We start from the raw sequence: 144,179 nt of genomic DNA on the forward strand, positions 1-144,179 counted from the left end.
GTGGGAGTTGTGGGCGTGGTTGTGGTAGTGGGAAGAGTTTTAGTAGTCAAAGTGATAGGTGTGCTGGAGGTGTGGGGTGCTGTTGTAGTGGTTGGGGTGGGTGTGCTGAGTGGGGTGGGTGTGCTGAGTGTAGTGGGGACGGGTGTAATCGTGGGCGGCACAGGAGTTGACATCGGAGGAGTGGTCTTCAGCGTGCTGATTTTTGCGGTCTGTGTAGACACGGTAGTTCTGGACGTTGTGGACGGAGAAGAGGTTATTGTTGTTTTCGGCGTGTGGCTGGTGGGTCTTGTTGAGGAATGTGTTGAGACTGCAAAGAAAGCACATGAAAGGATGTGCCCAGCAGAGGGGAAAGGGCGAGCAAGAGAAGCAAAGCCAATGAGAAACTCGCTCATGCCTTATGACTGAGGCGCTTACCTGTAGAAGTTGGTGTTGGAACAGAAGCGGTGACTTTCGGTGGTGCTGTAACGCAAGAGAAAAAGAACATTGGTCCCCGTGAAGAAAGAGAGAGAAAGGCAGCAGACGGTGCTTCCATTTGTGTTTCAAAAGGGTGCCAGTTGAGCAAATGATTAACTGGTCCCCAGCTGACGGAGTGGGCTGGCCCCCTCCTTTCTTTTTGTGGGCTGATCTATCTGGGAGCTGGAGGTTGGAATCACCGTTCCCGTTGATGCCTTAGGATAACGAAACGATGGCAAATGATGCGTAAGCAGCTGATGAGTGACCAAGAAGGCTTACCGCTGCTCTTTGTGACGGTTGTGGTCGCGGGAGTTGTGGTGGTTGCAGGACTGGACGTTTCTGTGGGGGTAGGGCGAGTCGTGGTAGTAGTTGTGGTGGTGGGAGTGGGTACTGTAGTGCTGGTGGAAGTGGAGATGGGAGTTGTGGGCGTGGTTGTGGTAGTGGGAAGAGTTTTAGTAGTCAAAGTGATGGGTGTGCTGGAGGTGTGGGGTGCTGTTGTAGTGGTCGGGGTGGGTGTGCTGAGTGGGGTGGGTGTGCTGAGTGTAGTGGGGTGGGTACTAACTGTAGTGGGAACGGGTGTAGTCATGGGCGGCACAGGGGTTGACATCGGGGGAGTGGTCTTCGGCGTGCTGGTTGTTGCGGTCTGTGTAGACACGGTAGTTCTGGACGTTGTGGACAGAGAAGAGGTTATTGTTGTTTTCGGCGTGTGGCTGGTGGGTCTTGTTGAGGAATGTGTTGAGACTGCAAAGAAAGCACATGAAAGGATGTGCCCAGCAGAGGGGAAAGGGCGAGCAAGAGAAGCAAAGCCAATGAGAAACTCGCTCATGCCTTATGACCGAGGCGCTTACCTGTAGAAGTTGGTGTTGGAACAGAAGCGGTGACTTTTGGTGGTGCTGTAACGCAAGAGAAAAAGAACATTGGTCCCCGTGAAGAAAGAGAGAGAAAGGCAGCAGATGGTGTTCCATTTGTGTTTCAAAACGGTTCCAGTTGAGCAAATGATTAACTGGTCCCCAGCTGACGCAGTGGGCTGGCCCCCTCCTTTGTTTTTGTGGGCTGATCTATCTGGGAGCTGGAGGTTGGAATCACCGTGCCCGTTGATGCTTTAGGATAACGAAACGATGGCAAATGATGCGTAAGCAGCTGATGAGCGACCAAGAAGGCTTACCGCTGCTCGTTGTGACGGTTGTGGTCGCGGGAGTTGTGGTGGTTGCAGGACTGGACGTTTCTGTGGGGGTAGGGCGAGTTGTGGTAGTAGTTGTGGTGGTGGGTGTGGGTACTGTAGTGGTGGTGGTAGTGGAGGTGGGAGTTGTGGGCGTGGTTGTGGTAGTGGGAAGAGTTTTAGTAGTCAAAGTGATAGGTGTGCTGGAGGTGTGGGGTGCTGTTGTAGTGGTCGGGGTGGGTATGCTGAGTGGGGTGGTTGTGCTGAGTGTAGTGGGGTGGGTGGAAACTGTAGTGGGAACGGGTGTAGTCATGGGCGGCACAGGGGTTGACATCGGGGGAGTGGTCTTCGGCGTGCTGGTTGTTGCGGTCTGTGTAGACACGGTAGTTCTGGACGTTGTGGACGGAGAAGAGGTTATTGTTGTTTTCGGCGTGTGGCTGGTGGGTCTTGTTGAGGAATGTGTTGAGACTGCAAAGAAAGCACATGGAAAGATGTGCCCAGCAGAGGGGAAAGGGCGAGCAAGAGAAGCAAAGCCAATGAGAAACTCGCTCATGCCTTATGACCGAGGCGCTTACCTGTAGAAGTTGGTGTTGGAACAGAAGCGGTGACTTTTGGTGGTGCTGTAACGCAAGAGAAAAAGAACATTGGTCCCCGTGAAGAAAGAGAAAGGCAGCAGACGGTGCTTCCATTTGTGTTTCAAAAGGGTGCCAGTTGAGCAAATGATTAACTGGTCCCCAGCTGATGGAGTGGGCTGGCCCCCTCCTTTCTTTTTGTGGGCTGATCTGTCTGGGAGCTGGAGGTTGGAATCACCGTGCCCGTTGATGCTTTAGGATAACGAAACAATGGCAAATGATGCGTAAGCAGCTGATGAGCGACCAAGAAGGCTTACCGCTGCTCGTTGTGACGGTTGTGGTCGCGGGATTTGCGGTGGTTGCAGGACTGGATGTTTCTGTGGGGGTAGGGCGAGTCGTGGTAGTAGTTGTGGTGGTGGGAGTTGGTACCGTAGTGCTGGTGGAAGTGGAGGTGGGAGTTGTGGGCGTGGTTGTGGTAGTGGGAAGAGTTTTAGTAGTCAAAGTGATAGGTGTGCTGGAGGTGTGGGGTGCTGTTGTAGTGGTTGGGGTGGGTGTGCTGAGTGTAGTGGGGACGGGTGTAGTCGTGGGCGGCACAGGAGTTGACATCGGAGGAGTGGTCTTCAGCGTGCTGATTTTTGCGGTCTGTGTAGACACGGTAGTTCTGGACGTTGTGGACGGAGAAGAGGTTATTGTTGTTTTCGGCGTGTGGCTGGTGGGTCTTGTTGAGGAATGTGTTGAGACTGCAAAGAAAGCACATGAAAGGATGTGCCCAGCAGAGGGGAAAGGGCGAGCAAGAGAAGCAAAGCCAATGAGAAACTCGCTCATGCCTTATGACCGAGGCGCTTACCTGTAGAAGTTGGTGTTGGAACAGAAGCGGTGACTTTCGGTGGTGCTGTAACGCAAGAGAAAAAGAACATTGGTCCCCGTGAAGAAAGAGAGAGAAAGGCAGCAGACGGTGCTTCCATTTGTGTTTCAAAAGGGTGCCAGTTGAGCAAATGATTAACTGGTCCCCAGCTGACGGAGTGGGCTGGCCCCCTCCTTTCTTTTTGTGGGCTGATCTAGCTGGGAGCTGGAGGTTGGAATCACCGTTCCCGTTGATGCCTTAGGATAACGAAACGATGGCAAATGATGCGTAAGCAGCTGATGAGCGACCAAGAAGGCTTACCGCTGCTCTTTGTGACGGTTGTGGTCGCGGGAGTTGTGGTGGTTGCAGGACTGGACGTTTCTGTGGGGGTAGGGCGAGTCGTGGTAGTAGTTGTGGTGGTGGGAGTGGGTACTGTAGTGCTGGTGGAAGTGGAGATGGGAGTTGTGGGCGTGGTTGTGGTAGTGGGAAGAGTTTTAGTAGTCAAAGTGATGGGTGCGCTGGAGGTGTGGGGTGCTGTTGTAGTGGTCGGGGTGGGTGTGCTGAGTGGGGTGGGTGTGCTGAGTGTAGTGGGGTGGGTACTAACTGTAGTGGGAACGGGTGTAGTCATGGGCGGCACAGGGGTTGACATCGGGGGAGTGGTCTTCGGCGTGCTGGTTGTTGCGGTCTGTGTAGACACGGTAGTTCTGGACGTTGTGGACGGAGAAGAGGTTATTGTTGTTTTCGGTGTGTGGCTGGTGGGGATTGTTGAGGAACGTGTTGAGACTGCAAAGAAAGCACATGAAAGGACGTGCCCAGCAGAGGGGAAAGGGCGAGCAAGAGAAGCAAAGCCAATGAGAAACTCGCTCATGCCTTATGACCGAGGCGCCTACCTGTAGAAGCTGGTGTTGGAACTGAAGCGGTGACTTTCGGTGGTGCTGTAACGCAAGAGAAAAAGAACATTGGTCCCCGTGAAGAAAGAGAGAGAAAGGCAGCAGACGGTGTTCCATTTGTGTTTCAAAACGGTTCCAGTTGAGCAAATGATTAACTGGTCCCCAGCTGACGCAGTGGGCTGGCCCCCTCCTTTCTTTTTGTGGGCTGATCTATCTGGGAGCTGGAGGTTGGAATCACCGTGCCCGTTGATGCTTTAGGATAACGAAACGATTGCAAATGATGCGTAAGCAGCTGATGAGCGACCAAGAAGGCTTACCGCTGCTCGTTGTGACGGTTGTGGTCGCGGAAGTTGTGCTGGTTGCAGAACTGGACGTTTCTGTGGGGGTAGGGCGAGTCGTGGTAGTAGTTGTGGTGGTGGGAGTGGGTACTGTAGTGCTGGTGGAAGTGGAGATGGGAGTTGTGGGCGTGGTTGTGGTAGTGGGAAGAGTTTTAGTAGTCAAAGTGATGGGTGTGCTGGAGGTGTGGGGTGCTGTTGTAGTGGTCGGGGTGGGTGTGCTGAGTGGGGTGGGTGTGCTGAGTGTAGTGGGGTGGGTACTAACTGTAGTGGGAACGGGTGTAGTCATGGGCGGCACAGGAGTTGACATCGGGGGAGTGGTCTTCGGCGTGCTGGTTGTTGCGGTCTGTGTAGACACGGTAGTTCTGGACGTTGTGGACGGAGAAGAGGTTATTGTTGTTTTCGGTGTGTGGCTGGTGGAGATTGTTGAGGAACGTGTTGAGACTGCAAAGAAAGCACATGAAAGGATGTGCCCAGCAGAGGGGAAAGGGCGAGCAAGAGAAGCAAAGCCAATGAGAAACTCGCTCATGCCTTATGACCGAGGCGCTTACCTGTAGAAGTTGGTGTTGGAACTGAAGCGGTGACTTTCGGTGGTGCTGTAACGCAAGAGAAAAAGAACATTGGTCCCCGTGAAGAAAGAGAGAGAAAGGCAGCAGACGGTGTTCCATTTGTGTTTCAAAACGGTTCCAGTTGAGCAAATGATTAACTGGTCCCCAGCTGACGCAGTGGGCTGGCCCCCTCCTTTCTTTTTGTGGGCTGATCTATCTGGGAGCTGGAGGTTGGAATCACCGTGCCCGTTGATGCTTTAGGATAACGAAACGATGACAAATGATGCGTAAGCAGCTGATGAGCGACCAAGAAGGCTTACCGCTGCTCGTTGTGACGGTTGTGGTCGCGGGAGTTGTGGTGGTTGCAGGACTGGACGTTTCTGTGGGGGTAGGGCGAGTTGTGGTAGTAGTTGTGGTGGTGGGTGTGGGTACTGTAGTGGTGGTGGTAGTTGAGGTGGGAGTTGTGGGCGTGGTTGTGGTAGTGGGAAGAGTTTTAGTAGTCAAAGTGATAGGTGTGCTGGAGGTGTGGGGTGCTGTTGTAGTGGTCGGGGTGGGTATGCTGAGTGGGGTGGGTGTGCTGAGTGTAGTGGGGTGGGTGGAAACTGTAGTGGGAACGGGTGTAGTCATGGGCGGCACAGGGGTTGACATCGGGGGAGTGGTCTTCGGCGTGCTGGTTGTTGCGGTCTGTGTAGACACGGTAGTTCTGGACGTTGTGGACGGAGAAGAGGTTATTGTTGTTTTCGGCGTGTGGCTGGTGGGTCTTGTTGAGGAATGTGTTGAGACTGCAAAGAAAGCACAAGGAAAGATGTGCCCAGCAGAGGGGAAAGGGCGAGCAAGAGAAGCAAAGCCAATGAGAAACTCGCTCATGCCTTATGACCGAGGCGCTTACCTGTAGAAGTTGGTGTTGGAACAGAAGCGGTGACTTTCGGTGGTGCTGTAACGCAAGAGAAAAAGAACATTGGTCCCCGTGAAGAAAGAGAGAGAAAGGCAGCACACGGTGCTTCCATTTGTGTTTCAAAAGGGTGCCAGTTGAGCAAATGATTAACTGGTCCCCAGCTGATGGAGTGGGCTGGCCCCCTCCTTTCTTTTTGTGGGCTGATCTGTCTGGGAGCTGGAGGTTGGAATCACCGTGCCCGTTGATGCTTTAGGATAACGAAACAATGGCAAATGATGCGTAAGCAGCTGATGAGCGACCAAGAAGGCTTACCGCTGCTCGTTGTGACGGTTGTGGTCGCGGGATTTGCGGTGGTTGCAGGACTGGACGTTTCTGTGGGGGTAGGGCGAGTCGTGGTAGTAGTTTTGGTGGTGGGAGTTGGTACCGAAGTGGTGGTGGAAGTGGAGGTGGGAGTTGTGGGCGTGGTTGTGGTAGTGGGAAGAGTTTTAGTAGTCAAAGTGATAGGTGTGCTGGAAGTGTGGGGTGCTGTTGTAGTGGTTGGGGTGGGTGTGCTGAGTGGGGTGGGTGTGCTGAGTGTAGTGGGGTGGGTGGAAACTGTAGTGGGAACGGGTGTAGTCATGGGCGGCACAGGGGTTGACATCGGGGGAGTGGTCTTCGGCGTGCTGGTTGTTGCGGTCTGTGTAGACACGGTAGTTCTGGACGTTGTGGACGGAGAAGAGGTTATTGTTGTTTTCGGCGTGTGGCTGGTGGGTCTTGTTGAGGAATGTGTTGAGACTGCAAAGAAAGCACATGAAAGGATGTGCCCAGCAGAGGGGAAAGGGCGAGCAAGAGAAGCAAAGCCAATGAGAAACTCGCTCATGCCTTATGACCGAGGCGCTTACCTGTAGAAGTAGGTGTTGGAACAGAAGCGGTGACTTTTGGTGGTGCTGTAACGCAAGAGAAAAAGAACATTGGTCCCCGTGAAGAAAGAGAGAGAAAGGTAGCAGACGGTGCTTCCATTTGTGTTTCAAAATGGTTCCAGTTGAGCAAATGATTAACTGGTCCCCAGCTGACGGAGTGGGCTGGCCCCCTCCTTTCTTTTTGTGGGCTGATCTAGCTGGGAGCTGGAGGTTGGAATCACCGTTCCCATTGATGCCTTAGGATAACGAAACGATGGCAAATAATGCGTAAGCAGCTGATGAGCGACCAAGAAGGCTTACCGCTGCTCTTTGTGACGGTTGTGGTCGCGGGAGTTGTGGTGGTTGCAGGACTGGACGTTTCTGTGGGGGTAGGGCGAGTCGTGGTAGTAGTTGTGGTGGTGGGAGTGGGTACTGTAGTGCTGGTAGAAGTGGAGGTGGGAGTTGTGGGCGTGGTTGTGGTAGTGGGAAGAGTTTTAGTAGTCAAAGTGATGGGTGTGCTGGAGGTGTGGGGTGCTGTTGTAGTGGTCGGGGTGGGTGTGCTGAGTGGGGTGGGTGTGCTGAGTGTAGTGGGGTGGGTGCTAACTGTAGTGGGAACGGGTGTAGTCATGGGCGGCACAGGGGTTGACATCGGGGGAGTGGTCTTCGGCGTGCTGGTTGTTGCGGTCTGTGTAGACACCGTGGTTCTGGACGTTGTGGACGGAGATGAGGTTATTGTTGTTTTCGGCGTGTGGCTGGTGGGTCTTGTTGAGGAATGTGTTGAGATTGCAAAGAAAGCACATGAAAGGATGTGCCCAGCAGAGGGGAAAGGGCGAGCAAGAGAAGCAAAGCGAATGAGAAATTTGCTCATGCCTTATGACCGAGGCGCTTACCTGTAGAAGTTGGTGTTGGAACAGAAGCGGTGACTTTTGGCGGTGCTGTAACGCAAGAGAAAAAGAGCATTGGTCCCCATGAAGAAAGAGAGAGAAAGGCAGCAGACGGTGCTTCCATTTGTGTTTCAAAAGGGTTCCAGTTGAGCAAATGATTAACTGGTACCCAGCTGACGGAGTGGGGTGGCCTCCTCCTTTCTTTTTGTGGGCTGATCTCTCTGGGAGCTGGAGGTTGGAATCACCGTGCCCGTTGATGCTTTATGATAACGAAACGATGGCAAATGATGCGTAAGCAGCTGATGAGCGACCAAGAAGGCTTACCGCTGCTCGTTGTAATGGTTGTGGTCGTGGTGGTTGTGGTGGTTGCAGGACTGGACGTTTCTGTGGGGGTAGGGCGAGTCGTGGTAGTAGTTGTGGTGGTGGGAGTGGGTACTGTCGTGCTGGTGGAAGTGGAGGTGGGAGTTGTGGGCATGGTTGTGGTAGTGGGAAGAGTTTTAGTAGTCAAAGTGATGGGTGTGCTGGAGGTGTGGGGTGCTGTTGTAGTGGTCCGGGTGGGTGTGCTTAGTGTAGTGGGGTGGGTGGAAACAGTAGTGGGAATGGGTGTAGTCATGGGCGGCACGGGGTTGATATTGGGGGGTGGTCTTCGGCGTGCTGGTTGTTGCGGTCTGTGTACACACGGTAGTTCTGGACATTTTGGATGGAGAAGAGGTTATTATTGTTTTGGGTGTGTGGCTTATTGTTGAGATCTGTGTTGATGCAGTGGTTCTGGACAAGGGAGTAAACATTCCAGTGGGGTTGATTGGGGGTGTGAACAGAGGTGTGGCTACCGTTGTTTTATCTGTGTGGCTGGGGGGTCCTTTTGATGAAGTTGTGTTTGCTGCAAAGGATAAAGAAAGCCTATCACGGGATATGATCATCATAGGTTTAGTGGGACCCCGAGAAGGAGAATGTATAAACTCTCTCATGCCTTCTGTTCAAGGCGCTTACCTGTATTGTTAAGTGTTTGAACAGAAGTGGTGGTTGTAGTTGTGGGTGGCATAGGAATGGAGAGCGTGGGAATTATCTTGGGAGTGCTTGCGGTTGTTGACTGTGTTAACCCAGTTATTCTGGACATTGTGGACAGATTAGTGTTTGCTGTTGAGATAGTGGTTTGTGGAATTGTCTTGATTGTGGTTTTTGTTGTGTGAATTACAGTAGTTAATTATATTTTGGATATGCTTATGGAAGTTTGTGTGTCCTGAGAGTTTAATGTGGTTTTTTCTCTGTTGATTGTGCTTGTTGCTTTTGTAGGCATGGTGTCTGAAAGTGAAAATGTACATATTCATCATTGTGGGTATAGGTAGAAATTTTTAAGGTTTCGATATATGCCTGTTTTGTTACATGAGATAAATTGCTTTTTCATTGCATTATCTCTTGATAATACTGGTCAGCTTTTCTTGATGAAATGCTAACCTCACTTGTTTTTGAATATGCTCATGAAAGTGTAAATACTACAATTATTGAGTAGCGGTATAGGTTTGAAAAAGGATGATTACTATTTTGTTGTTGATGTTTCATAAACTCACTTTTTGTTTGTTCTTTCATTTTGCATTTTGATGATTGTGTGGTGGCATTCATTGTTATTACATTGTTTCAGTTTTTAATTTTTAATTTTTGCTTTGCTTTGTGAAAGGACTTAGTGGCCAAAAATTGTTTTCTTTGTTGTTGTTTTATTGTGTGATAGAGAACTAGCAGGCTTATTCTCAGCAAAGTTGTACCTCAACCTAATTTTTGTTTTAGGATTATTGTAAGGTTCATATAGTGTTTTTTGTGACTATTTATCATTCAATTAATTAATTAGGAATAGTTTTACAGAGCTTTATCAACTCTAAGGGATTGACATATAATTATATAAAATATTTGTTAAAATGCCAGTCAAATAAAAGAATAACACATTTTAAAATTTATCAAATATAAATAAAATCTGGTATTTGAAATGAATACACATAATAAACTTACATGTTAAAATTACATGTGTGGGTAGGCTTGCCTATACAGGTTTTTTTTAAAGCATGTTGAAAAAGAACAGTACAATGAAGATTCCTGCCTAATATTAGTGGGGAGGTAGTTTTACAGAACAGGTGCTGCCACTGTGAAGAGTTGATACCAGTACTGACCTGTTGTTGATACTCCAACTAGGGGTGCTGTACTTGGGCGAGGATGCTCTGCAAAGCAAAGGTGGGAAAATATGTTTAAGCACAGGAGTATGAACAATCCACACCTTTTATATTTTAATGGGTTATTAAAATACATGTGTAATTACTAACATTTATTTATTGTGCTGTAAATGGAATCTAAAGACATGAGGCCAGAAGTCTGAGTAATATATTGGCAAAAAGTTACTACTGATGGAATTCCATGAGGCAGGTTGGTTATTTAATTGTACAAACCCTCAATAGTGGCTCATCTGTTTAAATACCTTGTTGTTTGTCATGGCTAATTTCAGAAATCTATTGAAGTACAAGGTAACACCAACATGTTTTAAGATTTCTCTTTTCAGCTACAAAACGCTAAACAAATGTTATCCATTTATTGATTTTGATTTATTGTCACTTTTCTATAAACAGAGTTGTTGAGATGCAACACTGCATGTTACATGAATGAGACTTAGGGTTATGCGCACCTTCCTCTCCCTTCTTTCTTCTCTTGTGTGTTCCTTCCTCTTTCATGGCACACTACTTTTTTACTATTACATCGTGTAGTCCATGGAGCGCTCATGTAATCATTGCCTTTGCATATGTATGCCTATTTTTATTATGTAGACTTGTCTTTAAGAGGTTAAGATTTGCAAGTGAAAGCTTAATAATGTTGTTTTTCTCAGTTCTGAGCACCTGCAAGAAGTTAGCTTATCAGAGATTAGTTCAAGGAACGGTCAATGAGTACCCAACTTACACCCAGCTGTGTCTTATCTAGGAGGCTGATGGGGAGGGAAAGGACCATTTGATGTACAGTAGCCTTAAAGCTGGTCTACATAGCTGTAATGAGCTGCATGTGTTAAGGAACAGTAGCATACATACCAGTAGAGAGGGGCATGGACAGGTCAAGATGACCTGTTTACACTCTAGATAGGCTCTAATGAGCTGCACGTGTCAAGGAACTGTAGTGCATGTGCCAAGGAGAGGGTTGCATAGACAGGTCAAGCGGACCTGTGTACACCAGAACAGTGTTCCCTCACGTAGATAGGGTAATCCATCAAGTGCCTTGATATCCATAGATCAAGAGACTGTGATACTTCAAAGATAGCAACATAAACTCTATTAATCATAGAATGGCTTTGATGCTTAGGTTGATATAGCATAATTCAATCATGTACCCTGTCAAGATGTGATAAGCCCGCACAGCCAGCTCGGGGTTCAGACTTCAACGTCTCTGCGAGGGACCTTGACAGTCTGTTCCAGTGGGTAGGCATGCCTGTTATATACCCAATAAACTTTTCCTTTGTGAGTAAACTTTGAATCTGTCTCATTGATTCCTTGGTACCGACCCTAAATTGTGAAGCAGCCCAGGGCCCGGGCAATACACATCTGAACTGACAAACAGTAGTTTGCAATTCCACTCCAAATGAACTGACAACATAATCCTAGACATGTCTACTGAGAAGTAAGTTCTTACTCCATGGTAAGTGAGGTTAGGAGTTCAGCCTAATTCACTATATCATGTAAAGAAAATACAGATGGCAAGTGTGATTCTTGTGATTTTAATCCCTGCTGGATCTAACTGCAAGGTATGTCTTACTCTACTTTGGAAACAATGGCATGTGACAAGATGTTGGGACATACTGAATTAATATGGAGCCAAGCTTCTCCATCTAGATCACAGGATGGATAATTACAGGCATAGCCACCCAAGCTGTGCAGAATGGATGAGGACTGCATGTGTGGGATGTTTATTCACTTTCAAAATAGATCCAGCTATGAAAGCCTCATTTCCTCTTATAGATCTCACTTGCTGGATCACCCTAGCTGTTTTTTTCTGTTCTATATCACTGTTGGACTATACTGGGAAATGGACATTTTACTTTCAGTATACAGACTGTACATTATATACCTATAAATAATATGCTTTAAAATCTGGTATTCACCTGTTATGGGTGGTAGTGTAGTACTTGTTGGAGCTGTGGAAAAGACAAGAAGTGTGTATCGTAATGTGGAATATAAAATCAAAGGGACTCAGTTTTGAGAACACATATATTTCATACATGAATGATATTTCATACATTATTATTGTTGTTGTTAATAACAACAACAACAACAACAACAACATTTGTATCCCACCCTTCCAGTAGAAACCCAAGGGGGCAAACAAAAACACTAAAAACACTCTAAAACATCTTAAAAAACAGACTTTAAAATATATTAAAACAAAACATATTTAAAAAGATGTTAAAAACATCTTTTTAAAAACAACATCTTAAAAAGCAGCTCCAACACAGACACAAACTGGGATAAGATCTGTACTTAAAAGCCTTGTTGAAATAGGAAGGTCTTCATTAGGTGCCAAAAAGATAACAGAGATTGTGCCTGTCTAATACTTAAGGGTAGGGAATTCTAAAGGGTAGGTGCCACTACACTAAGGGTCCGCCTCCTATGTTGTGCGGAATGGACCTCCTGATAAGATGGTATTTGCAGGAGGCCCTCACCTGCAGAGCGCAGTGATCGACTGGATATATAAGGGGTAAGACAATCTTTCAGGCATTCTGGTCCCAAGCTGTATAGGGCTTTGTATATCAAAACTGGAACCTTGAACGTGGCCTGGTATACTTCCCTTTAGGGCTGTCTCAAAATCCCTGATTTGGTCAAAACAGTGTTCTGGGAAAGATTGATCCAGCTCTTCCCCACCTGCATATAACTTCAGTGGAGGGAAGTCAAGTGAATGCCTTCATGTTTATTGAACCCATATATTCTATTCAATCAAGCTGTGAATGTGAGTTGCAAGATTACAGCAAACTCTGTGTGTGTGTGGCCACACACAATCAATCCCTCTTATCAGGAAACTCTTGGAATTATAGCTCTTTGAGGGGATAGGGGTCTCCTAACAATTCTCAGCACCCTTAGACTACACTTCGCAAGATTCTTTCAGGACGCCATGACTGTTTAAAGTGATCTAATAGTGCTTTAAATGTATAGTGCAGATATGCCTGTGATTATGGAAGAAAAGGCTATCAGTGGCTACTACTCATGATGGATATGTACTGCTTCCAGTATCAAATATGGGATGAATACCAGCTGCTGAAGATCATGAGTGGAAGAGTGCTATTGTGCTACTGTCCTACTTGTAGGCTTCCATAAGGCAACTGGTTAGCCACCATGAATACAGAATGCTGGACTACAAAGGCCTTTGGTCTAAGGTTGCCAGGTTCAAGGCCTGAGACTGATCCTGTATCTTTAGGAGAAGAGAAAGTCAGCCAAGTGCAGGTGTTCTTGCAACCCTGTAATGGGAAAAACCACACGGTGGAATTCTCCCTTCACCCTGCACAACTTTTAAAGATACAAAAGACCTTTTGGAGGCTGGGCCTGGCAAAACCATTGTGGATGGAGAAGAAGTTATTGTTTTCGGTGTGTGGCTGGTGGGTCTTGTTGAGGAATGTGTTGAGACTGCAAAGAAAGCAAATGAAAGGTTGTGGCCAGCAGAGGGGAAAGGGCGACCAAGAGAAGGAGTGGGTGTGGGTGTGCTGACCTATGTATTATGTGCTGGCAACAGGTTTATAATGTTATTAAGGACAAAGAACAAGAAGGGAGAAGGGAACAGGGAACAGGGGTGGGAATGGGAAGGGTGAGATATAAATCAAATAATAAATAAACAGAATAAAAATAAATAAGTGAATAAGGGGTCAAATACTGGGTACAATAAGAAAAGAGAGACTGGAAGGACACAGCTGGAAGGAGTACTAAAGTCAGGATGGAAATACAAACAGTGGCCTTGGAATTGCATAACAAATAGTCAAGATGTACACAGCCCTGCCTCTTCTCCATGACTGCAAGAAGCAGAATAAATGTTGCAAAAAGGCAACTACATGCAGAATCACTTCATGTACAGAATTTATTCAGTGTGCAGCTTTTGACTTTTTCTTGACACAAAGATAACCCTGTATGGGTTTGGCTCTGTACTCAATAAGATCTGTGGACTATTCTGCCTATATGAATGTAATCCATTTCTGGTTTTTCTGTAAGTTAAATTCAGTGTTATATATTTTAAATATACATTTTAATATCTTATACTCACTTGTTGGTGATGGAGTAGTTGTGAAGTGGTGTCCTGATGAAAAGATAAATATATGAGTACAATCCAGAATTTTAAAATGATGTGTAAAATCACAGAGAGCCAGTGTGGTGTAGTGGTTAAGGTGTTAGACTACGACCTGGGAGATGAGGGTTCAAATCCCCACATAGCCATGAAGCTCACTGGGTGACCTTGGGCCAGTCACTGCCTCTCGGCCTCATGAAAGCCCTATTCATAGGGTTGCCATAAGTCGGAATCGACTTGAGGGCAGTACATCTACTCTCTATAAAATCAAAGGTCTGGACCATTTAGGAATACCACTATGCTTCATTTTGACTCTCTACATGCATATAACCTCAGTGGCAGGAGACTATATGGAACATATCATGTGTAGCAAAGACACATTTCCTGTTTCACCAAATAACACAAGTGAGCTGCAACAGTGCAGCAAATTGTAGCAAATGAAAGGATGTGCCCAGCAGAGGGGAAACGGCGACCAAGAGAAAGAGAGCCAATGAGAAACTCGCTCATGCCTTATGACCAAGGCTCTTACCTGTAGAAGTTGGTGTTGGAACAGAAGCAGTGACTTTCGGTGGTGCTGTAACGCAAGAGAAAAAGAACATTGGTCCCTGTGAGGAAAGAGAGAGAAAGGCAGCAGACGGTGCTTCCATTTGTGTTTCAAAACGGTGCCAGTTGAGCAAATGATTAACTGGTCCCCAGCTGACGCAGTGGGCTGGCCCCCTCCTTTCTTTTTGTGGGCTGATCTATCTGGGAGCTGGAGGTTGGAATCACCGTGCCCGTTGATGCTTTCTGATAACGAAATGATGGCAAATGATGCGTAAGCAGCTGATGAGCGACCAAGAAGGCTTACCGCTGCTCGTTGTGATGGTTGTGGTCACGGGGGTTGTGGTGGTTGGAGGACTGGACGTTTCTGTGGGGGTAGGGCGAGTCGTGGTAATAGTTGTGGTGGTGGGAGTGGGTACTGTCGTGCTGGTGGAAGTGGAGGTGGGAGTTGTGGGCACGGTTGTGGTAGTGGGAAGAGTTTTAGTAGTCAAAGTGATGGGTGTGCTGGAGGTGTGGGGTGCTGTTGTAGTGGTCGGGGTGGGTGTGCTGAGTGTAGTGGGGTGGGTGGAAACAGTAGTGGGAACAGGTGTAGTCGTGGGCGGTGCAGGGGTTGACATTGGGGGAGAGGTCTTCGGCGTGCTGGTTGTTGCAGTCCGCGGAGACACAGTAGTTCTGGAGATTGTGGATGGGGAAGAGGTTATTGTTGTTTTTGGCGTGTGGCTGGTGGGTCTTGTTGAGGAATGTGTTGAGACTGCAAAGAAAGCAAATGAAAGGATGTGCCCAGCAGAGGGGAAAGGGCGACCAAGAGAAGGAGTGGGTGTGGGTGTGCTGACCTATGTACTATGTGCTGGCAACAGGTTTATAATGTTATTAAGGACAAAGAACAAGAAGGGTGAAGGGAATAGGGGTGGGAATGGGAAGGGTGGGATATAAATCAAATAATAAATAAATAGAATAAAAAATAAATAAGTGAATAAGGGGCCAAATACTGGGTACAATAAGAAAAGAGAGACTGGAAGGACACAGCTGGAAGGAATACTAAAGTCAGGATGGAAATACAAACAGTGGCCTTGGAATTGCATAACAAATAGTCAAGATGTACACAGCCCTGCCTCTTCTCCATGACTGCAAGAAGCAGAATAAATGTTGCAAAAAGGCAACTACATGCAGAATCACTTCATGTACAGAATTTATTCAGTGTGCAGCTTTTGACTTTTTCTTGACACAAAGATAACCCTGCATGGGTTTGGCTCTGTACTCAATAAGATCTGTGGACTATTCTGCCTATATGAATGTAATCCATTTCTGGTTTTTCTGTAAGTTAAATTCAGTGTTATATATTTTAAATATACATTTTAATATCTTATACTCACTTGTTGTTGGTGATGGAGTAGTTGTGAAGTGTTGTCCTGATGAAAAGATAAATGTATGAGTACAATCCAGAATTTTAAAATGATGTGTAAAATCACAGAGAGCCAGTGTGGTGTAGTGGTTAAGGTGTTAGACTACGACCTGGGAGATGAGGGTTCAAATCCCCACATAGCCATGAAGCTCACTGGGTGACCTTGGGCCAGTCACTGCCTCTCGGCCTCATGAAAGCCCTATTCATAGGGTTGCCATAAGTCGGAATCGACTTGAGGGCAGTACATCTACTCTCTATAAAATCAAAGGTCTGGACCATTTAGGAATACCACTATGCTTCATTTTGATTCTCTACATGCATATAACCTCAGTGGCAGGAGACTATATGGAACATATCATGTGTAGCAAAGACACATTTCCTGTTTCACCAAATAACACAAGTGAGCTGCAACAGTGCAGCAAATTGTAGCCAAGTATATAGATATGGACTTGTATATATGTGGTTTTCTCACACAGAAGTGACATCTGTGTAGAAAAACCATTCAGTGTGAAGAGACTCTAATTTGTTGATGGCATTGTGATAATAACCACTGGTTTAATATCAGCTATATACTTTTGTTATAGATCATATGATTTGTTCCCATTTCTGTAATGAAAGTACAACTTTGCATATGAAAAAATACTCCAGAATTCCATGATTAAGGTAATTTAAGAAGTAAATTACTGTGGTATAGTGGTTAGAGTGTTAGACTAGTACCTGGGGGACCAGGGTACTCATATTCTCACTAATTATGATTTTACTACTTTCCATCAACCACTGTATACATGTACTTTCTAAATCACCTAAATGTTGGATTCTAGTGGATATGATACATTTATTAAAATTAAGAGCAATAAATGGACAAGAAAAGACAATTCAATAGCAGGGTTTAGGATCAAAAGAAGTCCTCTGGAAGTAAATGGAATGTTAAATAAGGCTGTAATCTTATGCATATTATGCAGATTAGGTAAAAAGTCCCAATGAAATCAGTAACCATGCATGGGATTGCACTATAAATGGCCCTTCTTAAAATGAGAACTGTTGTAAGTAGGGAATTTGAAAGCTGGCCTTTTCCCCTTACCACAAGGCACACAGGCTTTCTTCTTATGATCATAGTATTCATCTTGAGAACAGTTGTAACAGCCTAGAAGAAAAGAAGAAATATATTGTTCATTGTGTATACAGCAAAAGTTATAGGTAAACCCTAGTCTCAGAAAAAGGTTTGAAAAAGAATTCTTGTCATAAGTCTTGGAGAAACAACTATAGACCCACTCTTCCAACCATGAGCTTTCTGTTTTGCAGTGGTTCCGTTCCTTTCTCTCTGACAGGCATCAACAGGTAGCATTGGGAGATGAGGTTTCAGACCCTTGGCCCCTCACATGCGGAGTGCCACAGGGTTCTATCCTCTCTCCCATGCTATTTAACATCTATGTAAAGCCGCGGGGAGCTATCATCAGGAGTTTTGGGCTGCGATGTCATCAATATGCAGATGACACGCAGCTCTATCTCTCCTTTAAATCTTCAGCAGAGATGGCTGTGGAGACCTTGTCCAAGTGCCTGGAATCCGTGAGTGGATGGATGGGAAGGAACAGACTGAAGCTCAATCCTGATAAGACCGAGGTGCTACTTGTGGGTGACAGGGGGAGGTTGGGTGCTGTTGACCTACAGTTTAATGGGGTGAGTTTACCCCTGAAAGATCAGGTCCGCAGCCTCGGGGTGGTTCTTGATTCCAAGCTGTCCATGGAGGCTCAGATTTCGGCAGTGAGCCGGGCAGCTTGGTACCAATTACATCTCATACGGAGGCTGCAACCCTACCTCCCTATTCATCAGCTCCCACTGGTGGTACACGCCCTGGTCACCTCTCGATTAGACTACTGCAATGCGCTCTATGTGGGGTTACCCTTGAAAACAGTCCAGAAACTACAACTGGTGCAGAATGCGATGGCTCGGTTGCTTACAAACAGCCGCCGCCGTGATCACATCACGCCAGTATTATTTCACCTACATTGGCTGCCAGTTGTTTTCCGGGCCCAATTCAAGGTGTTGGTATTAACCTTTAAATCCCTATACGGTCTCGGCCCAGTTTATCTGAAGGAGCGCCTCCAGTACCACAAATTAAGCCGCCCAACCAGATCAGCCACACAGGGCCTTCTCTCAGTCCCACCAACGAAAACAGCTAGGTTGGTAGGGACTAGAGAGAGGGCATTTTCAGTGGCGGCCCCCACTCTCTGGAACTCCCTCCCATTTGATCTTCGCCATGCCCCTTCCCTGGATATATTTCGCCGGGCATTAAAAACTTGGCTTTTTGGACAGGCCTTCAGGAATTCCGGGGAGGGCTAACTTTTTTGGGATATTTTATTATCTATTGATCGCCCTAACTGATTTCATGCTGCTGTGATTAATGATCGTTCTGATTTTATTGTATTTTATCTGTATTGTATTGTAATTTACTGAATTTTAGTTTGTACGTCGCCTACAGTGGCTTCGGCCAGATAGGCGACACAAAAATTAAATTTATTATTATTATTATTATTACAAATCAGTTTGTGAAAGGTTTACAAAAGGTTTCAAAGCTTCTTGCCTACTTATTACTACCTTCCTATCAGTATTCTCGTGGGACACGGTCTTTATAATACAACCCTTGCAAATTAATGTTTCCAAAAAGTATTGCACAGGTTACATATTTATGTTCACCTATGTGTTTTCATATAGATATTAGTGGCAGGGTGTCAGACTGAAATGGAACAGAAAGCTAGGCTAAAACTTTAATTTTCTTCAACTCTAAACAGATTCTGAATCACTTTTTTGAGTCAGTCTAATGGTTCATAATTAGGGTTTGACTTAAAACAATGATGCAGAACGACATTGCTGGCCAATCATGCTATGCTTGAGGGTTTGGTCAGGCTTCAGAGAAGTTGCATCTGTGGCTAGTAGTTAGATGGGTACGGATGAAGGGTCCAGGGGAACTAGCTGAGCATTACAGCATGGTAAGTAGCTCCAAGAAATCAGGGATTAGACAAATTAAGCTCATTCATTTTCTCTAACTCAGTTTGTAACTCAGCATTGTAATGTGAACAGTGTTTAATTTTTTCACATGAACTGAAACGCAGTCTGTGCCAATATTAGTGGCCTGAACAGAAACAAATGGAAACATGGCTGCACTTGAATTGCAACTGAGCAGCAATGAATATAGTGATTTGACACTTCATTTTACGACAGTGGGTGGGTGCCCTGCATTGTACTGCAGAGTACATGTGAGGCTACATTTGTATTTATATCCCCATTTTATATTCACTTTTGGGCAAGGGGGTCATTTGATTTTGATGTGGTTTAATATTTGTATTCTGTTTTTCCAGGAACAGAGTTGAGCTCAAAGTGGTTCACAACAGTAACAAAGAATTTAAAAAATGACAAAACACAGTTCCATCAATACAATAATATATTCAAAAACACCACACATGGACACATGCACGCACGCACGCACACACACAGAGTAGCATATCAATAAAGCAAAAGTAAACATAAACTATTAATGGAGTTTGATACCAACTCATAGTAAAACAAAAATAATCGATCAAAAGTGACTGCTAAGCACCATCTCCAGGCCCAGCTGACATGACCCCCTTGGAAGCAGCTTCATCACCTGCTGTAGCAGCACGGTCTTGGGCACCAGTTTATTTCATAGTTTCAGCCACAAGAGAGGCAGAGCTCAGCTCACTCAGCCCTGGATGGAACATACACTCCCTTGCAAACAGCAGCATAGCCCCCTAATCTCACTCTAGAGCTGGGGCCCAGAGGGAAATCAAAAGGCCTTTTCTCTTCAGAACACTTGCCTAGAGACACCAAGGTAGCAAAGCCTCTCTCCCTCAAACATGACTGATACAGCCGAGACTAGTAGTCCACAAGATTACTTCAACTTCACAGCCCCTCCTCTTTCAGGAAGCCCATTAATCAGAGGCATTGGAAGAACATGATCCAGGAGACCATACCTCTGAGTCTTTTATCAGTGCCTCAGGTCTCAGCCAGCAACCAGCAACTCAGGTTTCTACCTAGGGTTGCCAGGTCTCTGGTTTTTGCCCAGAGACTCTGGATTTTGCCCAGAGACTCTGGATTTTTGGGGTCCTCTCTGGGTCTCTGGGTGAGTCACTTCAATCTTCGGACTCTCAGCTTTCATTTTTTTTAAAAATTAAGTTTCTAGGTCATCTGGTTCAAGAGATATACACCAAAGTATCAGCCGCCCCCCACAACTTAAATGAGCTCGTAGTTGGATGCTCTAACCCCGCCCTTTCACATTTGTAGCCAATAAGTTAAGTCAGGGTTGTGATTGACAAGGGATTTGTTGACCCGCTGGCAATAGCTAGAACCCATTGCAAGGCCAGAAAATAGTTGTCTTTTCCTGGTATATAACCTTCAGCAGTAGCAAAAGTCCATTTCTCTGAATGTGTAGGTCAGGAGATATGGAACAAATAGAATCACAGCAGGATCTTGGTAGGCAATTGTTTACGGTAAACAATTTCAATTATGATTATAATAAAAGTGTACATGCAGGGTTTTTTAAATTACTTGCAAAAATAGCATATTATACATTTTATCTTTCAAATAATTTATGAACAGAAATTTAAAAGAAGTGTACACGCAACTTTTAAATTTTCCTGGGTTGTTGAACAGGGCAGTCTATTTCTCTAATTCATAGCCTGTTTTGAAAACCTTCCCAATATGCTTTAATCCTATACTCGCTTTTCTGGAATTAAAGCTGCAATGCTAATCCCGCATACCATGAGTAAACCCCACTGAATTCAATAGGACTTAGTTTTGAGTTGACATGGCTAGGATTGAGCTATAAATCAGTGGAACTTTTGAGGGAACATAGGAAAGGTTTGTGTTTGTATTGTAAATTCCCCCCTCCAATCTTATTTTTTAAAGCAATACTTAGGCAGGGTATATCTAGGTCACTGCTTGTATTTTGTAGGAAACTAATACTGAATTATTTATTTTTAAAAAAGTTCTGCAATGACCCACTGGTTTTGACAATAAATTATTACATGGGGTGTATGTATTTTTACATCTTCAATGTCTGTGTATATGGAATCTTTCTAACAACCCTGTGAGGCAGGGTTGGAAACCAAGGCAGCTCACAACAAGAAATAAATCCAGTAACCATAAAACAAGTATGAAACAGCTGCAAAACAGCTTAAAGTGGCATGATTTTGAATTTTGGGTTGGGTGAGTGAAGTTCCTTATCACTTGAATTGAACTGAATTGAATTGAAACTTTACAAACTGGAACTCAGGGCGTCTTACAAATAAAACTACATGTAGTTAAAAACATAGAAAAACATACAATTAAAATACAATTAAACTATGCACAATCTTAAAACCGTAAAAGGCACTTAAAAATCTAAAAACAATTTAAAATAATACAGATAATAATATAATACAATAAAACAACCCTTGTAAAGCCCAATCCTAAACACCTTCTATCCCAAAAGCCTGTTGGAATAAAAAAGTCTTTACTTGCCGATGGAAGGATGGCAAGGAGAGGGCCATTCGTGCCTCCCTAGGAAGGGAGTTCCAGAACCTAGAAGCAGCCACCGAGAAGGCCCTATCTCGCGTCCCCACCAATCGCACTTGCGATGGTGTTGGGACTGAGAGAAGGGCCTCTCCTGAAGATCTCAGGGGCTGGGCAGGCTCGTATAGGGAGATACGGTCTGACAAATAGCCTGGACCTGGGCCGTACAGGGCTTTAAAGGTCAAAACCAGCACTTTGAATTGTGACCGGAAACAAACTGGCAGCCAGTGGAGCTGTTGTAACAAGGGAGTTGTATGGTCCCTGTAACCAGCCCCTGTTAATACTCTGGCTGCAGCTCTTTGTACCAGTTTAAGTTTCCGAACAGTCTTCAAAGGCAGCCCCACGTAGAGCGTGTTACAGTAGTCTAAATGGGATGTAACTAAGGCATGCATCACCATAGTCAAATCAGGCATTTCCAGGAACGGGCGCAGCTGGCGCACTAGTCTTAAATGGGCAAAGGCACTCCTGGCCACGGCCAAGACCTGGGCCTCCAAGTTCAGAGCTGAGTCCAGGAGCACACCCAAACTGCGAACCTGTGTCTTCAGGGGGAGTGTAACCCCATCCAGCACAGGCTGAATCCCTATTCCCTGATCTGCCCTTCGACTGACCAGGAGCACCTCTATCTTGTCTGAATTTAATTTCAATTTGTTTGCCCTCATCCAGTCCATCACTGATGCCAGGCACTGCTTCAGGACCAGGACAGGTTCTTTGGCTTTAGGTGGAAAGGAGAAATAGAGTTGGGTGTCATCCGCATACTGATGGCACCGAACCCCAAACCCCCAGTCAACCTCTCCCAGCGGTTTCATATAGATGTTAAATAACATGGGGGACAAAACTGAACCCTGAGGGACCCCATAGGTCAATGGCCAAGGAGTTGAACAGGAGTCCCCCAGCACCACCTTCTGAGTTTGTCCCTCCAGAAAGGAATGGAGCCATCATAACACGGTGCCCCCAAGTCCCATCCCAGCAAGGTGTTGCAAAAGGATACCATGGTCGATGGTATCGAAAGCCACTGAGAGGTCCAGTAGAACTTACAGGGACACACTCCCCCTGTCCAGCGCTCTGCGAAGGTCATCCACAAAGGCGACCAAAGCTGTCTCTGTCCTGTAACCAGGCCTGAAACTAGACTGAAATGGATCCAGATAATCCGTTTCATCCAAGAATCTCTGGAGCTGGGCGGCCACCACACGCTGTATTACCTTGCCCAAAAATGGAATGTTGGACTTGAGGTTGCAGTCCTGTCTACGCTTCCCTGATCAGCCCCATTGAATACATTGGGACTCGCTGCTGAGTAAACATGCATAGGATTGCACTATAATTATATTTACAGGCTGTGTAAATAATAAACATCCTTGACAGTCATGCTGATATAAATATTTCTTCATACTATGTCCTGATAAGTATCTGATTTCAACTACGGTTGTACATTATTATTTCCTCTACATTTTAAGTGTGCCCTTCTTCCTTGGGGTGGTAATGGTCCCCCTCTGTTGTTTTCACTCTGAGGAGCAAATTAGGCTGAGAGATGGTGAGTAGTCCATGGTCACTCAGTGAACTTTGTAGCTGATTTACATTTTAAAAAGTTAATTAAAATGATTTACATGCAGGCAAAGTTTATTAAGTAGATTCACACAATACATTTAAAGCACATCCAACTTGCATTTAAAGTGCATGACTTCCCGTAAAGAATCCTGGGAAGTGTAGTATATTTACTTATTTATTTATTTATTAGATTTATATTGCACCCTTTCTCCCAGTTGGAGCCCAGGACAGCAAACAAAAGCAGAAGTTTCTCCCTCACAGTTATAATTCTTATGATTCTGCGGTGGGATTCATTTGCTTCAAATGTGTGTTGAATGTGCTTTAAATGAATGGTATAGATCTGCCCTAGGTGTGCTGTACATTCATTGGTGAATTGAAAATAATATTTTTAGACAGGGGAAGGGCTATAGCTCAGTGATAGGGCACATGGTTTGCATGCAAAGGCCCAAAATCCAATCTCTGGAAAAGACTATTGCCTGGAATCCCAGAGAGCCAATGCTAGTCCATGTCATTAGTACTGAGCTAGATGGTGCCAAAATGCCTGACTCTATATAAGGCAGATTCCTTTGTTCCTAAAAGAGGAAAGAGACTCAAGGGCCACAGTAAATTTGAAAATTATTTATGTATTTTATTTACAACATTTATATACCACTTTATTGTAAAAAAAACGGTCAAAGCGCTTTACAGAAGGAATTAAAACAATGAAATTATTGGTAAAAACAGTGAAAGACAGGTATTTAAAAACATTCAAAATAATAAAACCAACAATGAGTTAAAACAGATAAGAATGTAATAGCTTCTACATGCCTGGGTAGGCTTGCCTAAACAAAAATGTTTTTAGCAGGTGCCAAAGAGAGTACAATGAATGTCAGTAGACAGGGAGTTCCAAAGTGTAGGTGCTGCCACACTAAAGGATCAATTTCTTACAAGAGCAGAACAAGCACTATATGGAACCCATGACATGGAAAATAGTCCCTAATCTTGGCCTGGTAGCAAATCAGCAACCAATGCAGATTTCAGAACTGAGGTATTATGTGCTGATAGGGTCTCGCTCATGTCAGCAATCATGCCACAGCATTCTGCACTAATTACAGCTCCCAAGACAATTTGTGTTGCATGGGGATTTCTGTGACCTTGGCTGACTGGCTGCCAGGATTTTTTTAGTTTTGGTCAGGAAACCTGATTGGTTGTGGGATGCTGAGTTTTCTGCCTTACTCACAGGAATCTTTTTGTGGTTGGTATACTATTGCATTTAGGAAATAATCACTGCTTTTTTTCTTTTTCTATTTGCATTTCATTTACCTCTGGCATCACTCCCTTACATCCATAGTAGCAACAACAGTGGTTCCATGCACTCAGCTCAACCCCCTTAAACCCACTAATGATGCACCTTGTTGGTTGCATGATGGTTTGTTTCTTGCCCAATAGTGGTAAAAGAAAATTCACATACTGAGAAGTGTGTCTTAAATTGCAGTTGTTCCCAAGCTACTGCCCGTGAAGGTAGACCAAACCATGTGTGTTTTCTTTCTGTCAGTTATTACTCATTGGAATTAGGTTGGCTGTCAAAGTGAGTTTATAGCAGCCCAAGGGGTAGGCAGAAAAGGGTAGAGAATCTTCTTAACTCTTACTCATTTCTCAAACCTCTCTCTGCAGTGAAGGGTCAAGTCTCTAAAGAAGTTTGGAGCAACCATGTTAAAAGGCAGGGGCATGGCATTCCAGGCAGGGGATTGTCAACCTTGATTTGATATGGATATCTTTGCAGAGGATCTCTAGTCAAGACTTAATAACAGCACAGTCCTAACCATATCTACTCAAAGGTCCTGTTGAGTTCTATGGAGCTTAGTCTCTTAGTAAGTATGCTTAGAATTGCATCCTTCAGGGGCATCCATCTTTACTCCTGAGTGCTCCCATCTAACATCTCCACATCAATAGGCTACCCTTTACCTACAATGGCTTTTTGGTGACTGGCCTGGCCTGAGGGCACCTAAACCCTTCTTTCCAGTCAAGTAGGATAGATTAAATGTTCCCTACCCAGGGTCCCTAAGCAGGTGAGATGTTTCCGTCACTTCAGTTGGACCTGGAAACATCCTCATTTACCTAAGATTTCTATCTTTATTTCCAATAGGAGTTTTTTTTTTGTTTGAATGGTATGCTCCAAGTGACTGTGGTTGCTGCTTTATGTATCATGATTAATGACATCACTAGAGGTCGCCCCTGTGACATCACTGGGGGGCCGCCCTGTGACATCACTAGGGGCCGCCCCTGACATCTCAAGGTTTGGGATGCTTCTGACCTGGCATCCCTACTATGCACTGTGCACAGTTGTGATTTATTACTTTATCTAATTGCTCTATGAAGTGGGGGTCAGCAGGCCCCAAAGATTTCCCCAGCCAATCAAGCTGTTGCAGTCATGGCAGCAAGCAATGCTAAGCAGATCAAAGGCTTGGGGAGCCCTTTATCTCAATACAACAGTAAAGGGAGCCTCCTGGACACAGTCACATTTGAATAATCTGTCTTGACACTCAAGAAGTGGGATGGCATATGCCAAATGGGGCCCCTTTGACATCCATTTTTATCTCAATAGAGCATCTCTGGAAAAGAAATTATGAAGATTTTTTTTGCTTTTGGAACAGACTTCCTCCCCCTCACACACAAAAATAAAAAACCCAGCAGCAGAGCTGACAAATGTGGGAAATGGCTATTGAGTTCTTGTTCCTCCTTTTGTTATTTGGGTGCTACCTGGTCTCTTTGAAGAGGGTTGGGCCTTCAGTGCCCTTGGCTGAATCTTTCTCCCCATATAGTTTTTGACAGCCATATTTTTGTCCAAGCCAATGCTGACTCTGCTTTTGGACAAATAGCTGGCATGAATGCACTTTGTCATTTACATCAAGCATGGCATAGAACAGAGGTGAAGAATGAAACAAATATTTAAATGCATTTAGTGTTAAATCATGAGGAACTTTGGCATGCACAGTGAGATGAAAATTGGGATACAAAATTAGTACTTTTGGTAAAAAAGGAAAGGAAGAAAAGAAAGAAGACTGTGGCCAGCAGTAATTGGAAGGAGAACTTACAGAGTCTTAAGAATGCTGAACTGGTAACTAAAGTTATCTATAAATCATTGTATGACTGAGAATGGTAATAACAAATGTAATCTGCTGGCAGGCAAAGACAGCTGCAAAGAAACTAGACTGGTAGTTTTTTGTGCAACACAATTGCTATATCGTTGGCAAACACAGTTTCTATTTTGAAAGAATAAAAAACCCCTACCTTCTATGTTGACCTGTGTGTAGTTTAGTAGCTGGAACGGACATTTACAAGGACGATAATGCCAGGTGCAATTCAGTTCATTAACATAGTTATAATAGGTGCCATCCATGCCATTCTTCTTATGGCTGTTGAAGTAGTCACAGTAGACGGCTAAAATGGGTGAAAAAGTGATTGGTATTAAATCTATTAAATTACATTTTGTAAAGAAAAAATAACATGTTGGAGAAGCATTGTTTTTCTTTCCCCTATGGCAAACTCATTTAAAGATGGAAGCATCTAATGAAAGATCTTCGTTATTTGTTTCTTATGTTATACTTGATTACATTCTTGAAGGTTGAGGGTGCATCTCACCTATTCACACTCTGGCTCAGCTGGAACATAATATGAACATGCACGAGTGCAGGCTTCTGAAGAGATCACCTCTTCTGGTCTTGCAGCTATGAGGTCAGCCATGGTTTGGCTTAGCATGTTGTCTGAATCCAGGTTTGTGGTTTGTGTTCTCCAGACAAACCATGAGTTGTAAACCATGAACAAAAACCTTTGGTTACAACGTGGTTTGTCTGGACTGAGGCAAACCATGGGCCTAGATATGGATGACATGCTAAACCAAACCATGGCCTACCTCACAGCAGCAAGAGGACTGGAGGAAGGCCTAAACAGCTGCAAACTCCTCCCCAGAAACTTATGTGTTCATGTTAATCCATAGTCTGGTTTAGCATTATGTCACTGAATTGCTATTATAATCCACCCCAATGTAAATGGGTACAGAAGCTGATGCAAATGGATAACTGCTCCCCACAGTGTTGAGGAAAACAGGATGACCATGGTTCCTTGCAAGAATGAAGAAAAGTCTGAGCCATGTGACATATGCTCTGTAGTGGGCCAGATAAGTTTTGGCTGTACTTTGACTTGAGATGTAAAGAAATCTGTATAGAATCCAGTTTTTCACAGTGTGCCAAGACAGTGGATTTGAAACTCTCTAGCTCCAGGGATTCTATTCCAAATCAAATTTGTCCACTGAGGAATTTATGTGCATGAAAGAGAACTTGCATGTTCTAAGGTGTAGACTTTATATGCCTCATTGTTACACAATTGCACATAGAATGTGCTAATAATTTTCCTGTGACACAAAAGCATTAAATTCTCTCCTGCATCTGCACAGTGCCAGAGATGATTGGTATAGAGGACAAACGGTCTGTGGTGGAAGCTGTCCACAGCTACTGATCTTCTCATTGGGGTGTCTTCTGAGGGATGATATGGTTTGTAGGAACATAGTTTGAAAACATTCCTCTAAACATATAATGCTTCCTTCTCTATAGTGTTAGCAATCTGTAGTCTTAATAAGTATCATCCAGCTCTGCATATTATTACATTCATATAAAACTGCTAACATACTTTCAGAAATCCAGCACGCTTTTTAAAAGGCAATGTTAAGAAACTTACGACAGAAATCTGGGGCTCTCCAGTCAATACAGACACCAGCTTCTAAACAAGCTTTTGCATACACTGCAATAGCATCACACATGCATTCACAGTCTCCTCCAGTGTCACATCCACATGAATCCTGGACACAGGCTTCATAATAATGCATGCGGTACACCTATACCAGGGGCAGAAGAATTAAACCAGAAAGTCGGTGTTAGTTTAAAGCTCTTTCTGACACATTCAGTGGGACCAAACAAGCAATTACTGCTAATCAAATCATACAGCCATTTTGCAGCATAATCTGCTGTATTAACAGATCATGATGGGTGGCATACTGAATTCCCCTCCCATAGGAAACAATGGGAGGAAAATTTGAAACAAACAAAGGTGAGAACACTGGAACAGCACACACCCCCGGTGCCACCTTAGTGAAAAAGTAGATAGCTTGGATGAGGAGATTCCTCCACTACAGACTCTCCCCTCCCCATCTTGGTAGGACTTGCTCTACACAAGTCCCAGGGTGTAAATCTCACTGAACTCAATGGAATTTACCTCTACATAGAGACATGTATAAGACGGCGCTGTTCAATTCAATGGCTTCATGACTGACATTTGCATCACTCCACCAGCACAGACCTCGCTCTTCTGCCCATCTGCATGTTTGGTGTGTGGAAGGCACACCACTGGTCAGCCCTGAAATCCAGCATTCCGAGGGTGCCGATGAGCTGGCTCAGGATCCACTGGATCAAGCATTGGGCCTGAAGCTGGTGCAGGGATCAGTCTCAATCTGCCTCCCCCCCACACCTTCTGCTGCTGCTGTGACTGTAGATGTGGTGGTCATCTTGCCACTTTGCAGAGCCTCAGTGGTGGCAGCAGCATGTCTACTCAAAAGTAAGTCCTGTTGAATTCAGTGGGGTTTATTCCCATTCAGAGGGGTTAGGATTGCAGCCTTAGTTTCCTATTGTACAGTATTTTTGTTGGTATTGTGTTTTTGATGTAAGCAGCCCTGAAACAGGGGTTTTGCCTTGAAAAGGGGTCACATACTTTTTTCAAATAAATAAATAAATACATTCAAAATAATTAAAAAGGAAACTGGCTTTTGGAAGTATGTGTAGGAAAATATTAACATCTTGAAGCAGAGGATATACTTGATGCATAGGGTATGTTTTTACCTTGCTATGGCAGGCAGCAAATACTTGACTGTTGATGATGGAGCACTGCTTTTCTGCCCACGCTTTGCGATAGGGATTGTTGCTACATGGATCAGCCACAAAGAACACATCCCCACAAAGTGGATCCTCTTTCCAGGAATTCACAAACTGCAATTCATTGGATGCCACATACCTACTCCGAGTTTCAAAGTCATCTCTTATATTCCCATTGTAATTACCACATAAACCACAGAGGTGATCCTAGATTGAAGTAAAATAAAAATAGTCATGGAAGTCATAACAATACATGAAAGTGAACCTTTTAATATGCAAACTAGCCATGGGTAACTTCAGATTGAATGGATGGCCAATGATTGTGGGGGGGGGGTTGGAGAGAGAGAGAAAGAGACAGGACCTATTTCAAATTTTCTTTGCCAGCCATTCTTTGCTTAAAGTTCTGTTCCAAGTTGCTTTCCCATATGGAGGTGAAGTCCTGTCTCTTTCTCCACTTATGGCTCATCCACACAACGATTTAGTGTGTGTCTGGTGCTACTTCCATTCTCTTGTAATTCACATGGTTCACATGACGTTGCAGGCAAGTAGAAGCTATAATGCAGTTTTCCCCTTTAAATCCATATTAATCCAATCCAATTACAATGCAAAAAGGAAAGGAAAAACCATCTCAGCTGTGCAGCACTCCTCCTTCTAGGCACTTTGCTTAGATTTTTTTTTTTTTTTTGGTGGGCAGGCTCTCTTTTAATGCCCCATTGCCCGTTCCCTCTCTTTCTGCTACCAGCAAAAACTGCCACAGCCGCTGCCTACTTTGCCTTTTCACTCACTCCCCCCCCCCATCCACCTTTAACTCAGGCTGGGACAATGGAGAAGAGTTTTTTTCATCAGTTCCATTTTTTCTTGTCAATTTCACACAGAGGCCCTCTCCCAGCTTCAGCCTTGAACCAGAGGGAGTAAACATGTAAAATTAGATGGCGGAGCCACAAGAAAACAGAGACACTGATCCGTCACAGAGGAATGCCTACTAGTGTGAATGGAAAACAGTGGATATGAAACTACTAAGTGTGGACCTTGCAAATCTATCATGACAGTAAAAGCAGGGTCTTTAGTACAAAGGTATGATCTCATGTGGATAAGCCCTTAGAAAAGCAGCTGTAACTTAGAGCAGAGAAAAAGCCAACATGGAAATAGCCCCATCTCTAGTTGTCTGCTGAACCTGAAGTTACCTGTAGCCACTTTGCCATGTAAAACAAAACCAAAATCCATAAAAAGAATGGAAGTACAAGTAGTAGCTGTTTTATCTCTTCTCTATGGAGACCAACTTTTGATTAGTCTTCCTAGAACATTTCTGTTTACAATGTAGTATTTTGGCACCGTAACTGCCTATTCAATTTTATTTGTATTTCCCAAGAAACGCAAATAAGAATCTATTAGGAAATGATTTCACATTACCTTTGTTTCTCTGAATATCTTGATGAATATGTTCATGTGCCTGTTCCAGATAAGGCTCATGTCGTATTTGCCAGGGATTGTGATCTCAATAATCAAGTGGAGGGTGTTCTCTTCTATGAAGAACTCTGTCCTAGGATTTGCACCAGAAACAGTGTATTTTCTGTCTGCTAAAGTTATTGTCAGATTCTGCAAGGAAAATGGCATGTAAATAGAAAAGCCTATCTAACAGAATCACTGTAAACTTTTGAGAAGAATGCCTAGTTTTCTTGTGCACAATGTAATTAGGCCTGTGTTTTAGCAGGCTTTTGGGAAGAACCCAATCAATTTGTTTATTATTATTATTGTTTGTGTGTACTGCCTTCAAGTCGATTCCGACTTATGGCGACCCTATGACTAGGGTTTTCATGAGGCTGAGAGGCAGTGACTGGCCCAAGGTCACCCAGTGAGCTTCATGGATATGTGGGGATTCGAATATTGCCTTGATATCTGAAGATGGTAAAGTGCTAGGATGACAAGAATGCACAATCAATTTTCTTGGATAGTGCTAGAAAATTCCCAAGTTCCACTGTGGAGCAGATGAGTAAATCTCACTTGTGCATAATAATGAGTACATGCTATCCTTACCCCAAGGTGAATCTTGATTGCCCTGGAACACGTGACCCCGGTATTTCCACAGACAACATTCTCAGTCACTATTTTAAAAGTGTGGGGAGTGCCACTCATGCCACACCCATCCTAAGGAGAGAACAACAGTCATATAACCATTAGAGGGAAAGCAAAATTATGTGAGGATTTAAAGTACAGAGTACAATCTCCTAGAGGTTTCCAATAATTTGGGGGGCATTTGGCCCAAACATGATATTAACAAGGCCTTGACACTGGTAGTCACTTGAGATCCTTAGCATGAGGCTCAACCAGAGCTTGGAAAAGTTACTTTTTTGAACTACAACTACCATCAGCCCCAGCCAGCATGGCCACTGGATTGGGCTGATGGGAGTTGCAGTTCAAAAAAGTAACTTTTCCAAGCTCTGGGCTCAACATAGACTTTTTGGTTCTCCTGCCCAGGGCAGAAGCATAGAAAAATACCAGATATTGATACAGTGTGGGACTAATTGGGAAAGAGACAGAGACAGAGAGAGATCTGGATTTAAAGCCCCACTGAACCATGCTTTCACTGGTTCATTCAGACAAATGATCTCTACAGAACATTTCCTTAACTCAAACCAGCAGGGCTCTTGTGAATATGAATGAGAAGTAGTTTGTAATGCACATTGCAAATTATAGCTAATGTATAAAGATGGGACTTCAGAGAGCTGCCTCCTAGTGGTAGAGCTCAACCCAACTCAAGGGGTTCTCTCAATTAAGAGGACTGTGCAGTTCAGTCTGCCATACACCAAATAAGGCAAAGGATAATTTTAAGCAGGAAGTCCCTAAAAACCATAGTTTCCTGAGACAGTTCATATGGATTTAAATACCATTTGTCATGTGGTATGTTAGGACAGGGGCGGGCAGTCTTCAGGCTTGTGGAATCTACTTTACTTTCACTACAACCCTAAAGTTATAGCAAAATCATGGATCAGATGGGTGGATAAGAATTAAAGAACAAAGTGCCCTTGAGCACATGTTCAGCCCAGAAATTATCAGGTGGTACCAGAATCAAGCACACAAGTCCTTTCACACAAAAATTGGCTCCTGCTTTCCTTCTGAGCATTCCTTTTCAACAATAAGGATGGGGGAAATTGTTGGTCAACTCAAAATCAGAAACCCTTGCTGATCCACTGCAAATCACCCAGAGATCTAACAGTAGATTCTGAGCTACCATCTGCCCACTCCTGTGCTTGGGGAAAGAAGGTACTGACAGAGTTTTATATTCTTAGATTATATTATTTGTGGAAGAACCAAGGATCAAACCACTGTTGACAGGATGTTGATCTTTTTCAAGGAATGAAGGTGCAATGCCTCTTGCGTAGTGGGAGCGATACAAAGACACTTGGATTAGGATGATATTCCTTCTACAGGCTGTTTAGATTTCTTTTTGTGAAATTATATTAGAAGATGTTTTAAATTTTTGGCAGACAAGATCTGGTTGCATTTGAAAGTCAGAAGTGAAATTTAGACAACAAATGGTATGTGAATTCCTCCACTCCCTATTTAAAGAATATGGATATAAAATATTTGAGATCGATGCTGTTTTATCTCAAGACATTCTCTGAACTATAGGTCTTCATTTTAAGTGTTACATTGATTCAAATCTGTTTACATTGATAAAGTGCAGTCAAAGCGATATTACCATAGCTAGTATGTATTCACAGTTGCCATCAAACACAAAGTGTTGCCCATCAAACGTGGTGATATGACCTTCCCCATAGAGGCTGCATGTTGAAGAACACCTGGAATTTTGGATACATTGCCATTTTCCTCTTGTGCAGGTGCTGATGAGGAACAGAAAAACTTGTCAGAAAGTCTGCATATAAAAGTAGCACACCACTCTTGGGTGATATCCTTGATGCCTTTGTGCAATGTGAACATAGATTTCCTGAAGTCCCATATTCAATTTGCACTAGTAATATATGTAATTGAATTGTGTCCCGGTGTTTTCTAAGCTATCATATGAATAGCATACTTACATGGTTTAGCCAAGAAGACAAAAAGGATGACAATATAAAATCTTACCAGGTCTTGCATTCAATGTGAATCTCCTCTCCTTTTGCATATGAGATGCCACCATATTCACAAGGACACTCATCAGGTGGCACACATGTACCATCTAGTTTCTCATATAGTCCATCAGGGCAAACACATCCTGATTCACACTTGCTGGGGACCTGGAAAAGATCAGCCAAACAGTCACGCAATATGAGCTGCATGTGGAAAGCTAAGTGCCTGTGGCATGGATACACCTGGCTTTTTTGAGCTATGGTTTTTTTTAGATATACTAAGTCTGGTCCACCATCAGCCTACCATAAGGTTGCTTTAAGCCAGGGGTGGGGAAACTGTGGCCTCCAGATGTTGCTTGACAACTCCTATCAGTCCCAACAAGCATGGCCATTAGTCAGAGATAATGGGAGCTATAATCCAGCAACATACGGAGGGCACCAGATCCCCCCCCCCCTTGCTCAAACCTGTTGGTACACTATCAGCTTTCAGGACTTATGAATTTCATTTCATTTCATGGTCTGCAAAGAATGAGAACATTTCACAAATGAAGTGCTGCAATTTCTTGCATACAGTTGATATCACAAGAATGGCAGCAAAAGTATTGCACTCACACATGCAATCCCAGTGGCCAGCATTTGGCAGGTTGGTGCACAGGCAGCTCCATATTTGCTTCCTGAGGGCGCCGAGCATGAAATATATTTTTTGGGAGGCTTGCAGTTTTCTAGGAAAAAGGAAAGAGACAACTGTAAAGTGATATTCCTGTGACATGAGGAAAACAAATGCTATTAAAAAGTAAGTGTAATCTGAGATCCATACCTGCGGGGTCTACAGGTTTGCCAGTACAGCTCAGATTCCCATTAATGCAATGACTAGAATAGAATATGAATATTAGGATAGACCAAGAGAGTGCATTGAATAAAATATATCTGAGTCTGAATACTTTCCAAAAGAAACTTTTAAAGTTTCCTCTTTGGGCTAATGTGTTATGCAGATGTACAATAACACAGACTTAATACTGCCTATTTGGATTTATTATTTATGGTCATTACCTGTCCCAACTCCTTGGGAAGGAGCAGGATAGAAATTTAACTAAATATGTAAATAAATGAAGTATCAGTTATATGCTAATTATACAGAATATAGAAGTGACATGACAATCACAGTTAGATGAAAGGGACAAAGATAGAAATGGAATGGATGGAGAACAGTAAAAAGCTAATAAAAGAGTCAAGAGATTTCAGTCCACCTCCTTGATTCGTTCCATATGTAGACCAAATACCTCATATGCTAGTGTTAAGTATTATTTCATTTTATTACATTTATAACCCACCTTTCTTCCATGATGGGACTCAAAGGTGTAGTCTCCCATAAAGTCACTGACCAGAACTAGACCTACTTAGATTCAACAAGACTGTTCCACCATGTGCTTTTAGACAGAGATCAGAGAACATATCCTTGGCCTTAGTTGTGCTATTCATATTTGGGATACAATGCATGCCTACACTTACAATATACCTCTTCAAACTGGGACTAGAGTGGAACATAATTAAGCCATTTTGATTTTTTTAACATATTCCTCTTCTCTTAAAGCTCAGAAGTAACTTTGACTAAATTTGTTTTGTATTTTCAGCTGAATATTGAGTGTTCACTTCCCAACTCCATAATATTACACAGGACACTAGGTATCTGTTTATTCTTTGACAACTCACTTCCTCATGATGCCATTTGTTTATGGGATTTTGGCTCCCTCGGCCACTCTCCATACTTTGACAATGCCAGTTTAGTACTTTTAATCTTTTAATACTTTTAATCCCAAACAAAACTGCAATAATAACATTTTCAAAATAAAAAGACCCACCAGTGTTTACTTTTGGAAAGCCGGAAAGAGCATGTATTTAAGGAATCACTATGCTAACCAAAACAATGCAGCAAAAAATTTGCTTAATTTGCTGCAAAAAATGCTTACCAGGTAATTCCAGCAATGATGGTTGACTGATCAGCGTGAATGAATTTTCTGTCTTTTAAGTAGCAAGGGCACTGGGATTTACGGACACACTCATTTTTGTGATTGAGGTAGGTTCCTTTTGGACAATTGCAGCCATCAACAGGGATGTCAGTTGTGTGGCACTCTGGGTCTCGATTGGAGAGGGACAGGCATGTCCGGTCACAGGCTTGAGTTTTGTAGCTGAATGTCTGATTTCCAGTACAAGAAATGGCTACCAGGAGGAGGAGGAGTATAATTAGGCTTTGCTGCTCACAAACTTTCAGCTGGCTCTTGACCCAAACATTCCTTCCCACTTCTGTCTCATGCAGGGAACCAGTGATTAAACAGTGGGCAGTTCAGTGAAGCATGTTACCAGATGCATTTGCAAAAGGCAAAATCTTATTTCCCTGTTACCAAGGAGACTACTGAATATCCTCAGAGAACAGTGAAATGTGCTTAATCCTGCACTGGGTTCAACAATCAACCAGGCACTCACTTCCACAAATAACTGCTCACGTGAGCAGGGTAATATTGGAAAATGCAAGTTGGAGCTAAGTGGTGAAATGTTCACCACTTAGCTCCAAGCAAGTGGAATTGAATGTCCATGTGTTGGTTTTTTGATGAGGACTATATCCATCAGATGGGCGAGGACAGATAAAATGTTCTTAAGTGAATGCTTTCCTGGGTATGATAAGGAACGATTGTATCATGTGCAGGAGAATTTAACTGTGTGCACTGGTTCTCAGTTATCCAAATCTAATCCTTTAAAAGTAGTCCTGCCATTTATCATGGAGCACTATTTAAAGTGGGGCTGCAGTCAACTTTCTTTTTGCCCTTATGCTGGGGCTAGATCTAAAAAAAAACTAAGAAAGCACAATAAGACAATTCATCAATTTTTAGCTGTGCTTATGAAAATGTGAGCCTCTACACATGTTTGAAGCAATAGCAATGAAGGTAGGGTATTCCTATATGTTTAAGAATCAGTTGGAGACTACTTACTACAGTTGTCTACTGTACTCCGCCAATTCTCAAGAAGCAGTCCCATTGAAGCACACACACGGGCATATGATCCCAAAGCAGAACAAATATAAGGAAAGGTCTCTTCATAGTTACAAGCTTGGTATATGCATCTCTGAAAATGAACAAGTAGGATGTGTTTTGTTAATAAGCAATCAGAAATGTTGACTGTAGATTATGTGAACTGGTTCATAGATGTATGTACATTGCTTGATTGAATTGAAAAGTACTGCATTTGGGGTGATATAAAAGTTCTGTCTTTGTTGTTTGATCTGGGATGGCTCATTCATGCAGACAAATCACTGTCTGGTGAAGATGTAGTTAGTTATCAAATGATGACATTTATATGTAAAATAGCCCTTTGCTACTGTATAAAGAAAACCCTTCCGAAAACATTGCTTTAAAGTGGCACTTCTCAGTCATCATACCAGTCAACATTTGCCAGTGAACACAGGCAGATTTGTATTTCAACAGCAAACAAGACATTCATAATATGTAGCTGAACTGCTTGCGGCCTATTGCCGAAATAAAACACAGACACCATTGCTTGGGTAAATAATGGGCCACTTTATTTAAACAGAATCAATTGAATAATGAACCTGCAGAAGGGAGATTAAGGGCGGGAGCATTCTGGTGATCCAGGCGAAGCCTGTTAGCAGCTATCGGGCGACCATGCCCTGCCTGAGCCTGGGGCTGCCCTGTGCCAGCCCCCCAGCTCCAGCCACACCCTGAAGATGTGTAGGGGGTCCAACCCGCATCACCGCCCCTCGGAGCCCTGAAACTCCGAGCGGATGAGGCACGTTGGCCCCAAAGGCGGCCCGTACCCTGTCCCCGGGCCGTGTAGCCCTGAGCTGCAGGCCTCCGGACCGCCTGTCACCCCCAAAGGTGCCTAAAGGTGTCACCTAGCTGCCCTTTCCCTTTAACCTTTCCCCGCACTTCTTCGCCACAGAAGGGGGACAAGCCTCTGCTTAGTCCCCCTTTACCCCACACCCGATAAGAATCTGGTGTAAACCCTTCTGCAAGTCCCTTAGAAAGATGTCGTTGCCCGTGTCCGTCAAATGGACGCCATCAGGCCGAAACAGCTCAAGCTTGTTGTGGCCCACCTCTGGGTGGTGGATGACAGAACCTCCCAAGTCCCTAAGGGCCCTCTGAATTTGCCTGTTCACCTTCTTCCGTGCCCTGTCCATCCCTCGTGGGTCACCGGTACAATTCCACCTCCTGCGCGGCAGGATGTCTGACCACACTAAGTGCACCCCCGGCCAGCGACGTGCAATGGCCCGGAGGTCACCGCATGCCTGTTCAATTAGGGCCTTGCCCTTTAACAGACCCAAGTCATTGCCCCCGAGGTGGATCACCAGCACCTGGGGCACTGCCACTTCCACAGCCGGTTGAAACAAGGCTGGCAGGAGCCCATCCCAACGCATCCCCCGACGTCCCAGCCACCGCACTGCGGCCCATTGACTGAGCCCCAGCTGCGTGCCAAAGCGAGACTTCGCCGCCCTGCGGCCCGCCCAGAACATCATACTGTGGCCACATAGGAGGATGCGTGGCTGCTCCGATCTTGTCCAGTGATCTGTTGAAACAACAACGACATTGGGTAACAAAAAAAAGGGGGGGCCTGGGGGGGCCAACATCTAGCCGCTGGCGTCGTGTGTGTCAGCAAGTGGTCTAACGTAGGCCTTGTACGCGTCCGAGGACCACCCGCCCACAGCCTGAAGCCTGTCTTTAGAGAAGCCCAATAGGGCCGCCGTGGAGGCCGCGCCTATCCGGAAGGAGTGTGTCCCGAACTTACTGGGGTCCACGCCTAAATTTCCCAGTGCGGCCTTCGCCATGGACCAGAACTGGTATCTGGTAAGGGGCTGGGAGTTCCTATGTATGAATAGGTACCCTGACTGCAACCCCCTCGCTGCCACAAAACCGCGCAGGGCTGTTACTGGGCAGAGTTCTTGCTGCCGGCATGGGGCTAATACCACCAGGCGCCCCTTACCATGCTGGTCCGTTTTAGACCGCCTGAGCCGCAGGAGGGCCCGCTCTGCCCTCCAGCTGAGGTCGGAGACTAGCAGAGCTCGGAGGGAGTTATCCATCTTAGAAGCCGCCACCACCTCCCCAATTCGGAAGGCCCCAAAAAACAGAGTGAGGGCCGCAGCATGATATAGCAGGGCCTCGAAAGGGGAAGAACACAAGTGCTTCCACTGTCCCTGCAGGCCAAACAATAGCTCCGGGGAAAAGGGGAGGCGTGCATCCGGGGGGCAAGGGCGCTCGCGGGACCAACCCTCCAGCATCCGGCGCACCCTAAAGTCACCCGTGTAGTCCTGAAAGCCTCGTGCCTTCACAAGGAAAGCGAGGCCTGAGAGCTTACCTTTGATGGTCCTGACTGAAAGGCCTCTCCGTTTCCCCTCCATGCAGAACTCCATAAGCTGCTCGACCGGGATGGGCCACTCCTGGGCGTAACCCCTGGACTCTCTGAAGTTTGATAGATCCCTACCTGCCCCCTGGTAGCTGGCCAAAGTGCTGGGCGCCACAGAAAGGCTTATGGCCCTTTCTGATTCAATCCTCCAATCTCCCATAGCGCTGGGGGGAACACCTCCGGCAGAGCCCTTGCCCGCGGTGCCAGCTGGTGAAACTTCTCCATCTGGTTCCGTGATAGAGCATCAGCAATACTATTGTCAATACCCGGAACGTGGTGTGCCAGGAACTGAATATTATAGCGAAGACATTGGAGCACGAATGCTCACACCAGAAGCATAACGTTGGGGTTTCTAGAGGACAGGGTGTTAATAACATGCACTGTGGGGAGGTTGTCGCACCAAAAGTGGACTGAGGAATTACCCAACTTGTCGGGCCAGAGGTGTACGGCCACGACAATGGGGAAGAACTCCAAGAACGTCAGGTCTCTGGTCAGGCCAGCCAGTGTCCAGCCCTGCAGCCAGCTGCCGTGGCACCATGAGTCATGAAGAATGACCCCAAAACCGAAGGCACCCGAGGCATCGGAGTGAACCTGTAGCTCTGCCTCCAACAGGCGATCCCTTCTCCATAGGGAGACCCCATTAAATTCCCTCAAGAAGGTGGACCACACTGTCAGGTCAACCCTAAGAGCGGCTGTCACCCGTGTGCGGTGGTAGGATCGTGATAGGCCAGCCATGGCATCATATACGCGCCGCAGGAAGGCACGGCCGGGCGCTACAACCCTGCAGGCAAAGTTCAGATGGCCTGCCAGCTGTTGGAGAGTGGCTAATGTCACCTTATTAGAACTGACCACTTCTGAGATCTTCTCCCTGAGGGCCCCCAACTTGTCATGAGGGAGCCTGCAGCATTGGGCCACCGTATCTATCTCGATGCCCAGAAACGTGATAGCGGTGGATGGGCCCTCAGTTTTCTCGGCCGCGAGGGGGACGCCCAGCTCCCCAGCCAGCCCCGCGAAATGTGCCATGAATGCCCTACAGGTGCCTGAGTCCGCAGGGCCCGCAAACAGGTAGTCATCCAAATAGTGTACCACTGATTGCAAGCCTGCGCGCCTCTTGACCGCCCACTCCAAGAAGGAGCTGAAGCGCTCGAAAACAGAGCATGATATAGAGCAGCCCATAGGCAATGCCCTGTCCACGTAATATTCACCCTCAAAAGCCAAGCCCAACAGCTCGAAGTCCTGTGGGTGGACCGGGAGGAGGCGGAAAGCAGACTTGATGTCACACTGTCCCATAAGGGCCCCAACCCCGCAGTCCCTGACCATTCGCACAGCACAGTCGAATGATGTGTAGCGGACTGAGCACAGCTCCGCTGGGATGAAGTCATTGACTGACTCACCCCGTGGAAAGGACAGGTGGTGTATCAGGCGAAATTCACCTGGTGCCCTCTTGGGGACGAGGCCCAACGGGGAAACTCTGAGTGAGGGGATGGGTGGTGCAGCAAAGGGGCCCAAAACCCGGCCGGCTACTACTTCCTTCCTAATTTTTTCTCTCAGAACTGATTCCCTGCCTTCCACTGACTTAAGGTTGCGGGACATGAAAGGTCGCCTGGGACCCAAATAGGGGATCCGAAAACCCACTGTGAAGCCTTCAAGTAAAAACTGGGCATCTTGGACTAGGGGGTAAAGGTGGAGTAAGTGTTGGAGCTTGGCAATTTTAATTGGGCTGGGGCCCCTTTCCCTGAGCTGCGCCTGCAGCCCCTGTCTTCCTTGCGCCAGCCGAATCCCTGTTTCCACCCCTGAAGGGGCGGCCCCTGGGGCAGCTAGTGCAGGCGTGGGGGCCCCCACATATGGCACATTCATGTCTGAACCTGCACGGGCTCCGACCGCAAAGGCCACGCGAGCTGAACTCCCAGCAAAGCAGGCGGGGTTGAACCCCCTGCCCCGCAGGCCCGCGGGAAGCAGTTGCTGATGCCTGGCGCGCCAAGAGATGGCCGCTGTCCGCCCTATCACCTGCCATGGGTCTAGAATGTGCCATAAATTGCAGCCACAGGTCAGCCTCCTTTTTGTCCCAGGGGAGGGATGTATCAAAAGCCGCCCTCATACGGAACGCCTGGTCGTAGTCCAGCCATGCCGTCCCTTGAAACTCAGAGTAGCCCCGATATATGATATCGAGGTATTTGATCAGTACCGAGGCCCTATGAGGCTGCCTCTGTATTACCACCCCAATGTACGTAAGGAATGCAGGCAGCCAGTTAGACCAAGAGCGCTCTACCCGTCGGCGCTTGGGCCTATCGGGCTCTGCATGTTCCCCTTTATCCTTATCCTTCCCAACCGGCTCCCTGTACAAGAGCGAGAATAGGTCCACGTACTCTCCCCTCCATATTCTGTCCTTCGTAGCAGGCAGAAGATGAAAACCCAGTGGGGCAGACGTTTCCCCAAAAGGTATGGCCCCCTCTCTGACTGATCCCAGGGGGTTGGATATCTCTGCGGGGGGGTTGGCAGACAGGGCGGGCTGATGCCCTCCTTCCATCGCCGTCCCAGCAGCGAGGTGCCAGACCTGCTCGCGGGAAGCAGGCGGGGCGGCCTTAAATAGCCTTCAGCCGCCCCGCCTCCCTGCCGCGTCACACGACGGCGCACCAGCGCGCCGTGTGTGCACGCATCCCCCAAGATGGCGGCCTGGACATCGACCGCAAGCTCGTCCCTCTGCCCGGTAGGTCCCGGGCACGGAACGGGATTCTAGGGACTCTGGTGATATGGCAAGCCAAAGACTGTCTGAAATATTAACATCAAAATATACAAATATGCAAAATATTTTCTCATAACCTAGAATGGAATTTAGATGTCATGAATTAGTTAAATTTCAAGACTGTAACACATATCACTCTGAAAACTCTAAAATACTCAATACATACTCAAGCAAGCAGGTATGGATGATTCTGTCAATTTGGTTTCTCAGTTTTCTAATATTTAATTCAGTGCACACTGTTTCCACATCAGTTTGTGTTTCTGGTTTATATCCAATGCTAGTCCTACTCAGAGTAGACACGTTTAAACAATTGGACATGGCTATATTAGGTCCATTAATATCAGTAAGTGTACTCTGTGTATATCTTTATGGAATTCAACCCTCTGTGTGCATCTCTCCTAACATAAATATTTTTGTACACATTTCTGCCTAATATGCATATCTTTGCAAGCAACTTCCCCCAATACAGTTTTTTTGGTGTTTTTTTCACAAATATATGCCTTTTTGTTTGCACTTTGCCCTAATATATGTTTTTTCATACACATGTTTGGTTGAACTTCATTGCAAAGTTCAGAAAACTGTGCATATTGAAGGATAGCTATGTTAAAGTTCCTGTATTGGTTTGGTGAATTAATGCAAACTGAACCAAGTTCTCTTCCACCCCTGCCAGCACATTTGTGAGATCCAGTTTCTGAAACAGCCAATATTATTGCAGCCAAAATACAAACAGTAGGAAGGAAAACTCCAGTTTTAGTTACAAATTCAGCATGAACTAGCAATATGTACATGCAATGAAGAAACAGACACAGTGCCTATTAAATACCTAAAGTACATTTGGACTGTTATTTGAGTGGTGTAGCCAGCAATATGAAAGTATGGCTGAATATTATTTTGGAGGGATCATATTTGTCAAAACACAGAATAGCTAAAAGTGAAACAAAATCACCTACATTGAGCTGTACTGTTATAATTATAAGCCCCAAATAAAGCAATAATAGGACTATTTAGGATGATTATAAATCCTAAATGTAAACAATAATAAATGTCAACTAATCAAAGAAATAGATAAAATATAAACGGGATGAGTCATTGTCTTTTAATTGGGTTGGGCCACTGTCTTTAATTCATGCTTGTCAGCAGCAGATCATTTGATCTGGTGAAGACCATTTAGGGTGGGGTGCAATGGGGTGGGGAATGCAACCGTTTTCTGATGTCCCCAAACTTCGCAATTACCTTGTTCAGAATACTAATCTGACTCACTTGTAGTGCTTGGATGAATTACAAATTAAGTGTCATTCCCCTGATAAATTATTTTACTGCTCAGAATATAAAATGAGAATCTGCATGTGCATAGAACATACTTTTAGTTTCAAGCTCCAATACTATACCTGTAAGCCCAGTTGAACTCAATGGGCCATGCTTCTGAGCAGACATGTATAGAATTGCATGTAGGTTCCCCCCCCCACCCTTTGCTGTTTTTGGCCAAGTCCCGGACAATGATTGCAGCTTCAGCAGAGCTAACCACACACCATTCCCAATGGGATTTTTAAGATTCCAGTGATCTGTAGGCAAGCACAGGCAGGCTCTGGACAGAGCTTTAGGGGTAGGATGTACAGGGGGGAGATATTGTTGCTCTTACCAGTCCCTAGTAAATTTCCCAAACAAAACTATCTATAGTTTAATCAATGCATAGGATTTTTTTTAAAAAAAGATGCAGTTAGCCTTCTCCCTGCCTATCCTCTTGAGTGGCTTACGATGAGACAAAATTGCATGACTACCTTTCCCTTTGTCCGGAACTTAGACAAAAATACACAAAATCATAAGGCAAAGTGATAGGGTGCAACCGACATGTAGAACTCTTCGATGATGATTTTTAAAACAATGTTGTATAATTATATCCATATTTGCTGACCTAATTATGAACCGAACTAAGAGGAGTTTGCCCAGCATTACTTTTCTTAAGCTGGGGAAGAGGGGAAAGTGAGGAACACAGTTTGGCTGAAGTTACCAGTTGAAAAACTAAAAAAATTAAGCATTATCTGTTCTTGTTGATGGGGGTTGGTATGAAGCAGTCCACTACAGCTTGGGGGTTGAGAAAAGGAGGGGGGGAAAGGTCATCAAGACCTTTTTGAGTTGTACAGAAGCCATGGGACAAGCTGGACATGCTTTGTAGTGAATATCTGTGGGAAGGCGATAAGGCAACAAGGTTTTGCCAGGTTCTTTTTGTTCCTCTGTTGCATCATTTTCTGCTTTTAGAGCTGGAACTCCCTGGTGTGGCTGACCAGTCACTGTAGGAAAGGCTTCTTCTCTGCCTTCTCTGCTAAATATTTGGAACTCTGGACATGCTCAGGAGCTCCATTAATAAAATCTTATGTTATCAAAGCACAAAGACGAGGTAAGAGTGGTCTACAGCCCTTTGTTCTTCTTTTATAAGGACTCTGAATAAATTTCCTGAAACCCCTTTCGTCGATAGATTACTTACTCATGTTTCTTTTCAGAATGGAATGGTACCTTTCTCCTCATATCAAATGAGATAAGAAATCAATGGCTTCTGAAATGGTACCCACAATACTAAAATCTGACTACTTAGAAGAGAAGGAGAAACCATCATATTTCAAATAATGGACACTGAACCATATCAGACACCCTTGCAACTGAATGTCTAGCCGCTTTGTCCTGAATGTTTTATAAAAACCCCTACCTTGTAAAATGGAACAGGATTCACCACATGATGACATTTCTCAAACACTGTATCCTTCTTGATAAGAATAGAACAGTGGGTCTCTGCACACATTTCTAGATAAAACAATACAATCAAAGGTATTATGCAAGTCTGTTTGTTCCCAAGCTAATATTAAAAAGACACAATGAATAAAACAATTGTGGAGATAATAAAATGTGGTTACCCTGGCAGCCAGTTTTATTGCCTACCTGGTCTACTTACTGAATACTCATGACAAATGCTATTATTTTGTTATGATTTCCATGGACATCCAAGAAGTTAAGCCAATCTTGATTTATATGTCATTTAAATATAAAACATCTACTTTAGAATCTGTACATTTTGAAATGGACACAAGCAGCTCCTTGCAGCCTGGTTTGTGCTCATCAAATCTGAATGCTTATTTTCTAGAGAGCCCCCCCCCGATATTTTAAAAGACTTTTAAAATGATGTGGTATTATGCTTCTCTTTAACATTTTGCATTTGTTGACCACAGCCTCTCCCAGAGTACCACTTCTCTGATCTTTAAAGTAGCTCATGGAGATGATTAGTGGTAAACCAAATGCCACAGGAGTTCCTAATCATATGATCTCCTGTTCATAATTATTCCTTCTGTTCCTCATAAACTGAAAGCAGTAGTAAGAATTCCACAGCTCATCTCCAGACTGCTGCCATGCACATGAATATATTTAATATTTATCATATTCAGCACCCAAAAGAAAAGAGAGATCAGACAAAGGCAGACCATGTCACTTACTGTTTAGTTGACTCATAGAACAAGGATCTGTATCTCTTTCTATGGCATGGGGGCAATTGTCCGATCTCCAAGAATCCACAAAAAGAGGTGCTGTTCCTTCAATAATATCCATGCTGGTCATGAAGTCATCCGTAGTTTCTCCATTGTAGTTACCACACAACCCTGGTGACATGGAAAGACATGTGCAGGATGAAAAGGAAGGAGCATTCTTCTTTAGTAACAGTGAAAAGTCTTGTTAAGTCTATGGCAGGCCTGTGCTTTACATCTGTATGATATATACCTACTATAGGCAGTAATGTGCAGCCCACTGGGTTCTTCTCATAAAGCAAAAGCAAAAACGTTTTAAAAAGTCTACTTAAGTCTCTGAATTAGCCATCACCCAAGTGCAGAGGCAGTTCTCCTCCTCCTTATCGAGATTTCTTACCTACCCTTGAGGTCCCACGGTGGGTTACAACCATTTAAAATTACAATATTAAAAACAAAACACAGTGCATCCCCAAGCATTACAAGTGTTGGAGGCCTCCATTGCATAGCAGGTCAATGATATTTCTGAGCTTTGCTCTGCACTACTATGAGCTAGTATGGAGAAAAATGGAAATGGACTGCCTTCAAGTTGATTTCGACTTATGGCGACCCTCTGAGTAGGGTTTTCATGGTAAGCGGTATTAAGAGGTGGTCTACCATTGCCTTCCTCTGAGGCTGAGAGGCAGTGACTAGCCCAAGGTCACCAGATAACCCCAGGCTATGCTACGTCTCATCTCACAAACTATTTCCAGATCAGAATTTTAATAATTCCAAATAATCAGTCCATCCAGAACCAAGCCAGAAATCTAGCTCATGATGAATTTGGCAGCATATATAAATATAAGGAAATGCTCTTGTGATATAGATGGCTATGACTAAGCTCCTGTTTAACCAAGCACTTCATCCTTTGAACAGGCTGCCCCAAGAACATAAGCAGAACCACGCTAGATCACACCAAAGGCCCATCTAGTCCAGCATTCTGTTCTTACGCTGGCTAACCAGATGCCTATGGGAAGCCCCAATAGCAGATGGTGGGGTGGCACTGCTCACCTGATTGCCAGTTGGTTGCACCACTGCTGTCTAATGGGAGATAGAGAGGGAGGTGGCAGGGAGGCTGACATGGTGCCAACGCACTAGCAGTGGCACTGGACTGGCTCTACCAGTGTGTTTACTTTGTGCCGACCTCGCAGCTGCCTTGCTGCTCCCCTTCTATTTCCCAGTAAGTAGCAGCAATGCAACCCACCAGAGGTCCTATCAGCAGCAGCTAGGGATGGAAAGAACTGTTTGTTTCGGTTCTCTCAGTTTCTCATTTTTCCAATGTTAAATTCAGTTCTCTACATTTCTACAGCAATCTACAAATTTGTTTTAAAAAATGAAAATTCCCCACCATTTTAGTGTGAATTTCTCCAAATAAACACATTTTTGTAGGCAGTTTTGACAAAGGTACACATTTTTGCAAGCCATTTCTCATCATTTCATGCCGTTTTGCATGTTATTTTCACTCATGTATTCATTTTATGCACACTTTCCCTTAATATATGCATTTTTGTAAATATATTTAGTTAGCAAACTGGTTCCCAAAATTCTAATAAATGTGAATTTCGCAGGATGGCTTTGTTTCAGTTCTCATATTGTTTCAGAAATTGCAAATTTGATAAATTCTGCTTGAAATGCAAACTGAATTGAAATTCTCACCCATCTCTAGCAGCAGCATCCCACTATGGAACCCAATATTGGGAAGCTCACAGGCAAGCCATGACTCCAACAACACTCTTCCACTTAAGATCCCCAGCAACCAGTATTCAGAGGAATACTGCCTCTGATACTGGAGATAGTACACAGCCTTCGTGGCTAGTAGCAATTGGTAGTCTTATCCTCCTTGAACCCGTTTCTGAGCTATACATAACTAGCTGAACTGTATACAACTTATATACAAGTGGTCCAAGGCAACGAATGAAGATGTACAATTTCATCCTCATTCAGTGTAGTATAGATAGCAATGGAAGACTTGCCTCTGAATGTGAATCCAGATGTACATGTATATCTGTGCTGTGTGACAATTCCTGATTCAGCAAAGGAATCCACATGTGGAAGCCTGCTTCCATGAGTGCTTTTCCTTTCCTGGATTGGAACAAATTAGTTCACACCAGTGCAAATGGTATAAGTATATTGCATTAACAAAGGGGACAATATTGATCCAAAGGAGATCTATATGGAAAGTCTAAACAAATACAGAGCAGCTCCAATTACAGTGGAAGGAGAAAACAAGGTTGGCGGTGAGGGTTCCATTTATGAGTTTTCTTTCATAAAGTCTCAGAGTCTTGAGTCGAAGTCTTGCAAAGGTCAACAGAAACTTGATTCTTTACCTTGGGTATTGCCTTTGAACTGAGGTCCAACTTTAATATAAACTTGAAACACTGGAGTAACTTGAATTACCAATTCCAACCCAAAGGTTGTATACATTTGAATGTGTGTAGATGACTGTCTGAAGATGGTGATGCCTCCTAAAGAAATTAAATAATTGAAAAATGTTGATTCTGGTTTATCTATTTAAATTATTAAGTATATTGACACATTTACATCTTTGTTTCCTCTGTGTATATTGTTTTGCACGTTATAATGCAAACTATTCAAAGTGCAAAACAGAGATTACATTTTTTCTTTTTGATAGGAGGGATGGTTGCTTATTTATTTAAATTTCCACCCCACCTATTCCAAATACATAGTGGGTAACAACATATTTTAACACAGATAATAAAAAATAAAGAAAATATTACAATGTTGGCAGGATTGTCCTTTTAGTAGGTACAGATTCTATATCCACCCTTATCTTACCTGATTTATAAGGTAACCACTTAAGTTCATCCTCATTCTTTAAAGCTTCATTTTTGGAAATCACAATTTTGTCCTGTGCGGAAAAGATAACACAGAATCCTAAACAGAGAGCTGGATGGATGGATGGATGCCAATCCAGGCTAAAGGACAATCTTTCCACAAATAAAGATCGTATGGATACAAATTGTATGTAACTGCATGTAATATAAGCATGTAGAAAGTAATTTTTGAGAAATTGCTAAAATGTATAACTACCATAATTATTGTAACTGAGAACAATGAACAAAACCCTCATACAGTATATATTCATGGAATGTTCTTTGCTTATAGATGCTAATACTGAGTGAGAGTTTACATCTCTGTGATTGTAGTGTCCAGATAGCTAAAGACACTCAGGGTGCTTCCAGACAGGGTGCTTTCACAGGGTCCACACAACATTACTGGCATCAAAATGCCATTAACCCTTTCAGGGGAAAATCCAGTAAGTTAAAAAGAGAAAGGAAAACTGTTGACTTGTTTGTCATATCCAGATGACTTGTTTACCTGCATGACCAGATCTGGATGACCATCTGGAAGCACCTTGACTTTCAAGAGGTACTTTTGTGACTATTGCATTCAAGTACTTCTCTTACCTTTAATTTTGTTCCATGCTGTTCAATTTCACATACTTTTAAAATGTTAATTTCCTAGTATGTAGTCAGCAGTTTCTATGGGATGCATACTTACTTTTCCTGAGACATAAATGATTGCTGTCAGTGATGTCTCTGAACTGGAATAACCAGACTTTTCATACACAGCCATCAGGGTTCCGTTGTGTGGTAACATGGGACTCTAGAAGAAGAGAAAAATCAAAATAATGCAAAAGTTTGTGGAAGTGAGAAAAAACACTGTTATTTCACATCCACTTTTTAAATTATTGTAGATGTAGAATGTTCCCATACTGTACCAAATGTTTAGGTTCCATCAGGACATTTTATTCATTTTGCAGAGGAAAATTCAGATATTAAGCATGTATTAAGGTGTATGCTTTTTTATTTATTTATTTATTTAATTTATTAGTCGCCCATCTGGCTGGTTGTCCAGCCACTCTGGGCGACGTACAAGATAAAAAAAGAAAACAATACATTAAAACATTAAAATTTAAAACCATAACAATAAAAACCTAACCCACCCCAAAAGCCTGCCTGAAGAGCCAGGTCTTTAAGGCCCGGCGGAAGCTCATCATAGAAGGTATGCTTAATATGGAGCTGTACCCAGTTGTGGCTCCCTGACTAGTTATACTTCTATGCACGTGCATTTGCAAACACATGTTTATCACATTCATACTTTACATTATTACATGTAATGTAACGTGTGAAGTGATCCATTATATAGGCATACTACTACATTTCCCCCCTAGTTAAACAGGGCAAGTCCATATGTTACACTGCCACTGAGATGCCATTGGAAATATTTCCTCTTATGAGTGATCCTTGTTCTGGCCGTAACATTTGGAACTATTGGTTACTTGGATTCTGGAGTCATAAATCTTCATGCCCCATAGTAAGCAGGATGCTACATGGGTAACCCCAGTGTTGCTCTTAGATATATTTTTAAACTGTTTGTCTTCACCATTGGGCCTATAGATACCTGAATCTAATCTGTGGACATAGAATTCCTCAACCATGGCTATTTTACCAGGAGTTGGTAGACGTGAGTAAAAGTGTGATTTAGCTTTTTACTAATCATGCCACAATAAGGTGGTTGGCTCTCTTGCTGAGCTTCTGCACCTCTGCATAATGAGATTCATCCATAGTGTATTGCTTGTGTAAACAAAACCAGTCTTTACTAACAGATTCTACTCTTATTATTCATGTTCATAGAATTAAGTTGTCCTGTGTCAAACTGGTAGGGCAGACTCAATCCTATGGTCCCTGGAAGGGTGCCCCAGGAGCATATCTCCCTCTCTGCCTGTGGATGGGGGCAGATTAGGGGAGGCTTTGGATTTGCTGCATTCAAAGCCCCTCTGTTTCCCAGACACACCTCCAAAATTAAGAAGAACGTATGCCAGCCTTGGAGCTGACATACTAATTTTTCCTCCTGCTTGTCCCAATGAGAGAATAAATTTGAATGGGTGGGGGGAAGAACAGCCATGAAACACATCCTTCTGCTGTGTTGATATGAGCCCAGCAGGGATTTGGATGCGATGGTTCCTTTGCCTTGGATTCTCCCAGTTTTGCCCCCAGAAAATTGCTTTGCCCAATGAATAGAGTACGGAATATCCATCTCCCCCTTGTTTGAAGCCCCCAAACCCTTCCTGTTTCTTTCAGTATTTGCATTTGCCATTAAATAGAGAGATACAGATGTTGTGGTTAACAGTGTAACTGTGGTGCCTCTATAAGTAGTATGAAATAAATGTTGGCCAGTGGAAAACATTTGGCTTCCAGAAGGGAAAAATCAAGAACCTTTTTGCAAATCTGATAATACTGGTCTTTATTATGTAGAATACCTTCATAAGAATGTACGTGCAAACTCCATGGAAACGGTATGGCCTAGAATCAAACGTGGTGACAAAAGAACCTCCCTCCAAGGAACATCTGCCGGGACATGGAAGTTCCGTGCAGCTCCACTGGCCCCTTGTACATTTACTGGTGTAAAGAAAAGTACACGTCAGCTGTCAAAGCAGATCATATCTAAGCTCATCATCACTTTGTATGTTTATTGTCTTAGGTCAGTATGTCTCTGCCTCCTGATTTGTGTGATAATATTTTGAAGCCAATGAACTTCAAGCGTGAAAAGCAAAGTAGACTAAACTCAAAGAAAAATACGTGCCATACCCTGATCACATCATCAGCCTATTAGTTCAGATGTGAAGTTTCCAAACAAGTTATATTAACTGGCAATTCCTAACTGGTTATATGTACAATTCCTACATCCCTTTTCTATAAATGGGAAACATGGAGTTCATGTATATTGTCTACCAAATGAGAAAAATAAATTGCCCAAGGATAAACATCGACTGCAGCATGTTCATGATTACAAGCCGTGTGTATTCACACAATACCTGAGAGTGGTTAACTATCTCTTAATAACAGAATGGCAAACACGCCACATATAAGGTAAGGACATTTAATTATTACTCAGTATAGACTGGTGCCAGATTTTCTAACCATCTTTATGACCACTCATACTTCTTCAATTAGAATATCTCATTACTCACCAGGTTCTACAAGTTGCTTTCATGGTATTACCAGGAGCATATGTTTCCCCATTTAGTGTGCATGGACATTGTTCAATAGGAATGCATGTTCGATTTCTTGAAATGTCATCCAAAACAGTACCTGGCAAGATAAGAAAACAGGCAAAAACAAATAAATGATGAGCACTTTGATTCCGTCTAAATTCATTGAGCTTGGGGGGGAGGACCTTTGGCCTTCTAGGTGTTGCTGAACTATAGTCCCCATCATCCCTGGCCATAGGCCATGTTTGCTGGGGCTGATGGGAGTTGTAGTTCAGCAACATACAGAGGGCCAAAGGTTCCCCACTTGTGGCATATAGCATAAAGGTTGGAAACTTTTTTCTGGAGTAATTTTAGGGGCAGCACAATTCACTTAGGCACTCATGTCATGGACAAATCCTATCATTGTATTTCAATTTTATTGCAGGAATAAGAAGGGGCATGGCCACTGTTTATGTGCTGATAATCCATTAAGCACAGAGTGGAATCTCAACAGAGTCCAATAATAATAGGTAATCAACTAAATGTAAAGTGCATAGTATTCATTGTTCTTTCACATAGTTGATTATGAGATATATTCCTACACGCATCTTCTTAAGAGTCTAGCTTCAGAATCACAGACATGTAGCAGCTGTTAGGACTGGGCCATGAAACTCTTACAAACTGTATGGAAAAATTATTCTCTGTCAAAATCCAGACGTGTGCTAGGCAACATGATAACGCTAATTACATATTTTTGAAGTATGGTGCAAAAAATGGATTACATCCAATCCAATGTGCTTTACTGGAAAATTCAGACAACAGCATAAACTCATTCCTTGTTAGACTTTGGAAGGGTTAAGGGAGATATTCCTGTAGATGCCAAAACTGCTGAGACACCAAACACATCCTATACCCCTGCCTCCAATTTTAGTGCTGTGACTGAAAAGTCTGCTACAGGGATACGAACCTCCAACAGTTGACAACATAAATATATTCATAGCAAGTTACATTTGTTAGGTCCTTTTACCTTCTGGGCAGAAGCAGCCATATGTACAGTAGCTGGAACAGCTATACTCTGGATTGGAACATGTTTTGAGACAGGGAGAACTACATTCTTTATAGATTTGGTTAGCTGGACATCTTCCCAGAGCTGCAAAACACAATGGTTCAGAGCACTTTGTTGTTGTTGGACAACACACACGTCTCACCTTTAAAGTATTAATTATGACCATCTTATAATACTACAGACATCTCATACTTTCCTGTTCATTCAAGAACTAACCATTCTCCATCTCTAGTCTGTAATAGCCCCAGATTGCCTCCCAGTTTACAATCTCTTTAAAATGTATTAAGACCTATCACTAAAAGAATCAACCATCTGCACAAGCCCAGCCTTGCCACTCCCTGCCCCCTCAGCACCATCCAGGTAAGCTGTACTAATGTCAGTGTTGGGAGGGCGGCTCTGTCCCTCCCCACCACCACACTGGCCACTACTGCACTAGTGGCTGGTATGTCCACTGATGAACACTATGCTGCTGCCCACCTCAAAAAGACACTGTGCCCTCATGCTCTTGCATATGCTTACATCAATGACAAAGAACCTGTCCCCACATGGTCCTGTTTCTGCCAGCCTCAATATAAACAAGAACAACATTGTGCCCACATGTCACTGCTGCTTGCTTCAGTGAGAGAGACTGACCAACATGTTCTATACTGAAGAAGAGAAGGCCAGATGGCCTGATGAAGAGACCAGGCATTGTATCCTCATGCAGTTGCTGTGTGCCTGAGGGAGACAGACTGGCCATTGTGCCTCATTCTGATGCCATCTGCTGAAGGAGAGATTGGCCATTGTGACCTTGTGCTGCTGATGCTGTGTGCCTGAAGAGAGAGACTGGCCATTGTGACAACATGTTGATACTGCCTGCCTAATGAAGTGAGAGAGACCATTGTGACCTCATATTGATGCTGCCTGTCAGAAGAGTAATTCATGGGCCCTCATGTTGATCTTCTCAAATATAAGACTCACCTTTCCCTAGGCAGGTCACCAAGCATCAGTGTCTACCAATATTTTTATGATATAGGATCACTACCCTCTAACTCCTATTGGCTGCTAGGATTGCATCTCTGTGCTATGTCTACCTGGTGCCTGTCAGTCATTTCTCCAAGAATGGGATCTGCTGAAAAGTTTAGCAGCTACTATTTGGTGTTAAGAAAATAGAGAACCAACTTGAGAAGGTATGTTGTTATTCCCATGACACAGAGACTACTGGAAAACTTTAAGAACTAAAACTAAAATGAATGTCAAATTTAAAACTAATCTAAATCAAAATGTTTCCTCCTGCTTTTCTGTAGTAGAAAATATAGTGGCATGTCAGGTACTTTTTAAAAGCTGTCCTCATCACTCATTTGTACAAACAGAAAATGGAACATGCTGAGTACAGTAATATACAGCTTGACGAACTGGGAGAGTCTGTGGAATATGCTAATGCCTAAGTTTCAGAAGAGAGATGTTTTATCTTTCATTTTTCTATTCTAAGTACTGAATCCAAGACCTTGCTTTGAGTTCTGTTTTTTCCTTGACGGGCTTGGACCATTTCTATGATTAGTCCACAGCTTATCTGCCCATCAGATAAAAGAATTGGCTCTTGCTGTTTAAAGTGTCTCATTTCAGATCATCTTCCTGTGCTCTTTGCACAACAACAGATGAACCATGGGCTGGCATACAGTACTTCACGTTGCACAGGTCTGTCTAATAATAAACATAGTATTAACTGCCTATTTAAACATTTCTCTGTCTGTCTTTAAAATACCTTGATCCTGTTCTTTATCACTCTTTATTTACACTGGGGCTGGCCAACTGGCAGCCCATCAGCAAAATGCAGCTCCAAGATAACTTTATCTGGCCCATGGCAGACCTACCAAATGCTGATATTCAAATTTGCCCACAGTTTCTTTGGTAAAGAAAAGAAGGCTTTAAAATGGAAGGAAATAATCCACACTTTTAATGTTGGATTCTGTCGGCTGTACATGACATTAGTCCTACTCACTGTAGACCAAACAAAATTAATGGATGTGATAAACTTAGATCCATTAATTTCAATGGGTCTTTCAGTATAACTTAGTTGGACACAACTCAATATGTCACTAGTATATAAAAAAGTGTCAAACATTTGATTGTAACACATTTGTATGCAATGCGATCCCTGAATGACTGTGGTCCTTAGTCATGGCAGCAAACTTATTATGGAGCTTCACTGTTTGGGAGAGGGGCAAATTGTACTGTTGGCCCACAGACCACTGTCTGGAGAACAGGGTGGGTCTCGAGAACACAAATGTTAGTCATTCTCAATTTAGATCAGGGGTGAGGAACAGGATCCAGCTGGTGGGCAGACCCTGAGCTCTTTCACCCCACCCTGGGCCATTTTGATAGATGGGCAGTGCTGCCTACCTATCAGTCACCAGACAGCACCATGATGTCAGGTGATCTAACTTCAAAGGAAACAATTGGGAATGTAATCTTAAGTGGACTCCCATTTATTTCTTGCCTTTGCAGCCTGGCATGAACTCAAGCTGGACTACACAGGAAGATCCCTGGGGCTGATTGCACTAGGGAGTTCCTGGTCAGCTGACTGGGGCTTACAGCAAGCCTGCTTTGGATAGGTATCTCAACCAGGAACTTCCTAGTGCTGTTGATCCCAGTGGGGTTTGCAGTACACAGCGATCAGTATTGACAGAAAGCCCCACTTTGAATAGGGATCAGCTGCACTAGTTCCCAATCAGAGACTAACTAGTGCAGCCAGTCCCAGTAGGCCTGTCATAGATGTCGGTAGCTCAGCACTATTCCCTGGGTACCGAACACCACTGGATTTTGAGGTAGCCCAATGTTGAGCCTCTGCTCACCCACAAGGACTTGGGAGAGGGAAGACATGAGCTTCAGACTCCCCAACTGCTAGGAGGCACGGAAGATGCAGGAGTGGTGGAGTCTCAACAAGACCTTGGGAGGAAGTGTGAGGTTGAGTTCGGGTCAATTCCCACGGATGGCGTGATATCTGAAGAAGAGAGTGCGCCACCCCCAGACAGATCAGAGGAGCCATCGGAGGCTGCCTCTGAGCATGCGTTAACTCCCTCTTCACCGAGCGGCTCGAGGGCCCTCCAAGTGCATCTCCACCCCCCGACCTAGAGCCTGTTGCTAAGGAGCCGGTTCTTTTGGATGAGCCGCTGGAGGCATGCCCCCCGTCACCCCACTCACGACGCCGTGAGAAACGGACAGGACAGAGGTCGGATTTGCACAGGAGTCAGAGATTACGATCGAAGACTTTCCCTACTTAAGACTGCAGCTTTCCGGTTTAAGCTGCTGAGTCAACTTCCTTTACATGTTGCAGAACATGTCTAGAGTGTAGTTAGGGAATTCTAGTGAGCTAGTGTAGAGATTCTTATGAAGCGCACTGCCTTTGATGTATCCATTACTTTAATAAAACAAGATTTAATTGCACCTGTGTCTCAGCCTTGTGGATCCCGCTCTGAACGGGACACCCACCAAGGCATGCAGATGGAAGTGGAGACAGATGGGAAGAAAAGCAGAGTGTGGAAGACAGTAGGAGGAAAAAGCAATGGAAAATAGGAAAACAGCTACAGAGGGAGCAAGCAACAGCACCGAGAAGGAGAAGGAGAACCACCGACAGGGAAGCATACTTTCCCTCTGTCCTCACTGGTAACCTCCTTTTCAATACATGTTGATGGTGTGGCATTTACCAACTAAACATATTTCATTTCAAAATATTGAAGATGATATTTATGGTTCTTTGGTCATTGGGTAGTTAATGCCTGACATATATAATAGTGATCTGGAACCTTGTAACTTACAGCAGAAGTCATTGTTCCTCCAATCAGACACTTCCTGATGGGACATGGCACACTGTCTGGAGTATTCTGAAAGGGTAGCACAAGTACAGTTTCTCTGCCCTGGATCAGTACAGTCTTGCATGTCAAGTTGGCAACGGATGACAAACCCTTTCCTTGAGATATTGCAAGACGGAGAGACAAGGCTTAGAAGTTGGGTGCAGCTCCTGGCCTAGAGGGGGGAGTGAAGGAAAGCAATGTCAGCATCTGCAATGCATTTTGGGAGAGGATGGAAATGTGCCACAAATTGAACTGCACTGACAGCTTTTCAGCATCAAAAGAATCCCTCAGAGGCTTCCATTCTGTAATAACATAAAATAATATTACCCAACATACAGGTATTGAATAGGAGAGTGTGCCTATAGTTAATGTGATCTTTTGTCTCTCACTCACATCATCATCATCATTATTGTTGTTGTTATTATTATTATTTAATTTATATCCTGCCCTTCCTCCCAGCAGCAGTCCAGGGCAGCAAACAAAAGCACCAAAAACATCATAAAAACAAACTTTAAAACACATTAAAACAAAACATCTTCAAAAACATTACTTAAAAAAAGCTTTCAAAACATCTAGGAATAAAAACATTTTAAAAAGAAGATTTGAGAACATATTAAAAAGCAATTCCAACACAGATGCAGACTGGGATAGGCCTCAACTTAAAAGGCTTGTTGAAAGACGAAAGTCTTCAATAGTCGCCGAAAAGATAACACAGGTGGTGCCTGTCTAATATTTAAGGGGAGGGAATTCCACAGGGCAGGTGCTGCCACACTAAAGGTCCATTTCCTATATTGTGTGGAACAGACCTCCTGATAAGATGGTATCTGCAGGAGGCCCTCACCTGCAGAGTGCAGTGATCGACTGGGTATATAAGGAATAAGACAGTCTTTCAGGTATCCTGGTCCCAAGCTGTATAGGGCTTTGTACACCAAAACTAGAGCCTTGAACTTGGCTCAGTAGTAAATGGGCAGCCAGTGCAATTCTTTCAGCAGCGGGGTGACATGTTGGCAATACCCTGCCCCAGTGAGCAGTCTTGTCTCTACATTTTTCACCAGCTGCAGCTTCTGGACCAACCTCAAGAGCAGCCCCACATACAGCGCATTACAGTAATTCAGCCTAGAGGTTACAGTGGTCGGGCTATCCCGGTCCAGAAACTGCTGCAGCTATCTCACCAGCCGAAGCTGGTAAAAGGCACTCCTAGCCACTGAGGTCACCTGGGCCTCTAGCGACAAAGATGGATCCAGGAGCACCCCCAGGCTACAGACCTGCTCTTTCAGAGGGACTACGACCCCATCCAAAGCAGGCAACTGACCAATTATCCAAACTTGGAAACCACCAACCCACAGCGCCTCCGTCTTGCTAGGATTCAGACTCAGTTTATTGGCCCTCATCCAGCCCACCACCGAGTCCAGGCAGCGGTCAAGGACTTGCACGGCATCTCCTGATGCAGACGTTATGGAGAAATAGAGCTGGGTATCGTCAGCATACTGCTGACACCTCGCCCCAAATCTCCTGATGACTGCTCCCAAGGGCTTCATATAGATGTTAAACAGCATGGGGGACAAGATGGTACCCTGCGGCACCCAACAGCACAACTGCCAGGGGCCGAAAGACAGTCACCCAATGCTATTTTCTGAGAACGACCTTGGAGATAGGATCAGAACCACTGTAAAACACTGCCTCCAATACCCATCTCACCAAGTCAGCGCAGAAGGATACCATTGTCAATGGTATCAAAAGGCGCCGAGAGATCAAGTAAGAATAACAGGATTGCACTCCCCGTCCTTCTCCCAATAAAGGTCATCCATCAGGGTGACCAAGGCCGATTCAGTCCCATAACCAGGCCTGAACCCAGACTAGGATGTGTCAAGATTATCTGTTTCATCCAAGAGTACTTGCAGTTGCTGCACCACAACCCTCTCAATCATCTTCCCTAAAAGGGGGTATTTGCAACTGTTCGGTAGTTGTCACAAACCAATGGGTCCAGGGTGGGCTTTTTCAGGAGTGGTTGGATCACTGCCTCTTTCAAGGCAGCTGGAACCACTCCCTCCCACAGTGATGCTTTGACCACACCTTGGATCCACTCAGTCAAAACCCCTCAGGAAGCTTTAATAAGCCATGAAGGGCAAGGGTCGAGAGGACACGCTGCTGGCAGCAGCATCACAAGCACCTTGTCTACAGCATCAGGCTGCATTAACTAAAACTGTTCCCAAGAAGTTGCAGCAGGTTGCACTGGACACCTCATTGGGGACTGTAGTAGATGTGGATGGGACATCAAGACTGCTACGGAGGCGAGCAACTTTACCTTCAAAGTGCCTTGCAAACAATTCACAGTGGGCCTCTGAAAGGTCTAAAACTCCATTTCCTTGAGTTGATGTCAACAGACCCCTGACAATACGGAAAAGCTCCACTGGATGGCTACTTGAGGATGCGATAGAGACAGAGAAGTGGGACTTCTTCGCTGCCCTCACCGCCACACAGTAGGCATGGTTATGATGTTTTACTTGTGCCCGATCAGCCTCACAGCAGTGCTCTAGCCGTCATCCAGCCTGTTTCATTGCCCTTAACTCACTGGTGTACCAAGGTGCAAGTCTCTGGGGGCAGACCATCTTAATCTGTCCACCACCCCTGCAGTGAAGGATCAGAGCCATAAGTCTAAGCTTCACTAGGAAGTGGTCTGACCATGACAATGGGGTGACATCCACCCCCCCTATCTCCAGACCACCCTTCCTCCATCTGGAGCAAAAACCAAGTCGAGGGTGAGCCCTGCCCTATGTGTCAGGCCAGTGAAAACTTGAGACAGCCCCATGGTCGTCATGGAGGCCATGAAACCCTGAGCCAGAACCCCAGAGGCAGGCTCAGCATGGACATTGAAATCACCCAGCACTATTGTTCTGGGCTCCTCCAACACCACAGCCAAGACGGTTTTCACCAGCTCAGTCAGAGAAGCTGCTGGGCAGCAGGGTGGATGGTGCACCAGCAGCAACTCTAGTTTACTGTCTCCTCGGCCCTACATCAGGTGCAGGTCCTCACAGCCAAATCCAAGACAGAGTGGCTTCCTTGTGACAGAGATGGAAGTTCTGTAGACCCAGCAACTCCTCCCCCCCTCCCTGTCCCTGTAGCCTGTGCTGGTATTGCATTGAGTATCCAGGTGGGCAAAGCTGGGTCAGATCAACTTCTCCCAGCTCACCCACCCAGGTCTTGGTAATGCACACCAAATCGGCACCTTCATCCACAATCAAATCATGGATGACAGTGGTCTTATTGTGTACCGATCTGGTGTTGAGCCCGTTATTCCATGTCGTGCACTCTGGGACAATCGAGAAGAGATCCCGGCTCTCCTCTGTGTGACAACCTTTCATGCACTTGAAGGGTGCTATCATATCTCCCTTCAGTCTTTTCTTCTCCAGGCTAAACATGCCCAGTTCTTTCAGTCTCTCCTCATACGGCTTTGATTCCAGTCCCCTGATCATGCTTGTGGCCCTCTTCTGAACCTGTTCCAGTTTGTCTGCAGCCTTCCTGAAGTGTGGATACCAGAATTGGACACAGTACTCAAGATGAGGCCTAACCAGTGCTGAATAGAGGGGAACTAATAATTCACGTGATTTGGAAATGATACTTCTGTTAATGCAGCCACATCACACTGTTGGCTCATATTCAGCTTGTGATCAATGACAATTCCAACATCCTTCTCACATGTCATATTGCTGAGCCAAGTATCCCCCATCTTATAACTGTGCATTTGCTTTCTTTTTCCTAAGTGTAGAACTTTGCATTTATCCCTGTTGAATTTCATTCTGTTGTTTTCAGCCCAATGCTCCAGCCTATCAAGGTCTCTTTGAATTTTGTTTCTGTGTTCCATGGTAGTAGCTGTGCCCCCCATTTTTGTATCATTTGCAAATTTGATAAGCATGCTCTGTACCTCCTCATCCAAGTTGTTAATAAAAATGTTGAAGAGTACCGGGCTCAGGATCAAGCCCTGTGGTACCCCACTCGTTACTTCCACCCAGTTTGAAAAGGAACCATTGATAAGCACTCTTTGAGCACGATTCTGGAGCCAGCTGTGGATCCACCTGATAGTTGTTCCATCTAGCCCACATTTAGCTAGCTTGCTAATCAGAGTATCATGGGGCACTTTGTCAAAAGCTTTGGTGAAGTCGAGATATATTATGTCCACAGCATTCCCACAGTCTACAAGGGAGGTTACCCGATCAAAAAATGGCTGCCCATTTGCTACCGGGTCAAGTTCAAGGTTCTAGCTTTGGTGTACAAAGCCCTATACAGCTCGGGACCAGAATACCTGAAAGACGGTCTTACCCCTTATATACACAGTCGATCACTGCACTCTGTAGGTGAGGGCCTCCTGCAGATACCATCTTATCAGGAGGTTCATTCTGCGCAATATAGGAAATGGACCTTTAGTGTGGCGGCACCTACCCTGTGGAATTTCCTCCCCTTAAATATTAGGCAGGTGCCATCTCTGCTATCTTTTCAGCGCCTTGTGAAGACTTTCCTCTTTCCACAAGCCTTTTAAGTTGAGACCTATTCCAGTCTGCGTCTGTGTTAGAATTGCTTGTTAATATGTTTTTTTAATAATGTTTTAACCCTTTTATAAAATATGTTTTTAAAGCTTTTTTAAAAAAAATATTTTTAACATTGTTTTGTTTTAATGTATTTTAAGCTCTTAGAGGCAAAAAGTCTTCCTTCAGAAAATGGAAGTCTTGTCCGAATGAAGAAAATAAAAAAGAACACAAACTCTGGCAAAAGAAATGCAAGAAGACAATAAGGGATGCTAAAAAAGAATTTGAGGAGCACATTGCTAAGAACATAAAAACCAGCAACACAAAATTCTATAAATACATTCAAAGCAGGAGACCATCTAGGGAGGCGATTGGACCCTTGGATGATAAGGGAGTCAAAGGTGTACTAAAGAACGATAAGGAGATTGCAGAGAAGCTAAATGAATTCTTTGCATCTGTCTTCACAGTGGAAGATATAGGGCAGATCCCTGAACCTGAACTAACATATGCAGGAAGGGATTCTGAGGAACTGAGACAAATAGTGGTAACGAGAGAGGAAGTTCTAGGCTTAATCGACAATATAAAAACTGACAAATCACTGGGCCCGGATGGCATCCACCCGAGAGTTCTCAAAGAACTCAAATGTGAAATTGCTGATCTGCTAACTAAAATATGTAACTTGTCCCTCGTGTCCTCCTCTGTGCCTGAAGACTGGAAAGTGGCAAATGTAACGCCAATCTTCAAAAAGGGATCCAGAGGGGATCCCGGAAATTACAGGCCAGTTAGCTTAACTTCTGTCCCTGGAAAATGGGTAGAAAGTATGATTAAAGCTAGATTAACTAAGCACATAGAAGAACAAGCCTTGCTGAAGCAGAGCCAGCATGGCTTCTGCAAGGGAAAGTCCTGTCTCAGTAACCTATTAGAATTCTTTGAGAGTGTCAACAAGCATATAGATAGAGGTGATCCAGTGGACATAGTGTACTTAGACTTTCAAAAAGCTTTTGACAAGGTACCTCACCAAAGACTTCTGAGGAAGCTTAGCAGTTATGGAATAAGAGAAGAGGTCCTCTTGTGGATAAGGAATTGGTTAAGAAGCAGAAAGCAGAGAGTAGGAATAAATGGACAGTTCTCCCAATGGAGGGCTGTAGAAAGTGGAGTCCCTCAAGGATCGGTATTGGGACCTGTACTTTTCAACTTGTTCATTAATGACCTAGAATTAGGAGTGAGCAGTGAAGTGGCCAAATTTGCTGACAACACTAAATTGTTCAGGGTTGTTAAAACAAAAAGGGAATGTGAAGAACTCCAAAAAGACCTCTCCAAACTGAGTGAATGGGTGGAAAAATGGCAAATGCAATTCAATATAAACAAGTGTAAAATTATGCATATTGGAGCAAAAAATCTTAATTTCACATATACGCTCATGGGGTCTGAACTGGCGGTGACCGACCGGGAGAGAGACCTCGGGGTTGTAGTGGACAGCACGATGAAAATGTCGACCCAGTGTGCGGCAGCTGTGAAAAAGGCAAATTCCATGCTAGCGATAATTAGGAAAGGTATTGAAACTAAAACAGCTGATATCATAATGCCATTGTATAAATCTATGGTGCAGCCACATTTGGAATACTGTGTACAGTTCTGGTCGCCTCATCTCAAAAAGGATATTATAGAGTTGGAAAAGGTTCAGAAGAGGGCAACCAGAATGATCAAGGGGATGGAGCGACTCCCTTACGAGGAAAGGTTGCAGCATTTGGGGCTTTTTAGTTTAGAGAAAAGGCGGGTCAGAGGAGACATGATAAAAGTGTATAAAATTATGCATGGCATTGAGAAAGTGGATAGAGAAAAGTTCTTCTCCCTCTCTCATAATACTAGAACTCGTGGACATTCAAAGAAGCTGAATGTTGGAAGATTCAGGACAGACAAAAGGAAGTACTTCTTTACTCAGTGCATAGTTAAACTATGGAATTTGCTCCCACAAGATGCAGTAATGGCCACCAGCTTGGATGGCTTTAAAAGAAGATTAGACAAATTCATGGAGGACAGGGCTATCAATGGCTACTAGCCATGATGGCTGTGCTGTGCCACCCTAGTCAGAGGCAGCATGCTTCTGAAAACCAGTTGCCGGAAGCCTCAGGAGGGGAGAGTGTTCTTGCACTCGGGTCCTGCTTGCGGGCTTCCCCCAGGCACCTGGTTGGCCACTGTGAGAACAGGATGCTGGACTAGATGGGCCACTGGCCTGATCCAGGAGGCTCTTCTTATGTTGTTATGTTTTAAAGTGTTTTTAGCACTTCTGTTTGCCGCCCTGGGCTCCTGCTGGGAGGAAGGGCAGGATATAAATCAAATAATAAATAAATAAAATAAATAAAATAAATAAAAAATGAGATAAGATTAGTTTTGCAGGATTTGTTGTTCATAAATCCATGTTAGCTCCTAGTAATCACTGCATTGCTTTCAAGGTGCTTACAGACTGACTGCTTTATAATCTGCTCCAAAATTTTTTCCAGGGATTGATGTTAGGCTGACTGGTCTGTAGTTCCCCGGTTCCCCCTTCTTGCCCTTTCTGAAGATAGGGACAACTTTACCTCTCCTCCAGTCATCCGGCACTTCACCCATTCTCCACCATTTCACAAAGATAATAGACAGTGATTCCAAGAGTTTATCAGCCAGTTCCTTCAATACTCTAGGATGCAGTTTATAGGGCCCTACCGATTTGAACTCATTCAAAGCGATTAGGTATTCCTTGACCTTTTGTCTATCAATTTCAAGCTGCAATCCTGCCCCTTCTACTTCATGTTTCCTGGAATGGTCATAGACCTTTTTTTGGGAGAAGACTGAGCCAAAGTAGGAATTGAGCACGTCTGCCTTTTCTTTGTCATCTGTTATCATTTTGCCATCCTCACTGAGTAGCTGTGCTACCATTTCTTTTCTCTGTCTTTTACTATGGATGGACCTGAAGAAATTTTTTTTGTTGCTTTTAGCATCTCTCGCTAACCTCAGCTCATTCTCAGCTTTAGCCTTCCTGAAGCCATCCCTGCAATTCCGTGATACCTGCCTGTACTCTTCCTTTGTGGCCTTGCCTTCTTTCCACTTCCTGTATGTGCCCTTTTTTGTTTTCAGGTCATGTCTAACCTTTTTTGAAGCCACATTGGCTTCTTCTGCTGTTTCCCCCTTTTTTCCAAGTTGGAACCGCTTGCCATTGTGCTTTTAGAATTTCCTTTTTTAGAAACTCCCACCCATCTTGGACTCCTTTTCAGCTTTCCTGAAGTCCAGGGTGTGGGTATGGCTACTCTCAGCTTTTGCTTCTGTTAAAATCAAGAATTCAAGTATGGTATGGCCACTTTCCCCCAGAGTTCCCGTAACTGCCACTTCATCCACCAAATCATCTCTATTGGTTAGAATCAAGTCCAGGATAGCTGATCCTCTGGTTGCTTCCTCCACTTTCTGTAGGAGAACGTTATCTCCAACACAAGTCAGAAATTTCTTGGAGGGGCCGTGTTTGGCAGAATTTGTTTCCCAACAGATATCGGGATAATTGAAATCCCCCACTACTACTACATCATGCCTCCTCGAAACATTGGCAATTTGCTTTTCAAAAGTTAAATTCTCATCTTTCCCTTGACTGGGTGGTCGGTAGTAGACTCCAAGCACCACATTCCTTTTGTTACTTGCCCCATTAATTTTAATCCAGATACTCTCGGTGGAGCTACCAAGCTCATTTTCCTGTATTTCTGTGCAGGGATATATATTTTTAACATATAGCGCGACTCCACCTCCCTTTTTATTCCTCCTGTTCTTCTTGAACAAGGTGTATCCTTCAATTGCTGTATTCCAGTCCTGGGAGTCATCCCACCAAGTTTCAGTTATACCTATCAAGTCATAATTGCCCTCCTGTATTAAGACTTCAGGTTCATCCTGCTTGTTTCCCATGCTCTGCACATTAGTATACAGACATCGAAGACCATGTGATTTATGGCTTGGCTTCCTTACTACATTTTTCTGAGGACTGTTACTGGGCCCTATTAGAGCTGATCTCTCTGTTCCTGTTATTGTACACAAGCCTTCATCAGTCATTATCACCAAGTTTACATCTCCCTCCCCTTTAGGATTCAGTTTAAAGCCCTCCTGATGAACTTCTCCATGCTATGGCCAAACACATTCTTCCCAGTCCTTGTGAGATGCAAACCATCACTTGCCAGCAGTCCATCTTCCAGGAACCATAGCCCATGGTCCCAGAATCCAAATCTCTCATGCTGGCACCACCTTCGTAGCCATTCATTCACGCGGAGTATTTTTCTTTCCCTTTCTACTCCACTTCTAAGTACTGCAAGAATAGATAAAAAAACTATCTGGCCTCAAAGTCCTTGAGTTTCTTTCCCAGAGCTTCAAAGTCTGATGTGATTTCTTTATTGCTCTGTTTGGCAGTATCATTTGTTCTAAGACTCTTCCTAAACACCTGATATGGACCCAACATGAGCCCACCAGCAAAACCTGCCTGAGCCAATTATCCCAGTAGGCCTCTGCAAGACTTGGGAACAGTCATATGCATTCAAACTTTTTCACACAGGGCCCATCTACTCCCCCTACTGTCTCACACCCAGGGAGGGTCAGCCTTCTGCTAGTTACAGACTCTCACTTTGAAGGCATCTGGCGACTTTCTCCTATCATTCAGTTCACTGCACAGGCTCTCACCCTGTGTAGGAACTGCACATGCATCACATGCCCTCCCCACCACCAATCTCCTCTAGATTAGTTTAACAGAAAACAATTTTTTTTAAAAAAGGTAATAGAAGGGGGATAGCACCTTCACCCTCGGGACTCCCTAAGGGGCTCCCCAAGGGCAGCTGGGCTTTTATGCCTCCTGACCCAGCCAGCAGCTGATGCAAGAGGCTGCAAGATTAACCGCAGCCTCTCTCTGGAGCAAAGGTCAGGCAGGGGGTCCCAGTCCTTGCAGCACTTACCAGGGACTTCAGCTGTCTTGAGGGACAGCAACCCAAAAGACCAAGCAGCAAGCACCCAGATGCTCAGATACTCACTCCCAGGGCAGGTCTTCTTCAGTCCCTAGTGCTCCAGCTGTTCATATAAGTTAGGGACTAGCAGCTGACAGGATACAGAAGGCTTTCACTGGACCCAGTGCACTGTGCTACCACTATCAACACCACTTTCAATACAGGGGTAAAAGTGGCAATGATGGCAGTGTTGGCATAACTACCTAGCTGGATCCATGTTGTCTGGGGGCTGAGTAACAGTTGGAGGGGAGAGTAAATGGGCAGAATTATGTGTGATATCTTTTATTGCATAAGGATTAAAAGGAGGCAATAAGAGACACATGATTCTTTTTACCCTTCTCTGGCTAAAATGAAGCTTTCAGCCCAGAGAACATAAAGCTAGCTGGAACGTTATGCCTCTGCTGTGATTGCTCTCTCCTTGAGGAGTCGTTCCCAGCTCTTGCTGGAGACACCAGAGATTTAACCTGGACCGTTCGAGGTGAATGCATAACTCAGCTAGGGCCCATCCCCGCTGTCAACATGCTGTAGTACAGTGATGGGGAACTTCTGGCCCCCAGAGACTTTCAATCTGCCCTTCCCCTCCTGGGGCCTCTTCTCTTCATCTCCTTCCTCCCCTCTTTGACTTCTGGGCTGGCTGCAGAGGAAGTAAAAAAGCAGCAAATTGCATGTGCTGGGGGCTGAGCTGAATTGGGACCTTGGTGTATAAGGGCAAACCTTTGCTTCCTCCTCTGATCCCAATTAGGATAACCTCCCAATGCTTCCAATTTGCATTGCCGATTTAGAAACCATTACAAATGAATGGATTCCCCTTTTTTTGGCAATAGGCGGGAAACCCAATCTGGATCAGGGCCACAGCAGGGAGCAAATTGTTAAAGCCCCTATATTATCACCCCTCCCCAGCCACAATAGTGGCAAATTACTTTTGTAAAAAGTGGTGGCACAGACACTCTCTGGGCAACCTTGCCCACAATGAGGAAAGGAGCAATTGCACTGGTTGCTTTGTTAACAGTGACTGAGTGGCCAGGAGCAAGATCATCATTACCACCACCACCAGCACTGGCAAATTCTGCAGCAGCCCTGGCTCATGTGTGAATGAGTTTGGAAATTCAGTATGCACAGTAGAGTGTGGGGACACACAAACCAGGATTGTATGTAGAAACAGGACGTGACATGTGAACTGGGCATAGTGATGCTGCCTTGCTGTACTTTGTGGAATACCTGGGGATACCGATCTTCCTTCTGGACTTGGTTTTGACCTATATGGTTTCTCTGTGTTTGGAGTATGCTGCACCAGAAACCCTAGCTGTGCTGCTGCCGACACCGCCACATCCTTCTCCTCCTCCTGCTCCAGGCAAGGCCCAGGTCCTCAAGCCCGAGCTCCCGCAGCCGCCTCCCAACATAAACCATCACCACCACCACCAGCAGAAGCCCGGGGAGCAGCAGCTGAGTGAGCCCAAGGACATGGAGAGGAAGACAACATTGAAACAGCAAACAGCTTTGCTATAACAAATGCCTATTGCCCTTCTGCCTCTTGGGAACTGCCGCCCACGCTAACACCACGTCCTCTTTCTTGGCGGTGCTGATAATGACAATGCTATTTGTTATTTAAATTAATTTTTGTAAATTGTATTGCTTTTATAATATTTTTATTGTATTTTTATACCTGTTTATTTTTCTTGTAAGCTGTCTTGAGGGCCTTTGGGCAAAAGGCGGGGTATAAATAAAATTTAATAATAATAACAACAACAACAACAACAACAACAATAATAATATAGATCGGGGTCCAGCACCTATGATTTACATTGCCCAAAAAGAATGCATTAAAAACAAATGGATCCTTTCCCCAATCATACTGCTCTTGTGCATGAGAGAGGGAGGGAGGGAGGATATGAATGAATAATGGCTGAGTGGGGTGTTCTTACATGTTAGTGTGAATTGATGGGAGTTATATGTTTATGAGGTGTGGGTAGTCAGTGGTCACACCTACTTTGGGCTCCATCCCTGCCCACCATTGGCATGTGGTCCACTAACACATTCCCAGCTTCTCTTCCAAGGGAATGAATGCAGCCTCTGGGGCAGAGAGAACCATTCCTTAGCTCTGCTCTAGGACAACCATTTCTATTGTGCTGAAGCTGGAACATGACAGAAGCAAGGAACTAACTGGGAAGAATGCAGCTCCCCCACAGTTGGAAAGCCTGACTTCTCTGCTCTTGAGAATCCTTTTATGGAAAACCTACAAAAAGATAGTGAAGGGTTTGCTCACCCCATTCCATCCTCTCCTCTCAAACCTTTCAAATTTTCTTAGTCTGTTTATGCCCCCCCACTTCGATTATGCCAGTTTTTTCTTAATCACTGTCTTTGTCTAAAAGTATTCAAAGGTAAACAAATCCAGAAAAGTGATATGGTACTTACATATTTCTTGCGAGGAACATTAGGAACTACCATCTCCTCAAAAGGACAGATCTCTGTAGGATCATCAATTTTCTGTAAGGCAGCATATTTATGTGGGTCCAGAAGTTTATCTATTAATTGAAGTATAAATTACATCAAGCTTGTTAGTCAAGAGTCCATCTTGGGCAACCTATGTACTGCAAAAGTCTAGAACCTAACTGGAGATTCACAGGATCCTCTGGGGGTCCATTTATGTGCCTGACTCATTTTATGTACAAAACAACTGTGCATGCATGAAGACAGACAAGTGGCTTGTTGGAGTCATCAATGTCTGGACAAATAAAACAAGAGAAGTAGAAATGTTACTATAAAATATTGGATTGGCGGCAGTTGTGCCTTTCTGTCTCTGGAAGGGCTTCTGATCCAGTGGGCATAGCTGCTCAAGGCAATTTTTGCCAATTTCCCCTTTCCCCCTTTCCACTGCAGCCACCATGCCCCCTAAAAATCTGGTCCAGAAGGTTAGGGGTCCCTCCAAACAGCATGGAGGATGGCATAGGTGGCTGCATAGGGAAGGAAGCAACCATTGTCTCCCCACCTCTTCATGAATGGAGTTCCGCTAGACCAAAGATACTTCTGCAAATGAACAGACTCCTTCCATTTGCAGAAGAGCTCAACTGGATACAACCCATTCTTAATTTTTACATTTTCTAATTATATTACCATAGAAAGGTGATGGAAAACAAAAACAAGGGGACCCTGGTGCTATGTGTGAACAAGAATTGCCCAGATAATCGCTTAATCACATTGTCATTTCGATTTTAAGCATTTATGTGTTTGTCCTATTTACTTCTGCAGAGGAAAAACTCACCTTCATTCAGAAACTCATTTAATTCTTGTCCATCAAAGTTCCCACACAATCCACATGTTCTTGTCATGTATTTTTGCTCAATCAAAACCTAAAAAAAGAAATTTGAATTCATTGAAAAAATAGCTATGCATTATATCTTGGTAAAATATAAAGCCCTGAGTGACTTGGGTCTCAAGTACTGATTTATTTATTAGAATTATATCCTGCTCTTTCTCCCAGTAGGAGCCCAGGGTGGCAAACAAAAGCACTAAAAACACTTTAACACATCATAAAAACAGACTTTAAAATATATTAAAACAAAACAACCATTAAATGCATATTAAAACAAAACATATTTAAAAACATTTGTAAAAGCTTTAAAAACATTTTAAAAAATGGTTTAAAAACATATTCCAACACGGACATAGACATAAAGTCCTTACTTAAAAGGCTTGTTGAAAGAGGAAGGTCTTCAGTAGGTGCTAAAAAGATAACAGAGATGGTGCCTGTCTAATATTTAAGGGGAGGGAATTCCAAAGGGTAGGCGCCACTACACTAAAGGTCCGTTTCCTATGTTGTGCAGATCAGACCTCCTGATAAGATGGTATCTGCAGGAAGCCCTCACCTGCAGAGCGTAGTGATCGACTGGGTATATAAGGGATAAGTCTTTCTTGAAGTACTTGAAGGAGAGCCTCTCCTGTTATCTGCCAGCCCATACATTAAGCTCTGCCAGCCCATTCATTAAGATCAGACCATACATTAAGATCCTGCTATCAAGCATAGCACGTGGTGATGTGATGCAGGGAACAGGCTTCTCAGTTGTGGCACAATGTCTGTAGAACCCCCTTCCCCTAGAACAGAGATGACTATCACATTCACTCTTGGCCATCACTCGGGGAGGGGGGGCTCATGCCACCATTGGTGTGATTACCTTACATTCACACACTCTTGCATGCACACACACAGAGACACACACACACACAGGCACACACAGAGGGCACATACCACTCCCTCCTAAGTTGATCAGATGTGGAGGGAGGGTTATTTTTACTCCCCCCTCCATCAATGGTATCTCAGCTGGGGGTAGAAAATTACATCCACTTCTGCCTTCTTGGCTCCCTCTTAGTGACATTTACTGATATTTAAGCACGCCATGAAGATGCATCTTTTTAATCAGGCCCACGGGGCAGAGTGATGTTGCCTGGCTTTTTGTGATTTGATTCTTGCTGTGGTTCTTTTAACTGTCTGGATTGTGTAAGTAGAATAATTTTTATTTGTTTTTTAATTTTAATGTTTTGAATTTATGTATTTATGTATGTATTTTGATGTTTTAACTGTATAGGTGTGTCAACTGCCCTGGGATTGCTTTTATAAGGGGTGATTTAGAAAGGGAATAAATAAATAAATGCCATTGTAACTTTCCCACTTTTCTCCATGTCTTTCTGAGCCCAACATGATAATATACCGTGTTGCAGCATCTTTGCCATGGTAATGCACACCTGAGCCAACACCGACCACAATTAGCACAGCCGTATGCTCAACAAAATGTTTGTGAACTGCTCCATGGGCTGCAGTCTAGGTCAGATTGACCCATGTGGCATTATTAACTGTGAGACTATCCTCAATTAGATGAGAATTTTTATTTTTTTAAAAGGAGTCTTCCTGTGGCACCTTAAAGACTAATGGATTTATGCTGCTATTAATCTCCTAATCTTTAAGGTGCCACAGCAAGACTCCTTTTTGTTTTTGCTGTGACAAGCTAACAAACCTCCCCCGCTGGAATTTGTCATCATGAAGGATTTAAGTGTTCTCTCCCAATCAGATTTTCCTTGGGTGAAAACAGATGACAACTTAACCGTGTTGCTATTGCTTCAACATGTTCCACCTGGCAGTTCTCATCAGGTACAGAGTTGGTCATCCATAGACTCTAGCCACCCAGTCAGCCCGACAGTGCAGTGTCTACTTATATCCCTCACTTCCCTACAGTTGCACGGAAGATGGTAAGAGCCAGTTCCTGGCATGGCTAGAATCCAGTGGGGGCTGGTGCCCATTGGGACTGGTGAGGTGGAAGGCAGAGAGGAAAACAGTAGGTGGAGCCAGAGCCAAAGGCAGGCAGAGCCAACTGATTCTAGTTTTGTCCTCCTCCCCACAGAGTTCTATGAGGGCAGCACTGAGACTGAGGAGGAGGAAGCTAATATGCCGTGCCACGCCTTGGACTGGTGGTAAGTAAGTAGGAAGGTAGACAGGTGGCGGCTGGCTAAGGTTGGTGGGGCAGTGCCCCTTTCGCCCTAAATGGACCAGCCTCCACTTCTAGAACCTAATTACTGATTTCCCTTGGGACATGCTTCACCTTGGAGTCCTGTCTGGGGCATTGTTAAGCAGACACTAGCCTTCTGTTTCTCTCTTCCAAGCCTTAGCGTTAGGTGGCAATCATACAGAGCAGTCTAAAGAGTCTTGTGCGTATTTGTTTATTAAAATGTCTGTCCTGCCATTTGCAGAAGAGGCTAAAGGCAACTAACAAAATTCATAAAGTAGTGCTCCTCAGACTGTGGATCCTGACCCATAGGTCAGCCCCATTTCCAGGGACTTAAAAAATAAAGTATAGACTAGTTCACTTTTCATGACACTGTGATGCACTTTCTATTGTAGGTGGGGGAAACTGTGCTTGAAAGGTGGAATTAGGTCATTATTTATTTATTTATTGAATTTCTTAGTCGCCCACCTGGCTGGCTATCCAGCCACTCTGGGCGACGTACAAAATAGGCATGCAAATATAATAGACATTAAAAATCTGAAAACAATGACGATAAAATCTAGCCCACTCCAAAAGCCTGCCTGAAGAGCCAAGTCTTCACGGGGTGGATCTCACTGCAGAACATCTTGAAAAGCACTGCCATAAACTAATTAATTTGAGCTACAAACACGTTTAGTGGAATGCAAATACTACTGAACTCAGAAGGTCTTACTTCTGAGTGAACATGCTTAAGGTTACATTGTTAGACTGCAATCTTGAGGTAGGGCGTGGTGAAATACCAAGTTGTTTCTACTGCCTTTCCAATGCCCTGTTGGGCTTGAGCCTGCAGGGTGGAAGTGAGGACAGAAGAAGGCTCTCTATTCTTAAGTCTTTTTTTACAGCTTCAAATATGTAAGGGGAGGGAGAGATTTAATCATGCTCAACAGCATATCTTCCTGGGTTGTGGGGGGAGGTACTACAGGACTGGGAGGGTTTTGGATCTTGCAGTTCTAGGAGGTGAGAGTCTTCTAGGCCAAGGATGGAAAAACTTTCCAGTCAAAGGGCTGCATTTCCTCATGAGCTACCTTCCAGGGTGGGCCAGAAAGGGTTGTGGCCTGGGAAGAGTCCCAGAGACCAGTTCTGTAGTAGGGAAAATCAGCTTTTGGACTGGGCTATTGATTTGTTTTATAAAAGTATTTACATACTGCCCTCTCACAAAACATCAAGGCAGTGTACAGCAACATAAAAACATTTTAAAACAATACAAATACTTCTCTGTTTAGAAGTGGGCAGGTCAGAGAGGATGCTCACTCCTTCCTGCTAACTTTCCTTAGTAACTCCTCCCTCAAGTCACATAAACACTAATGGGAATCTTTTGGGGGAAATTAGTCACTAGAGGAGTGGTGCAGGTGGAAATTGCTGAGCGAGGGAAGGGTTAAGCAACCCTTCTCCACTGCTTCTCTTCTGAAAATTGTCCCCTTCTGAAGCTGATAGTCCCTAAAAGTTTTAAAAAATGAGTGTTGTTATGCCCATTTGGGCATGTTGTGTAGTTTCAATCTATCTGGATCCATTAATGGGAAGATCCATAATGACAGACTTCATTGCCATTATTGATCTTCCTCTGCAATGCACATTGCAGGGGAGTAGTGCACTCTCAGATCACACTGGATTAGAAGTCCCAAAACTGCTCTATCTGAACTGAATTTGCACCCTAAAATGTGGCCAAGAAGAATCCTTTGCAAATGAATTCCATGGCAAATGTGAAGAGGTTCCTTGGCAGACAAGTTGATGTGTAAATACTTTAGGTATTTGGGGTAGAAAGTTTCAAATTACTGAGATATACCATTGTGCATCAGCTATAACTACCATCAATAACTGTCAAATATCAACTGTCCGCTGTTAAAATATTGAAACCAAGTATCACCAGGTGTCACAGGCAGATATCAAAAATGTTGCAAATATGTTAAGTAGTCTGGGGAATATCTGGAGAATACTTGACATTGAAATTTTCAAATGAGCATTTTGAGGAGACTTTTTTGGAAGCAAATCTCAATTTCTGCTCTAAAATTGATTGGATCTGTCCCATTTAGGCTAGAGATCTGAGGCGCAATCAAAATGGCTATTTTGACTTCCTTTCCTTTGAATAGCTGGCTGCACACTAACCCACAAACTTTTGGAACACAGTTTCTGCAGTGCTTTCCATGTTTAGCTGCAGTCTAGGTATTGTCCAGTCTCGTACGTATACGGTCCATTAACTCTTCCAATCACAAGCAACATTAACCAATAAAACATTTGGTGGAATCCGCTGTGCCCTTGCATTCAGGAACGGGCTTTTGATACAGAGGAGCCTGTGCTAATGGAGGAGGAGTGGAGGTGATTTTTGCCAATTCACCTCCAGTCTTTCACACCACCTTCTACCCTGTTCTAGAGAATCCCCAAATTCTCTGGAGCTGAGTTTACAGGCTGTGGAACTATGTGCTGCAGAGCAATGGGGAATCTGCAAAAATCACTTCATGGCTGTGTGGGAATCTGAACCCTGGTCTATGACCTGGGAGACCAGGGTCTGAATCCCCACACAGCCATGAAGCTCACTGGGTGACCTTGGGCCAGTCACTGCCTCTCAGCCTCAGAGGGAGGCAATGGAAAACCCCTCTGAATACCGCTTACCATGAAAACCCTATTCATAGGGTCGCCATGAGTCAGAATCAACTTGAAGGCAGTCCAATTCTATTTTTTTCCTTGGTTAATGGAGGCATCCACTGGATCAAAAGCCCTTCCGTAAATGCAAGGGCACCTACTGGATTTTGCTCATTATCCTTTTAATCTGCCATTTCCTGTGCTGCAATCTTTTAACCAAACTGGGCAATGATTGCAAAAACAATCACCTTAACAGGGCTGTGGAATTTTTAGAATTCCAGAAATTTGTTTAGTAAGTAAAAGCAAGATATTACTCACCATGAGGTAGTCATCATTATTCCAGAAAACTGCGAGCTCAATCTCCATCAGCTTAGCCACTAGGCGGATGATGCGTCCAAAAGGTGTAATCTGAATTCCATTTCTGGTATATGGCAACCTGATAATACTATTGGAGTAGAGTGGGGCAGGGGAGGGGAGGAAAGGAAAAACACAGAAACTTAGAAACTTGCTTAGTCCATGGAATTCCTGAGCTTCATGTTCTGATTCAAAAGCTGCCTGTTTTATCCATGGGGCAGTGGATGCACCCTCCCCATATTTGCTCTGGAGGATTGGAGGAACCCCCAGAACAGATGAAGGGGGCACACAGGGAGAGGAGAGGGAGGGGAAATTCCATTGTGCAACCAGAAGTCCTTGCACAAATGGCATTACTTTGTTAGATACTTCCCAGTATCTGCAGTCAGATGTTCGAGTTGTGCAGCGTTAATTTCTATTATGAAACTGGGATGAAGTTATTAATTTATTTATTGAATTTATATCCTGCCCTTCCTCCTGTAGTAGCCCAGTGCAGCAAACACATCAACAAAAGAATTTAACAAACAAACAAACAAACAAACAAATAAAACAAAACAAAACAAACAAAACAAACAGTGTTCTAAAAGCAGTCTAAAACTATTATAAAGCTGTTACAGTTAGAAAAATTCTTTCATCCTATGACCTCTGGATTGCCAGAAACAGTCTTCTTCAGCCATTTAATACCCGTGTAAACAGGAATGTTTTCAAATTCCTCCTAAAAGTCAATAATGTTGGAGGCAGACTCACCTCATTGGGGAGAGCATTCCACAGACAGGGAACCACCACTGAAAAGGCTCTGGCATTGGTCAAGGCTAACCAGGCAGCAACCAGTGGTGGCAGCACCTTTGACAAAACATCACCTGCGAATTGTAGGGTCCAAGATGGCTGATAATGGGGAAGGTGCTCTTTTAGGTACTTGGGTCCCAAGTTATTTAGGGCTTACTGGCAATCCCACCCCATATATACAGTCTGCCTAGTAAACGGCGCAAGACGTCACCCTAAGAGTCGGAAACGACTCGCACTATAAGTGCGGGGACACCTTTACCTTTTATGCTATTACTAACACCTTGAATTGAGCCCAGTAGCTTCCTGGCAGTCAGTGCAGTGTTTTCAGGACTAGTGATACATGGTGCCATTAGAAACAGTTGCCTGAGCAATGGGGATGCATTTCCTCTTCTCAACATTTGCCCCCCTACAAATGGTTTTGCACTGTTTTACACAGGGCTCTGAAAAATATGTGGAATGGTTTGTGCATTACTTCGCGGACCGTCACCAGAAGGTAGTGCTTGGGGAACATCACTCGACACCATGGACTCTCCATTGTGGAGTCCCTCAGGGGTCGGTCTTGTCCCCCATGCTTTTCAACATCTACATGCAGCCGCTGGGTGCGGTCATCAGGAGTTTTGGAGTGCGTTGCCATTAATATGCTGATGACACGCAGCTCTACTTCTCCTTTACATCTTCTTCAGGTGAGTCTGTTGATGTGCTGAACCGTTGCCTGACCGCGATAATGGACTGGATGAGAGCTAATAAACTGAGACTCAATCCAGACAAGACCGAGACACTGCTGGTGAACGCCTTCCCTGCTCAGATGGTGGATGTTCACCCTGTTCTGGATGGGGTTACACTCCCCCTGAAAGAACAGGTACGTAGTTTGGGGGTTCTTTTCGATTCTTCCTTGTCTCTCGAGGCCCAAGTGGCCTCGGTGGCACGGAATGCATTTTACCATCTTCGTCTGGTAGCCCAACTATGCCCCTATCTGGACAGGGACGACCTCGCCTCCGTTGTTCATGCTCTGGTAACTTCAAGATTGGATTACTGTAATGCGCTCTACGTAGGGCTGCCCTTGAAGACAGTTTGGAAGCTTCAGCTGGTGCAGAACGCGGCTGCCAGACTATTGACGAGGACCAGTCGGTCTTCGCATATAACACCTATTCTGGCGCGTCTGCACTGGCTCCCTATTTGCTTCCGGGCGAGATTCAAGGTGCTGGTTTTGACCTATAAAGCCTTACACGGGGTGGGACCTCAATACCTTGTGGAACGCCTCTCTCGCTATGAACCTACCCGTTCACTTCGTTCAGAATCTAAGGCCTTTCTCCGGGTACCAACTCATCGGGAAGCCTGGAGGGTGGTTACTAGATCTAGGGCCTTTTCTGTGGTGGCCCCTGAGTTGTGGAACAGCCTCCCCGAAGAGGTACGCCTGGCGCCTACACTGCTATCTTTCCGGCACCAGGTAAAGACCTTTTTATGCTCCCAGGCATTTTAATCTTTTAATTTTCTTAATCTTTCTATTTTTAATATGTATCCTTCTTAATTTGTGTTGTATTTGTTTTTGTTGTGCTTTCTGTTGTTTGTTTGTACATGTTTTTGTGATTTTTTACCATGATATATTGTATTTTACCTTGTTTGTTCACCGCCCTGAGAGCTATTCTGCTAAGGGCGGTATATAAATTGAAATAATAAATAAATAATAAAATAAATTATCAGTGGGGCAAATTGTTTTGCAGAAATGCAGCTCTGTTTTGGCTCAGTAGTGCTCATAAGACAGGTGGGCTAATATGGGTAGATGTGTTCACTGTACTACAACAGATCCAAGCATTAAAATCATAACCAGCATTCTGTACTGCACAAGGAATAGGCAGGCAATTCTCTAAATATGATCTTGCCTTCTGACCCTATGTCAAGAGGCAGGCTGTAGTTTCCAAATACATTAAGAGTAGCCCCTTGCTCAGCATACTGATGTAAGCTGATCCTTGAGGTAGGTTACAAATACAAAGAAGGTGGTTGCCGGATCCCCTTGCTTTCCAGAAAAGATTTTAGCCTGCCACTGGACTGTAATCGATAGAAAGCCCTTTCCTATCAGATGCTTACCCAACATCCTTGATTGATATGACACCATTTTCAATGTTGATAACATTGGGTCCCAACTCAATGATGATTCTTCTAATTTTTTTGTTCAAACCACGACGGAACTGAATGTTGAAATCTGGGGTGATGTCATTGCATACAGTGGCAAAGATGTAATTGCAAGTCCCAGAGAAATCATACAGGTAGTTGTCAAATGTTGAGAAATGTCCAGTGCCCCAGGTGGAACACGATCCTTTGTCCAAAGCTTAAAGAAAGGAGGCAAAAGTATAGTGAGGGTCTGCTGGGCTTTGACAATCCTATTGGCTATTCTACATGATGGTGTGCATATATTTTAGTTTACAACCAGTGTTGGAATCAGCTGAATTGGTTCTTAGCAGGCCATGATCCAGTACCACAGGTATGCGCTGTGTGTCTGCCAACTATTGTTTTTCTAAGAGTTTCCATCCATAGAAGATGCTCCATATAAAGCCGCCCAACATGCCTTTCAAATTTCCCTATGTTTACAAGCAATTTGCAGGTTTGATGCAATGAGATTACCTTGTAGAAAGGGAAAATCATTGAAAGAATAGTGATGTGGAGTTAAAAAATATAAATGTACTGCCTTCAAGTCGATTCCAACTTATAGTGACCCTATGAATAGGGTTTTCAGGTTTGTGTTTATTGATGAATGAAGGATTTATATAGTGATTTCTAATGATGATGATGATGATGAATAAAGTCAAACAAAAGCACCCTGGTTTGTGTCCCAAGCAGTTTCAATCTAAATTTTGACTGTAGGGGCAGGAAAACAATGGGGCAAAGGAGATGTAAGGGCAGAGACATCATGGAACAATCAATCCCATGAGACTACAATAAAAACACAGAATGTTGCCCAGATTGAAGAATTCAGCTTGATAAGAATCTCACTGTTTCTTTTTCATTTTGCAAAGCAAGAGAAATTATGCAATTATGTTCAGTTTGTATTGGTTATACAGGTCACAGAATCTAGCTTTTCTTGATGCAGAATTTGGATTGTCCAAGTACAGAATTTTAGTTTTTTTTTAGTGTAAAATTCACATACTGTTACATATATCTGCCTTTTGAAGTACTGTGAACCTCTTATCATGATCTTCTACTAAAACAAGGGGAGAAATACCTGAATGTTGAAGGCTGGCATCTAGACTTCTCAACTCTGCAGAATAGGTTTCTAGAAAACACCAGAAGGTGCATACATCATATCTGCATATATACACATGAGGCTAGCATGTCTAAATGATCCTCCAATCAAATGGTAGTGACTGCATTTTCAGGATGAAAATGTGACCCCATCCCATTCTATATCTCATTTCAGTTCCCAGGAATACTCCAGAGAGGCTGCAGAAATATCCCATTGTCAGAAGAAGAAGGGGGAATCCTAGAATATAAAACCTGCAGTTTAGAAGACTGAGTGGTCTATGACCAGTGACTGCTGGTACTAGTTTCAAGTGCAATTTATTTAACAGTAATATGACTAGTGATGAAATCATTTACATGATCAAATACTTGAAGATAACGTGTGAGGACTAGGAAAATGTAATTTTCCTCTTGTGCGGTTTTGAAGAAGGATATCTGGATCCTCCTCCCTGCAGCAACCAAGCAATGAGTGAATACTTTTTATACCAGAAGTCTTTGTCACATAAGGCTCTGGAGTTTTTTGTTCAGTTCATAAGAATGTAAGAAGAACTCTGCTGGATCTGACCAAGGGCCCATCTCGTCTAGGAGTCTATTCCCACAGCAGCCAACCAGACACCAATGGGAAGCCTGCAAGCAGGACATGAGGACAATACCCATCTCCTGCTCTTCTTCTCCAGCCACTGGTATCCAGAGGCATACATCTTCTGATACTGGAGGTAATATATAAAGTCATGAATAGTGGCAGCTGATTTATCTTCCATGAATTTGCCTAATCCTCTTTTAAAGCTATCCACGTTGATAGACATCACTACATCTTGGGGTAGTGAATTCCATAATTTACTGTGAGATGTTCTTCCTTTTGTCTGTCCCAAATCTTCCAACATTCAACTCTGGTTTGAGGTGCAATAATCAGAACAGTACACAGTATTCCAAGTGCATTCACACACACCATAAGATTTATATGTCTCACAATTATTGTAACTTAGGCTAAAATCCTATATCAGAGTAAACCCCAGGGAAATCAATGGAATTTACTTCTGAGTAGACATTTATAGGACTGTACTACCTATTACTTCTATGAAAACCGCCCATGATATTCTCATGTTAGTCCCTGTCTACCAGCTATTTTACAGATCTGTTTCAGTTCATTTAAATTCTGAAACAAATTTGTTATCCCCCCCCACAAATATCTAATTCAATATCAGTTCTTCATTCAAAAACAGGCCACAACATAGTTGAATGGGGAGGTTATTTCAGATCTAGTGGCATCTGTCAATTCCCCTATGTTAGGTTATGATCAAACAAGAGCCTTGACAATAGCAACAAGAGGTATAAAAAAGTAACATATTTGTAGGAGAACAAATACTCACCCAAATCAAGCCATTCAGCACTCTTTTTTTCTAAAGAGAAACAAAGATATATATGTATTTAGAAACTGTTGTAGCAATATTGGACATAAATTGTTGTTGTTATGTGCCTTCAAGTCGATTACGACTTATGGCGACCCTATGAATCAGCGACCTCCAATAACATCTGTTGGGAACCACCCTGTTCAGATCTTGTAAGTTCAAGTCTATGGCTTCCTTTATGGAATCAACCCATCTCTTCTTTGGTCTTCCTCTTTTTCTATTCCCTTCTGTTTTTCCCAGCATTATTGTCTTTCTAGTGAATAATGTCTTCTCATGATGTGTCCAAAGTATGATAACCTCAGTTTCATCATTTTAGCTTCTAGTGATAGTTCTGGTTTAATTTGTCCTAACACCCAATTATTTGTCTTTTTTGCAGTCCATGGTATGCACAAAGCTCTCCTCCAACACCACATTTCACAGACTCTGGACTCCCAGCCAGGCTCTCCTCCCCACAGTGCTATACTTTACTCAGCTCAAAATCCTTTGGAAGTCTAAACAAATCAAAGCACTGGGGAGGAATGCCTGAAGACAGGACTTCATTGGCAAAGCAGCACCTCTGGCCACAGAACTGGAAGATCCAGCAAGTCATGGAGCTCATTCCTATGCAAATGTAATAGCAAAGTGGATGTATCTGCATTTTATGCCCTACACATTTTTAACATGGACTTGAAGCTTGGAACATGCATTTTAAACAACAGTGGATCTAAATACCATACTTTTTCTATAAGCCAGTTTCAAAAGTAATCACCCATCTATAGTTGCCACTTAAAAGCCTTTGCCTGAGCTGATTATTTATATTTGGGAAGTAATGTTTGATCTCTTGCATGCAACATCAGCTTGCCTCTGGACCATTCAACACTGATAACCTTTTTCTGAGAGAGGTCTTTTCAAAAAGCTATTGTCACAGTGACATGTCAAAGGCCAGCCCAGGGTCATTACTTCATCCCATAGCAGGAGTTGCAGGAAGTTAGAATAAACTGGCTGAAAAACATGGATACTGTGTGCAGAGAAGATAATGAGGCTAGGGCCTGAGTTTGCTCTGATTATGCATTCCCTAGAGGAGCCTTCCTTGACCTGGTGCCCTCCATATGTTGTTGGACTACAGCTCCCATCCTCTCTGACCACTGTTCTTGCTGGCTGGGGCTCATGGAAGTTGTAGTCCAACAACATCTAGAGGGCACCAGGTTGGGGAAGGCTGGTTGCTGCTCTTCTGTGGCTCTGTCCCATTTTGCTGCAGTGATGTAACAATGAGAGAAGTAGACCAGAAAGTGCTGACAGCATGCTTACTCTCCCTACCAGTGAAGTGAGCTGCTCCTGCATGGGATTTCTCCCATTCCAATATTTCCAGGAATGCATGGAATGGGTCCACAGCGGAGCAGCAACCCTGTCGCTCCAGACACATAAGAACCAGCCCACAGTTCATGTTAAATATGCAAATGATTACCTCTTTCTGGTGCCACTTTCTGTCTTTGAAAAATTTGTTGTGCCAAGGAGGCCTGCCCGTGAAAACCTGTGAAATAAAAAAGGGAATGAGAAGAAATATTACATTAATTGAAATGAATTAACTTTTCACAAGTATTCTTGGGATTATTCAGATTCATTTTAAAGTCACGAATGAAAGAATCACTGAGATATAAAAGAAAGTCGGCCAAGTTGATATTGTTGTATTAAACTATTCATGTTCTTGTTAGTGTACCACAAGAATGGTTGCTAGTAAATAAAGTATCAATAATATTCAAATGAAACTCAGACAGATAATCTGCAAACAGGAAATAGCTCAGAAAAAGCTTACAAGGAGCCAATCTTTTGCAAACACTTAAGGCAGCATTTACTTAATTTGTCCTGTCATTGCAATGATTCCTGCTAGTGCAAAGGGACTTTCCTCCTTCTCCTTTCCTGGTGCATGTCCTGCACCCTCTCCAAATCTGCTCTGGGGGGTTGGGGGGATCCCTACCCCCAGAACAGATTTAGGGGGTGTACGAGGGAAGAAGAGGGGGAAAGTCCCATTGCGCTAGCAGGAATCCCTGTGCTGATGGAACCCTGACTTAGCACTAAGTTGGATACAACCCATTTACTCCATTATCCTTTTAGACCGCCTGGAGGGATTAGGAATAGGGGGCACTGTTTTATGGTGGCTCCGTTCCTATCTTTCAGACAGGCACCAATGGGTGGCATTGGGAGATGAGGTCTCAGACCGTTGGCCTCTCAATTGTGGAGTGCCACAGGGTTCTATCCTCTCCCCCATGCTATTCAACATCTATGTAAAGCTGCTGGGGGCCATCATCAGGAGATTTGGGCTGCAGTGTCACCAATATGCGGATGATACTCAGCTTTATCTCTCGTTTAAGTCCTCACCAGAGTTGGCTGTGGATACCATGTCCAAGTGCCTGGAATCCGTAAGTGGATGGATGGGAAGGAATAGGCTGAAACTAAATCCCGACAAGACCGAGGTGTTGCTCGTGGGAGATAAGAGAAGGTTGGGAGATATAGACCTGGTATTTAATGGGGTAAGATTACCCCTGAAGGACCAGGTCCGCAGTCTGGGGGTCGTTCTTGACTCCCAGCTGTCCATGGAGGCTCAAGTCTCAGCAGTGAGCCGGGCAGCCTGGTATCAACTCCATCTGATACGGAAGCTGCAACCCTACCTTCCTGCCCATCTTCTCCCATGGGTGATACATGCCCTGGTCTCCTCTCGTTTAGACTACTGTAATGCGCTCTATGTGGGGTTGCCCTTGAAAACGGTCCGGAAATTACAGCTGATACAGAATGCGGTGGCACGTTTGATTAAGAACAGCCGTCGCCGTTATCATATCACTCCGGTGTTAGTGGATCTACACTGGTTACCAGTTGTTTACCGGGCCCAATTCAATGTGCTGGTGTTGACCTTTAAAGCCCTATACGATTTTGGCCCAGTTTATCTGAAGGAGCGCCTCCAGCATCACCAATCATGCCGCCTGACAAGATCAGCCACACAAGACCTTCTCTCGGTCCCACCAGTTAAAACAGCTAGACTGGTGTGGACCAGAGAGAAAGCATTTTCGATTGTGGCCCCCACCCTCTGGAATTCCCTTCCTTTCGATCTTCACCATGCCCCATCCTTGATAGGTTTCCGCCGAGCCTTGAAGACCTGGCTGTTCAGGCAGGCCTACGGGAGCTCTGGGGTGGGTTAGCTTTTAATGTTGTTGATTAAATATAAGAGTGGTGGTTAGTTTAATTATTGAGTGTGTTTTGTATTGGTTTTATATTGTATTTTATCCTGTTGGTGTACGTCGCCTAGAGTGGCCATTAATTCGGCCAGATAGGTGACTCAAAAATAAATTTTTATTATTATTTATTATTATTATTATTAAGGGCACACTGAACACGCCATCATTCTGAGAACCCTTACTCTGCCAATACAGTGGACACAAAGGATTGGGTGGCAGCTTTTTACTATACAGTAAGTAGTATTTTTTAAAATCAGGTGGTAGCTTTTTATCAGAAGAGAGAAAAAGAACACCAGTATCTTGTGAGTGCAATAGTAAGGTTTCCAGATTTATTATTAAGCCAACTCACACCTCTTTAATAGTCACACTGAAAGGACAGACATTTTTCCCATTGTAATGTTTCAGTGACAAAATAAGCTGCAAGCATCTGGCAAAGTCTGCATCTGTGTTGGAATTGCTTTTTAATATGTTTTTAAACCTTTTAAAAAAATAGATGTTTTTAAAGGTGTTTTGTTTTAATATGTTTTTAATGGTTGTTTTGTTTTAATTTATTTTAAAGTCTGTTTTTATGATGTGTTAAAGCGTTTTTAGTGCTTTTATTTTCTGCCCTCCGCTCCTACTGGGAGAAAGGGCAGGATATATATATACTACAACTATCTTCAATCAAGTTGGGAATCAAGTTTAGCCTGCAGAAGAGGCAATTAAGAGGTGATGTGATAGCCATCTTCAAATATTTGAAGGGCAGTCACAGAGACTATGGAGCAAATTTGTTTTCTGTTGCTTCTGAAGGTAGGACCCAAAGCAACAGATGTAAATTACAGTAAATGGTTTTTTGACTGAACATTAGGGAGAACATCTGGACAGTGCAAGCTGTTCAACAGTGGAATGGATTGCTTTGGAAGGCGATGGGCTCTTCTTCATCAGAGGTTTTGAAACAGAGGCTGTATGGTCACCTATTAGGTACAGGCAGGGGTGTAGTTGTCCAGGGTCTTGGGGAGTCTTAATTTTTTTTGAGCAGGGTCCTGCGAGGGTCCCTATGTCTCCAGTGTCCTACGAGCCAATCAGCATGAAAGGGGAGTATGTTAGCCACTGAGAAGTATATTCTAACTTGGTTCCTTGTCCTTTCCTGCTGACTGGAGCCAATCAGAGTGACAGGAGGTGAGTCAGCCACTGAGAATATTGTTTTCAGTAGCTAACACTGTCTCCTTTCATGCTGGTTGGCTCCTATGGACCTCTATTGTTGTGATAGAAGGTATTAACAAGGATCTCATTCTCAACCCAGCAGCAAAAGGAAAAAAGGGGGGAGAGGGTTTGGTTGTGACTATCATGAAGGGACCCTGCACTTCTGAATGTGCCACTATATTACTGGGTACAGGAGTATAGTCATCTGGGGACTCAAGGGGGGGCTCTTAGACCCCTTACTTTTTTGGGATCAGGGTCCCAGCAGGGTCCCTATGTCTCCAGCTTCCTATGAGCCAATCAGTATGACAGAGGAGCATGCTGGCCACTGAGAAGAGTCTTCTAACAAGCTTCCTTGTCCTTTCCTGCTGATTAGAGCCAGAGTTGCTAATGCTCTCCCCTTTTATGCTTATTGGCTCCTAGGGATGTCTGCTGATGTGGGAGAAGGCATTAACAAGGATCTCATTCTCAACCCAGCAGCAAAAGGGGAAAAGAAAGGATGGGAGGGGCCATGGCTGTGCCTATCATGAAGGGACCCTGCACTTCTGAATTTGCTACTACACTACATATTAGGTATGCTGTAGCAGTTGGGCTTCTGCATTAGCAGGGGTTGGACTATATGACTGAGACACCTTGCAACTCCATGATTAATATTATTTCCAAGAACTCTGCTCTGGCAATCCTAGTATTTAAGAAGTCTGGTCTCAACATTGAATTTGCTCATTTCCTTCTACATTTGCCCACAATAAGTGGTTTTGCCAGCAATATACTGTATGTGCCAGCCATTTCACTATGGAGAATGATATGGCGTTTTTGGCCCGATTAAGTGGATTGTACAGTGTTGCTGCACGTAGGCAGTGGGGCTGAGAGCAGGGGAAGCACTTCAGGCACTGGATACTTCCTGGTGGCTAAGCCAGGTGACTATAACAATATAGTATTGTGAAATACTGCATAAATTACACGTTTATCATTTCAACTTTCTGGTGAAGACAAATAATAGGTATTTTACATTTCATTCCTAGGATTTTTCACCCATATGAGATGTCTGGCCATAGACGGAATTGTGCCAAAGGTGGTTTCAAGGATTGCCAGGCTGTCATCCAAGCTGACATCCAAGACACGGAAATTGATTGTTTCAAGAAGCTCAACATATGGCAGAGTTTGAAGCCACTGTACCTCCAGAAAACAAACTCTTTGCAGCTCAGGTCCAGCATCACAGGCCAACATGGCCAGGGGCTCAGAAGGACCCCCTGGCGGTCCTCCCCACCATCAGAGGCCCTACTTAGCATTGTCATCAGGGTCCCCACCATCTGATTACCCCACACTGCTGCTGTTTTTTTGCTGCTGCTGCCAGTCACTAACCCCCCTGATCTGAAAATATTCGCCTGGCAGCTGCTGGCAACAAATCACAGATAAGCAGTGGCTGAGCTCCCTTCCTCCTAGTGCTGCCACCCAGAAGGATTAACATGTCCAGGGGGAGCAGGGGAGCAGTAACAGCTAGCAACAACACAGGGCAGAACCCCACATGGCACGGTCACCCCCTCCCCCTGAATGTGATGATGATGATGATGATTTATTAGTCGCTTGTCTCCCGAAGGTCTCCAAGCAACTTACAACATGGTCTCCAAGCAACTTAAAAACCTACATAAATATATCATATCCTAAAACAAAATAAAAAAACTATAACTACCCCATACAGTGACAGAAAGCTGTGGCAGCACACTAATACAAACAACATCATCTTAGCCTATCAAATGCCTGGGAAAAAAGATAAGAGTTTGTCTGGTGCCAAAAAGATGTCAAAGAAGGCACCAGGTGGGCCTCATTGGGGAGTATATTCCACAGATAGAGAGCCGCAACTGAAAAACCCCTCTCCCTTGTCATCACCCTCCATGCTTCCCTGAGAGGGGGGACCTAGAGAAGGGCCTCAGAAGAAGATTTAAAGGTCTGGGTAGGTTCATTCTTGGCATTCCAAAAGATATTGGGGTCCTGAGCTATAAAGAGATTTATAGGTCAAAACCAGCACTTTGAATTGGACTCAGATGTGTACAAGCAGCCAGTGTAACTGAAACAGAATTGGTGTTGTATGTTCTGTTCACCTTGAACCTCTCAACAATAGGGCAGGCACATTCTGCACTAACTGAAGCTTCCAAGGCAGCCTCATATAGAGCACATTGCAATAATCTAACCTTGAGGTTACAAGAACATAGATCACTGTAGTCAGGTTATCCATTTCCAGACAGGGTCATGGTTGGGCCACCAGCATAAACTGATGGAAGGCACTCCGTGCCACAGAGGACACCTGTGCCTCAAGCGACAGCAATGGATCCAGGAGAACGCCCCAATTATGAACTGTTCCTTCAGAGGGAGTGTGGCCCCATCCAGAGCAGACCACACACTACTCAGCTGGTCTGAGGAACCACCCACCAACAGAATTTCAGTCTTGCCTCGATAAAGCTTCAGTTTATTGGCCCTCATTCAGTCCATTATCACAACCAAGCACTGATTCAGCACATCCATTGCCTCAGCTGCAAGTGATGAAAAGGAGAAACAGAGCTGTGTGTCATCAGCATATTGATGACATCCCACTCCAAAACCCCCTGTAACCCCACTCAGTGGTTTCATGTAGATGTTAAACAACATGGGGGACAGAACTGACCCCTGTGGGTCCCCATACTGGAGAACCCACAGAGCCAAGCAATGCTCCTCAAGAACCATGTTCTGGAGCTGACCATCCAAGTAGGAATGGAACCATCACAAAGTGGTGCCCCCAACACCCAACTCAGATAGTTGCTCTAGAAGGATACCAAGGATGATAGTATTGAAGCCACTGAAAGATCAAGGACGGTCAACAGAGTCACACTTCCCCTGTCTCTCTGCCCACACAGATCATTGTACAGGGCAACCAAGGTAGTTTCTGTACCAAACTCAGGCCTGAATCCCAACTGAAATGGATCTAGAAAATCTGTCTCCTCCAAGAGTGCCTGAATCTGTTTGGCAACCACCATCTCAACAACCTTGCCCAGAAAGGGGACATTTGCAACTGGCCTTCTTCAGGAGTAGTCTTACAGTTGTCTCCTTCAGGCAATCTGGGACACTCATTCTTGGAGAGAAGTGTTAATTATCTCCCTGGCCCATCCAGCTGGCCCCTCCCTGCCAGATTTTATCAGCCATGAAGGACAAGGGTGCAACAAATTGTTGTGTGAACCCAAGTACCTTGTCCACGCCCTCAGGCTACAGCAACTGAAACTTATCCAACAACATCAGACATAGAAGTGCTCCAAACACCTCATCCTGATCATCAGCATCAACAACGGAGTCCAAATCCTGGTGAATGGAAGTGATTTTATCCTCAACATGCTTAACAAACATGTTACAGCAGGCTTTAGATGGCTCTACCAGTTCCCAAGGGTCAGTATGTAACAAGCGCAGCTCTGATGGACAGCAAGCTGAGGACACAACAGAGTCAGAGAAGGAAGTTTTCTTTGCTGTCTTCACTGCTACTGTTTACTTGGCAGGCAGTAAGATTTTTGCAGATAAGTTGATCCAAGCAATTGAGCCAAGGGTGGCTTTCATTTTAGACTGCACAAAATGCAAAGCCTAATATTGATACTGGATACTGCATTTTAGACCATCTAAGATGACAGCTGCCCACAGATTCAAATAGGATGTTGCTTATCTCCCATCCAAAAGCATTGTCAGGTAGACACACCTGGGCAGAGTGGATGAGTGCTTAGCAGCAGCGGCAGAAAGCAGCAATGCTGAGAGGCTGAAGCCAGGGAGAGGGCCCACTGACATCTATTGATGTCCATTGCTTATCCATTGGCACTGGTTCTGTTGCAGCTTAACAAAATATGGTATTATCTCAATCCATCACATGTTGAGACCCTTTTAGACAATCTAGTTTCATACCCCAACTTGTAATTGTACAATGGAGCAAAGGTATTTATCTGAATGCTTCCTGAGACAGTGTTGACTCATATCTGAATAACTCTCTTATAATGATAAAGAGTTTGTGTTTGTAGCATCAGCAAGTTCTGTGGCTAGGTAGTCCTTAAATTCCTTTTAATAGTGCAAACACAAGAATCAAGGAAGAGTTTGGGGTAAAGGTTATACTGTTGAATTTTGCTATCTTGGTTAGCAAGTATGGGCCTGTTGCTGTGGTTTCATCCAATAGACTAATAGGTACTCAGAGACTTGACAAAAGAAAATAAATGTTCCTTAATGATTGGAGATTGGAGATTCCAAAGAAAGGGGATCCCAGGGAATGCAGTAATTATCGAACTATTGCCTTAATATCCCATGTAAGTAAAGTAATGCTCAAGATTCTACAACAAAGGCTCTTACCATATATGGAGTGAGAAATGCCAGATGTCCAAGCTGGATTTAGAAAGGGAAGAGGCACCAGAGATCATATTGCAAACATACGTTGGATAATGGAACGGATCAATGAATTTCAGAAGGAAATCACCCTGTGCTTTAAAGATTACAGCAAAGCCTTTGACTGTGTAGATCATGAAAAACTATGGAATGCTTTAAAAGAAATGGAGGTGCCACAGCATCTAATTGTCCTGATGCACAACTATACTGTGGACAAGAGGCTACTGTAAGGACAAAATATGGAGAAACTGACTGGTTCCCAACTGGAAAAGGTGTGAGACAATGGTGTGTTTTATCACCCTATTTGTTTAATCTATATGCAAAACATATCATACTGAAAGTAGGATTGCACCAAGATGAAGGAGGTGTGAAAATTGGAGGGAGAAATATCAATAATTTAAGATATGCAGATGATACCATACTACTAGCAGAAACCAGTAATGATTTGAAATGAATGCTGATGAAAGTTCAAGAGGAAAGCAGAAAAGCAGGACTACAGCTGAATGTCAAGAAGACTAAAGTGACAACAGAAGAGTTATGTAACTTTAAAGTTGACAGTGAGGATATTGAACTTGTCAAGGATTATCAATACCTTAGCACAGTCATTAACCAAATGGAGACAATAGTCAAGAAATCAGAAAAAGGCTAGGACTGGGGAGGGCAGCTATGAGAGAACTGGAAAAGGTCCTCAAATGCAAAGATGTATCACTGAACACTAAAGTCAGGATCATCCAGACCATGGTATTCCCGATCTCTATGTATGGATGTGAAAGTTGGACAGTGAAAAAAGTGGATAAGAGAAAAATCAACTCATTTGAAATGTGTTGTTGGAGGAGAGCTTTGCGCATATCATGGACTGCAAAAAAGACAAATAACTGGCTGTTAGAACAAATTAAACCAGAACTGTCACTAGAAGCTAAAATGATGAAACTGAGGTTATCATACTTTGGACACATCATGAGAAGACCTGATTCACTAGAAAAGATAATAATGCTGAGAAAAACAGAAAGGAGTAGAAAAAGAGGAAGGCCAAACAAGAGATGGATTGTTTCCCTAAAGGAAGCCACAGACCTGAACTTACAAGATCTGAACAGGGTGCTTCATGACAGATGCTCTTGGAGGTCACTGATTCATAGGGTCGCCATAAGTCGTAATCGACTTGAAGGCACATAACAACAATAAAAATGATTGGAGACATATTCTTTCCTCTGATTTCAAAATGAGGCACTAATCACAGGCAGTGGGAGGGGCAAAGAACCAGTCTGAAGTAAGTTTGAGTCCTAAGAGTGAGAGTGAGGCTAAGGCAAAGAGCTGTTAGTTTAATTTGCACTTGGAAGCAACTTGAGTGGGGTGGGGCATGCTGTTTGGCAATCTGATGCAAGATCAGCAGTTTTGCATATGTACTATCACCCACACTGGTCTTTGTGCAAGGGTGGGAAGACTCACATCACGAGTTTCCATCTGAAGGTGCACATTTTGGACTATACGGATGAGAAGCCTTATTGTAACTGAATTAGTTTTTATGTTATTGTTTAGCTTTCTTGCTTAGTGTTTGGTGTTTTTGATGTTTTATATGTTTTTTGCTTTGTACGTCGCTCAGAGTGGCTGGGTAGCCAACCAGATGAGCGACTAAGAAATCGAATAAATAAATAAATAAATAAAATTTTGCTGCCTTCTGTATGTTGACCATTGAACCGCACTGTCACTGAGTCTGTTTTCCATCAAGTCTGAAAAACTGTAACTAGGGGGAGTTATGTCTTTACCCAGTCTGGGAACGGACTGCCAAGGCCATTGCTATGATAACCATCGCGATAGACTGGGAAAAGTTCTAGCAGCTATCTGTGTTAAGCTGTCTTCTGTGTATTGCCTCTGAACTGAGAGGTTGTCTTCTGTGTTTACCTTTGGAGAGAGAGCTACCAGAGGGGGGGTGACTGAAGAAACTCTACATGTATTTACTCTTAAGCCTTTGGCCATAATGTCTTAATAAAGACTCTTAACATGCTCTAATGCTCTGAAGAAGTTTCTTGCTCAACTTAACTCCAACGTAATGTATGCTGTTTCACGCAACAACGCCAACACGTCAACAGGGGTTATGGGCCCAGATCCACAGCGCATTACACGGGAGTAAGTTGCTGGTCTGAACGGCAGACGGAGTTCCAGAGGGCAGCTTGATTGATTGTACCAGACGGAGGTGAGCAACATGGCTGTAAACCTGTCTGGGGGAGGCTTGCCAATGGAAAGATTGACGGAAAAGAATTATGGCAGCTGGAAGCTGAGGATGCAGGCTTTGCTGATAACAGAGGATTTATGGGACATTATAGATGGACCACCCCCGGCGGTATTGACCGCGGCCTGGAAGCGCAAAGATCAGAGGGCGCAGGCGTTTATAATCTTGGCTCTATCGGATTCTCAACTGATGTGTGTGAGAGATGAGCCGTCGGCTAAACAGATGTGGGACGCATTGCAGGATTTGTCCCAGGAATGGCAGCGGAGGCAGAAGGCGCAGAGAGCCAAGCTGATGGAAGCTGTCAGAAGCAAGGAGGAGAAAAGTGCCGAACCGGAGGATGCAGCCGAAAGCAAACAGGATTCCAAGCAGCAGCTGTTAAAGGCTTGTTATGCCTGTGGGGCTCGTGGGCATCTCCGAAAAGACTGTGCAGTCAAGCGAAACTCCAGGGACGGAGGCTTGAAGCAGGGAAGTGTGAACTTTGTTTGTAAACAGAAGTCTCAAGATTTAGGACCTGTTAACTGGCTTGTTGACAGCGGGGCGAGCCATATATTAATTAAAGACAGAAGTTTGTTTTATGCTTCAGAAGAAGTGCAGGATTTTGTGCAACTTGCGGATGGATCACAGAAACGGGTGGAAGCCCGAGGACTGGTGAGATTTAATAAACTTGGGATAATGTCAGAATGTTTGTTTGTTCCAGAATTGGCTCATAATATTTTATCAGTTCAAAAATTGGTGAATTCTGGTTATTGTGTAACATTTGATAGAAGAAAATGTTTTGTACAGAGAAGAGGCAAAGTTGTCTGTCAGGGTTTCATGACACAGGGGCAGTTTAGAATGACCGTGGGTGTGAAGTGTGCTGATGCCTTGAGTTTAATGGGGCGGAAAGAGAATGACGGTCAGAGCTGTAAGAAGACAGCTGTTAAAAGCACACAGCCACAGTATTCATGTAATGCAGTCAGGCTGATGCCTGAAAGAGTGCATCGCAGCCGAGTTTACAAGCCACAGGGTAAGAGACGTGGCAAACGTGCACCTAGAACACAAGAGAATGCATATTTCAGAGCTTGGTGTCCAGAAACACAAGCGCAAACATTTAAACCAGATCTTGACGTAAATCTGAAAGGCACGAAGACAAAGAGTCTGGATTTGTCAGGAGCAAAGACAGGAGGTCTTGAATGTTTTGTGGATGCAGATCATGCAGGGGAACTGAGCAGTCGTAAGTCAACCTCTGGCATAGTTGTGATGTGGCACGGGTCATGCATTGACTGGAGCAGCAAGAAACAAAATGTGGTAGCAACCTCAAGTGCAGAAGCAGAGTATGTGGCTCTATCACAGGCCTGTAATGAGCTACAATGGTTCGCAATGCTCATGCAGGAGATAGGCATTGATATGCAATTTCCGATTACTGTATATGAAGACAATCAGACCTGCATCAAGATAGCCACATCAGAAGCTCATACCAAAAGAACAAAACATATTAGTGTCAGATACTTTCACGTAAGGGATTGTGTGCAGCAGGGGTTCGTTAACCTGACATTTTGTGACACTAACAACATGGTGGCTGACATAATGACCAAGCCTTTGTGTGAGGAGAAATTTGGCAAACTGGTGACAAGGCTTGGAATGAGTTGAAATTTGATTGAATAAAGTTCTAGCTAAATGTACAGAGATGTTCTGAAATGTACTGTAATGTACTGAGATGTAATTTGGAACTGTATTGCAAGATGTATTGGAGAAATGTATTGTTGTTATTGTTGTATTGAGTTACAGACATGATGGGAAAAAAGGGGGGATTGTTGACCATTGAACCGCACTGTCACTGAGTCTGTTTTCCATCAAGTCTGAAAAACTGTAACTAGGGGGAGTTATGTCTTTGCCCAGTCTGGGAATGGACTGCCAAGGCCGTTGCTATGGTAACCATCGCGATAGACTGGGAAAAGTTCTAGCAGCTATCTGTGTTAAGCTGTGTCTTCTGTGTATTGCCTCTGAACTGAGAGGTTGTCTTCTGTGTTTACCTTTGGAGAGAGAGGTACCAGGGGGGGGGGGGTGACTGAAGAAACTCTACATGTATTTACTCTTAAGCCTTTGGCCATAATGTCTTAATAAAGACTCTTAACATGCTCTAATGCTCTGAAGAAGTTTCTTGCTCAACTTAACTCCAACGTAATGTATGCTGTTTCACGCAACAACGCCAACACGTCAACACTGTAGAGGTCTGCTGCTACCACTATGAAGCCATTGGGAGCAATCATTAAGAAGTTTGGGGCAAAGTGTCATCACCAGTATGCTGATGATGCCCAGCTCTACTTTTCTATTAAATCTGAATTAGGAGAGGCTATGTATAAACTGAAAAAGTGCTTGGGTAAAGGTGTGGAGTGGATGAGGCCCAAAAGAGTGAAGCTGAATTCGGCTAAAAGAGAGAGAGTTGGGGAGTTTGCCTATCCTAGTTGGGTTGCACGCCCTCTGAAGGAATAGGTACACAGCTTAGGGGTACTCTTGGAACCATCTTTGCCCTCTGTAGAGTACCTTTCACCAGCTTCATCTGGTCTGTCAACTGCACCCTTTTCTGGACAGGTATAATTTGGCCATTGTGACATTTACATTGATAACCTCATGTTTGGACTCTGTTTGCAGTGCACTCTATGTAGGGCTTCCATTTCAGGTGGTCTGGAGGATGCAGCTGGTTCACAATGCTGTGGCCTGAGTGGTGAGTGGTACCTTTTACCAGGCATATATCACACCAGTGCTAAGGGATCTACACTGGCTGCCTATTAGCCACTGAGCTAGTTTTAAGGTCCTGCTACTTACATATAAAATCCTAAAAAACTTTGGACCAGGTTACCTGAAAAAGCATATTCCCTTCCCTTGCTTGGTAATAAAAGCATTAAGGTCAGAAAATGGCACCTGGCTAGTTTTGCCATAGCCTGATGACTATTGGCTTGTGGTAACATGGAGGCAGGTTTTTTCACTGGTGATACTAGTGTTGTGGAATGTCCTCCATGCTGAAATACTAGAGGCTCCATCTGTATTGACATTCTGCCAGCTTTTGAAGAGACACTTGTTTAGGCAAGCATTCCCTTGCACTTGAACTTCTTGATCCAACAGTTTTAATTGTTCTTTTAACTTTTAACTGTTTTAATTGCTATACCTTTAAATGGGCTTGTTTTATTTTAAATATGTGTGTTTTAAAGGTTTAATGTAATTGTTTTATTGTATATTTTACAGCCCAATCCAAAACATGGGGAACAGGACAGGGAGTGGAGGAAAGCTCTGTGGCATCCACTTGCTATTCAGCACCTGTCAGCCCAGCTGAGCATCTAGGGAGGTGTTGGACCAGGCCTGTAGCTGAGGGGGGGATATGGAAGCACTCCATCCTGAGCAATGCTTTGCCCCGCCCCTAGGAATTGGGGGGGGGGAATTGTCTTTCTAATTTGTGATTTGACAGACAATGACAACATCCATTTAAAGATTGAGAGCTTGTTTTAAGAACAGGAGCAATTTAAGAACAGAACCCTCTGGAAAAAAAATAGCGAATAAGGCAAGGCAAACACACAACCAAAGCCTCATCCAGAAGAGCCCCCCAAAGTCTCTTCACTCAAGACTTTCCCTGACTGAGGGCAGGTTTTTCATTTTCACAATCATCCTATAATTACTTAAGTGATCCTGAAAAAGCAGCCAGTATAGTAACATGACCCTTGAAGAATTAAATATTAAAACTTTGTATTATGGGCTAGAATTAGACTCCACCCCTTGGACTTTCCTTTGCTCTGCTTTTCATTTTCATTTTCATTTGTGTTCTCTGCCCAGCCAGCAATAAGTGGGATAGTTCTCGTTCCAGACCCTACTGAGCAAGTGTTCAGGCTCATAATTGGGCCTACACATGGCGCTGGGGGCAGCACAGAGATCCTAATTTGCTGTCTCCATTGTGTACTTGAGGAGCCACCCAGCTGAGTTGTTCCATGTGGTCTCAAGATTGGTCACTCCTGACTGGGGGTGGATCTCTGGAACGCATGGTGTCCAGCTGTAACCGGCTGGCTAAACACTTGAAGGACAAAGTTGCTTGGTTCTGCTCTTACCTTCAGGGTCACATCCAGGGAATAACACTGGATGAGTGTTCCTTGGCCCCCTGGCATTTGTACTATGGGGTTTCGCAGGGTATTACTCTCTTCCCAGTGCTATTTGACATCTATATGAAGTCATTGGGAGTGGTCATTAGGAGTTTTGGAGTAAGATGTCAGCAGTATGCTGATGACACACAGCTCTATTTCTCCATAACATCTGAATCAGGAGAGTCTGTGATCAGTGTCTGAATGCTATAGTGGACTGGATGAGTACCAATAAAATGTGCTTGAATCCTGGGAAGATGGAGGGTGATTGGGTAGGTGGTTCCTATGTCTGGAAGATAGGTAAGTTACCTGTTCTGGATGGGGTTGTGCTCTCTCTGAAGGACCAGGTCCATAGCCTAGAGGTACTTCTAGATTCATCTTTGTCACTAGAGGCCCAAGTATCCTCTATGTCTAAAAATGGAAATGGACTGCCTTCGATACCAACTTATGGCGATCCTATGAACAGGGTTTTCATGGTAAGCGGTATTCAGTGGTGGTTTACCATTGCCTTTTACCAGCTTTGTCTGGTTCATCATCATAGCCTGACCTCTATCGTCCATGTGTTGGTATCCTCGAGGTTGGATTACTGCAATGCACTCTATGTGGGGCTGCCCTTGGCCCTGGTTTGGAAGCTGCAGCTGGTGCAAAATGTGGCAGCTAGACTGCTGATAGGAACACATGGCTGACAACATGCAACACCACTTTTAAAACATATGCACTGGCTGCCGGTCCACTACTGAGCCAGGTTCAAGGTCCTTGTATTAATTTACAAAGCCCCGAACAACTTAGGTGCAGGGTATCTTAGAAACCACCTGAACCCTTATATCCCATCTTGATCACTGAGATCATCTGCAGAAGCAGCTCTGATTTTCCCCCAAGTTGGTGAGGCTCATTCAACATCAACATGAAATCGAGCCTTCAGTGCCATGGGCCCAGTTCTCTGGAACACTCTGCCAACAGAGGTTCAGCAGGCATCTTCTGTTTTAACTTTTAAACACCTGCTGAAAATCTTTCTGTTCTGCCAGGCTTATGCAGGCAATTAAGAAGATGCCTTTTTGCAACAGGTGACCTTTATTTTTATTGTATTTTTAATGTTTTTATCATATGGCTATTTGTTTGTTTTAGCTTGTTGTAAAAACACTTAGATGTTTTTAACAAAATAGTGGTATACAAATATATTTATAAATAAATGTTTGTTTGCCTGCAGTAAGAAGTAAGAGTTTATTCTGCAGTTATTATAAAGACTAGAGCAGGATTGGGTGCTTATTGCTAAAGGATGAAATAAAGAGATAACTTAAAGTGATCTGAAAAAAATGGCTACCCTTTACTCTTTTAAAACACTCACTATACTCATAATCATAGAGGCTGTTTTTCTTCTTTTTCTTTACTACTTGATGGCAAAGGATGAAAACAACCCTAGTGGAATAGAAATATTGCTGTGTACAATAGTTAGCTAGCTGGCTGGTTGGACACCTAGGCTATAATTCAGGCTCAATTTTTGGTTTTCCCATTATGTGCAGCTCAGCATGAGGCCTTTTCAGGTTTTCTGGACAGAAAAATCAACCTAGCAACCAGTAAAAACAATATGCCAATTGCTTTCCATAATTAGTTTCCAATTGCTTAGTTAGTCCTTAACATAGCAGCCAGTTAAAATGTTTTCCCTTGATTGTCCAACAGGAAGGGAAATCTAAAGGTCAGGCACAAGACTAGAAAGAAGGATTCTCAAGGAGGAGTAAACAAGCACACCCTATAGTATTTTTCTCTCTATCTTTCCCTAAACTTGTAGTATGGACAAGTTGGTTTTTCAAGTGGAATCTAAAACTGAGATACCTGATGCAGCATCAAAGCCAAGCTCAGAAGCTCACTGTCATTACCAAAGTAGTTAAGTTCATGAAGAATCAGACCACAGAGGCAGACCACAAGGGAAAGAAGATTGTAGCTATAGACAATAGGGTTGCCAGGTTTAGGCCCTGAGACTGATCCTGTATCTTTAGGAGAAGAGAAAGTCAGCCAAGTGCAAGTGTTCTTCCAACACTGTAATGGGAAAAACCACAAAGTGGACTTCTCCCTTCCCACTGCACAACTTTTAAAGATACAGAAGACCTCTTGGAGGTCGGGCCTGGCAACCAAGCACTCTTCTGTATCTTTAAAAGTTGTGGAGGGGGAAGGGACGATTCTACCTTGTGGTTTTTCTCATTACAGTGTTGCAAGAACACCTGCACTTGGCTGACTTTCTCTTCTCCTAAAGATACAGGATCAGTCTCAGGCCCTGAGCCTGGCAACCCTAATAGACAAAGACAAGCTTTTTGAGTCTGGTATGCCTCAGGATCTCTCAAAAAAGGGTGAGACAATTGAACAGATTGAATTTCATTCATGTAAGTGAACACACTCTCAGGATGGAGGAGTGAGAGAGGAGGTCACTTTCTTTCCTTTCCCCTGGCCTGGTCCTCACATCCTCTCCACCAGTCTGGGGGGATTGACTAGTGTTATACACCTCTCCCCCTGCAATGCCCCACCTAGAAATGTGGTGCCCCACCCAGGCTATAGGACTGTGGTGGGCTCTCCAACACTGCAGACATTCAAAAGGCAGCTGGACAGCCACCTGTTGGGTTTGCTTTAATTTGGATTCCTGCATTGAGCAGGGGGTTGGACTTAATGGCCTTATAGGCTCCTTCCAACTCTACTGTGCTATGATCTATGATTTTAGATATCCATGTCCCCAAGGTGGCTTGCAACATAAATATACAAATACATACAATAAAATTATAATAATATCACAATAAAGCACAAAAAAACCCTGAGAGTTCAAAACCAGAACACTACAAGCCAGCGCCAACCCAAAACATTTAGCTGCTTAAGGCAAGCAGTGACCAGATTCTCCCTTGACCAAGTGAAAGTGTATTATACAGCTACTGTCATGGCTGTATACTATATCCAGCATTTTTCACATTCCATCATGTTCAACTGAAAAAACCCTCATGCCATTCTGCTGCTTCCCATAAGCTCATTTCAAAACAAAACCTTACAAAACTTATAGTCCTGAACTCAGAAGCACTTGCTTAACAACCCTCTAAATTTTCATGGCAATACTCAAAACACTCAGAGAGAATCCAGATTCAAAGAATACTTTGTTTTAAAATAATCCAGACCCCTATTGGACTTTTTTTTTTCTATCAGTGGTCTCATAATTTGTTGAAAGTAATTAAAAATCAACCATGTTCACAGAGTACTTGTAATCCTACTACTGACCTTGCCCCATACTCTGACCTTCATCTTCTGCAGTTTGTTTTTTAAAAAAGCATGGCTGAATTTTAATTAATTTAAGAAGTTTAACGCTGAAGTCTATGATAGCGCAGGCATGCTCAGTAAGAACCAACTGTCAGTATTCTAAAAGCCAGACTCACAGCTGTTTGGCTTGGCTAATCAGGGGGCCACACCCACACCAGACTTTGATTTCACGTGAGACAGTCATGGCTTCCCCCAAAGAATCATGGGAAGTATAGTTTGTGAAGGGTGCTGAGAGGAGACTCCTATTACCCTGAAAGAGCTCCAGTGGCCAGAGTGGTTTAACAGTCAGCCCCTCTCCCCAGAGAATTCTGTGACTGTAGCTCTGTGAGGGGAATAGGGCATCTCCTAACAACTCTCAGCACCCTTCACAAACTATGTTTCCCAGGATTTTTGGGGGGAAGCCATGGCTACTTAAAGTGGAATAAATGTCTGGTGTGGATGTGGCCAGGGGCAGATTTGATTTAAATTTGAGTGGGAGACTACATATGTCTTCTGTAGAATAATAATAATAATATTAGTGTTGTGAGTTTGGGGGGTTGAGATGGATAATTCCTATGAGTCCCCTTCCAGCCTCTGATTTGGAGACTTGCACCTGGGGGCTGAGGAACCCTCTCTGCTGGTCAGATGAGTTTCTTTTGTTAATCTAATAGAGTGGCCAGGTGGGTTAATGAGTCTATCAGGTGCCCATCAACTGGTGAATGGGCCAGGGAAACTCTTTTGTCATTGAAATGGGAGAGCACCCCCCCCGGGACCAAGGAGAGACACGTGTGTTTTCAGTTGTGTCTGAGAAAGGCTGGGAATTGGAAGCAGGCAGAGAGATTGGCTCTCTGCACCATGGCTTTAGGATGCCTCCTGTAACACTAATGGAAAACTGGATATTGGACTGCTGATGCTTTGAACCCCTCCATCCTAAGCTCAGGTTAGAATGTGTGTAAATAAACAAACCATATTTCATCAAAACACCACAGTCTCCACTGACCTTCTCCCAAGGAAACTAAACCCAGGGTAAGCTCAGGGACCTCTGGAAATCTCACTGCTCAGAGATTGCGGTGGCGCGCAACAATACTGTTAACAATGTTTTTCTTTTGGAAAGTAAAGGGGTTTTCCCTCTGCCCAATGCCCACCCACCCAATCTCCTCCCCTCCCTCCCTCTACTCCTTACCCCTCCCCTTCCCCCCTCCCTGCCCCTCCCCATGTCAGTTTCATCTATCCTAAGCATGATTACACAGGATTGAATCCCATTGAACTCACCGGTCACTATATGCTCAGAGGCACATGTTACCAAATTCTTCCAAGCTACACAGTAAGTGGATTGGACTGCAAAAGACCAACCCAAACTGGGTTTGCATTTTTACAAATTTGTAGGGCAGTACAATATCTCAGAGAGGAGGTTAGGTCTCCTGCTCCCTTGATGCATTCACTAAAGCTGCCCAATTTCCCTGCTGTTTAGACAGAAATATCTGTTGGCTATTGGCATGTTCTTAAACCACAAGGTTTTTTGCCTATTAGTGAATAGTACCCAAAGTCAGCCAAATTATTTTGGCATCTGAGGCAGAAAATCCTATAACACTTCTCATTTTCTGGGAGTAAAATACAACAGTAATAAATGAATAATAACGTGCTGCTCTTCCATGATATTCAAAATCAGCTGCCTGAAGCAGTAGTCTTAATCTGGTTAATGGTAGGTCTGGCCCTGCAAAACCATTTGTAGCAGTAGAGTGCAAAGATAAAACCATCCAAAAGCCTGGCAAAATCAGAATGTATGGACTATTCATCTAAAGGCTAAACCTCCAGAGGAGGGGCATTCCACAGCCTTGGTGCCACTACTGGAAAAGTCCCATTCTGTGTCCCAACCAACCATGCCCCTGAAGGACATGGAGCAAGACTTCTGGTAACAATTGCTATTTTTGAAAGTCTGCACCTGAAGTAATCTCTGAAACTTTCCCCAAGGAAAAAAATGATGCTTGGAATAAAGGGTTTAGTGATGGCAGGTAGGAGAAGTCCAATAAAACCAGAATGGGAACTAAAATTGCTAATGTTCGCTTATTTGTCCCATGCCCAGAATGGAAATCAATCCAGTGAGTACGAGCAGTATTCACTGTTGTTGCTGCTTTCAGTCTGCAAATTGATTACATTTCCCCCTATTTGCATTGTGTTTCCTTAGAACTGAAATGAATGGGGTGGGAAAATACAATGACAATGATTTGCACTTTATATAATTAATTATGTAAGTTACTTAGTCTTGCTACAGTGGATAGTGAGACGAATAATGTAGTTTTTGCTGGAAGATGAATTGCAGCAGAACGGAAACAGCGCAATGAATGCAGGGCAGAATGGAAAAAACAATGCCTCCTTACATCCCTAATGGCTATATGTTTAATTTTAGTTCATACTTGCAATTATCTGCTTTTTTAATTATTGTATTAGCGGAAACTAAATGTAAAGCAATTTAAAGTTTTAGTGGCACCTCACAGCAGCCTGCCACGTGCCTGGTATGCACATTTATGTAGCTATTTAAACCAGAGGCCAGGGGATGGGAGGAGCAAGAATCGAGACCTCCAAGCTGGCCACTTGCCATGCAAATAAAGGCAAACCCTGTGACACAGAGATAAACCCTGGCATAATGGATCTTCTTGTCCCATTCTGTTTCTCTCTGTGTATTCTCCATTTCTCAGTTCTTATGAATCTTTTCCCTTCCCTAGCAGCAGGTGTGTCTGCCATTGTTTGGGTTCTCCAAGCTCCCCTGTGGTGACTTGGAGTGAGTGGCACACCACTAAGTCCAGGGTCAGCATTGCTACTGCTGCCCACAGCCTCTCTCACTGCTCCTAACTCCTCCTGCCTAAATGCTGGTGGCTGTCTCCCGCCTGCCTCCCTCTCTCTTCCTTCTCCTCTCTTGCATGAAATTTTAATATATTTGACATTAGCTTGTGCCTGACAAAATGTCAAGGGTCCAGAAAACAACCACAGTTATATTTTCTTTGTAAAGGCAGCTACAATCACAAGATAGATTTCTTGAAAAGCTTCATAGTTCATTTTAGTTCAGATAAGTGGTCAGTTGCCTGCTTTGGATGGGGTTGTTCTCCCTCTGAAAGAGCAGGTCTGTAGCCTTGGGGTGCTCCTGGATCCAGCTTAGTCGCTAGAGGCCCAGGAGACCTCAGTGGCTGGGAGTGCTTTTACCAGCCATGGCTGGCAAGACAGCTACAGCTGTTTCTGGACTGGGATAGCCTGACCACTGTTGTCCACACACTGGTAATCTCCAGGCTGGATTACTGTGGTGTGCACTATTCGGAGCTGCCCTTGAGGTTGGTATGGAAGCTGCAGCTGGTGCAAAATGCGATGGCGAGATTTCTCACTGGGACAGGGTATTGCCAGCATGTCATCCCACTGCTGAAAGAACTGCACTGGCTGCCCATTTGGTACCAGGCCAAGTTCAAGGTTCTAGTTTTGGTGTACAAAGCCCTATACAGCTTGGGACCAGGATACCTGAAAGACCGTCTTATCCCTTATATACCCAGTTGATCACTAGTCTCTGCAGGCAAGGGTCTCCTACAGATACTATCTTATCAGGAGGTCCATTCTGTATAACATAGGAAATGAACCTTTAGTGTGGCAGCACCTACCCTGTGGAATTCCCTCCCCTTAAATATTAGACAGGCACCATCTGTGTTATCTTTTCGGTGCCTATTGAAGACCTTCCTCTTTCAACAAGTATTTTAAGTTGAGACCTTATCATACTCTGCATCTGTGTTGGAATTGCTTTTTAATATGTTTTTAATCCTTTTTTAAACAATATGTTTTTAACCTTTTTAAAAAGATGTCTTGAAAGCTTTTCTTAAAAAAGTTTTTAAAGATGTTTACTTTAATGTATTTTAAAGTCTGTTTTTATGATATTTTAAAGTGTTTTAGTGCTTTTGTTTGCCGCCCTAGGCTCCTACTGGGAGGAAGGGTGGGATATAATAACAATAACAACAACAATAATAAAATGCTGTCTTATTTCTACACCTGAGCAGATGACCTGGGCTGAGCTCTCACTCAAATATAAGTCATGCTGTTTTCATTGCTTGTATTAGAAGCAGTATTGATGGGGGTGCATGAAGAGAGGAGAGGAGGGGAGAGGAGGAAGGGGAAGTTCCATTGTGCAGCCAAAAGGCCTTGAACTCCCGGAACTACTTGGTTGGATACTGCCCATCCTTTTCAATGTATATTTCAGTTTTACAAATAAATGTTCCCTCAACAAGCAGTCAGCGCTGTTAGAGCTGAAGCCTGATCTGATCTGATCTTCACCTACACTTTATGCCCACAGGGAATGTTTGGTATCTTCTAGGACATTCTGTCCATTCACAAGGTGAAGCCCAAAACTGCTCCATGTGAACTGAATTAGAAGAGAAACAGAATTCTTTGCAATGCTGAAGCTGCAGACATGGAGAAGTTTCTTGGCAGATTTCAGTACAGCACATGTTCCACTGTTCCACAAAGGTCCGAAAGCAACAAAGGTATGAAAGTCACTATTGAATACCAACTACCAATCCTGTCCAGCTCTTACTGCCAACTATCAAACAATGCAAAATATCAATTGTCATATACCAAACCCTGAAATTAAATATCATTGGGTGGCAAAGAGAGAGGCAAAATATTTGCTTAATTTCCAGATAAGATTTGAAGAAGAAGGGAAGATCTGAAGAATATTTTACACCATTATTTACAAAGGAGAATTTTGAGGAGAAATTTTGGAATCTCTAATATCTGACAAGGACATCTTTGGACCTCAGTACACATGACATTAAGCACATTACTTGAAGTTTCATGTATCTTTGTTTACTTTAAATTGAAGTTCTGAGAGGTCCAATCAGGACTGGAGCTGGGGCCTAATCCTTTCCTCCCAAGCTACAATTCTCATGAAAATTGCCTACCCAGCTGCAGTTTGGCTGGGGACAGAGGTTACCATGGAGTCAATGTGAATTTTCCCCCCCACTCAAATAGGTGTGTGTGTGTGTGTGTGTGTGTGTTCATTGGGACTGCAGTTCTGCAGATGCAGGACAGGGGTGGAAATATCTGTCACTTTTGGTTCTCTAATTTTCTAATTTTTCCAATCTTAAGTTCAGTTCTTCACATTTGTGCAGAAATTTGCAATAATAAAAAAAGAAACTTCTCCAGCATTTTAATACTAATTTCTCCTAATGTACACATTTTTGCAAGCAGTTTCTCACCATATAATGAATTTTTGTATGTTATTTTCACTCATATTTTTATGCACAATGTCCTATAACATATGCATCTTTGGAAACACTGGTTGACAAAATGCATTGCAAAATTCAAATAAGTGCAAATTTTGAAGGATGGCTGTGTTTCAGTTCTCATACTGTTTTGGAAAGTGTACATTTGATATATTTGGCTTGAAATGCAAGTGAATCATATTTTTCACCAATCCCTAATGCAGGATAAACATTCCCTCCCTGTATTCTGGAATTCAAAACTCCTATTGGATATTGGGTTGAAAAATATCTAGCAGCACCTTTCATAGCAATTCAAATATCATGGCAAATATATTCGTAGCAAAATATATCAACACTACTTAGAAATGCCAATTATTAAGTGGTATATATATGCCTTACAAAATTTAAGAAAATAAATAAATCAGTTTTCAGTCTGGAACCAGACTCTTATCTTGGATACACTAATAGTCTTACGTTGTAATCCTATGTACTCTTCCCCGGGGGTAGGTCTCATTGAATTCTCATTGAATTCAACAGACCTGTGTAAGACTGTGCTGCTAAATTGGATTACAAATTGGTCTGTGAAGTTTAAGTGAAAACTTTAATTGTTCTTTCTTTCCAGAGTTCTTCTACAAATCCATCGTTCAAGGACATGTTCTCTTATGTGGTTATTGTCAAATGGTTCATTAGTTTCAGTAGACAATACAAAAGAAATAAATTTAGGACTGTTCAGACCAAGTTAAATCAATGTTTGTTTTTAAAAAGAGAAACTTAAAACTATGTGCTTAAAATGATTTTGGCAGCCTTGGGACCAATTGTAACAACAAATAATTACAGGTGGAAAAGAAAAAGAGCGAAAAACAAGAAGCCGCGATCAAGAAAAAGACCAAAATGAAACACAATGGAGTTTGTTAGGTAAGGAACTATATACATTTGGTAAGTAGGAAGAGGACTGCATAGTCCATAGACTTACCTGATAACCTCTCTGAAAGTTCCAAATGATTCTGATCTGAGTAATAACAAAAAGGTTTTATGAAACAAAAACTATGAAGGCAGTGTATGAAACATACATTTTGAAGCCACATAGATAGTATAGTGTCTGTAGCTCTTTGTGGAGTATAAGTGTATTAGCCATTATGTAGGAGAGGTAAACAGAGCCTCCCTCTTTAGAGGCAGTATACCTATAATTACCAGATTGAAGACAATTAACAGGCTCATCAGATTCATGCTCTGTTTGTGAGCTTCTACAGAAATCTGGCTACTCACTCTTGGAATGCTGAACTATATAGATCATTGGACTGATCCAGCAAAACAGTTCTTATCTCCTTGGAAAGCTTAAGATGTCAATCAATCACAGTTGAAGAATATATAGTTTTGCGTGGAAACGTCTCTCAAGTGAAATATGCAAAAGAATGTATAATTACTGTGTATACAGTTGGGCTCCATCCTAGAAGAGGATAATGCATGAATATGCAGGTCTCTAGGACCACTGCATGCTGGTATTTTTTGCCGTTCCCAGATTTGAAAATGCATTCCACTGAGGTTCTATATGTCAAGGAAGAGGGTGGCTGCTCAGTCAACCGTGTCATAAAATGCAGGGAAGGCCCCAAGAGGAATTTCATAGTGCAAAAGGCAAGGAAACATCAGATCATTCAGTTTTGCTTTAACATATTGTATTTCAAACCACTTAAAAATAATCATACTGGGTTTCTTTCTTGCTTTCAGTCATTGTGTTTGGTTAATAATATATATTGGTCATTCCAGCCAAGAAGTGTCAGAGAAAAAAAATGACTTGGTTAACTTATCTATAGAACCTTCTAACGCTTTATTGCCTCCTGTCCTTGTATCCTGTATGTCCACCAATGTTTTGACATCTTTTAAGAAAAGAACAAGACTGAAAGAGTTCTCTTGTCATCCATCTCTCCTAGACTTGTTTTTAGACTTACCTGAGCTGTGCACGATACTGCAGAGGAGAACCAGTAGTGCCCAAAGCATGATGTTGAGTGGAGAGTCCTTTCTTTCCCCCCAGGGCTCCCCTCCTCCCCTATCTGCTTAAAATGGGCAGTGCTGCTGCTGCCACCTTCTAGCCTCACCTTGTCAAGCTTGGATGCTTATATATAGCAATGCAAGGCCCTCCCTTATTCCCAGGCACTTTCTGAGATGGCCACAGCTGGGGAAAGTGGAGTAGCCGCCAAACAGGATCTTCACTTTATCAGGCTCAACACACCTAAATGCTATTTGGAAAGAAATGAAAAACACACCTCTTCCCCTTGATTATCATTTTTCCATTGCAAGTTGGATGGAGCTGGTTTGCAACAGTTCACTTAAACACATTTAACTGTATTTACTGTAGAAGTCTGGCCAAAAGAAATGCAGATCAGTAGTGCAGAAAATCTGATAACACTTGATAAAGGTGGAATGTAACACATAGACTATTGGCCAATGAGACAAGAAGGCTTAAGTTGGGCAGTCCTGCTGGGCTGACAATATGAGCAGGCAATGAAGGGTGTGTGTATAAAATAGAAGGCAAAGCTGCTGATTTGCGATCCATCTGATGATTTGTTACTTATCTCTTTTAAAGATCTCATTCTTTCCTCCAGTGTTTATCCCTTCACACATAGTAGGAAGGAAAAAAATTCAGCTCTAAGCAATGATATTTGTTCCCTGGAGGAGTGCTGGACAAGCATAATTATGGGAATGAGCTTCAGTTTGGAATGCTGTGTAATAAAATAACATTTGAATACAGTTCCACTGTACAAGAAAACCATGAAGTTCGGTCCAAGTCCCATGGAAATGAATGGGTGTGTTCTTGTGTAGTGCCTATTCAGTTTCAGTGGGGTTTTCACTGGAGAATTTTGTAGTGGATTGTGCTTTCCTAAGGTTCTATCGAAAATTCTGTATCCATCTCTTCAGATTATGGGTAAATTATGGCCTGGTCTACACATGAAGTAAAATGCAGGAAAAAGTCCTGAGATAGTAGAATGTACTGCAGGAGGCAAATGGAGGATCACAAAACAAAACAAAACAAAACACACCTCCCTGCAAGTAAGATATCTACAGGGTTGGTTCAACCATTAGGCAGAATGAGGCAGTCAGGTGGCAGACGCTGGGGGTAGTAGCCTCAGGCTATTTCTCCTGAGCCCTCCAGCCATTCCCCTTTGCTGTCACAAGGCCTGCTAGGCCTCTTAATCTGGCCTGCTGTCTCAGGTGCAGTGAAGGATGCTATCCCATTGCCAGTGTCAAATTAAGATTCAACTGTGAGTCCAGTCAGAATGAGATGTGGGGGGCATCTTGTTCTTTTCCTCAGGTAGCAAAATATCTTGGGCCAGCCTTGGATAACTAGCACAGTAGGGAGTGGGCTTAGCTACAACCTTTTGATGTTGTGCTATTATTTTTACTTGCAGATAGATGGAGCTTTTGTTTTTGTTTTTTATTTTTGAAGAATGTGTTTGCTTCCCTGTACTCTCCCCTCCCCCTCCCCCATGGTCAGTTTTACCTATCCTAGCCATGATTGCACAGGCATAAATCCCACTGAAGTCAATAAGCATGCAAATGATCAGACCTGCCTTTCCCCTCCTTGCCCTCTCCTCTCCCTTCCTCCTCCCTTCTTCTTCTCCTCCCCTCTTCGTTCTTCCTTCTTCCCTGCCCACTCCAGACTTCCCTCCCCATGGTCAGTGTTCTAAGCATAATTGCATGGGAGTAAATCCCACTGAACTCAATAAGCATGCAAATGATCAAACCTGCCCTCCTCCCCCCTCCTGCCTGATCCCCTCCCCCTCCTCCCCTCCCCATCCATTGTGGTCAGTTTCACCTATCCTAATCATGATTGCAGGGAAGTAAATCCCACTGAACTCAATAAGCATGCAAATGATCAATCCATTCTCAGCAAACTTGCACAACATCCCATTTCTTACCTCCCGGACTAAAAAGCAGGGAAATTCATTAATAGGAAAAAAAACCCTGTTGTTTAAGAATGTACCTATAGCCAACAGATTTTCTCTCCAACTTTATAAAGCAGGGAAATTGGGCAGCTATAATGAATGCATCAGGGGAGCAGGACACCTGACCTCTCTGAGATATTGTACTGCCCTACAAATTTGTCAAAATGCAAACACAATTTGGGTTGGTTTTTCACAGTACAAACCACTTCCTGTGTAGCTTGTAAGAATTTATTAACATGTGCCCCTGAGCATATGGTGATGGGTGGCAACACCTGCAGTCAGCCCAAATAACAGAAACAAGACGTGTGTTGTGCTGATCTTGTTTTAGCAGGGAGGAAGCAACATTATTAAAACAGTTGATATCGTTCAGATAGTCACTTTAAATATTAGTTTTACTTCGCAATTTTAGTGAAGTTTCCTATAGTACATCATTTTCTTTTGCTTCTGTTTCTGTGAATATGTGAAGTACAGCAACACTTTGCAACACTAAAAAAAGCTCCGAAAACAACTGTGGAATAATGGCCCTGACTGTTCTGCAGAATAGTTTCCAATGGACATGAGGAGTGTCTCAGTTTATACAAGATAAAACAGTGGGAGGTGAAATATATTCTAGCAAAATTCTAGGTGTACTTAGGTGTTTTTAATTGACCATGCCCACCTTTTCTTAAGTGCAGTAATTTAAGCATATCAGGTTGAAAACATGCATCTTGGGCAGGCCAAATTTGTTTTTTCCAACAGCTAGAGTCAATGCTTACGTAGCAACATATTTGATTTTACATCAAACTGCAGTTTCAGATTCAACTGTTAATGTGCCCAAAATAGAGATAGAGCATAACCTTCAATTTGAAACACAAAAGGCTGTCTTCACCATCATGTGACATTGACCAATAAAAAGGCTTTGAAATTAATAAAAATAAATTTGACACAGATTTCTAGGATGAATAATGAGGGAAATACAATTTTCTAGGTTAGAGTCTCTGTAGAAACAGTAATAACACAGAAAAGAAGCAAAGTAAGAAGAACACCAACAAACATGCACAAATGTAATTCTCTATCTTTGGAGATGGCAGGTGTTGCCACCACTCCCCATATGCTCAGAGGCACATGCTACCAATTTCCTCCAAGCTACACAGGAAGTGCATTGGACTGTGAAAACCAACTGAAATTGTGTTTGCATTTTGACCAATTGGTAGGGTAGTACAATATCTCAGAGAGAAGGTCAGGTCTCCTGCTCCCCTGGCGCATTCATTAGAGCTGCCCTATTTCTCTGCTTTTTAAAGTTTGATAGAAATATCTGTTGGCTATAGGTACATTCTTAAACCGCAAGTTTTTTTTGCCTAATTGAATATTACTGGGGGTGGAAAGGATCTGTCAATTTCAGTTCTCTGTTTCTAATTTTTCCAATCTTAAATTCCTTTCTCTCCACTTCTACAGCAATTTCCAAATTTTTTTTTTAAACCCTTATGAAAATTCTTTATTATTTTAGTGTGAATTTCTCCCACTAAACATGCTTTTATATGCTATTTTGACTAATATACACATTTTGCAAGCAATAATGCATTTTTGTATTTTATTTTCATAAATATATCCATTATATGCACACTTCCTTCTAATATATACATTTTTGTAAACATTTGTTGGTTGGCATACTGCATCACAAAATTCAAATATTTTGAAGGGTGTGCAAATTTTGAATGGTCACTGTGTTTCAGTTCCCATGTTCTTTTGGAAAGTGTAAATTTTATAGATTTGGCTTCAAATGCAAACTTAATTGAATTTCTCCCCTATCCCTACTTGTTACAGGATGTATCCATAAGAACAAGCTCAAATTTGTTTTACAGCCATTCCCATTCTGGAAATAACCCTAAGAAATGTAATTTTCTGAGGGCGCAGAGGGGTAAGGGACCTTTACCAGAAGATTTCCAGCATCCTCACCAAACTACAGTTCATAGGATTCTTTGGGGAAAATCATGATAGATACATTATTATTATTATTATTATTATTATTATTATTATTATTATTATTATTATTAATTAGATTTGTTAGACACCCATCTGGCAGAGATTAATCTGCCACTGGGCGACATACAACAAAACACAAATACCTTCCATATAAATTGGTATGAGAACAATATAGGTTGATAGTGCAACCATACCCACAGCATCAATAGCCATGAGAATTCAGTATCGTAAGTTAATAAATTAACCAATGACACAATAGTGTCCAAATTACATATCACTTGGGCATTGGGAAGGAGATCTGATTTCTGAGTATCTGCTCTATTCTCTGGAAAAATGTTACATTTCTGCAGGCTTAGCCTCATGTTCAGAATGTAAATGATTGCCACACTTCATATTTCAACTAGGAAGAGTTTTCCTCCAAGCTGATAGTGTTTATCAACCTTAGGATGGTCTTTAAGTCTCATTGCTCAAGCTATCTAGATTGTTTTATTTATCTATTTATTTATAAAATATTTATATACCACTTTCTCGCAAAACATCAAAGCGGTGTATAGCATCATAAAAACATTTAAAAACAATACAAAACTATAAGATGCTAAGCCTCTTTTTTAAAAGCCCCACCCAGTACCATATGCTGTATGTCACAAAGTGAAGCAGGAATTAGATTGACTATGAAAATGGAAATGAACTGCCTTCAAGTCAATTCTGTCTTATGGCAACCCTATGAATAGGGTTTTCATGATAAGCGGTATTCAGAGGTAGTTTACCATTACCTTCCTCTATCGACTATAGGCTAAAGGTATTATTGAACCTGTTCAGTTCTCTGAGTGGGCTGCTCCGATTGTCCCTGTACTGAAGCCAGATGATACTGTAAGGATACGTTGAGACTATAAAGTCACTGTTAACTATGTAGCACAGTTGGACACAAACCCCATTCCTAGAATTGAAGATTCGTAGGTTACCCTAGATGGAGGAGAAACTTTCACAAAAATTGATTTAAGTGGTGCATATCTTCAGATTCCTTTCAATGAAAGTTCAAAACAGTATGTAACAATAAATAATCACAAAGGACTGTTTTGTTATAATGGCTCCCTTTTTGGCATTTCTGCTGCCCCTGGACAATTTATTCCAGGGTATGCTGCATGTCTGCATGTATCTTGATGATATTCTGATTACAGGAAAAACAGAGGCAGCACATTTGAAGAACCTAGACCAAGTACTGTCAAAGCTGTCATTTGCCCGCATGCAGCTCAAGAAAGAAAAGTGCATTTTTCAGGCCTTGGAAGTTGTGTATTGGGGTCACAGAATTGATGCAGCTGGCATGTATCCTGTGGAAGAGAAGCTACGTGCTATTACTGAGGCACCTGTGCAAAAGGCAGTGTCAGAATTGAAGTTCTTTTGGGGGTTGCTAAAATATTGTGGCAAATTCTTACCCAGTTCAGCAACAGTATTGGCATCATTATATAGACTTCTACAAAAAGGGATAAGATTCCATTGGGGTCAAGAACAGTCAAGAGCTTTTGCAGCAGCAAAGAACCTGATGCTCCATATTAATTATGATAGTTGTAAATAACTTCTCTTGTCTTGTGATGCCTCTCCATATGGACTGGGAGCAGTGTTAGCCCACCGAATGCCTGATGGATCAGAGCACGTCATTAGTTATGTATTAAGATCACTAGTCCCAGCAGGGGAAAAAAAAACTATTCACAACCAGAACGTGAAGGGCTAGCTGTGGTTTTAGCAGTAAAAAAATTCCATTCATATCTATATGGCAAATGTTTGTCATACAATCAGATCATAAACCCCTTAAGAGTCTGCTGGAAGACAAAAGGCCAGTGCCCCAAATAGCATCTGTTAGAATCCAGAGATGGGACCTGACATTGTCTATGTATGGCACCTGGTTGGCCACTGTGAGAACAGGATGCTGGACTAGATGGGCCACTGGCCTGATCCAGCAGGCTCTTCTTATGTTCTTATGTTCTTATGACTACAAATCTGAAATATAAACCAGGTCAAGCCCCAGGTAATGCTGATGCCCTTAGCAAACTTCCACTACCAGATTGCCCAACGTCAGTACCTCAGCCTACTGAAACCATTCTTCTTATTGAATTGACATGCATATCCCTGATAGATGCAGCAAAAATTAAACAGGAGACAGATCAAGATCCTCTGTTATCTAAAGTGTGAAGCATGGTCACAAATGGATGGATTGAGGGGGGAAGCACAGATTTACAGCCCTAGTTATCAGCATAGGGAGTTCTTGAGTATAAAGGGTGGATGTGAAGTATTGGGGTCTCGGATAGTTGTACCACCAGGGAGTCAGTCTGCTGTGATAAAGTTGTTGAATGAAGCACATCCTGGCATTGTACAGATGAAGGCATAAGCATGTAGTTATGTGTGGTGGCCTGGAATAGACCAGCACATTGAGACAGTGGGGTGACAGTGTGGGATCTCTCAATCTACCCACCATGCTCTTCCAAAAGCATCCTTATGCTCATGGGAATGGCCACAACAACCCTGGGCAAGACTTCACATCAATTATGCTAGCCCGTGTATGGGGAAAATGTTTTTAATAAGAATAAGAATAATACATTCCAAATGGTTTGACTTTCATATAATATCATCCACTACCATTGAAGCGACTGTTGATAACTTTGCTGGTCTTTTTCTACTTTTGGATTGCTGGAAGTAGTGATAAATGATAATGGGCCTCAATTTACAAGTACACTTTTCCAAGATTTTTTGAGAAAAACCATATCAAGCAGGTATGAATTGCACCTCATCACCCATCTTCCAATGGCCTAGTAGAAAGAGCTGTACAGACGTTGAAAGACGGACTAAAAAAAATTGATATGTGGTAGTTTAGAGATGGTTAGCCAGATTCCTTTTCCACGATCACGTCACACCACATTCCACCACAGGAAAATCACCAGCAGAACTGCTAATGGGTAGAGAATTACATACACACCTGGACATGCTACATCCTGATGAGTCTATTAAGGTGTGTGAGAAGCAAGATGCACAAAAATTCAATGACTTAAAAACAGCTTCAAGAACATTAACAATGGGCAACCTAGTTTATGCCCTCAATTTTGGGACTGGATCTCGTCGGCTGGCAGGTCATCTTGTAGCATAGGCAGGGCATCTCTTATGGGTGGTGGAATTATCTGATGGAAGGCATATTAAATGATAGCAAAATCAAGTGCGTTTATAGAAGAAGAAGAGCTTCCTGCAGAAGGTCCACAGGCTGAGGTGGAAGAGCAAACCAATGTGGAACTATTATACTGTCCACTTAATATTACTTGAGAGACTGAAAGGCTTACAGTTCCTACGTCAGATCATAATACTGTTTTAGAGGTGCCTCCTGCTGAGATACCTGCAGACATAGAACATTCAGTGACAGATATGAATGAGCCAGGAACGCCCACAGTTTCGCTATGCTGTTCAAATTCCCAAGCTCAGGGAGAGGCTGAATTTATAAACACAAGGGATTTTGTGGGTTGAGACTAATATATCTGGTGTTTAATGATAGATCGATAGATTGATAGATAGTATAACCTAAAGGGGAGGAGTATAAGATATGACCGTGTGGTTACCACCTAGTGGCTAAAAGGCAAAAGTGTTTTCTTTAGAAAGGTTGGAACTGAGCATGCTCTAGACCTGTGCTTTTAGGGATGCCAAGACTGAGAACTGTGTAAAAGAAACTAAGAAATAAAACCAGTTATTATTTTCATCTTAATACTGCAGTCCACATACATTATAAAAAATCATTAAAATGATTGGCTACTAAAAAAACACACCACATTTTAAACACCAGCATAGGCTTGCCAGCACAAAAAGGTCTTCAAAAGACACACAAAAGTCAAAACCAAAGATGTCTGCCAAATAGATGGGGTTCAGCAGTGAAAGTAGACACCATTCTGGGGCTTTCAGAAAAGAGCCACACTTGCTGTCACTCTCCTCTAAATGCTCAAAAAGACTAAAAATAAAGAAAGAGTGTGAGCCCTTGCCTTTGGCTGGGATCGTAAGGCAGAGAGAGAATATGAATGCCAGCAGGAACTTCCCAAAAGAAGAACACTGAGTCAGGAGTCCAAGACCAGCTATAATTCAGGGTGCGGGGAATAGGGTGGCAACTGAAAAGGCTTTTCTGGAGGAACAAAAGGGTGATTGAACCTACTCTGAACAGAGGGTGGCTCCTTTCAGACATAGGGCTTGTTGATTTAGTTTAACTGATTAAAATGGTAGCGCTTCTGTCCCAATTTCTAAAATTCCTTTCACCCTTCAGTACCTGTTGCATTAAAGAACTGTAGCTTTTCCAGTCAATATACCAGCATTTTGCATAAATGTCTTTCACACGGCTGCAAGGAACAATGTCTTGTTTTAGTCACTCACCTGTTATACACATGCATGCTGTAGTTCCCCACTGTGTGGGAGGTCTAAGATCTCATCCTGTCACCATGCAACCCATCATTTATCACAAAGGTTTGTGCTAAACTTGCATTATATTCCACTAGAATTCCAGAACTAGCTTGTATGTCATGTGAAAGATCAAATATAATGCACAAATGACCAGGTAAGAAATAATCAGAATAATGGAATAAAATGCAGTGTGAAAGCAGCCAGTATTTGATGGATGTGTTTTGGTGCTGTAATCCCTGGCAGGTTCTTAAGGGCCAAAAGAAATGAATTTGCAAAGATTTATTTATTTTTTGTTTACAGAAGAAAACATAACACTAAATATAACACAATTTTATAAGATTCTCAGCACCCAAACACTTAAAAAGATCATTATCTATGAGTCCTTTTTTCCCCCTGGCAAATATCTTTACAGTCAACTGAGATTTGTTTTCTTCAGTCTGAAGGAGATGAATCACTCTGTCCTGTTGCTCTGAACAACTGCAGCTGCAGCAAGGCCAAGAAAGCCCATAGGTATAGGTATATTCCCCATGGCTTTCCTTGCTTCTGTACAATACAGATACACATATGTATCTTAATCGAGGGGTTAAGAGCCAGCTAAATAGTAGTTTCCCCAGCAGCCACACCCAGGACCATCATTCTGCTCCACACATCCTCTTTCTTCTCTTCCCCCCCCCATGGGCATGGTTTGCTCCTACTTAACCCCACCCACAAGACTGAACCAACTGGAATACAATTTGTGGGGGATAATGTGCTATATAGGACATCATACAAGAACTCAGTGTTCTCAGTTGTCAACTCATGAGTGGCAAGATGCTGTCCTGATTGCATTAGGGTGCAGGGGGCTTTGCCCTTTGTGTATCCAAGTTTTCATAGCTTAAGGCCCATAGAGCCAAGATACCTTCTTTTCCATGCCAACAGAAGAATTCTACTGATCCTGCAAATATACACTGTCCTCAGTTGCCACCCTCTCCCGCTAACAGTTGCATACAAGATGGAGACTAAGAGACAAAAGTGGTGGTGTGGGGACAACATGGAGGTGAGCTGGTACTCTTTGGTAACACCTTCCAGAGTCCCTGGTTTGAATCCCGCAACACCTTAAACAGGTCCTGTAAAACACAATGTCTTAGTTACAGAAGACAGGACTGGACCAATCTTGCTTAGGCTCAAGTGCTCTGGCTGCTTTGTGGATAAGAAGCCTGAACATAAGTGCAAGCTATTGTAACAATTGATACTGAGAGCCTAACAGATTTCTTTCTTCATTTTGCTGTACAAGAACTCTACATTACATGGGAATGGTTATTTTAAAATTAATTCCTAAGGACAATGGTCTCATGCCTCACTGTGTTGGCTCAGTGCCTGCAATATCTCAGATTTTGTAGGTGTTAGACCTCTGAGGCTGGAACTACATGTGTCAGGCACTCTTTGTGTTCTCCCACAGCCTAGGTGAAGAGATATTTGAGCGATAGAACAAGTTCACAGCAACAGTGAGCAACATATATCAAAACATTTTCAGAAAATATTTCAGAAATGTTTTGTTAAGTATTGTGAAACATCCTGATAATCAGTTCTTATATTTTATCCAGTTCCCCTAAAATTCTCTACCAGTAAAGGCCAGGTTTTATGTTCTTGGGCCAGCAAATTATTATGTTATGCTTGTAGAGCACTTCACCAGTCTTTCTCAAATTTCTAATAGGTGAAGTAGAAAAAGCTTGCTTTCAGGACAGAACTGCGTATTACAATAAATGAAGCCACCACAGAAAATGGAAAACATGGAGCTCATTGAGTAAAGCATGTATAGGATTGTACTCTAGGTATATTAATCCATTAAAATACAATAACAACAATAAATTTAAATCCAGCAGCATTAACAGTCAGAAGAAAATTTAATTTAAAAAGGTGTGGCAAATGGCTGGCCCTAGTAGCTAGCAAAGGCCTCAGTAAACAGGTGAATTATTAGCAAAGGACTGATTTCTGAGGGGAGACTATTCCCAAGGGTGGGCACCAAAAGAGAAACAGCCCTCCTCCTGGTTAACATAATGTAACTTGAGCTTCCACAGGCTGTCACAAAACCAGGAGGTGCATTTTCCCAGCAATGCAGTGTCAGTTCAGTGCATTATGGGGAAAATAAAGTGGTAGCCATCAGGAGGCTGCCTCCCAATAGATCTGACACCCCTTCTAGTTAAAAAAGAAAACCAAACAGGGAAGCAACCCCCTCAACCGTTAAGCTGCCTATTTATACAGCAGCCCCCCTTTGCTGTGGCTTCCTCAAACCTGGAGCTGTCCCTATTCAGAGCTGGACTCATCTCCTCTGTGTTTCTGCAATTCTGAGCATGCCAGAATTACTTCACACAGAGCAGAGAACAAACAGGTGATATGAACTGGAGCTTCATTAAGCAGAGGCTAAGATTTTGCATATCTGTGGGAGGAAATGACGAGGATGTTTACATAACACTAAGAACTGGCAACAAGAAGCGAGTGATTACGTATCAGCATTATGCTTTTACTTTTTAAAAAAAGTTACAGATAGCATTTCTTCTACTGATGTGAAAACAATATCTCATTATGTAACTTCCAAAGCCTCCATTTTTGGTGTATGATGGGCCTTGGCCAGAGGGGGTCTTGGTGGGTGAGTGAAGGGCTGCATGTTTGTGACAGGTCTAGAGGTTGAGGCCAGAGGTGTTGGGAGGGTCTGAGTTGGAGGCCAGTAGTTAGGGCTATGTCCAGTTTGAGAGCCAAGTATAAAAGTTGTCTATTCACATAAACATAGCTTTTATTGGGGGGATCCCCCTTTCTTTTCTGGCTATTAGCATACAGGCAAAAAATAAAATAAACAACCAGCTGGCTATTCTACTCCCTTGCCCCATCCTGGATGGTTGGCAATACTACCAATAGGTTCAAATGCCTGTTAGGGACTCCACGTCTTGAACTGGTAACTTTGAGGTCTGAGAATGGGACATACTAATAAGCTATTCTAAGCAGTATTATACAGCCACGAGGGTCAGCATGTATTTTTCACATTCTGCAATGTTAAATTGAAAATAACCCCCATGCCATTCTGATCCTTCCCATAAGCTAATTCAAAACAAAACCTTACAGAACGTATAGTCCTGAACTCAGAAACACTTGCTAAACAACCCTCTAAATTTTCATGGCGATACACAAAACAGTCAGAGAGAACAGAGAGTTCAAAGTTTAAAAAGAGGAAAAAACCCCAGAGCTCTTTTGGACTTTTTTCTCTGAGAGTTCTCCTAATCTGTTGAAATTCATTAAAAATCAGCCATGTTCACAGAGTACCTGTAATCCTATTACTGACCTTGCCCCACACTCTGATCTTCATCTTCTGCGGTTTAAAAGTTAAAAAAAATGCCTGGCTGATTTTTAATTAGTTTAAGAAATATTGGCTTGAACTCAATGATAATGTTGGGCATGCTCAGTAAGAACCAACTGTCAGTGTTCTAAAAGCCAGACTCGGGCTTGCCTAATCAGGGGGCCACACCCACACCAGACTTTGATTTCATGTGAGACAGTCATGGCTTCCCCCAGAGAATCCTTGGAAGTGTAGTTTGTGAAGGGTGCTGAGAGTAGATTCCTATTCCCCTGACAGAGCTCCAGTGGCCAGACTGGTTTAACAGTCAGCCACTCTGATTGAAGGTCTGTGAGGGGAACAGAGCATCTCTTAGCAGCTCTCAGCACCCTTCACTAACTACACTTCCCAGGATTCTTTGGGAGAAGCCAAGACTGTCCAAAGTGAAAAAACAGTCTGGTGTGGATGTGCCCAGGGACAGCTTTGGTTTAAATTTGGCTGAAAAAGAATACTGTTCACAATGTTTTCCTTTTGGAAAGTAAAGGGGCTTCCCCCCTGCCCAGTGTCCACCCACCCAGTCTCCTCTCCTCCCCCTCCCCTTCCTGCCCTCCTCCTCCCTCCCTCCCATCCCCCAGGTCAGTTTCACCTATCCTAAGCATGATTGCACAGGAGTAAATCCCACTGAGGTAAAAAGTATACAAATAATCAAACCTGCCTTCCTCCCTCCCTCTTATCCCCTCCCTCTTGCCCCTTCCCTCTCCCTTTCTTCATCCCTCCCTTCCCTTCCCCTCCCCATTCCTTGCAATCCCATCCTTCCCCCTCTTCCTCCTCCTCCTTCCCTTCCCCTCTGCCCTCTGCTCTCCCCCTTCTCCTCTCCCATGGTCAGTTTTATCTATCCTAGGACTACAGCCTGGGAGACCAGGGTTCCTATCCCTGCACAGCCAAGAAGCTCACTGTGTGACCTTGGGCCAGTCACTGCCTCTCAGCCTCAGAGGAAGGCAATGGTAAACCACCTCTGAATACTGCTTACCATGAAAACCCTATTCATAAGGTCACCATAAGTTGGAATCGACTTGAAGGAAGTCCACTTCATTTTTAAGCATGATTGCACAGGAGTAAATCCTATGGAATTCAATAAGTATGCAAATGATCAAACCTGCCCACCCCCTCCTCCCTCCCATCACCTCCCTTTTGCCCCTTCCTTCCTTCACCCCTCCCCCTTGCCTTCCAATCCCCTCCTTTCCCCTCCCACTCCTTCTGTTCCTCTCTCCCCCTTCTTCCTTTCCTCTACTCTCCCCTCCCCCTCCCCCCCATGATCAGTTTTACCTATCCTAGCCATGATTGCACAGGAGTAAATGCCACTGAACTCAATAAGCATGCAAATGATCAGATCTGCCTTTCTCCTCCTTCCCCTCTCTTCTACCTTACTTCTCCCTTCTTCTCCTACCCTCTTCCTTTTTCCTCCTCCCCTGCCCACTCCAGCCCCCCTCCCTCCCCATGGTCAGTTTTACCTATCCTAAGCATGATTGCACAGGCATAAATCCCACCAAACTCAATAAGCATGCAAATGATCAAACCTGCCCTCTTTCTCCCCTCCCCCTCCTGCCTGCTGCCATCCCCCTCCTCCCCTCTGCCCTACCTCCTCCTCCCCTCCCCATCCTCTGTGATTAGTTTCACCTATGCTAAACATGATTGCAGGGGAGTAAATCCCACTGAACTCAATAAGCATGTAAATGATTAATCCATTCTCAGAAAACTTGCACAGGATCCCATTTCTTACCTCCCAGACTGAAAAGCAGGGAAATTCACTAATAGGCAAAAGAGCCTTGTGGTTTAAGAATGTACCTATAGCCAACAGATTTTCTATCAAACTAAAAGCAGGGAAATTGGGCAGCTATAATGAATGCACCAAGACAGCAGGAGACCTGACCTCCTCTCTGAGATATTGTACTGCCTTACACAATTTGGGTTGGTTTTTCACAGTCCAATCCACTTCCTGTGTAGCTTGTAAGAATTTGTTAATGTGCCTCTGAGCATATGGTGAGGGGTGGCAACACCTGCAGTCAGCCCAAATAACAGAAATAAGACATGTGCTGTGCTGATCTTGTTTTAGCATATATTAAAACAGTTGATATCATTCAGATAGTCACTTTAAATGTGTTTGATTTACTTTGCAATTTTAGTGAAGTTTCCTATAGTGAATCATTCTCTTTCGCTTCTGTTTCTGTGAATATGTGAACTACAGCAACACTTTGCAACACAAAAAAGCTCCAAAAACAATTGTGGAATAATGGCACTGACTATTCTGCAGAATAGTTTCCAGTGGTCATGAGGAGTGTCTCAGTTTGCACAAGATAAAACAGTGGGAGGTGAAATATATTCTAGCAAAATTCTAGGTGTGTTCTATGTGCCCACCTTGCCTTAAATAAAGGGGTTTAAACATAAGAGGCTGAAAGCATGCGTCCTCTTTTTTCCAACAGCTGCAGTCATTGCTGAAGTAGCAACATATTGTAATCCGTCTGATTTTACATCAAACTGCAGTTTCAGATTCAACTGTTAATGCACCCAAAATAGAAATAGAGCATAACCTCTGGTTTGAAAGTAAAAAGGCTATTTTCACCATCATATGACATCGACCAATAAAAAGGCTTTGAAATTAATAAAAATAAATTTGACACAGATTTCTAGGATGAATAATGAGAGAAATATAATTTTCTAGGTTAGATTCTCTGTAGGAACAGTAGTAACATAGGAAAGAATCAAAGTAAGAAGAACACCAACAAAAATACAAAAATGTAATTCTCCATCTTTGGAGATGGCAGGTGTTACCACCACTCACCATATGCTCAGAGGCACATGTTAACAAAATCTTACAAGCTACACAGGAGGTGGATTGGACTGTGAAAGACCAACTGAAATTGTGTTTGCATTTTGACAAATTTGTAGGGCAGTACAGTATCTCAGAGAGGAGGTCAGGTCTCCTGCTCCCCTGGTGCATTCATTAGAGCTGCCCTATTTCTCTGCTCTTTAAAGTTTGATAGAAATATCTGTGGGCTATAGGTACATTCCTAAACCGCAAGGTTTTTTGCTTATTTGTGAATATACTCAGGCCTCAGAGCTTCCTTTTGGCATGCAAAGGAAGAGTAATATGCAGCTCCTACTCTCTGGAGTTGGTAGCCACCATTAAGCTTCTGGATTAGCCAGGCCTGACATAAACATTACAAACCTGACCTTTTTTCCTTTGCCTGGTCAACTGAGCAAAACTATCAGATGTACTCCAAGCTCCATTTCCTCCAATTCATGGTACTGACCTCAGGAACCACAAGCTGGGCACGCATTTTAGTAATTTTGAGTGGGCTGCCTGTTGTATAAGCTGTTCATCTCCCAGTATTTTATTTATGGATATTTTATTGTATTTCTGTGTTTATTTTAAGTCACCTTGAAAGAGTCTTTACTCAAAAGGCAGCATATAAATATTTTAAATGAATAAGCAAGCACAGAAGAAGAGCTGTGCTGGATCAGCCCAAAGGTCCACACTTTCCCACTGGACGCTCCTGGGAAGCCACTGGGATATTGCTTGTGATCCCGGAGATAGGCTATAGCCATCATAACTAGTAGCCACTGACTGCCTAATTTTCCATGAATTGGCCTAATCCCCTTTAAAAAGCTATTTAAATTTGTGGCCGTAGTCACATCTTGTGGCAGCAAATGTGCTATGTGAAGTACTTCCTTTTGTCTGTCTTGAATCTCCCAATATTAAGCTACATTTGGTGAGCTGGGGCGTTAACATTATGAGAGAAAGAAATATTTACCTCTGCCTAGTGAATGAAAACAAAAAGTTCTCTGCTGTTGCTGTTTGGGGAAGGACCATAGCTAGGTTGTGTAGCATGTTTTGCATGCAAAAGGCCCCAGTTTCAATTCCTGTCATCTTTCCAGGTATGGTTGAAACAGACTCTGGTCTGAAACTTGGAGAGGCATCACTGCCAATCCATGTGTACCATGGATAGCAGAAGAAAGATGAAACACATAGTTCAAATATTATCAAACTCAAGGGCCTGGGCAAGAAATCAAATAATCACCTGGCACAGAGTGGGTATCAGAAGCTTCCCTGAGGAAACAGTTCAAGAACTGGGGGACCACAACTGAAAATACCATTACATGAGCACTGCCTACTCCACTTCTCAAGGTGCAGAACCCAAAGAATGGCTTCTTAGGATGATTTTAGAAATGAGGCAAGTTCATCTGAGAGACAATGATCCTTTAGATATTCTGATCCTAAATCATCTAGATCTTAAGACTAAAACCCAGAACTGATCCTGGAAATGGACCAAGAGCCACTGCACCTGTTCTAAGACTGGTGAGACAAGATTCATCTGCCAATTCCCAGGCAGTAATTTAACTACTATACTTTGTACTATCTGTTCAAGGGCATCCCACATAGGACACATTGCAGGAGTCCAGATGGCATGTTACTAAAGCATGGTTAAATGTTCAGGAGAGGCCATGGATGAAGCACCAGTCTTTGCTGATGAACAATTTTTCACACCACTGAGGCTGGATCTAGTAGATGGATTTAATAGCACCTCTAGACTATGCATCTGTTTTTTTCAGGTAGAGCGCAACTCTGCTCAAAACAGCCAAACACCATTTTTAAGCAAAGCTAAGCCTACCTGCCAACAACAACCCCATTTTATTGGCATTGGGTTTCAGTTTTGTCTCAATTATTTGGATGATTACACTCTTTTTTCTTATTTTTAATGTGGTATCTAATTTATCTGTTTTGAATAGCCTCAGTTCATGAGTTTTATATAGTCTGGAAAGGGTTAAATGTAGCATTAATTGATAAATTCCAGGAATTTCAACATTAAGATTTTACAATCAGTATTATCTTGACTGTAATGTGCCTGATGCTATTTACTTTTAACTGAGTTTCCAGGATCTGCATTTGTTTGTCCCTAGATTAAAAAAAAAAGATTATGTATTTATGGCAAATCAGTCTCCCATATTGATTTTGTGTCATTTTAATATTAAATATTAGATTTTGAGGTCAGAATCTGTACAAAGTCCAGATGCTGATATAAGGTCGAAGTATGTTTTGTATGCAATATACAGGCATGTCTATAATGATGCCTTCTAGCAAAGGATTATTGGGTTATAGGTAGCTCTCTTCTAATTCTGCATCTCTCTTCTTCCTGGAGTTCTCAGATGCTGTATGTTGAAAAGCGAGTTCCTAATCTGCGACTTCCTAATCTACTATCCCATACTTTTTAAACTGTGATCCTAAACACACTTTAGGGAGTATGCTCCGTTAGACACAATGGAACTTACCTTTGAGTAAACAGTGAAATCCTATGCATGTTTAGTCACTGTGGGAATTGCTGTCTTCTTCTATGCTGTAAAGAGCTGCTTCTTACAATATTTTTGTATTTGGGTACAAATGCCTAAGCACAATACCTGTTGTGAACAGTGCATGTTTAAATCAGTGCTTTTCTAAAAAAAGAAGAAGAATTCATTCTTTCCCACTGGCTGCTTCTGATGTGAAGCATAAGTATTTTATGCTCCACTATGTGTACCCAAATGCAAACAGAATAGTACAAAGTGGTCATGCAATCTCACAATTATCGTTGACTCCTCTCTACTTTTCTCCAGTGCTCAAAGAGTCATGAAATTCTGCCACTTTCCAAATTCTGTTGCCAAATTCTATCCTTTCTAAGATTCACTCTTCTCTTTCTATAGATATAGTGAAAATCAGCATCCACTTCTCAATTAGACTGTAATATTTGTGCCTTCCCTCTCCATAACATTGGTTTGAAATCACTTCTGCAAAACTCATCATTTTTAAAGTCACAACACAGCTTTGTACTATGTTGAGTCTGGGTTGTATCCAACTAATCCTAACCATCTCTATTCAGAAGTAAATCCTATTGAATTCAATGGTGCTTACTCCCAAGTAAGTGGGGTTAGGATTGCAGCTTTAGAGACAAACTAAGCCCCATTGAAATCAATCAACTTAAGTTAGTCATGTCCATTTATTTCAATGAATCTACCTCTGGTTATGATCTTGTTGGATACAACCCTTGCTTGCCAGCTCACACTATTGCACCTCTGCTGCATCCTGGGTCAACTCCTAGTGCTAGTGTTGTTATTATAGTGTCATGGGTTGTGATGCTGTACTGGCACTGTAGTCATCCTGGATACTGCTTTCCATAGAACAGGGCTTAGTGATGGCGGTGTCAGAAAGCAGAAAGGAAGAGGCGGTCCCACACACCACTGTCTCTAGTCTTAACACAGTTTTTTGGTCTCTTTGAAACCTGTTTTTTAACTTCTGTGACTCCAGGGGGACACTACCACAATAGTCAGACTCCTGAAAAAGGGTTGGGTTTTTTAAAACTCCAAAATGCATTTTGAACTTCAATAAACAGTTTTGCATCAGTGAGCACCAGAGCTTGTTCTTCTTTTTGTTTCCTTCAGTGTATAGAACCAGCCACGACCAGCCCAAGACACTTGGCTGCATGCTGTGAAGGCCAAGTTGGTTCCTTCCATGCCTGCATCCTATGTACAGAACACAACCAGACTGCCAACTGAACACCAGGGATGGGATTGCCTTCTCCACTGTGCCCAGGGTGTGTGTGGATCAGGTTAGCTTAGGGGGCACAGGGCAGCTCGGTCCTCCAAGATCTCACTGTTACTTCCTGTCCCCCCGCCCCCTCACATTGTTTAATAGTAGGGCTGGCCCTAGAGCCATTCATTGCCTGAGAATGCAGATGTAGAGGAAGAAGAACTTAGAATGTCAGCTCCATCCACTTTGTATTAGAAGAAAGGAGAAAAAAGCCTTTTCCTTTGACCAGGAAGATACTTAACATTTGTTAAGAATACATGATTGTTCTTACTGATCTTGCTCTTACTGATCCTTATTGGCTGAAGAGTGGAGTAAAAAAAACCCTGAATTCTTGCTTTAGCAGCATTTTGGCTTAATTTCTTAACTGCCATTGCTTTCCTAAATAAGCATAGGACAAAGGGGATTGAAAAAAATGAATGAATGTGGATTTTGGCTGTGATCCCATTAGTAAAAATATACAGGGCTCAATGAAATAAGCTTAGTACTAAGTGTAAATTATAACTGCAATGAATTCTGAAGCTTATCTTATTCATCTGTTATGAATGTTGTTTTAAGTGTACTCATTGCCAAAGGCATGTTTACCAGTCTTTGGCTCTAGAAAAAAAATGGGTTGGAGTGGGCAGCTGTTATGGGTCCCTCCCATACTTGCTATATTTTTACATTGTTATTTGCAAGGAATATACTTCCGAGGTCTAGTCTAAGTATATTCTATTTGTGGCCTGATTTTATAGCAATTGAAGATAGTAAGACAGTTCTTACTTAAAATATTTATCTCCTGCCTTTTTTAATGTCCAAGGTGGCTTACTAACTGGAAAGACTATATCATAGAATGATAGAATAGTAGAGTTGGAAAGGGCCTACAAGGCCATCGAGTCCAACCCCCTGCTCAATGCAGGAACCCAAATCAAAGCATTCCCAACAGATGGCTGTCCAGCTGCCTCTTGAATGCCTCCAGTGTCGGACAGCCCACTACCTCTCTAGGTAATTGGTTCCATTGTCGTATGGCTCTAACAGGAAGTTTTTCCTGATGTCCGGTCGAAATCTGGCTTCCTGCAACTTGAGCCCATTATTCCGTGTCCTGAACTCTGGAACGATCGAGAAGAGATCCTGGCCCTCCTCTATGTGACAACCTTTCACATAATTGAAGAGTGCTATCATATCTCCCCTCACTCTTCTCTTCTCCAAGCTAAATATGCCCAGTTCTTTCAGTACCTCCTCATAGGGCTTTGTTTCCAGTCCCCTGATCATCTTTGTTGCCCTCCTCTGAACCCGTTCCAGTTTGTCTGCACCCTTCTTGAAGTGCGGAGACCAGAACAGGATGCGGTATTCAAGATGAGGCCTAACCAGTGCTGAAAAGAGGGGAACTAGTACTTCACGTGATTTGGAAACTATGCTTCTGTTAATGCAGCCTAATATAGTGTTTGCCTTTTTTGGAGCCACATCACACTGTTGGATCATATTCAGCTTGTGATCAACGACAATTCCAACATCCTTCTCACATGTCGTATTGCTGAGCCAAGTTTCCCCCATCTTATAACTGTGCATTTGGTTTCTTTTTCCTAAGTGTAGAACTTTGCATTTATCCCTGTTGAATTTCATTCTGTTGTTTTCAGCCCAATGCTCCAGCCTATCAAGGTCCCTTTGAATTTTGTTTCTGTCTTCCACGGTATTAGCTATGCCCCCCAATTTTGTATCATTTGCAAATTTGATAAGCATGCTTTGTACCTCCTCATCCAAGTCGTTAATAAAAAGGTTAAAGAGCACTGGGACCAGGACTGAGCCCTGAGGGATCCCACTCGTTACTTCCTCCCAGTTTGAGAAGGAACCATATAAAGCAAAGAAACTGTACTTCAGTTCCTCAATTCATAGTATGTCTATTCATTGCGCATAAGAGGAATGTTCGGATGTGCATACTAAAACTCAGTGATATATTGAACATTCTCAAGAACAACAACACAAAAAAAGTCCATCACCTGCTGGGAAGTTTCTGTGTGCTGTGTTAATTCATCCACAATAGCTGAATCTAAAGTGCTGAACTGTAAGAGTCTTGTACATCTTTTGTATAACTTGCAGACTACTACAGCCTCTCATGTTTATGCATTTGCAAACACAGGCACTTTCCTTTTTATGCTTAAAAAAAGACACTCAGCAAGATAAAACAAAACCCATCTATGATTCCTCAAAAACTATTAGGCAAATCAGAAAATGTTAAAAACCACACACTCTTGCCTGCTAATACAAGTCTAAATGACTTGGTTGTATCCACCTAAGTTTTACTCAGAGTAGATCCACTGAAATTAATGTACCTAAGTTAGTCATGTCCATTAATTTCAGTAGGTTTACTCTGAGTATAACTAAGGTTGGATACAACCCAATATCTTCTGTTTAAAAGTCCACAGTTCAGTAACATAATACTGTACTAGTATCATTTGTGCCATACAACAGATGATATTGCACTGTGTTCTCGTGCCTTGCCATGGGCCCAAGTTTCTTATTTAGCTCCTCCTCAGTGTGGGACCGGAAATCCGTTTCATCCCATGGAGAATCCGTGTGCCTTGGCAGGTCTTCTCTTTAAACTTGATTGCCCACCTAGAACTTTCCATTGTAATCCCTGAGGAAACCTGCCTGCTTCTGTTTCAACATGGCTATCCCTCAACTGATTAATGTGGCTTAATTTATTAAGCTCCGTTGACATGGGTGACATTTCTATGGTTTCATTTGAACTAGATTTGAGCTATGGTTGAGCATTTAATGGCTGCTAGATTTGATGGCAATATTGCTGCACTACATGCATATCAACATTGTGTGTAGTGCTGCATTTACCTTGGCATCAAGTTATTCTTTTATGTAATTACAAATCAGTTATGTGATAAAATTGTTACACATCCTCCTACAAACTGTCCAAATGATTGGAAATACATTGTAGTAAAGATTTGTGTAAATCAAGTGAAAATGGCCAGGGATGATGGAAGTTGTAGTCCAACAACATCAGAAGGGCCACATGTTCCCCATCCTTGGCTTAAATGGCTTCCCCAATTCCCTCAAATAAATTCACTGCACCACCCTGGAAACTCAAACCCAGTTGTTTATCTGTTTCTGTATGTAAGTACTTGTTTAGGGTCATGCTTTCCATTCTGTAGATATGGCTTACATAGCTTTTTTCTTAAAAATGTTCTTTTGATTTGGATGAAATTTAAATGCTAACTAATCAACTCCCCTAGTGATGTCCTGTTAATTACCCTGTATAGTTTTTTGAAAAAGGAAATCTTTTTTCCTTTTAACTTCAAATTCAAGTAGCAAATATATTCTGTCCTTTTCAAGAATAATAGCAAATATTGAAGCCCACTAAGAGACTTTTTTCAGATCTTGCAGAAATACTTTCCCTTTGCATAAATCACAGTGTCACCTGACAGTAGGGAATAAATCTGGCGGTGTTTTCTAACAATTACTCTTGGGCACTGTAATATATGAAGCATTCTTGAACACAGTTTGTGTGAGGGCATTATATTATATAATAAAGATATGGATTACACATGGTGGCCCCAGTCCAGTGATGTTCAAGTGAGTGCAGTGCAAGGCTGTGCATCTGATGCTATGCTTAGGGATCTTTTCCTTACTGAATAGATGATAAATGTTACCCATTCTGATAGTGCTTCTCATCAGCTGGGTGGTCTGAAGGGATAAAATATAGCACAAATGTCCTCTTGTCCTCTCTAATAGATAATCAATAGAGCTAGCAATGGTGACCATTTCTTTGCTAGAGCACAAGCCCCATGTACATGACCCTGGATGCTGAATGAAGTTCCACCCAGCAACTTTTTGTGAATGTCATTCAGGATACTGGCAACTTGCCATATCTTGTTTTTGCTGATAGATCACCATCACTGGATAATGGCACTACTTTCAGCAAGACCTTTGTTGTGTACTTCATTGGAGCAAAGTATAATGCCTCCTTGGCTGCGTTCCAAACATAGCACACAGGTTATAAAATTCCTTGTCTTTTATCAGTTTGCAGTTCTTGGGGAGTTGGCCGTTTCATTAAGAAAATTGTAAACTGCATTAAGAGTGTCAACAAATTGCACTGCGTAGATTTTACATTAACTATGTGCTTCATGCGTGCCATTTCTTTTCATCATGTCAGGATCTCTTAAGAGCAGCACTGTTTAAAAACTGATTATTTAATAGTGGTGTGACCTTTTTGCCTCCACTCTTTATAATTATACCTTGCTTATTTCCATTTGGTAAGACTTGTAATCAGGGGCTGGCTTGATATGATTGTTACCTTTCTCTTGACATGAGCCAAAAAGAAAAGAAAAAGGCAGGAGCAGGAGAAAGATTTCTGTGGCTTAGAATTCTGTTTCTCACAGTTTCAGTGTGCGGAAGCAGCCCTCTGGCTTTTGTGAATTTTAAAAAGCAAGAGCGTGGTACAAAGAACATGATGATGATGATGATGATTAATTAAATTTCTATACCACCCCATAGCCGAAGCTCTCTGGGCAGTTTACAACATAAAAAACAAATACAATATATAATATACAATTCATACAATTAAAAAGAAAAATACATCACATTTTAAATGAACATAACTAAACAATAAATCTCAACAATGTACATAACATAACAAAATAAATAAACTGAACATAACAGTTATAAAACTATTCTCCAATGTCCCATTCTGCTTCTTCCCACCTAACCCCATCTTCTGTGACCAATAGCACTATAAACATTTTTTCCATTGTCTTCTTTCTCCAAAACAACCCCAAGTTGACTCCAAGTGCGACGCTTCGTGTCACACTTAGCATGACGCTGAGGCACGTGCCGAGGCGCTGCATCAGGCAGCTCTTCCCCTTCATATACCTGGAGCAGAAGACAAAAAATGGAGACAGAGTAGGCAAGTGGCCTCAGCTGCACCAGCACGCAGAGTCCTTCCAAACACACACTCATACCATGATCACAGTCCTTTCACATGTTTGGAATTGGAACTAGGGATGGAAGGATCTGTCAGTTTTGGTTATATGCATTTAATGCACATTTCCTCCTAATATATACATTTTTGTAAACATTTTTTGGTTGGAGACCTGCATCACACAATTTGAATAATTGTGATTGTGTTTTGGTTCTCGTATCGTTTCAGAAATGCAAATTTGATAGGTTTGGTTTTAAATGTGAATATATTAGTGAAAACAGTATACAATAATTCATTGTATTATGATAAACTGCTTGCAAAAATATGTATGTTAGTCAAAACTGCATACAAAAATATATTTATTAGGAGAATTTTGTACTAAAATGTTGAAAAATTTTCAAAGGTTTTTTTTTTTTTTTTAAATCAGATTTCTGCAGAATTTAAGTTTGGAAAAATGAGAAACTGAAATTGGCATATCCTTCCATCCCTACATGGGGGTTACGGCTGCATCATAAGGAAGTAACAGCATAAATCGTAACCAAGTCAGCTCAGTAAGAAAGTCTTATTGAATTCAATGTGGTTTAGTCCCAGGTAAGTGGGATTAGGATTTCAGTCTATAGTGCTGCCTTGAAAGTGTAAAATTTGCTAGCATGGTCTATACATTTTCTTCGGTTAATTAGTAGGGCTGCTACTTTTACCAGCCTTTTCTCCTTGTCCTGCCCAGTGTACGAGACATGGAGGCGAGACTGGAATTAATTATTGTTTTATTAAAGTAACGGTTACATCGAAAGCAGTGCGCTTCATAGACTTAACTATGCTAACTCATTACTGTTGCTAACTAAGCTATCTAGGCATACTCTGCAGCATGTGAAGAAAGTTGACTCAGCACCCCAATCGGGAGCGCCACCTTAAGTAGGGAAGGTCTTAGCTCGTAATCTCTGACTCCTCCGAAGTTTCACCTTCTGGCTGACCCGCTTCTCATGGCGTCTTGCGCGGGGTGAGGGGGGGCGAGCCTCCGCCAGCTTCTGACAGTGCTGTGGACATACTATATCTCAACTTCAGCAAAGCTTTTGACAAACTGCCCCATGATATTCTGATTAGGAAGCTAGCTAAATGTGGGCTGGATGGAACAACTATCAGGTGGATCCACAGTTGGCTCCAGAATCGTACTCAAAGAGTGCTTATCAATGGTTCCTTCTCAAACTGGGCAGAAGTAACAAGTGGGGTACCACAGGGCTCGGTTCTGGGCCCAATGCTCTTTAACAATTTTATTAATGACTTGGATGAGGAGGTACAGAGCATGCTTATCAAATTTGCAGATGATACAAAATTGGGGGGCATAGCTAATACTGTGTAAGACAGAAACAAATTCAAAGGGACCTTGATAGGCTGGAGCATTGGGCTGAAAACAACAGAATGAAATTCAACAGGGATAAATGCAAAGTTCTACACTTAGGAAAAAGAAACCAAATGCACAGTTATAAGATGCGGGATACTTGGCTCAGCCATAAGCCATAAGCAGTCTTCAATTACATGAAAGGTTGTCACATAGAGGAGGGCCGGGATCTCTTCTCGATGGTCCCAGAGTTCAGGACATGGAATAATGGGCTCAAGTTGCAGGAAGCCAGATTTCAACTGGACATCAGGAAAAACTTCCTAACTGTTAGAGCCATACAACAATGGAACCAATTACCTAGAGAGGTAGTGGGCTCTCTGACACTGGAGGCATTCAAGAGGCAGCTGGACAGCCATCTGTTGGGAATGCTTTGATTTGGATTCCTGCATTGAGCAGGGGGTTGGACTTGATGGCCTTATAGGTCCCTTCCAAGTCTACTATTCTATGATTCTATGATACAGGCTCGATAGGTGCTGGCTCGACTTCAGGAGGCAGGGAAATGTTTAAAGTGCCAGAGTCCTGGGGGAGGTGGAGTTGGCATGTGTGCCAGGTCATCCTCCAACGACTCTGTTGGGGCACCTGTAGGTGGAGTGAGGTCTGGTTTGGTGGTAGGACTGTCCGTGGGAACTGGCAGACTGTCGAGTGCACCCCCTCCCTCATTGTCCTTGAAAACCTCAGCTACCTCTGATTCCTCTCCCTGCTCTATCTGGGGAAGCTGGGGCTGGACCCTGCCCCCTCTCTGATCCTCCTGGGAGAGCTGGGGTTCAACACTCCTATCCTTTAAAAAGCAGCCTCACACATAACAATTTTTTAACTAGAGGCATAGAATCAGGGCTGGTAAAAGACTAGACAACCCTATCTATTTTTTAAAATGACTGATTTTTATTTATTTATTTATTTCATTTAATTTATAAACCGCCCGTAGCTAATAGCTCTCTGGGCGGTGTACAAGGTTAAAATACAATATTACAATAAAATAAAATCAATAACAAATAGCAGCAAGATTTTAAAACTAGAACATTAAACATGAAACATTAAACGTTAACATTAAACATTAAAACATTAAAACATTAAAATGCCTGGGAGCATAGTCAGGTCTTAACCTGGCGCCTGAAAGAAAGTACCGTAGGCGCCAGGCGTATCTCCTCTGGTAAGCTGTTCCACAATTCAGGGGCCACTACAGAAAAGGCCCTGGATCTAGTAATAATCCTCCGGGCATCTTGATGATTTGGTACCTGGAGGAGGGCCTTAGATACTGAACGAAGTGGACGGGTAGGTTCATAGCGGGAGAGGCGTTCCACAATTTTGAATTGCATTTCTTAATAATGGAAACATTAACTACAATTTCAGCACTCATGGGTTTGCTGATGGTTCAACAGGTATCTATGTTAGAGTCATATTAGTAGTTTATTATGGTTTTTCACTATTTACAACAATAACAATAAATAATAATGACTGAAATAAAGAGGAATTACAGAATTAAATTAGAACAAAAGGTTTTAAAACATAGCCTTTGGGCCCCTCCATCGGCTTAGATGAGAGACCAGCTGCCATTTTGCCCCTTCCATCCTAGAACTGGCATCTCTTCACAGCCATTCCTGCTGGCTGCAACAGAGGGAGAACTGGGACAGGGAAGCCCACTCTGTCGGCTTGGCTGAGAGACCAGCTACCATTTGGCTTCTCCCCTCCCTTTCCATTCAGGCTGGTCATTATAAGAACTGTGTAATTTTAAAAACTAGGGTTGAATCCAAGGAAGTCATTGCACATTCTATATAACTTCCGTTCATGCAACTGAACTCCCCCTCACTCTCCTTTCCCTCATGTGCCCTCCATCTGATCTGGAGGGTTGGGGCAACCTTGTGCTCCCCTTCACTCCCCTTCCCTTCTCCTTTTTTGTTTGTGTCTTTTAGGTTATATGCTTATAGGCAGGGACCATTTTGTTTTTAATTTGTGTATAGTGCTTTGTAAATGTTAAGCACTTTAAAATGATAAGTAATATAGTTTTATATTCACTAATAGGCAAAAAACCTTGTGGTTTGAGAATGTACCTATAGCCCACAGATATTTCTATAAAACTTTAAAAAGCAGGGAAATTGGGCAGCTAGTGAATGCACCAGGGGAGTAGGAGACCTGACCTCCTCTCTGAGATATTATACTGCCCTATAAATTTGTCAAAATGCAAACACAATTTGGGTTGGTCTTTCACAGTCCAATCCACTTTCTGTGTAGCTCGGAAGAATTTGGTAACATGTGCCTCTGAGCATACAGTGAGTGGTGGCAATACCTGCCATCTCCAAAGATGGAGAAATATATTTTTGTATGTTTGTTGGTGTTACTTTGCTTCTTTCATGTGTTACTAATGTTTCTACAGAGAATCTAAACTAGAAAAAATTTATATCCCTCATTATTCATCCTAGAAATCTGTGTCAAATTTATTTTTATTATTTTCAACGCCTTTTTATTGGTCAATGTCATATGATGGTGAAGACAGCCTTTTGTATTTCAAATTGTTGGCTATGTTCTATTTCTATTTTGAGTGCATTAACAGTTGAATCTGAAACTGCAGTTTGATGTAAAATCAGATGGATTACAATACATTGCTACTTCAGCAATGACTCTAGCTGTTGGAAAAAAGGGGATGCATGTTTTCAGTCTGCTATGTTTAAACCACTTCATTTAAGGCAAGGTGGGCACGGTCAATTAAAAACATAGAGCACACCTAGAATTTTGCTAGAATATATTTCACCTCCCACTGTTTTATCTTGTGCAAATTGTGACACTACTGAGGTCCACTGGAGACTATTCTGCAGAAGTCAGTGCCATTATTCCATGACTATGTTTGGTGTTTTTTTAGTGTAAATTTTGCAAAGTGTTGCTGTACTTCACATATTCACAGAAACAGAAACAAAAGAAAATGATTTCCTATAGGAAACTTCACTAAAATTGCAAAGTAAATCAGATAAAGTGACCATCTGAACTATACCAACTGTCTTAATAATGTTGCTTCCTCCCTGCTAAAACAAGCACAGCATATGTCTTCTTTCTATTATTTGGGCTGATTGCAGGTGTTGCCACCACTCACCATATGCTCAGCGGCACATGTTACCAAATTCTTGCATGCTACATAGCAAGTGGATTGGACTGTGAAAGACCAACCCAAATTGTGTTTGCATTTTGACAAATGTGTAGGGCAGTACAATATCTCAGAGAGGAGGTCAGGTCTCCTGCTGTCCTGGTGCATTCACTATAGTTGCGCAATCTCCCTGCTTTTTAAAGTTTCATAGAAATATCTGTGGGCTATAGATACATTCTTAAACCGCAAAGTTTTTTTTGCCTATTAGTGAATTTCCCTTCTTTTTAATCTGGGAGGTAAGAAATGGGATCCTGTGCAAGCTTGCTGAGAATGGATTGATCATTTGCATGCTTATTGAGTTCAGTGGGATTTACTCCCTTGCAATCATGCTTAGGATAGCTGACACTGACCACAGGTGATGGGGAGGGCAGGAGGAGGAAGAGGAGGAGGGAGGGGAAGAAAGGCAGAGGGGAGGTCTGGGATGGGAGCAGGCAGGAGGTGGAGGGGAGGAGAAGGACAGGGTTGATCATTTGCATGTTTATTGAGTTCAGTGCGATTTACTCCAGTGCAATAATTAGGATAGATAAAACTGACTGGGGGGAGGGGGGAGGGCTGAAGTGGGCAGGGGAGGAGGAAGAAGGAAGAGGGGGGAGGAGGAAGGGAGAGGAGAGGGGAAGGAGGGGAAAAGCAGGTCTGATCATTTGCATGCTTGGTGTCAGGATGCAGGATTGGGACCCTAGCACTTCAGATGAGGAGGAGATCACTTTCTCAGAGCTGGGTGAAGAGGGGGAGGGAGAACTCTCAGAGATAGTGTTGCCCAGCGACCACAGAGGCCTTGAAACTCCAGCAGACAAAGACACAGACACGACTCAGGAATTTCCCACGCTCCCCTCCCTCGCTGAGTCAGAGCCGTTAGACCAAGAAGGAGGGGGGATTCCACTCCCTCCTCAGCCAGGGAAAAGTCAGCCTGATGGGCATGAAGCTCACCCCCCCTTTCTCCCATCCCAGAGACAGAATCTTCAGAGGAGGAGGGGGAGACAACACTTCCCCCATCACCACGAACCCGGAGAAGGGAAAAACGAGTCAGGGGGAGAGAGAGGAGGGGCGGGGAAGAAATTGTCCTAAGGCGGAGTGAGAGAATTCACGCCAAAAAGCCCCCTTAATAAGGAAAGGAGGGGACGGGAGTTCCTTGTTCTGTCAACTCTCTTGCATGTCGCAGGACACGTGTATTGTGTTGCTTCATGAGGTGACGTAGTCTCTGTTTGGATATTACATTAATAAAGACTGAATTGCTTTCATCGACTGGTGTGATTTCTGAGTCCAGCCCTGGACACGACACTTATTGAGTTCAATGGGATTTACTCCTTTGCAATCATGGTTAGGATAGGAAAAACTGGCCATGGGGGAGGGGGGGAGGGGAAGGGAGCCTATTGGAGGGGGGCAAAGGAAGGGGAGGACAGGTTTGATCATTTGCATGCTTATAGAGTTAAATGGTATTTACTTCCGTGCAATCATATTTAAGATAGGTAAAACTGACCATGTGAAGGGGAGGGGAAGGAAGAGGAAGGAGGGGATTGGAAGGGGATGGGGAGGGAGGCCAAAGGAAGGGGGAGGGAAGGGGCAAGAGGGAGGGGATAGGAGGGAGAAGGGAGGGTGGGTTTGATCTAGGGCTCAGGGCCTGAGAATGATTCTGTATCTTTAAGAGAAGAGAAAATTCAGCCAAATACAGGTTTTCTTGCTACACTGTAATGGGAAAAACCACAAGGTGAAATTCTCCCTTCCCCCTGCACAACTTTTAAAGATACAGAAGACCTCTTGGAGGCTGTGCCTGGCAACCCTAGTTTGATCATTTGCATATTTGTTGAGTTCAATGGGATTTATTTCTGTGCAATCATGTTTGAAAATGGGAATGGACTGCCTTCATGTAGACTGAACTTATGGAGACCCTTTGAATAGGGTTTTTATGGTAAATGGTATTCAGAGGTGGTTTTACCATTGCCTTCCTCTGAGGCTGACTGGTCCAGGGTCACCCAGTGAGCTTCTTGGCTGTGTGGGGATTCGAACCCTGATCTCCCAGGTCCTAGTCCAACACTGACCCAGGGGAGGGGTGGGGAGGGGGAGCGGGAGGGGAGGAGAGTGGGTGAGTGGGCACTGGGCAGAGGAGAAGCCCCTTTCCTTTCCAAAAGGAAAACATTGTTAACAGTATCACTGCTTTTCAGCGTTTCCCTCACTTTTTTATTCTACAGCAGGCACATGTAGCCTCCCACCCAAATTTAAACCAAAGCTGTCCCTGGCCACATCCACACCAGGCCTTTATTTCACTTTGGACAGTCATTGCTTCTCTCAAAGAATCCTGGGAAGTGTAGTTAGTGAAGGGTGTTGAAAGACGCCTTGTTCCCCTCACAGACCTTCAATCAGAGTGGCTGACTGTTAAACCAGTCTGGCCACTGGAGCTCTGTCAGTGGAATAGGAGTCTCCTCTCAGCACCCTTCACAAACTATGCTTCCCAGGATTCTTTGGGGGAAGCCATGACTGTCTCACATGAAATCAAAGTCTGGTGTGGGTGTGGCCCCCTGATTAGCCAAGCCCAAGTGTGACTTTTAGAACTCTTGACAGTTGGTTCTTACTGAGCATGCCCTGCGTTATCATAGGGTTCCCACCAAAATTTCTTAAATTAATTAAAAATCAGCCAGGCATTTTTTTTTTATCTTTTAAACTGCAGAAGATGAAGGTCAGAGTATGGGGCAAGGTCAGTATTAGGATTACAGGTACTCTGTGAACATGGCTGATTTTTAATGAAGTTCAACAGTTTATGAGAATTCTCAGAGAAAAAAGACCAAAAGGGCTCTGGGGTTTCCCCCCCCTCTTTTTAGACTTTGAACTCCCTATTCTTTCTGACTGTTTTGTGTATCGCCATGAAAATTGAGAGGGTTGTTAAGCAAGCGTTTCTGAGTTCAGGGCTGTAGTTTGGTAAGGTTTTGTTTTGAAATGAGCTTATGGGAAGCATCAGAATGGCATGAGGGGCTATTTTCAATTTAACATTGCGGAATGTGAAAAATCCACGCTGGCTATAGTATACAGCCACTCTCATGGCTGCATAATTATGATGATGTAGCAGAAATACTAAGTTTTATATGAAGATGATAGTAAATGTTTTATATTGTGATGATGTCGTAGAAGTAGTAATAGTTGTATATGATTGATTAATTAATTAATTAATGGAATGGAAATGCCTTCAGGCCGATTCCAATTTATGGCGACCCTATGAATAGGATTTTCATGGTAAGCTGTATTCAGAGGGTGGTTTACCATTGAGAGGCAGTGACTAGCCCAAGGTCACCCAGTGTGCTTCATGGCTATGTGGGGATTCGAACCCTGGTCTCCCAGGTTGTAGTCCAACACCTTAACCACTACACCACACTGGCTCTGTAATTAATTAATACGTATGTAATAACTGATTTTTTGACATTAGTGTCACCATTTCCTAGTAAATCCACTTGAGGCAAGATATCTTCTGACTTTTTTTAGCATTAGTGCCTTTCAGTTAGCAAAGTGATTATATCTCCATTGGTGGAGCAATAATGCTGCCTTATTTTGCTAAGGAGAAATGAAGTGTAAGAGAGAGCTTGCAGTTCTTTCCTCCTCTATACAATAGCATGTGTCACACTCACTGCCAAACTTGGAGCAGTACAGATCAGCTTATTAAGTAGGGCAGGAGTTCCCAAACTGTAGTCCATGGACCACCAGGGGTCTGCAAGCTTCATTCAGGTGGTCTGTGATGTGTCTGTGGATTTGTGGTTGAAGACGGGAGAGCCAAGCCCTGTCTTTACCTGTCCCACATCCTACATCACATATGATGTCAGGTGTTGGGCAGGTGGCCATGGTTTGGTGGGGAAAGTCTTGTAGGCCTAATTAGGACCCCTGTTGGTGCAATTAGGCTTTTGAGCTGGAGGTTCCTCACTGTCTACACTTTTCCTTTCTTTTCCTCTCTTACCTTAGATTACTATATACCTCATACGATTTGGGGAAGACAGTGGTATCTTCCATTCTAGTCTTGGGTTCCATATAACCCTTCCTCAGTCATTCTTTCCCTGGTGAGGGTTCTAAGGATTAGGAAATACCTAAACTCTCTACATGAGGGCTATAACTTTTGAAAGCCACTCAACACATGGATTGCCCCAGGTGTGTAGAGTTTCATGCCAGCAGTTGCCAAGAATATACAGTGCTGACAAGGAGACTATTTATGCAATCCACCTGAAGAGCAGCTTTCAAATTGTGTTATTCCCCACATAGAGCATTCCAGCATCCTCGCTGTGGCAGCTTTTACATTCTGGATTTTAGAGACAATTTATACTGTACAATCAACAGAATCAACTGGGCCTTTCCCCCTAGACCATACCATTTCAGGATACGTGGGAGATAATATGTCTGAATGCAATTCCAAAGCAAACAAAGCAAAACAACCTCCTCCCTTCATACAAAGAATCTCACGTCAAGCATAACATGCTACAACAAGCCTTGTGTTTAACATGCTAGTTTCAATATATAAGTGAGCAAGCCTTCACAGAGCACCACCATCTCATTGGATGTCTAGCTCAGTGGTAGAGCATCATGCAGAAGGCCCCCTGTTCAGTCTCAAGCATCTCCAAGTAGGGCTGGGAATGCTACCTATCTGAAACCCTGAAGAGCCACTGCCAGTCAAAGTAGACAGTACTGAGCGATTGTTAAACCTTAATTTACCAAATTTAGAGACCACTTAAAACAATATCTAAACAGTTTACATGAAATAGTGTAATTTTAAAAATAAACACTGCAGATAAATAAAACCAACAACATTTTAAAACATGCATACGAAATACAATTACACGTCGGTATAGTGTTGCCGAAATTGACCCATGGTCTGACTCAGTATAAGGCAGCTTCTTATGTTCTAAAGTGATAGCCATATCATGATATCATATTGCTGTATTTTCGTTTTGGCATCCTAGGGTCTGCTGGTATAGGACAGAGCTAGCAGGTTGAAAAGGAAGGTTGAAAAGAAGCAATGAGGCCCTTGTTGGGCAGAGGGAAAAAACACACAGAGAAAGCTGAGTGGAACAATGATAATGCAGAATGACTGGTGCTTAATTTCTAAGATTCTGGGCTTCTGTCTGGAACAAGGATGGGGAATCTGTGATCTCCCAGATATTGCTAGACTAAAACTGTTATCCCTTACCATTGGCCATGATGGCTAGGGTTTATGGGGGTTGGAGTCCAACAACGTCTGGAGGACCACAAGCTACTCCTCAATGATCTGGAAGATATACCCTATGAATTGGAAAACCTGGGCACTAATCCCAGATATATGAGATGTGTGTCCCTCAGTGTGACAAAATACATTTTGGACATGCTCTATTATGCCCTCTTTATTATCAATGCAAATATTTTGGGGCTCAGCTGGGCTTTTGAAACAAATTCTGGGACAGAGCCCAGACTCAAATTTAGCTCTGCAAGTAGGGGCAAAGGTCAAGATTTTGTTTCACCAGAAACCCCTGGATATTTTCCTGTCCAAATAAAATGTAATGTGTCACTAACAGAAAATGTTACTAATTGTGCTGTTCCAGGAAAACTGATTTCCTCTGAATCTGAGTCATTTAAATAGGGCACTCTGGAGTGACTTTCAGTTGCATGCTACCTGTTAGTGTCTGCGGCAGGCTCTCTGGCTGTGATTACAAAACTGAACAATGTCAAATTGGTTAATAAGTTACGGTGCCCTCAAACTAGTTTATTGTAAATGACCCAGTTCATGCTGCATTTTTTACAATGCAGTCATTCGTTGTGTCTTTATTCTGAATACGCTCTTTGAAGTACTTTGGGATACATAAAGAGGTAAGCAAGCCAGGAGCTGCTGTGTGGGACTGTAGAGAAGGCACTGCCAAAGTTTCAAAGGTCACAGAGTGCTTATTATTTATATTATTTTGGTAATTCTGGAGTTGTGCAGAAAAGGCACTCTATATTTTAGGTAGTGTGTGGGATTGGCATCTGTCATGCTTTCTGTGAGAGCAGCCTTTTCCCTCTCCCCACATTCTTCCAGCACTTTTCCCTAGGGCCATCCAAGGGCTAGGCTTCTGCCACGAAAAGAAAAGTGCCACTGTGCCACTGAAAGAAACTACAACCTCTCTTCTCTGCTTTGTTCCACAATGATGATTCAAGACTTCCCTGTGAAAAGATGAAGCAGAGTCCTTTCTATTTCTCTTGTCTTTCTCCTTTGTATATTTGCATTGGAAAAATCACTGTGTAGAAATCTGATGCCCTGCGTCATGTCTGTTGCTTTGCATGAAAACTGGATTGTTATACATTTACTGTTATATATGTTTTGGTAGTTTGAAAGGAAAGGGTCTCTCTCTCACTCTCTCTCTCTCTTTGTGTGTGTGTCTCTCTCTCTCACACACACACACACTTTATATGCAGAAAAGTGATGTTCCTTTTCCTGTTTCAGACTCCCCAGCTGCCTTAAGAACTTACCACCCCTTGGCTAGATTGACCGCAAACTTTTTAGGCTACTATACTGTAGGAGTCAGTGCCAAGTAGCAATCAGTTCATTTTAACAGACAGAGTTTCAGCCATTTTATGTGACATCTGGTAAAATACAAAACTCTTGGTTTTAAGGATATAGTAAATGAGGAGTAAACATGATAGGTTCTTGAAAAGTTTACACAAGATTCCTAAAGGAAAAGAATTTGTGTGTATCAAAATGTAAATCAGGACACAGCAAAACAAGAAAATATGGAATATTCAAGATTTTGGGACTCATAAACCCCTCTTCCATTGCAGTGACTTATTTAGACATTTTGGCAGCAATCATATACACACAATTATCTGGGAGTAACCTCCCCTTAAACTCAATGGGGCTTACTTCTTAACAGACATGTATAGCATAAGAAATAGAAGAGGAAGCACATCTGAATATTTAATTACTGTTCTCTGAATTTCCATGGAGGAGGACTGGTAGGATTTTAAACACACTGGATCATTGAGCCTTTTTCTTGTCTACCTCACTGTATTTTCTTTTGTTTCCAGTTGCTTTTTGATTTTCCCATTTTCGTTGGATTATACATAGGATTGCACTGTTTATGAAATAATCCAAACAAATTAATAGAAATATGTTTCCATTCCCCTTCAGTCTAAGGGGAACAACATACAAAGGAAAAGAAGTAGGACCTATGAAGAGATAGATCTAAAACATATATTTTGTTGTTTGTCGTTTAACTGGGCTTAAGTAGATGTAGAATCGTTTTTATTTAATACTGCGTTTTAATGGGTGGTCTGCTCACTGGCACTACAGCATCATGGTTTTATGATGTGGTGGGTAGGGATGTGCAAATATGACAATTTCAGTTTCTCATTTTTCCAAACTTAAGATCAGTTGTCCAAAATTCCCCATCTCTGATATATTTTTGTAAAAAAACCCCATGTATGCAATTGTATGCACTTTTGCAGAATATAATGCAATTTGGGATGCTATTTTCAGCAATATATGCATTCATATGCACACTGACATAGTATATGTATTTTTGTGCACATTGTTTGCCTGGAGAACGACATTGCAGAATGCAGAGAAGTGCAAATTATGAAGGATGGCTGGGTTTTGTTTGCATATTGTTTCAGAAAGTGCAAATTAGGTATGTTTGCCTTTAAATAAAATTCCCACCGCAGCCCACCCCTAGTGGTGGGTTATGAATGTAATTGTCTAGGGCAGGATCCAGCTAAAGTACATATTCAATTCTCCCTCACTGAAATCACTGAAGCTTAAAAGGGCTTAACTTTGGCTGGATTATGCCCTATTTGTTGACTGGCATAGAAGATAAAGAAGAACAGAATTTGAAAGCATTGTGTACACTGAAAAGTGCTATATAATTAATTAGCATAACAATAGTAATAATGGTAAAAACAGAATAATTTAAAGTTGCACTAAAAATTAAAACCAGCAAATCAGGGCAGAAAATACATTACATACAAAACCATGTAAGGATGCTTCAACTGCCACTTTTTTCTATTGAAAAGCAGCTTTGGGTGGTGTTGAGAGGAAGGGATTATGGAGCCCTTTCCCCACAGATTGCTTTTCTGTTCTAAATCATCCCCACCCCCAAGGCTCCCAGGTGGACATTTATTGTAAACACTGCACAAAGTAGCCTTACATCAGGTGGAGTGAGCTGCCTGGCTTGGATGGCAGATGCTGGGGAGGGGGGGACAGCAGTCCCTCCCTACCATTCCCTCGAAGTTCCCCAAGCTATATTGCTTCCTTCTGGTACAGTGGAGGATGTCGCCCCATTGTCAATGTTGAGGTAAGGTTCTCCTGCCAATCTGGGCAGATTCTATTTATTAAAGGAGAGGCACCTTCTTGTCTTTCTCCTTAGACAGTAAATCATCTTGGCCCTATCCTAAGCACAGAGCTGGAATCCTGCAAGGGGAGGGAGGAGCAAATTGATGGCAATTTGGAAGAGAAAAACAATTAGTGGGGAAAAGGTTGAACACCCCCTTTCCTCCTCCTGTTGTTCTGTATCCCTCAAGCTTTTTTGTCCCACTTCAAAAAGACCCACCAGAGCTTCTTTTCATCCATTGGGTGCAATGTATAGTTTCCCCCTTGATGGGCAAAGCTATGGGCGATATTCAACTAACACATCCCATCAGTGCATGGATTTCTGCTTGTGCAATGGGATTTCCCCCTCTCACACCCCACAACCTCCCCAAATCTGCTCCAGGGGGTTGGGAGAACCCATAGAACAGATGTGGGGGTGCATTGGCGGAGGAGAGTGGGGAAAGTCCTGTTGCACAAGTGGAAATTGTTGCGATGAGACCTTTACTAAGTTCCATATTGGATACAAGCTTATGAGTCCCCTTAACAGAGATTAATTGTAATATTGAGCTATGAGCTTGGCAATAGTCTAAATCTTCAGCTTCTTCTGTGCCTGATGAAGCAGGTTGCTTCCAGTGGATAGAAACTTTAATTTTTCTTGCCGAACCTTGCTGGAATAAAACAAATATAGATGACTGGTGGATCTTGGGGCCATTCTTGATCATTTAATTGTGAAAGTGCTTCTCTGATATGTTGCCATCCCATGTCGATCTTTGCTGTGTAGACAGAGAGAGACCTTTACTGGCCATGCCTGTCAGCATGTCAAAAAACCTGGTTGGACAGTAATTCTGTATAGTGCCCAGGAGATGGCAATGTTTGTTTGTCCAAAGGACTTTTCTATAAATAATTATTTTCTCTCTCTCTCTCTCTGTCTCTGTCTCTCTCTCTGTGTGTGTGTGTGTGTGTGTGTGAGAGAGAGATGCAGTCTTTGTACTAACCTTTTTTTAAACATTTTTTTAAAAAAAATGTTTTTAATGCTGTTTTATTAATTTATTTTAAGATCTGTTTTTACGATGTTTTAAAGTGTTTTAGTGCTTTGTTTGCCGCCCTGGGCTCCTGCTGGGAGGAAGGGCGGGATACAAAATAAATAAATAAATAAATAAATAACAGAGTCTAGCTGCACTTAAGGTCCAAACTAGATGTGATGCAGTTATACCTCACTTTCGCCAAAGTGTGCTTTAACCAATAGGAGAGGAATGTGGGGTGGAGGTGGGCAAATCTATCACAATTTAGTTTCTCTCTTTTTCTCATTTTTGCAATTTTAACTTCAGTTCTTCACATTTCCACACCAGTCTGCAATCTTTTTTTAAAAGTTGTATTGAAAATTCATCAGCATTTTAATGCAAATTTCTCTTAAGATACACATTTTTCTATGCAATTTTTCCTAATATACTTAGGGGCACCATTGAGAAAGGACAGAGGGCATTCCACATCGTTTAATTTTAATTTTTTTACAGATCACATGCTTTCTCAGAATGTATGTGTCTGGTTTCATAAGATAATAAAAATTAACCACAATAAAAAGCTCTTAAAGTACACTCTTGTTTTGGTATGTGCAATGAATATATCTAAGCACAGGCATTTGAACATTATGCATTTTCTTCTCCCTCCCTCTCAGTTTCTCTCCTTCCCTCAAGCTGAAGTGGAGCCCAGTCCCTGAACATAAATAGAAATCTGATCTCTGAGGACAAAAGGAAGTGAATAAATAGGAAAACTGGTGTCAAATTTGAATTTTGAAAAATTGGAGCACACCACTAGCAGAGACTGTTTATGATTGCTGCCTGGGGTGATGTACTCTGTATAGGAGCAGAGGTTTGAGCCATGCATTACTAATATGTTGTCCTGCTATGCTTTGATGTGCCCTGGCTCAAATGAAACAATCATTATTTTGTTTCACATCAATCAGCTGCAATGCATGATGGTGAGGTCCTATAAGGGAATGCTTGAATCCAGTGAAATGAATGTGATATTAGGGCAGTGGAAAGGGTTCCTACATACAATTGGCCTCCATGCAATTGCTGTGGGAGTGTTCAAGCAGGGCCACTGTGAATGAATGAATGAATGAATGAATCTTTATTTTTACCCTGCCCTTTTTCCAAAACTGGAACTCAGGGCAGCTTACAAATAAAAACTACACCTAGGTAAAAAAACATACAAAAATATACAATTAAAATAGAATTATTCGCGACATTAAAACCATGAAACATACACTTAAGATACTAAGGCAATTTAAAACATTAAGAATAGGACCATAGAACAATACAACAGACCTTATGAGGCCCTATCTTAAACATCTTCTAGTCCAAAAACCTGTTGGAATAAAAAAGTCTTTGTCTGCCGACGGAAGGATAGCAAAGAAGGGGCCATTTGTGCTTCCCTAGGAAGAGAGTTCCAGAACCTGGGGGCAGCCACCGAGAAGGCCCTATCTCATATCCCCACTAATCGCGCTTGCGATCACTGCTTGGCTGTGGAAGTACAATTTACATGAATTTGCACTGTTATTTCTGTATTCAAACATTTTCTAGGCCACCTTGTAGGACAGTGTCCTGTTAAGATGCCTATGATATAATAGACTACATTACAAATAAAAATAAAATAGCATCATTAAAACATATCACAAACAGAGAAAGTAGCAGCACCTGTTAAAATGTTTAAGCCATGCTAAAACAAAATTGTGAAGATGCAATCTATAAGTGGGACATTCTATACAATTCGCTAGGAAGGGACTGCATGTAATGGTGTAGCATCTTCACAAATATTTTACCACATGACCATGGAGCTCTTCTGAAACAACTTAAAATTTAAATACGTTAAAAAGAAGAAAAAGGCAGCCCTCAGACCACCTCGTAAGTACTTTTTTTTTTTTGCGCAAAATGTGGGCAATTTTTTGGAAATTCTCTTTAAAAATCCACCAACAAAAAAAGCATAACACAGATTTGAAAAAACAAAAAACAAAACCAGCTCAGGATAGAAATGTGGTGATCCACCCACCCATAGGTGGATCTTCCCTACATATTGGTGACATTGCAGATGATTTCCCTCAGCAGTTTCATGTAGATGTTAAACAACATGTAGAATAACGTAGAGCTCTGAGACACCCTGTACAAAAAGACAGTGGATGAGATCATCCCTCCAAAAAGAACTGAAGTATCCATAACATGGTGCCTCCTAAACTCAAGTAGCTAGGAAACTGAGAAGGATACTGTGGTTGATGGTACTGAAATCTACTGAGGTTGAGAGGTCCAGGAGATTTAAAAGGGTTGCACTCTTCAGTACATTCCCTGATGTAAGGATCTTTCAGAACAACTATGATTGATTCCAGGCCTGAAAGCAGATTGGAGTACAACTAAACATAGCTTGGAAAAGTTATTTTTTTGAACTACAACTCCCATCAGCCCAATCCAGTGGCCATGCTGGCTGGGGCTGATGGGAGTTGTAGTTTTAAAAAGTAACTTTTCCAAGCTCTTCAACTAAATAATGTCTTCCAAGGCCACCTGGATTTGAGAGGCTACCATCCTGTCCAACATTTTGCCCACAAATGCAATAGTGAAGACTGGGAGATAATTGTTATAGGTCCAAACTTTTAAAAAGAAGTCTCATTACTGTCTCCTTAAGGGTGGCAGGAGCTCCTTCTCTCTCAAAAAAGCATTTACCATGTCTGAGGGCCACATCCTGGAAGAGTTCAACAACCAAGATGAGAAAGATTCCAGAGTACAAGTGGTAGGCCATCAGCCTCCAAATAGCTTGTCCATACCTCAGATTGCAAAAGCCGAAACTTATCCATAGTAACCAGTCCAGATGGTGTCT

General features: G+C 43.0%; 1 protein-coding gene across 1 annotated transcript; it reads right to left on the reverse strand.

Annotated features, from left to right (window-relative positions):
* Nucleotides 1-7,778: 7,778 nt before the first annotated feature.
* MUC6 (mucin 6, oligomeric mucus/gel-forming) lies at nucleotides 7,779-104,352 on the reverse strand. Its single transcript, XM_061612764.1, has 32 exons — nucleotides 104,304-104,352; nucleotides 103,331-103,366; nucleotides 80,206-80,271; nucleotides 76,204-76,444; nucleotides 73,300-73,426; nucleotides 68,133-68,220; nucleotides 67,286-67,395; nucleotides 55,315-55,522; nucleotides 51,479-51,601; nucleotides 50,452-50,572; nucleotides 49,741-49,879; nucleotides 47,979-48,083; nucleotides 47,253-47,325; nucleotides 46,784-46,921; nucleotides 44,394-44,555; nucleotides 43,616-43,710; nucleotides 35,747-35,879; nucleotides 34,730-34,979; nucleotides 33,580-33,632; nucleotides 33,375-33,484; nucleotides 32,779-32,930; nucleotides 32,396-32,537; nucleotides 30,730-30,840; nucleotides 30,106-30,291; nucleotides 28,663-28,902; nucleotides 27,509-27,665; nucleotides 26,066-26,215; nucleotides 16,767-16,829; nucleotides 14,591-15,034; nucleotides 14,273-14,348; nucleotides 9,608-9,665; nucleotides 7,779-7,901 (listed from the first exon to the last, which is right to left on the reverse strand). Exons 1-32 carry the CDS (start codon nucleotides 104,350-104,352, stop codon nucleotides 7,779-7,781), a joined length of 4,329 nt encoding a protein of 1,442 aa, XP_061468748.1.
* Between the last annotated feature and the right edge of the window lie 39,827 nt (nucleotides 104,353-144,179).

Source organism: Rhineura floridana, chromosome 2 (assembly GCF_030035675.1).
Source record: "Rhineura floridana isolate rRhiFlo1 chromosome 2, rRhiFlo1.hap2, whole genome shotgun sequence".
In the NCBI taxonomy this organism is placed as follows: domain Eukaryota; kingdom Metazoa; phylum Chordata; class Lepidosauria; order Squamata; family Rhineuridae; genus Rhineura; species Rhineura floridana.

Coding starts and splice junctions, on each gene's coding strand:
- MUC6 (XM_061612764.1), bottom strand. CDS start 104,352: ATGCTTTGGGCACTACTGGTTCTCCTCTGCAGTATCGTGCACAGCTCA. Junction 33,633..34,729: donor ATCATTGCTGGAATTACCTG/GTAAGCATTTTT, acceptor ATTCTATTCTAG/TCATTGCATTAATGGGAATC. Junction 16,830..26,065: donor CACACAGGTCAACATAGAAG/GTAGGGGTTTTT, acceptor CTTTTCTTCTAG/GCTGTTACAACTGTTCTCAA.